Here is a 134,887-nt window from a genome sequence, read left to right as displayed (position 1 = left end):
TATCTAAATCAAACTTCATCTGCCACTCCTCAACCCATTGGCCCACCTGATCAAGATCCCATTATACTCTGAGGTAACCTTCTTCGCTGTCCACTATACCTTCAATTTTGGTTCATCTGCAAACTTATTAACTATACCTCCTGTGTTCACATCCAAATCATTTATATAAATGACGATAACCAGTGGACCCAGTACTGATCCTTGTGGAACACCACTGGTCAGAGGCCTCCAGTCTGAAAAGCATCCCTCAACTACCACCCTCTGTCTTCTACCTTTGAGCCAGTTCTGTATCCAAGTGGCTAGTTCTCCCTGTATTCCATGAGATCTAACCTTGCTAACCAGTCTCCCATGAGGAACCTTGGCGAATGCCTTTCTGAAATCCAGATGGCTTCTTCCTTGCTTTTATTAGACTTCTGAATGGATCTCTCAAATTTCAAATCTAATGTTGATCTTGCTTTTCATGTGTCTTCTTTGCAGGCATAACTTTGGATTCAAAGTTTGTGAGAAGATTTGTAGCTCGGGTGCTCGATGTTGTGGTTCTGTTCGCCGAGCTGGTCTTCCTAGTCCAGGTGTAGCTACACTACCAATATCTTATGTTCTTAAAAGATACCAAACAACAGTTGAATTCACTGTAAATTCATAGCTTGCAGAAAAATTCACACAACCACACAATTATATTCCAAGAAAGCTGTTAAAAATGTGACATGCAATGTAAAAAAATTGGCTTGGTCACTGTACATCATTGCATTATGTGGCAAAATCCCTTCATCATTATGAAATAACATATTATCCATCATGAGTAATACCCCAGGAGCCATACTAATAATGATACATTTAAAAATCAAAGATTACTCGCATCATCAGACACAATATAAACATACAAAACATTTGGGAAAATAATAACAGAAATAAACAGCTGTTCTATCTAGTTTGTTCCATCCCAAAATACCATAAAGCTTATCCACCCTTACCATTCCACCACGCCTCACACCCACAAAGTCTCCTTAGAGGAGGAGAAAACATTTCAGTCAATTAAAAAAAAACACTAATGAATTCTTCTCTAACCGCAAGACAATCAAGAAAGCTCTAAGAGACCGAGGTAAGCCTGTGATCATTAGATCCTGTTAACACCCCTCCATTTACAGGGTTGAGCTATAATATAATTAAGGTGTTTAAATTGACAGAGGAATTCAAGAGGCTAGGTAAAGAGAAACAACGTTGTCTAGTGGGAGAAATCCAGAAAAGGTGATGGCAATCTTAAAGTTGAAACTAGGGTTAAGAACAAAGCAATTTTTCACTCTACTGCAAAATCAAAATGCTGCGGATGCTGCAGATCTGAAATAACAAAAACAATTTGGAAAACCTCAACACATCAAGCGCATCTGTGGAGAGAAAAAGAATTGTGGAGCAGTATCTTGTCCTCCTAATGATGGCAAGTTTGGAGGCAGGAAGGCAACATTTTTAGACAGGGCGGGACCATTAGAACAAAAGATATAGGAGCAGAAATTAGGCCTTCAGCCCATTGAGCCTGCTCCGCCATTCAATTATGTCTGATAAATTTCTCAACCCCATTCTCCCACTTTCTCCCTATATCCCTTGATCTCCTTGACAATCAAGAACCTATCTATCTCCGTCTTAAATATACTCAATGATCAGGCCTGCACAGCCTTCGGTGGCAGTGACTTCCATAGATTCACCACTCTCTGGCTGAAGAAGTTTCTCTTTATCTCCATTATAAAAAGTCTTTCCTTTACTCTAAGACTGTGCCCATGGATCCTAGTCTCTCCTGCCAATGGAAACATCTTCCCAACATCCAGTCTGTTCAGGCCATTCAGTATTCTGTTATGATTCCGGTCACCTCAATTGGAATTAAATTCGAGGAGGGAAGGTCCATGGCAGACGTTCTCCTTTGCCATTAATTGATGCCCTTATGGCTAAGTAAGGATTATAACTCACTGTTGCTGAAATTAAGCCAGCTGCAAATACGCTTGTTGCCATGTAGCATTCTCAACAGGTAAACCTTGCAGACAACTTGTCATCTGGGGCGATGGGGGAAAGTATTCAGTGCTTCATTGACATAGGGCAAGGGGATAACCATTGAGTGCCAGATCACTGCCTTTGCCTGTGCTCTCTGCCCCACAATCCCCAAACCCAGAAACCTACTCCTAACTCCCATCGCCACAAACCACAGCCTACATCTTGATCCACTGCAATACTGGAGTGTCATTCTGGCAGCAGCCACAGCTTCCTCCTCCTCAGTTACCAGCCTCTGATTGGCCAGCACTTGTCACTGGGCGTCATCTGCACCCTCTAGGGTCTTAATTGCAGTGCAATCCTTGCCAATGGCAATAGATTTAGTCAGCATACATTTGTACTCACTCTCCAAACAGCTGCCAAGACCCCCACCGCCCCAACAAGATTCTGCCAAATGTCTCAGGTTTATGGAATCAATCTGAAACATTATTTCTCTCAATATATGACATGGTTCTGGATTAGAGGTGCTGGAAAAGCACAGCAGTTCAGGCAGCATCCAAGGAGCAGTAAAATCGACTTTTCAGGCAAAGCCCTTCATCAGGAATATAGGCAGAGTGCCTGAAGGGTGGAGAGATAAATGAGAGGAGGGTGGGGGTGGGGAGAAATTAGCATTCTCCCCACCCCCACTCTCCTCTCATTTATCTCTCCATCTTCAGGCACTCTGCCTGCATTCCTGATGAAGGGCTTTTGCCCCGAAATGTCGATTTTACTCCTCAGATGCTGCCTGAACTGCTGTGCTTTTCCAGCACCTCTAATCCAGAATCTGGTTTCCAGCATCTGCAGTCATTGTTTTTACCACATACATGACATAGTGCCTGGCCTGCTGAGTTTATTTCTAGATTCCTTGTTCATATTTGCAATTTTCCACTCAATTGACAATCTTGTTCAACCATTACAACAATTTGATGTTAATGGTCATTGGCAATACCATGTGGCTTATGGTCTCGACATATTTTGAGGGAATTTCCTCCATTTAGGATACGATCACACATAGGATGCAAAAGAACCCCCCAACCCACTGTTAAACCACACAAAAAATGACTTACTCTGCATTTGGCTGTGTTAGGTGTGCTCAGTACACTTTAAAATCTTTACATTCAAAGACATGCAGAACCAAAGTATATAAAAAAGGGAAACACAGCCTGAGGTGCAAAATATTTTCATGCCAATTTATGCATAGTCTACCACACACACCATAGAGACTGCAAGAGATATTAGATAATGAAACTAGATTGTTTCTAGAGATGAGGGGTTTGCCTTATGATGAGAGATTCAGCAGTTTCAGCCTATACGCTCTGCAGTTTAGAAGATATAAGTGGAGATCAAATTAAGGTCTAATATGCTAAAGGAGATCATAAAGTAGAACTAGAAAGGATGTTTCCTCATGAAAGGTTTATAGCTTTAGGCTAAGGTGCAGCAGATATTAAACAGAGAAGAACAAAAATTACTTCTCTCAAATGCTCATGAATTTGTGGAATTTACTACAACAGAGTGTAGTGGATGCTAGGATATTGAGTTAACTTGAGGAGGAGATAGACAGATTTTTTAATTAGTAATGGGTTGAAGGCTTATGGAGAGCAAGCAAGAAAGTGGAATGGAGGCTGAGATGAGATCACCTTCAATTGTATTGAATGGCAGAGCATGTTTGAGGGGTTGAATGGCCTATGACTGCTCCTTGTTCTTATGTTCTAACCCATATTTTATAATCAGCTGGAATTGGTATCCTGATATTTTAAAACCTTGCCTATTTTTTAATGAAGATGTCTCATCCTCTGGTCAACCAAAAAAACTGATCAGAAAATCATTCACTCTAAAGAAGCTTTGGTTTGTTGTAAGGTGGTTGAAATTCATCAATTTCAAAAAGAATATCAGTTTTGACAAAAGATTTGTGGTAAGTATTGAGGAGCTGATTCTTACTTTTTTTTGATTAAGTATGACTTGCCTTGAATTTTTTGGAGTGTCTGTGGCTGCAATGCCTAGCGAGTTTTCTCACCATATCTTACCAAACTCTCTTAAATTCCCTAACCTGCCCCATGTCAGCTCTCATGTCTGATTTTTAACTCATCTTACCACGCAACCTTTCCACAACAACTTTTCACTCAGCAGGTATCTGCCTAAATACTGGCATCCCTTGAGCCTGTGTCATCTTTGAGAGGCAACCATGCATCTGGACAAGTGTTAGCAATCAAGTATTGCCCTTCACTGACAACATAATAGCTTACCACAAAGCTACACTGCCCATGGCACACTATTGAAATAGCTCACCCATACAGCCCAATTTTCTCACCCTTGTCTGTTTAACCACCACTCCCAAGCTGTATTCCTTCTAAACACCCTAAGTCGATGCAGCCTTGACCCCATTAACCACACAGTTTCATCTTGTCATTGTCTAGTAGAGTAACACCAAATATAGGCAAGCAATTGGACAGATACAAATACAAACATCAACTTTTATTCATAGAATGCAAAAGGGAACAAAAGCAAAGCCCAAAGAGGCTGACAGTCACTTGTACAAAACCAAACAGATTTATGAATCTGACCAAAATATTAATCAGACTGGGATCATATGCTGCACTCTGCTCTCTTTTATAGGGAGTGGATATCAATGATGTACTGGATTAGTGGTGCTGGAAGAGCACAGCAGTTCAGGCAGCATCTGAGGAGCAGTAAAATCGACGTTTCGGGCAAAAGCCCTTCATCAGGAATAAAGGCAGAGAGCCTGAAGCGTGGAGAAATAAGCTAGAGGAGCGTGGGGGTGGGGAAAAAGTAGCATAGAGTACAATAGGTGAGTGGGGGAGGGGATGAAGGTGATAGGTCGGGGGCGGGGGGAGGATGGAGTGGATAGGTGGAAAAGAAGATAGGCAGGTAGGACAAGTCATTGGGACAGTGCTGAGCTGGAAGTTTGGAACGAGGGTGAGGTGGGGGAAGGGGAAATGAGGAAACTGTTGAAGTCCACATTGATGCCCTGGGGTTGAAGTGTTCCAAGGCGGAAGATGAGGCGTTCTTCCTCCAGGCGTCTGGTGATGAGGGAGCGGCGGTGAAGGAGGCCCAGGACCTCCATGTCCTCGGCAGAGTGGGAGGGGGAGTTGAAATGTTGGGCCACAGGGCGGTGTGTTGATTGGTGCAGGTGTCCCGGAGATGTTCCCTAAAGTGCTCTGCTAGGAGGCATCCAGTCTCCCCAATGTAGAGGAGACCGCATCGGGAGCAACGGATACAATAAATGATATTAGTGGATGTGCAGGTACAACTTTGATGGATGTGGAAGGCTCCTTTAGGGCCTTGGATGGAGGTGAGGGAGGAGGTGTGGGCACAGGTTTTGCAGTTCCTGCGGTGGCAGGGGAAGGTGCCAGGATGGGAGGGTGGGGGGCGTGGACTTGACCAGGTAGTCACGGAGGGAACGGTCTTTGCGGAAGGCGGAAAGGGGTGGGGAGGGAAATATATCCCTGGTGGTGGGGTCCATTTGGAGGTGGCAGAAATGTCGGCGGATGATTTGGTTTATACGAAGGTGAGCATAAGGGGCATTCTGTCCTTGTTACGATTGGAGGTGTGGAGTCTGAGGGCGGAGGTGCGGGATGTGGACGAGATGCATTGGAGGGCATTTTTAACCACGTGGGAAGGGAAATTGTGGTCTCTAAAGAAGGAAGCCATCTGGTGTGTTCTGTGGTCGAACTGGTCCTCCTGGGAGCAGATACGGCGAAGGCGGAGGAATTGGGAATACAGGATGGCATTTTTGCTAGAGGTAGGGTGGGAAGAGGTGTAATTCAGGTAGCTGTGGGAGTTGGTGGGTTTGTAAAAAATGTCAGTGTCAAGTTGGTCGTCATTAATGGAGATGGAGAGGTCCAGGAAGGGGAGGGAGGTGTCAGAGATGGTCCAGGTAAATTTAAGGTCAGGGTGAAATGTGTTGGTGAAGTTGATGAATTGCTCAACCTCCTCACGGGAGCATGAGGTGGCGCCAATGCAGTCATCAATGTAGCGGAGGAAGAGGTGGGGAGTGGTGCCGGTGTAATTACGGAAGATCGACTGTTCTACGTAGCCAACAAAGAGACAGGCATAACTGGGGCCCATACTTGTGCCCATGGCTACCCCTTTGGTCTGGAGGAAGTGGGAGGATTCGAAGGAGAAATTGTTAAGGGTGAGGACCAGTTCGGCCAAACGAATGAGAGTGTCGGTGGAAGGGTACTGTTGGGGACGTCTGGAGAGGAAAAAACGGAAGGCTTGGAGGCCCTGGTCTTGGCGGATCGAGGTGTAGAGGGATTGGATATCTATGGTGAAGATGAGGCATTGGGGGCCAGGGAAACGGAAGTCTTAGAGGAGGTGGAGGGCGTGGGTGGTGTCTCGAACGTATGTGGGGAGTTCCTGGACTAGGGGGGATAGGACAGTGTCGAGGTAGGTAGAGATGAGTTCAGTGGGGCAGAAGCATGCTGAGACAATGGGTCGGCCAGGGTGGTCAGGCTTGTGGATCTTGGGAAGGAGGTAGAACCGGGCAGTGCGGGGTTCCCGGACTATGAGGTTGGAAGCTGTGGGTGGGAGATCTCCTGAGGTGATGAGGCTCTGTATGGTCTGGGAGATGATGGTTTAGTGATGGGAGTGGGGTCATGGTCGAGGGGGTGGTAGGAAGAGGTGTCCTCGAGTTGACGTTTGGTTCAGCGGTGTAGAGGTTAGTGCGTCAGACTGCCACTGCGCCCCCTTTATCTGCTTTCTTGATGGTGAGGTTGGGATTGGAGCAGAGGGATTGGAAGGCTGCGCATTGTGAGGGTGAGAGGTTGGAGTGGGGGAGGGGGGTAGACCGGTTGAGGCGGTTAATGTCCCGGCGGCAGTTGGAAATGAAGAGGTCGAGGGCAGGTAATAGGCCAGCGCAGGATGTCCAGGAGGATGCAGTGTGTTGGAGGTGGGCGAAGGGGTCCTTGGAAGGTGGGCGGGAGTCCTGATTGTGAAAATAAGCTCGGAGGCGGAGGCGGCGGAAGAAGTGTTCGACATCACGGCGTGAATTAAATTAATTGATGTGTGGACGGAGGGGGATGAAGGTGAGTCCTTTGCTGAGGACTGATCGTTCGTCCTCAGTGAGGGGAAGGTCTGGAGGGACGGTGAAAACTCAGCAGGACTGGGAGCTGGGATCTGGTGTGGGTGTGGAGCCAGTAACTGGAGTGGGTGTGATGGTGGGGGGAATGGGGGTGGAGTCATGAGCAAGGGTGGTGTTCCCCTCAGGGTTCTGGGGGCCGGGAATGGTGACAGTGGGATCTGTGGGGGGCATGTCAGCAGAATGCAGGTGAGTGGCATTGGTGGGGGCGGAAGTGGTGGCAGACATGGCAGTAGGGGTGGCGGATCAGCGATGATGTGAGGGGCGGAAGTGATGTCACGTGTGATGCATGAGGAATTGTGAGGGGCGGAAGTGGTTGTGGGAGTGGCCATGATGGAGACGGAAATGACATAATCAATCAGCGTGGGGGCGGCAGCTGCACCAGCCGCATGGCTAATGGTGTCAGAGCAGTTCCAGAGGCCGGGGGAATCTTCTGGAATGTTTGAGGAGCGCTGGTTATGGAGGTGGGTAGATAAAAGTTTGTTGTACTTACAGTTTTTGATGTTTGAGATAGAGTTGAAATACTGTTTGTTGAGAATATGAATTCTCCTAAGGATGTAGTACAGAGTGGGTCCTTTGCAATTCTGAGAGTGTGTGGCCCTCAGCTGAGGCAGGGCTGACTGTAGAGAGGTTAGGTGCCGGCGCATTGCTGCAAGCGTGGAGTGGAGGATCTTGAAGGAGAACTGTTGCTGGTGTTTTTGAATCTGTAGTCTGTACTGTTTATCCTGTTCGGGTCTGAATTCTGCTGGTTTAAAGGTGGTCCAGAGTCCGTATGGGATGAGTTGGTTACGGAGGCAGGCACTGAGGAAGCAAATGTGGCTGTGGTAGCAAGTTTGTTTCAGGACATGGTTGAAGAGCTTCAGGGCAGAGGAAATGACCTGGGAGTTGCAGTGGGAGAGGGACTCCCTGAGATTCTTGTAGAGAGAGGAGGAAAACTTCTTCAAGGCAGGCATCCTTGCAAGAGGATTCGCAGTAGGGTTAAAATCAACTTGGTAAATACAATGACTGCAGATGCTGGAAACCAGATTCTGGATTAGTGGTGCTGGAAGAGCACAGCAGTTCAGGCAGCATCCGAGGAGCAGTAAAATCGACGTTTCGGGCAAAAGCCCTTCATCAGGAATAAAGGCAATGATGTACTGTCTGGCTAGTGGCACATGTTGTAGCTGAGCTCTGTCATGAGTATATCAGCTTCCTCCACTGCAGTATCTTCATACACCAACTCAAAAGACTGCTCCTCTACATCCAGAACATCACATTGTTGCCAGTTCCACTGCACAGAACACAGCAATCCAGGATGGTGAAGCACACTGTCCAGACTATAACTGGAGGCCAACCCCCAACAGCCCGGTCAAGCAGCAGAACTGCCTCTTTAGCAGCCCGAAACTTAGCTCCGCTAAGGTCTTTGTTTTGGGATGGACAGCATTAGATCCGTATACATTATCACCCACAATTTGTGATGAGCCAAGGTTGTAATGGGTCACCCTTGTCCCCAGTAACCAGTTTTTTAAGGCAGCAGGTACATGACACTGCTCCAGAATGTGCAGGTCATGACAGCTGCTAGAGTAGTGCGCAAGCATTGCTTAAAAGTGTTAATGGTAGTAACAGATCATCCATAAATTTATTGAATGGATCCTTATCTTTATGACTGATGAACTCTTCATTGTTAAAATATGGCCTTTTCAGTGCCACATATGTACAGTGAATGGCACCCTGCATCAGGGGGAACCCAGCTATGTCCCTGAATCCTACTGTCCGGGCTGCAGCCGCTGACCTCATTTTTGGGGAATCTGCTTAGTTTAGTTTTGTCACTGTATTCCAGAACGTACAGAGCCTGCATTGGTATTGTGCCTCACTCATGGTGAGGAAACAGAGTCTAGACTGGAGAACTCCAAGCCTCTTGCACACTCCTCTTGTTCTGAGGATACCTGAACTGGTGCTTCTTTTCCTCTAAAGGGAAGGGGGGTTTAGAGGGGGTACCAATCCTCCTGCCACCATATTTGTCTCATTAGGTAGGCAACTACAGTGACCAACATGTTACAAGCATCCACTTGAAGGAAAGGAGCTAATTTGGACACAGAAGGAGTGAAAGACATTTTTAAATGTCAGAACACTCATCGATGCAAACCCCACAGATGAGGGCTCAGGACACTTTACAATACATTGAGAAATGCTGGATATGGATATCAGGGTATGTGTATGCACCCAGCATGTGATGTGTAACTTTCTGAAGGTGCTGCGCTGGCTGTGACCACCCTCCCAACCCGATACTGACATTAACCTCTGAACCTGATACTGCATTCAGCACATACAACCATGACAGTCACACGATAAAGGATGACTTTATCTTGTGTGGCTCACATAGGAAGATGCACAAATATTGGTCAGCTTTTAGCCAGCACTGACCTTTTCTATTGCTTTGCTGATAATTTGAAGATTATTAATATGCCTGGACTCAATTTGCAAGCACCATTGACTAATAACTGACCCCTCAAACTGAATACATTCAAAATGGACCATGCAGTGATTGCAAATTCAATGTAGCTGCCCAGAGTAAACGGTCATTTTCTGGTTGATCACTACAATATTTTAGTGTCTAGCAAACATGGATTCTGCATGTTTCGATCACCAAATTGATAGTTACCCAGTCATTTTCTAGTAGTACTTCATGTCATCTTCAGAGAAGGAAAAGAGATGGCTGGCAATGTTGCATGGGGATCAAGGCTGGAGACTAAATGTCCAAGAATACATATCTTGTTGATTGACGAGGTGGGGTTGTGTTGGTAAGAAATGACATTAAATCAGTAGCAAGAACTGATATTAGGTTGGAAGATGTAGAAACTGTGTGGATAGGATTGAGGAACCACAATGGAAAAAAGATCCTCTTGGGAGTTGTGCACAGGCCTCCCATCAGTAATCAGGATGTAGGGCAGAAAATAAATCAGGAGATATAAAAGACACTATTACAATAATCATGGGGGACTTTAATATGCAGGTTGGGAAAAATCAGGTTAGTAGTTGATCTCAAGGAAACAAATTTGTGGAATGCCTACGAGATTTCTTTTTTGGAGCAGCTTGTGGTAGAGCCTACTAGGTAACAGGCAATTCTAGATTTGTAATAAGGCAGACTTGGTTAAGGAGCTTAAGATGAAGAAACCCCGAGGAGGCAGTGAACATAATGTGATAGAATTCACCCTGCAGTTTGAGAGGGAGAAACTGGAATCAGATGTAACGGTTTTACAACTGAGTAAAGAGAACTGCAAAAACATGAGGAGGAACTGGCCAGAGTTGATTGGAAGAGGAACCTAGCAGGGAAGAGGGTGGAGCAGCATTGGCAGGAGTTTATGACAGTAATTCAAGGGGCAAAGGAAAAATTCATCCCAAGCAAGAAGAAGCATACACAGCAGAGGATGCAGCAGCCATAGTTGACAAAGGACATCAGGGTCAGCATAAAGGCAAAAGTAAAAGTATATAATGTCGTGAAGATTAGTGGGAAACTGGAAGATTGGGAAGCCTTTAAAAACCAGCAGAGAATAACTAAAAAGCAATAAGGAGGGAGAAGATCAAGTATAAAGGTAAGCCAGCGAGGAATATAAAAGAAGATTGCAAGTTTTTTTCAATATCTGAAAGGTAAGAGAGAGGCAAGAGTGGACACTGGACTGTTAGAAAATGGGGCTGGAGAAGTAGTAATGGGGATCAAAGAAATAGTGGATGAACTGAACAGGTACTTTTCAATTTTCTCAGTGGATGACACCAGCAGCATACCAGAACTTCAAGAGAGTCAGGGGGCAGAGGTGAGTGTAGTGACTATCACTAAGGTGAAAGTGCTTGGGAAGCTAAAAGCTCTGAAGTTGGATAAATCACCTGGAACAGATGGAGTACACGCCAGCATTATTAAGGAGATAACTGAAGAGATTGTAAAGGCATCAGTGGTGATCTTTCAGGAATCACTGGAGTCAGAGAGAGTCCTGAAGAGTCACAGAAAAATGGCAAACGTAATATTTTTTAAGAAGGGAGGCAAGAAGCAGGAAATATAGGCCAGTTAGCCTGACCTCAGTCATTGGTAAGATTTTTGAGTCCATTATTAAGGATGAGATTTTGAAGTAATTGGAAGTATGTGGTAAAATAGGGCTAAATCAGCATGGCTTCATCAAGGTGAGAGTATGCCTGACAAATCTGTTAGAATTCTTTGAGGAGATAACAAGCAAGTTTGATAAAGGAGAACCAGAGAAAGTGATCAATTTGGATTTCCAGAAGACCTTTGACAAGGTGACGCACAGGAGCCTGCTGAATAGAATATGGTGTTCGGGGCAACGTACTGGCAAGAATAGAGGATTAGCTGACAAAAAGAAAAAAGTAGGGATAAAGGAGTCTTTTTCAGGAAGGCAGCCAGTGACTAGTGGAGTTACATAGGTCTTCGTTGCTAAGTTTGTAGATGATACAAAGATGTGTGATGGGACAGATAGTGTTGAGTTGGCTGGGAGAACTTGGACAGGATAGGAGAGTGGGGGCAACGACATGACAGATGGAATATGATATGGGCAAGTGTTAAGTTACATATTTTGGTAGGAAGAATAGAGTGTCGGAGAAAGTGAGGACTCAGATGCTGGAGATCAGAGTCAAAAAGCGTGGTGCTGGAAAAGCACAGGCCAGTCAGGCAAGGAGCAGGAGAGTCGACATTTCGAGCATAAGCTCTTCAACAGGAGATGTTGACTATCTAAATGGGGAAAGGCTGAAGCACCCAAAGGGATTTAGGAGTCCTAGTTAAGGATTCTCTTAAGGTTAACATACACGTAGGAAGGCAAATGCAATGTTAGCATTCATTTCAACGGGACTAGAATACAAGAGCAGGGATATACGGCTGAGGCTGTATAAGGCTCTAGTCAGACCACATTTGGAATATTGTGAGCAGTTTTGGGCCCCGTATTTAAGGAAGGGCATGCTGGTGTTGGTGGGGGGGGGAGGGGGGGGGTCCACAGCAGGTTCACAGGAATGATCCTCAGGATGAAGGGTTTGCAAAATGAGGAGTGGTTGAAGACTCTGGATTTGTACTCAGTGAGGTTTAGAAGGATGTGGGTGAAACTTACAGAATACAAAAGGCCTGGATAGAGTGGGCTTGGGGAAGTTTCCACTTGTAGAAGAGACTAGGACCCAAAGGCACAGCATCAGAGTGAAAGGATGACCCATTAGAACAGCGATGAGGAGGATTTCTTCAGCCAAAGGGTAGTTAATCTGTGGAATTCATTGCCACAGAGGGCTATGGAGGCCAAATTATTGATGGAGGTGGTAAGGTTCTTGATTGGTAAGGGAATCAAGGGTCACAGAGACAAGGCAGGATATTGGGGCTGAGAAACATATCAGTCATGATTAAATGGCATAGAATGGCACAGTCAGGCGACTGACTGTGTGGAGTTTGCACGTTCTCCCCGTGTCTGCGTGGGTTTCCTCCGGGTGCTCCGGTTTCCTCCCACAGTCCAAAAGATGTGCAGGTCAGGAGAATTGGCCATGCTAAATTGCCCGTAGTGTTAGGTAAGGGATAAATGTAGGGGTATGGGGGGGTTGCGCTTCGGCGGGTCGGTGTGGACTTGTTGGGCCGAAGGGCCTATTTCCACACTGTAAGTAATCTAATAATAAAAAAAGAAGACTTCATGGGCCAGATGACCTATTTCTCTTCCTGTATCTTATGCTCTTATGGTTTAATGCAGAGCATGCTAGACCCTGTTAGCACTGTGCTCAATTTGGATGCCAGATACCCACTGAACCTCCGTGTCTCCTATTACCTATCACTGCCCAGTCAACCTATTTAAACCATCTCACCAATGTGGATACCCATCACACTGTGTCTATAACTGTCCTTGCTACTGCCTGAACCCCAGTATTACATCTTAACAATGATCCCCCCACCCCCCACCGTTCGTTTACACTCTCTGAGTGACGGCTATGGTGAAGGTCACAGTCAATAACACCCCTCCAGTAGACTACCAATGTTGTTCCGAATTCCCTTCATTCAATTTGAAAATATCCCCACCCCATGTCAAAGAACATATCTCTAGAACTATAAAAGTACCTGCATTTTCCTCCTAGCCTTAACTCTCCCAGTCCTTCTATCGGTGATTCCTCTCAGCTCCAGGACTGTAATCATCCCTAACTTGTTAATGAGTCTGACAATCAGCCAATATGCAGGACTGCCCAGATCCTTGACTGCTGTTTTTGCAACTCCCAGACTAAAGATACGTGACTCCTCTGACTGCTTATTGTGGATCTACAGGACTGACTGCTGAACACTCCCAACAGTACTAGGACAGATCCCTGGACCATAAAGTTCCAAAAGAACAAGTGACTGTGATGGAACCAAAGGGTTTGGTGCTGACTGTGCCAGTAACTAATGGTATCTGAACCCTTGGATAGACAGTGACACCCACTCGACTTAACTGAGGACTAGCTCCCAATAGTTTCTACCATATCTTTTAGGTTGAATGAACTTGAAGTGTGTTTGCCAGACTTTTGGTGTGCTTTTGGTGTTATTATTACCATACTGGCATGCTGGATATAAGGATGGCTGCCCACAAGGCATTTCAATACTGAAAACCTAACTTTCTGTGTGTCTGTGTAAGAAGCCTTTCAGAACAGCTGTGATGATAGCCTTCTGCTCTGGCAAAAGCATCAATGTGCCAACAGGCATGCACAGCAAGGAAAGGTCTGAATGATGTGAGCACTGGTAGGTGCAAAATGAACAAGCACTGAGACAGCAAAGAAGCAGCCCTAAGATGGTCCATTCCATGAGCTGGGTCCCTGTGCATGCTAGGAAAAATTCCCTGATGCAGGGACTTTCTCAATGCTGCACCCTGCTATGCATGTCTATGCCATATGAAAAGACTGGCAATATTAGATTAGATTACTTACAGTGTGGAAACAGGCCCTTCGGCCCAACAAGTCCACACCGACCCGCCGAAGCGCAACCCACCCAGACCCATTCCCCTACATTTACCCCTTCACCTAACACTACAGGCAATTTTAGCACGGCCAATTCACCTAACCTGCACATTTTTGGACTGTGGGAGGAAACTGGAGCACCCGGAGGAAACCCACGCAGACACAGGGAGAATGTGCAAACTCCACACAGACTGATGCCATATGAAAAGCCTGCATTACCAATGCACATGATATATGAATATATCAAGGAGGTGCTATGATGATTGAAATGGGTTGGCAGATGCCAGATTTCACTGCCTGCAAATGACGGGTGACTGAAGCACATGGATTGTGACCTGAGAAGTTGCTGCCCAGTGTCCAAGATAGAGGTCATCTGGAACAAGTGGTGATCTGAATCCACCAGGAGCTCAATCTGGTTTCTTTGTGAGTTTTCCTGACACTGAGCTTGCTTGTCAAGTTTGGTAAGATGAGGAAAGTTCTGGTATTAACGAGGTGCTGATCAATTGTAAACCCCTGTTAATCGACTTCTTGCTGCTGCCTAGTGAAAATCTCACTGTGGTGTTTGTGAAAAGCAATAAAAGGTAGAACAAGATGATCGTGATGTTCAGATGAGTCTCTCCGCACTTGTCACACAATTCTGCTATACATCTCACCACAGTCCACACTCAGACAACTGTAAGATTTCACCCTATAACAAATATATATTCCTTATTGAATACAGACTTGATGAATGACCATCGGTAATGCAGAGCAGGACAAGCTATTGGAGAAGCAACGAAGGTGAGGAGGGAAGGGCTCTCAATTGGCTGCCATATCCACCAGTAACCTGTACTACAGATGAGCAAGGACTTCCATGTCTCCATTACTTGCTGCAATCAGACTATCACAGAACATGGCAAAAATGCCATTTTGTGAAAGTGAGGTACTCATTGTGTGTGATACAAAAAGCACAACACAAAAAATTTCCCTTTTACCACCACTCCCATATTATAACCAAAAAGGCTAATGGAATGCAAATTATATATCTGCAAGACTAGAATACATGGGAGTGGAAAGTCAACCACAGAACTGCAAAGTGCTGGTTAGATCATATCTGGAGTATTGTCTGGGCACAACTCATGAAGGATATATTGGCCTTTGATGGAAAGTGAGGTATAGAATGATCCCTGGACTTGAGTTTAATTATGAGTAGGCATTACACAAACTGTGATTTTACTCCTGGGACTAAATAGGAATATCAATGGTGATTTGTTTGAATTTAAGATATTAAGAAGACAGATATTTCTGGTGATTCAAAGAAAAGCAAAATACTGCAGATGCTGGAGATCTGAAATGAGAAACATTGGACTTGCAACGTAAACTGTTTTCCTCTCCATGAATGCTGCCAGACATGACCAGTTTTTCCAGCACTTTCTGTCTATATTTGTAGTGATCCACTTATGTTTCTTTCAATTCAGTATAAAGCATTTGCTGCATATAATATGGTGCAGAGGCAAAACACAGAGTGTCCATGTTGCAGGCCATCTCGGTTTAGTTTGCAAGCATGACCCCAAGCATCCAATCACCTTTCACACGGATTTCAACAATATCAAAACATAGCCTCTGACACCATTTTGTATTGTGCTTCCTTGATTTTGAGTTTGAATTTGAATTGCAGATATTGATAATGATTCTGCATCATTCACTTACATATCCTCTGTGAAATAACTCCACAGAGGCCAGTATCCCAACACCAAGCTACTCTTTACTTAAACATGGAAAGTCCTTGACACTGATTCACCTCCCTCAAGGCCAGCTCTCCTAGTGTCAGAATAACTGACACTCTTCTTTTTATTTGTCAGCCAGGGCTTCCTGATTGGATCAGATTAACAGCCCCAATCATGAAACTCATATTCTGAGATCCAACTGGCTGACCTCATTACAATAACTATATCCCTCTGCCTCTTAGTGCAAGGACCTAGTCGTTTTTCTTGTCAATCTCCTGGGGCGTTTTAACACTGGGTCAGGTACCTCCAACTCTGCATTGGATATGGGCAGGAGCCCAACACTGAGTGCCTGGGGAGAAATTGACTCTCTTCTTCCAGCAGTAAATGTGTCAAAGGGGCGAGGTCTGTCATGTCCATCACAGAATGAGAGGTCTCTTCAACGTTTGATGAAGAGGGGGAATACATGGGTTCCGACAGCCTTTCCGACTGTTCCAAGGAGCAGGACGTGTTTTGCTCCCACATCGTTTGCAAATTTGTGGCTTTCATATGGTCCACATGCTTGGTCAGGACCATCACTCCACCCCGAACGTTATATGTCACTAGTCCTGATCTTGTGTTGACCAAGCCTCTTATTCATCCAGGGTCATTTCCTACATCAAACCTTGTCCTTATACTGAATTGTGTCTCTCAATTGGTGGAGTTTGGCATCCAGCATCGGTGACTCTGATGCCATTTCACCTTCGCACCCAGGTATGGAAAGATCAGAATTAACCTGGTACAGAGTCATCTCCCTGTTATCAACTCTGTTGGAGCAAAGTTAAGTTCCTAATAACCTAAAAAGCTGTAGGTCCACAAGCTGTCAGGAGAATTACTCATGGCTTTTCATCTGCCCCAATGTTATTTGCCCAGAAAAAAAATACACATTCCTTCCACTTACTGGGACCTGTCTTCATCAGTAGTTTCGAAAAAGTCACATTTCCTAAATAACAGCATGATGCCAGAAATGCTTACCCCAGTTCAAAGACAACTGTTGCCACTCAGTTTCTTCAGGAATGTATCCTATCTCGTCGCCACTGAAATAACTCCACAGAGGCTTGTATTCCATCACCAAGTCACCCTTATTTACATGGGGAAAGTCCTTGACACTGCTCCAGCTTCCTCAGAGCCAGTTCTCGGAGAATGACTTACACTCCTCTTTTTATGTCAGCCAGGGTTCCTTGATTGGACCAGATTAACAGTCCCAATCAGGAAATTCATATTTTATGAGTCCATCTGGTTGATCTCATTACAATCATTACATTCTAGAAACTTTTGTATCATTACTTGTGCCTTTAGTTTCTCCTTTATCTTGCACCGTCAACATCCCCTTTAACTTGCACTGTCAATTCTTTTGCTGACATAAACAAAGAACTGTGGATGCTGGAGATCTGAAACACTCAAAAACAGAAATTGCTGAAGAAACTCAGCAAGTCTGGCAGCTCTCTACAGAGAAAACAGGGTTAACGTTTCAAGTCAATGACCCTTCTTCAGAACCCTTTTGCTCATCTCTCCTGTTTCCTACCCTATCACAGACCTTCATTTTTGATCTATCGTCCTGTTTGTTCTTTTCCCACGTCTACTATTGCTTTAAGCCTATCACATCAGTAAATATCTCCAGTTCTGATGAAATTTCATCATTTGAAAAATTTGATGTTCTTTCTATCCATAAATACTGATAGACCTGCAGCACTTTCTTCTTGTGATTTTATAGGATGTGTCCCTTAAGTCTATTTTGCTAGTTTATGTTTGATCTGTCACATCACTACAGAAGATCAGCATTTCCCTATAATCCTCAAGACATTTGATTAAAATACAATCAATCTCAGAGAACGTAACCATTGATTGTCATTCGCAGAGTTTTTCTTGCAATATTTTCTGTTTTTTATAGCAATAAACTGGCTAGGAATGTAAAAAGCTGAAAATGTGTTGCTGGAAAAGCGCAGCAGCTCAGTCCTGAAGAAGGGCTCATGCCCGAAACATCGATTCTCCTGCTCCTTGGATGCTGCCTGACCTGTGCGCTTTTCCAGCAACACATTTTCAGCTCTGATCTCCAGCATCTGCAGTCCTCACTTTCTCCTGGGAATGTAAAAACACTAAATAAATGCAGTTAATTTCCATCCTTTTCAAGTTACAAACTCACCATAAAAGGCAATAATTCACTATCATTTGCCTGAGTTATCATGTAGCCACAAAATAATGGTATATATTTTAAATCGGGCCATAACTAGAATAGCTTATCATCCAGCTGTAAAAATAAATCAAAAGAAGTTTTATCTATACATGCTAGCCAATGTAATCCAGAACAAGTTGAATGCTTTACACGACTTAAAAAATAAGAGGAATAGAATATTCAAATTCATACTAACATCTGTCTGCAGGACATTATCACCTCACGGTGGCACAGTGGTTAGCACTGCTGCCTCACAGTGCCAGAGACCCGGGTTCAATTCCCGCCTCAGGTGACTCTCTGTGTGGAGTTTGCACATTCTCCCAGTGTCTGCATGGGTTTCCTCCGGGTGCTCCGGTTTCCTCCCACAATCCAAAACAAAATGTGCAGGTTAGGTGAATTGGCCATGCTAAATTATCAGTAGTGTTAGGTGAAGGGGTAAATGTAAGGGAATGGGTCTGGGTGGATTGTGCTTCAGCGGGTCGGTATGGACTTGTTGGGCTGAAGGGCCTGTTTCCACACTGTAAATAATCTAAACTAAGTAATCTAAAATTCATTGAGACTGCAAACTGAATGCACATAAACCAGGTATATCACCTCTAATATGCCAAGAACAATGTGGATTATATGATTTTTGCTTCTAAATTCTTCTTAATCAATATGAAAATGATATTCAGAAATATATCTATTAAATAGGCTTTGGGGGTTGGCTTCTTTGCCCTATTTTTCTGTATTTCAAATACTTTTGTCAAAATACTTGCAGAATCCTACAGAAAAATCTAGCCCCCTGTGCCAGCATTTTATCTCAATCGAGCACAATCGTGTGTGCATTGTGCAACTACTTCCAGCATGGGTTTCAAGACTGCATGCAAGATTAGCAGCGTAGCCCACTATTCTCTCAACCGTACTATGTTGATGTTAAAGTTTAATTAACTTCTGTGTTAACATGTTCTGAAACTCAGACTCCATGGGCTAACTTTTAAAAACTGAACTGGAAATCATAGGATCGTGACCTAGGTTTGAAGGTTAGAAGATATGTGTTCATTATCAATTAACACAAACTGGGGGCCGTGGAGCAAAGATGAAGTCAGGCTTCTCTTTTTCACCCAAAGATGTACAAGTTTGGAACTCCTTTCCACAAATTAAAATTGATGAAAATCAATAATTGCCTTTTCTGAGATTGATAGTTTTTAGTCAAGGTCTTGAGGCTTATGGGGAAAAGCTGGGCTCTGTAGTGATGTATCAGATTAATCATAAACTGATAAAACATGCTTAAGGGATAAAATGGTCTATCAATGAACATATCCTATAAAATCACAAGAAGAATGTTGTTAAAAAGGATAAAGGTTACTGCATGACAACATGTTTTATTTATATATCAAATAGCATACTGAATTTCTAAACACATTGATGTCTTGATCTAAGCTTCAATTGTTTGATATGAATTTGGCAGATTTCCAAAGAGGAACTTTATTTCTTTCTACCACTAGCACTACAACAGGTGGCGTGTAGGGGGACTTATGTGTACTACATGTATTAACGGACTCAGCACCGCCTTCTTAACCTGCAATCTTCTTCCTGACCTCTCCGCCCCCACCCCCTCTCCGGCCTATCACCCTCACCTTAACCTCCTTCCACCTATTGCATTCCCAACGCACCTCCCCCAAGTCCCTCCTCCCTACCTTTTATCTTAGCCTGCTTGGCACACCCTCCTCATTCCTGAAGAAGAGCTTATGCCCGAAACATCGATTCTCCTGCTCCTTGGATGCTGCCTAACCTGCTGCGCTTTTCCAGCAACACATTTTTCAGTACACCGTTTTAACACCCAAGATTATGTTCTTTACAGGCAGGAAGAACATGTGCATATACTTTGGCTGTTTCAGTACAATAAGATAGGTGACAGCCATTCTCTGATTAATTTCTCAGGACAATGCTTTGAGCAAACAGAGTCATCCTGTCTTAGTTAAAATGTAAACAACGTTTATAGTTAACTGTCAGTCACCATTAACTAGTGAATTCTTCATGGCAATACTTCAACCAATCATTTGTCAACAAATCAGTCCTTGCCTCATATAGAATAAATTTATTTACCCCTTACTTTGCTTTTTCCTGCAAACTGTCTAGATGAGAAGCTTTGACAAAATGTGTCCTTCTGTAATACTCAAGTACTATTCCAGCAAATAACTACTTATATAAATATATTTCAATATTCATCAGGTGTTGTGTCACTTTCTTTTATATGAGCATAGCAGAGGCTTGTGAAAGGCAGAAAAACACAAATAGTGACATGAGTGTTGGCAGCACAGAGTCAGCATAAAAAAAGGTAGATTGTGGAATATAGTGATACTTTTGGAGATATAGCGTAGTGGGCAAAGTTGAATATTCTTCTGACTATTCCAATTTAGAAGTACATTTTCCTAGTTTACTTTCACAAATCTACAACTTCTCAAAAACTATAAAGGAGAATTTTTTAACATAACTTCTCAGAAAAGGTTGGGATGTTTGATATCTCCAGAGGGAACTGCTCAATAGTGATCATGTTCACAATATAAATAAGAAACCATCATTCAACTGCATTCCATTCCTCCATCTATTCTCTTTGTGATGTCAACACATACACTTTAATATATACTTTGTTGATTCCAATAAAGGAAAGCAAACAATCAACATTCAGAGAAAAAGCTATTCCATCAATTTATATCCACCTTTATCATGTGTCTTAAACTATCCCAAAATATATCACAGAACGAATAATATATTAAAATCTTATCTCTGCATGTGTTTCCTGTCAAAGGTTTCCATTACAATTTCCTGGGTACACACTTCTAACATAAGCTGTTTACGTAAACATGTCACACTGTAGTCACATTCTCACGCTCCGAATGACACCATTTTATAAGAAACTGGATGATTCCTGCATAAAGTGTGATGGCAGGCATCTTCAGGGCCAATGTACCCCCACCACTGCCCCCACCAGCAAAGAAGCCTGCCAGATCAAGCTCCATTCAGCTGTTTAAGAGCTGCTGGGGGCTTTGCAGCATATCAAGATCCTCAATACTGATGTCTTGACCCACTAGAAGCTTCTGGGACCTGAACATCATCATTGGACATCCCAGCTATGATACCAAGAAAGGGCTGCAAAGTCAAGTGGATGTCAATTTCTTTTAGCATGTTGGAAGGATGATGGAAACAGGGAGAGTGTGGTTAGAGTAAGGATAAGGAGATAGTTTTCAGTGGCCATCCCATGATGGCCATCCCACCATATTGGTGCAAATGGAGGCCACCTGCACCCTCTCCCACTTACTTTCTCCTAATCTGGCAGGTAGTCTTTCCCTATCAGGAAGGCAGCCATTTTTCCTGCCTGTGAGATGACAAGTATTTGGGTTGGTAGCAGGTTTAGACACTATGTAGTCCTTATATGGCCACTTAAAGGCCTTAATTGGAACATGTCAGGAAGATTGCCATTGGCCCTTCCCAAGAAGAACTTAATTGCTGAGATTTCAGGAACAGGCGGTATCCTGTCAATATGAACTCGCCCAGTTATTTGCCCTTTCTGCTACCTGCCTTGCTAGCTCCATGGAGAAGAAAATCCCAACCATTGGATTTGACACAAATATTTGGAAACAAACTGCTTACTGAAAACATCATTCAATAAGGCGTTCGGCAACGTTCCCCATGGGAGACTGGTTAGCAAGGTTAGATCTCATGGAATACAGGGAGAACTCGCCATTTGGAATCAGAACTGGCTCAAAGGTAGAAGACAGAGAGGGTGGTGGTGAAGGGTTGTTTTTCAGACTGGAAGCCTGTGACCAGTGGAGTGCAACAAAGATCAGTGGTTTGGATGTGAGATTTGGATGTTGCCAGGGGTTGGAGGATTTGAGCTAGAGGGAGAGTGCTGGGGCTGTTTTCCCTGAAGCGTCAGAGGCTGAGGGGTGACCTTATAGAGGTTTACAAAATTATGAGGGGCATGGATAAGATAAATAGACAAAGTCTTTTCCCTGGGATGGGGGAGTCCAGAACTAGGGGGCATAGGCTTAGGGTGAGCGGGGAAAGATATAAAAGAGACCTAACAGGCAACTTTCACGCAGAGTGTGATACGTGTATGGAATGAGGTGCCAGAGGAAGTGGTGGAGGCTAGTACAATTACAACATTTAAAAGGCATCGGATGGGTATATGAATAGGAATGGTTTGGAGGGATATGGGTCAGGCGCTGGCAGGTGGGACTAGATTGAGTTGGAATATCTGGTCGGCATGGACGAGTTAGACTGAAGGGTCTGTTTCCGTGCTGCGCATCTCAGTGACCCTATTTGATTGAAAAAAACTATGACTTGCTAAATTGTCTCGATAACATTATCAGAGATGGGAAAAAGCTTTTTTGCACAACAATGTTTATTTCTCCATACCCATTTAGCATATTCAGCTGATTTCTAAACACTTCAAATGAATGATCATTACTTTTAAAATGTATTCAAAGATCAACTGCCCTCTGGTGTCAGACTCAAACACCGCCTAAGTAGAATGAACTTCAACCTCAATTGCCTCTACCAAAACTAAAATGACCACCAACATGTATACATGAGCCACAGTTTGTGGATGCCCATTCTGCATCAGATGTGCAAGTCACTTTCCAAATGAGCTCGCTTCAAAATAAAATCCTGTCCGTACCAACAACAGTCTTGGAATGGCATAAACCAGTTACAGGTCAGCTTCTGCCCCTGAGTGGACAGGAAGTGTCATTGTTGACAGTGGAGGGTTCTGATTGGCTAGCAGCTTTAGTAGGCCCAGAAATACCAACATTCAGTACTGTGCGCTGCCAGGATTGCAAGCATATCCTTGTAGCAAAACACTGGCATCTGGCATAAGCTAAGTCCTGCTGTTTTAAGGCAGGAATGGATGGGGCACTAAAAGGAGCGGAGGGAAGAATCCCATGGGTTTCCAAGCTCAAGTGAAGATGGATTAAAGAAGGGAAGAGTATAATATTTTGAAGGCGGTCTCTTGCCAGGTGTTATCACTCTCTCAAACAATATTATTAAAACCAGATTGACTGCTCGTTGATTTCATTGTTTCTTGTGTCATCTTGCATTGTATGAAAAGGTGGTTATGGATCTTACAGAATGGCAAGAGACCCTTGGGTTCAACTAGCCCACTTGTATTCACCTGCAAATTGACAATGAGAGGATTTCAGACTAATTAATCCAGTGTGATACTTTGGATATGCATGAAAGGAAGAATGCAACATTACATAAATATCGTCATTACTTTTTCCTCACAAAGATTTAGTTGATCAATTTGATGATGTTGGAATTAAATAATGATACAATACTGATGACTTAATAGGTACATAACTAACAGATATTATTCTGGTGTCTCAGGTGCCACAATTGAAATTCAGCTTTGTCCAAAGTCCTCTTGCAACAAAAGAGTTAAAGTGCCCCCAGTCTTGATTGTAAATTGTTGCCTCCAGATTAAACAAAGCAAACATGTACAGGTATATCTTCAACTTTAGATTCAAGTTATGGACCTAACACTTCTGCTTACCTTTCAAACATTACATTCATCTAACTATTCATTTTTCCTTCTTCTTCATTTATAAATAGAAATTGTTGCTGCACACTGTTGTTGCAAAAAGCAAAATAATTCAGTAGTGATGACACAAGCTCCTCTGTACAGTTAATAAATGTTCGTACAAATCTTGTTTCTGTAAAATGATGAGAAGTACTTGAGAATATATCTACGGTTTTAAATACTATTTACATGCCATTGAGTGAAACATTCAAGTCAGCACCACCATATAGATCATGTTATCTTTTGGGTTGAAATGGTCATAGGAATTTAACATTTTATGTTTCAGGGTGTGTTTCCAATAATCTGGGCAGTTGTGTGCTACATAACTGTACATACCACATCGGGAGAGAATTAAAATGTAAACAATAATCCTAAAAACACTCAGCAAATCTGATAGCAAAGCATGTATGAAGAGAGAACAAGAATTAACATTTCAGAGCTGGGAAATGATGCTGGAACTTCAGATATTATGAATTGGAACACAGTTGCAGCATTGTAGGTTGGTCTGGTCACTGCGGAATGCCAATTTTGATCCAAGCCAGTCAGTGAGTTAGATACCAACACACCTTTTTTTTTAAAATAAGGAGAAACTGAGGACTGCAGATGGCTGGAGATGAGAGTCGAGGTACTGGAAAAACACAGCAGGAATGACATGGCCTGATGAAGGGCTTATGACCGAAATGTCGACTCTCCTGCTCTTCAGATGCTGCCTGACCTGCTGTGCTTTTCCAGCACCACACTCGTGACATTTTTGAAGTAAGCCTGTTCAGATGTTAAGACACATGACAGGTGGGACTTGAACCAGACATTCTGGGCCTGGGGGTAGGAACATTAAAACTGTGTCACAACAATCCCCTCAATTATTTTCAATCATCTTGTTCTGACATGTTATGAAACACTTCTGGAATAGGTAGGACTTGAACCTAGACATCTTAGCCCAGAGATTGGTACACTGCCGTTGTTCAACAAGAGCTGCCTGATAGAAGGGTGAATGCAACTTCAATCACACCCTACCAATGGAAATTGGTTAAATAGAAGAGGAAAAGTTTCAAGAGAATGAAGCAAGAGCAGAGAAGTTATTTTCATAAAACATATTTTCATGCACTTACCTTTTACTCCCTCTTCGGGGAATGGAAGATAGATCCCCAAATTGATTATTAGCCCTGGATGTGAGTTTGCTCACTAAGCTGGAAGGTTCGTTTTCAGACGTTTCAGAGGGTGGTAGATGGGGTCCAATTTAATGTGTTTGTTGATTAAATTCCGGTTGGAGTGCCATGCTTCTAGGAATTCTAGTGCATGTCTATGTTTGGCTTGTCCTAGGATAGATGTGTTGTCCCAGTCAAAGTGGTGTTCTTCCTCATCAGTATGTAAGGATACTAGTGAGAGTGGGTCATGTCTTTTTGTGGCTAGTTGATGTTCATGTATCCTGGTGGCTAGCTTTCTGCCCTTTTGTCCAATGTAGTGCTTGTTAGCTTTTGTAAGGTATTTTGTAGATGACATTCACTTTGCTTGTTGTCTATATAGGGTCTTTCAAGTTCATTAGCTGCTATTTTACTGTGTTTGTGGGCTACCGTGATGTCAAGAGGTCTGAGTAGTCTGGCAGTTATTTCCAAGATGTCTTTGATATAGAGGAGAGTGGCTAGGGTTTCTGGGCACATTTTGTCTGATTGTTTGGGTTTGCTGTTGAGAAAGTGGCAGATTGTGTTCATTGGGTACCCATTATTTTTGAATACACTGTATAGGTGGTTTTTTTAAAGATTAGATTCCTTCCAGTGTGGAAACAGGCCCTTTGACCCAACAAGTCCACACTGACACTCCAAAGAGTAACCCACTTCCCTCTAACTAACGCGCCTAACACTATGAGTAATTTAGCATGGCCAATCCACCTGACATGCATATCTTTGGATTGTAGGAGGAAACCGGAGCACCCGGAGGAAACCCACGCAGGTATGGGGAGAATGTGTAAACTATACACAGACAGTCACTCAAGGCTGGAATCGAAACTGGGTCCCTGGCACTGTGAGGCTGCTGTGCAAACCACTGAGCCACCGTGCCGCCCCTGTTATCGTTTTCCTTTGCTCTTTGTAGTTCCTCTGTGCTGCAGTGTGTGGTGGCTCACTGAAATAATGTTCTAATGCGCCTTTGTTTGTGGGTGTTGGGATGATTACTTCTGTAGTTCAGTATTTGGTCCATATGTGTTGTTTTTCTGTAGATGATGGTTTGTAGATCCCCATTGATTGTCCGTTCTACTGTGACCTCTAGGAATGGTTGTTTGTTGTTGTTTTCCTCCTCTTTTAATGCCAGTGAAGATATTGTTGATGGTCTTGAAGGTTTCTTCTATTTGTTTCATTTAGTGATGACAAAGGTGTCATCCACGTAGTGGACCCAAAGTTTGGGTTGGATAGTTGGCAGAGTTGTTTGTTTGCGTCTCTTCCTCTGCCTCTGCTAAGAAGCCTGATATCAGAGATCCCATGGGTGTTCGTTGGTTTGTCTGTAGGTTTTGTTGTTGAAATTGAAGTGGGTGGTAAGGCATAGGTCCCCTAGGATGATAATGTTCTCTTTGTTGATGAAGTTGGTGGTGTATGTGTTTTGGTCAATGTTTCTTTGGCCAGGCTGATGTTGATGAATGTGAACAGGGCTGTTACATCAAGGGAGACCATTATTTCATCCACTTCTATCTTGGTGTCTTTGACGATGTTCAGGAATTCTTGGGTGGAGTCAATGAAGTGGAATGAGTCTTCTACTAAGTGTTTTAGACTTTGGTGTAGTTCCTTGGCTAATCTGTACGTTGGTGTTCCAGATAGCAAGACTATGGGTCTGAGGGGGATTCCTTGTTTGTGAATTTTGGGTAATCCATAGAAGCGTGGTGTGTTGGATCCATCTGGTTTCATTATTAGCCCATTAAACTGCAACAGGAATAAAGGCAAAATACTGTGGATGCTGGAAATCTGAAACAAACACAGAGAATTCTGGAGAAACACAACATCTCTGTTCTGTCTCCAAGAATGATCCTGACCTCCCAGTTGCTCATTATTTCAATAAACAATCTCAATCTCTTGCAACCATTTCTGTCGTGAGCCTGATCCAATGTTCTAATATTCTAATGAGGCACAACCCAAGCTCGAGGAAAAATGCTTCATTTTTTTTCTGCTTAGGTCTCGAGAACAGCAATGGGGATTCCTAGAAGCTCGGCATTCAAACTGGAACTCCATCAATAAACACATTGACTTGGACTCCATTTACCAACCTTTGAGAAAAAGAATCGGAAATGATATCACCCACCATAACAGACCAAGGCACATACAGAGAAACCTCGATTATCCGAATACCAATTACCTGTAAAATCGGATTATCCGAAGGAGATCTCGAGGTCCTGATGGAAACATTACATCAAATACATGTTGCCAATAGTGATCGCGTCTTTTGTTTACAGTGATTAAACAGGCACCGTCTCCAAATGACTGCCCACCCTCGCTCTCTCTCCCCACACTTTGCCTAGAATTCTACACAGGGGTGTACCCTAAACCCGCTTCCCCAATCTTTCCAATAGTGACCTTCCCCAATCTCTCCAATAGTGACCTAGAAAGAGCAAAGGTGGAACCTGTCAAAAAGGTGCAGTAAAATGTTGTGTGTGTGGATGTGGCTGTGTGTGTGTGTGTGTTTGTTCACTATTTGGAGACTTACCCCACAAAGGCAACTGCAGCAGTCTTTTGTTGGTGTCCAGTCCAGCTGCCCCGGGCATGTACGAGGTTGGGGGGAACGGGTGGTGTTGTACGGTGGAGGTGGGGCAGTGTTGGACAGAGTTGGGGGTGGGGGGCGGTGTTGGGTGTAGGGGGCGGTGTTGTAAGGGATTGGGGACAGGGGGCGAGGCATCGCGGGCTGTGTGCTGCTACAGTCTCCTGAATGGGAGCAGACTTTTAAAACTCCGAGCCCCAGAAGAAAGGAATTTAATCGATTAGCCGAATAATCACTTATCCAAACAAAATAGTGCCTGCCCATCACATTCGAATAATCGAGGTTCCCCTGTAAATGGAAAGTGGGACAGAGCACGATTGCATGGTGGTGAAACGACTGAGAACAAACCTACCAGCTCAGCAAGAAAACTTATAACTTGAGCTACAAATCTTCTCAAAAATCGCGATCAGAGGTGTGCTTGCCCATAGGTCTCTTAAGGTATCGGAACAGGTAGATACAAGGGTTAATAAGGTAAATAGGAAAGTTGCCTTTCTTTGCTGAAGCTTAGTCTCTTAGAGCAGGAGTATTATGCTGGAAGTGTGTAAAACATTTGTTACGCCACAGCAATTGTTTCATGTACTGTTCTGGAATCCACATTATAGGTGGGAAGTGATAGCACAAGAGAGGGTGCAGATGAGATTTACCATGTAGCTGCTTGGCTTGGAAAGTTTCAGTTATTAGGAGAGTTTGGACAGACCATGGTTATTTTCCTTAGATCAGAGGAGATTGAAAGGACACATGTGCATGCCGCATATAAAATTATAAGACACATAGATAGGTCAGACAGAAAGAAACCTTTCTCCTTGCTGGAGGGATAAATGGATCAGAGGAGATTGAAAGGACACATGTGCATGCCACATATAAAATTATAAGGAGCATAGATAGGTCTGACAGAAAGAAACTTTCTCCTTGCTGGAGGGATAAATGACTGATGGCATAGATTTAATGTAATTGGCAGAAGGCTTACAATAAGATGTTAGGAAAAAACTTTTTCACTCTGAATCTGGAACTTACTGCATGTCAAGGTGAGAGAGGCAGAAACCCTCTTAGCATTAAGAAAGTATTTGGATGTACACTTGTAATACCAAGGCACACAAGACTAAGGGCAAAGTTCTGGAAAATGTCATTAGAACAGATATGGCGGTTGTTTTTGACCAGTGTGGATGTAAAGACCAAAGGGTCCTTTTCTGTGCTCTAGATCTGTACGACTCCATGGACTTGATTCCTCTTGGAGGATATGGTCTATTCCAATGGATCAGCTCTCTCCCTATGGTCTGCTCTTTCCCAATTGATCTACTCTTTCCCAATGGATCAACTCTCTTCCTATTGATCTAATCCTACAACACTAGAAACATCAACCTCCCACTTCTCTGTTCAAACCCGCCAATCAGAGGCGTCACGAGGAACAGCCAATCAGAAAGAGGCGCTGATCGACCCAATCAAAGCGCCTGGAACGGACCTTCCAGACACGGGGAATCAAACCCAGAAACAAAATCGATGATAGAAAAAATCCAAACTCTGAAACTTCCCTGTTGTTGTGCAGAGCTCCGTTTTAGGATTTTGTATTTTTTTTGGGGGTTGATGGGGCGAATGAAATGTAATTCTAAAGATTGTGTTCCTTTCAGTGCTTACTGTGAAGGTAAAAACAGGCCAGACCTGATGAATGGAGCGTGATCCCGATCCCCCCACCCCCGGCTGGTGAGGGCAGGCCTCGGCCGCACAGCCGCCATAATGCGGGTCAAGGTGAAGCGCTGGAACGCTATCGCTACCTGGTTCTGGGTGGCGAACGACGAGAATTGTGGCATCTGCCGCACGGCGTTTAACGGCTGCTGCCCGGACTGTGAGTACGGGCAACGATAGAGGGAATAGAGGAGAGTATGGAGGAAAGGAGGGGGAAGGCTGAGCCTCCAAAATAGGAGATCCCCCAAATCCCTCCCCAACACCTAAATCCTGGTTACATTTTTCTGTTTAAATGCTGTGCACGTAGTTGAACAGAAGCTAATCCAAGTTCATTTTCAAAATTAAGGTTTTGTCAGACTTAAACAAGATGCGTAATAATCTAAAATTTAATCTCTTATTACATGAAATAGGAACTACACTAAAGGTGTTTTCTGGTCAACAATTTATCCTTTCCACTATTGTAATTATAAATGGGAAAGAACTGTAATCTGGTTTAGCAGTGGCCATTTACAAAATGTAATAGAAGTAAGTTTCATTACACTGACTTTCCCGTTAATTGTTTCTCGTGGTGTATATTGAACTGGTACTGTGCTCCATATTATACTGTTTTCATGGAATGCTGCACCTTATTTATTGCAAACTCCAGCAAGTACGTGGGGATAGCCTTCTCCTGACTTGGGATTGTAATTTTTTTTCACTGTTTGAACACACTCGCTTAAGATATCGAGGTATATTTACATCGCACTAGTTGCAGTTGATACTACTACAACGTGTTTTTATATAGTGCCTTTAATAATAGAATGTTTTGAGGTTCTTCAGAGACTTTGTGACTTAATGTCCCATCTTTTTTCATAAAGAGCTATTAGATCAGATGGCAAAAAACATTGGTCAAAAGATAGATTTCTAAGGAGCATCATAAAGAAAGAGACCGATGTTTCCGGTGGGCATTTCAGATGTCAGGGCCTGGGCAGCTGAAGACATAGGTGGAGTAATTAAAATTGGGGTGCTTGAAGCCATAATTAAAGCAATATTTTGTAGGCCTGCTAGGGTGTAGGTTATGGATTGAGTTGAAAGCAAGGTTGAAAATTTTAAATAAAAACCGAAAGGACATTGGATTCTATAAATTAGAAACAAAAACAAAAGTTCTGGAAAAGTTCAGAGCCCTTCCTGAAAATCTTAGAGTCACTGTTAGACTGAGCACTACTGTAAATCTGAGCACAGATGTGGGAAATGAACTACAGTTAACATGAGCTAGCTCTGATGTTGAGTCATCTAGACTCAACGTTACTTTGCTGTATCTCCATGGATGTTGTCTGACCTGCTGTGATATCTAGCATTTGTTGCATTTACACAGTGACTAATCATTGTGCTCAGTTGTATCATCATTCCTAAAAGTTGCAAGATCATAGTTTGAGCAGTGCTTAATATAAACCTGGGTGGAAAAATTATGACTGCTCTTGTTGGCTGAACTGCAGTAGTTGATAAAATAGAACATACATGGCTGGAATTTCTTTCTGAGCAATGGTAGATATTTAAAATCATGAAAATTAAATTATAACCTCAATAATATGAAAGCTGGTTTCATTTTATTCTGTTCATATTTTCTTACAGTTGAATTTGAACTCTGATATAAACTAAATCGAGTTTAAATTTTAGTTAAAACATTTTTGGGCTGTAGCTGCCAAAACAAAGTTATTGTGCATCTTTTGGTTCAAATGTTGCTTTCGTAATGGGCACAGACATTTTAATTATTCATGAACTAGTAGCATAATGGAAAAGGGCTGGTAAACATTGCATGAACTGATTATCGAAATGTTTGTGTTTCAGGTAAAGTTCCAGGAGATGACTGCCCATTGGTGTGGGGTCAGTGCTCTCATTGTTTCCATATGCACTGTATCCTGAAATGGCTGAACTCCCAGCAGGTGCAGCAGCATTGTCCTATGTGTCGACAAGAATGGAAATTCAAGGAGTGATAAGCAACTGGACAATTTGAGCCTGTGGATTCCGCATTCAATCAGATTTTGTACATTTATGTTGCAACAATAATGCAACAACAAAAAAAGTTAAACAGGCCATTAAAGAAATTCCTGTCAATGGAATATTTTGCTTTTAGTAAGTATGAAAGGAGTTTGATCTACACAAAACAGTTGCACTGTCAAGTGAGCAGACAGATACTATTTAACTTATTGGACTGCTAATAGACTCAAACGTTTCCATAAACATTGCGGTGTATTGCTTATTTCTCAAGTTAAGACTGTGCTCATCAATGGAGATCCATTTTTTGTAATTTTGAAGCTATGTAGTTCTTTTTTGTACCATGCTTTTAAAAACAAGTAAGGAAACTGTTCCAATATGACTTTGGCACTATATTTTATATCAGAGAAATTGTTTATTTTTCTAATTTAAAAATAAATTGATTTGGACTATCTTTATTGGATATGCTAAAACAAAGGACAGATGTATTTAGTTATGAAGTTATTACATTTCTACTGAATTTTGCAGCTGTTCCATCCCTTTTTTTTTGGAGGGGAGACTGCAAGTGCAGTGGCAACATGTCTGTTGTTGACTGGTAATATATTAACCAATTAGTGAGTTACTTATCAGGCATTTATGAGCAGACTATGATCTTGTCAGCATCATGCAGGATCCTGCTATGCCTGGACCCTGGAAGTAGGGGTTGAGCCTTTTGTAACAAGTGATTCAGAGTAAAGTAATAGCGGAAAACCGGAAAACTGATGTCTTATCTCAGCTTTGCTGTTGACTGTGGAATTTGTGGAGATGAATGTTTCTGACTTCCATGATCCTTATGATGTATACACAAGATCCCTGATTGTCGATTGTGGCTGCAGTGCTTTCCTGTCCCCTTTGCACCTTGGGCCTCAGCCACACTCCCACTGGTTACAGAGTTAGGGTTGCTGTGCTCCTTCACACTGAGACATACTTTCAGTCCTTTTTTTTAAATGATGGAGCAAGAACCATTTTAACTTGAGTTGATGACCAGAGCAGTTGAAAACCAAATATAATTTCACAACATGATAATGATCTCTCACTTTTAAGATACAAAATTTGTAACTAGGTTTGACCTCACTTCAGTTTTCAAGTTTTCCCCGCAGGGTATTGATCGTGTCAGGTTTTATCTTTTATTGAACTTCATTACTTAGTTTCTGATTCAAGAGAAAGTAGATTCAAGATAAATAATTTTTCTGGGATTTGCTTTGACCTGGAATTGTTGGTCATGAGCATAGTTTATAGTTTATCAATTGTTTTAGTTCTAACAAATTGTTTGTATCCATCAAATTTCAGACCAAAAGACACGATATCCATATCTATCATTAGGTAAGAATGTTTTTAATTTAGTGACATTCAGTGACCCTTTAGCATTCTCAGTTATTCCATGTACTATGTGAACCCCATTCAGAAATTTCAGTGATGACAGGAACTTTGTATCTGAATTCTAAATTGATTTAGCCCCAACTATTCTCAGCTGCTTCAAAAATGAGCTTCCCTCCATCTTAAAGTCAGAAATGCAGATGTTCAGCCCTATTTGACTCCAAGATACTAAAATAGTGTATGTTCAAATGCAGGTTTGAGTTGACATGGGGCAAGTAACCTTTGTGCATGCAAACGTGACAGGCAGTAAACAGTCTCCAACAAGATTGAAAATTTTGGTTCAAAATTATTTAAATTGGAAAAATTAAATACAATAGAAAAATATTTTGAATTAGCACCTTGTCAAGAACATGGTCTCTTAGGATCAATATAAACCTGAAAAATAGTGTGAAATTAAGTCCCAAAACAATTCATGCTGTACTGAAATACCTTAGTTTTATTTTTCTCACTGGTTTTCATTCCACCTCACTTAAGAGTCATAGAGTCAAAATATAATTTCTTTATTTTAGTGTCTTCATAGTTTTGACGATAACTTTAGACTATAATGCTAATCAGGTTGAGTATTTATATGCAGAATGTAACTCATCCTTTTATTTGAAACATTTGCAGGTATAAATGGTGCTGAGAAAATATGAAACTTTAAATAATAGTTCAGGCAACATGTGGTGCAACAATAAGCTGGCAGTATTTCCTTTTGCTGGGGTACACTTTGGTCAAATGCTTAATCAGGACAACATTTTCTCAATTTGCAATTTTTTTATTTTCAAATCACATTTAACCATCCCATTGGAATAGGAAATCAATATTTTATTCGTGCTGATCTTACCATTAGTACTTGAATGCTTGTGTTCATTCTGCTTAATGTTTAGCCATTTGATTGTTGAGGTATGGCAATACTTCCTCAATTGAATTCTACAGATCAATTAGTGTTTGTGATGTGCAGTTATTAAAATCTTTACTAAAAGAATCATCGGGTTTGTCTGCTGGATCTGCTTAAAAAAACCTGGTTGTCTGCAATATGGTGGAGACCAGAGTTGAAACGTGTGGTGCTGGAAAAGTGCAGCAGGCCAAGCAGCATCTGAGGAGTAGGAGAATCGACGTTTCGGGCATAAGCCCTTCAGGAATGAAGCTGGTGTGCCAAGCGGGCTGAGATAAAAGGTGGTTGGGGGGTGGGGGTGCTGGGAATACGATAGGTGGATAGAGGTGAGGGTGATAGGCCAGACGTGGGGTGGGGGCAGAGAGGTTGGGAAGAAGATTGTAGGTCAAGAGGGTGGTGCTGAATCCGGGGGTTGGGACTGAGATAAGGTGGGGGGAAGGGAAATGAGGAAGCTGGAGAAATCTACATTCATCCCGTGTGGTTGGAAGGTTCCTAGGCGGAAGATGCGGCGCTCTTCCTCCAGGCGTCGTGTAGCCAGGGTCTGGCGATGGAGGAGGCCAAGGACCTGCATGTCCTTGGCAGAGTGGGAGGGGGAGTTAGTGTTCAGCCACAGGGCGGTTGGGTTGGTTGGTGCGGGTGTCCCAGAGATGTTCCCTGAAACGTTCCGCAAGTAGGCGGCCTGTCTCCCCAGTGTAGAGGAGATCACATCGGATGCAGCAGATATTTTAGGGATCTCCTATTACGCCATCCCATATTCCCAAATCCTTCGCCTCTGCCGCATCTGCTCCCAGGAGGACCAATTCCAATACCGAACAGCCCAAATGGCCACCTCCTTCAAAGAACACAATTTCCCCTCTGACGTGGTTGACGATGCTCTCCACTGCATCTCCTCCACTTCCCGCACCTCTGCCCTTGAACCCCGCCCCTCCAATCGCCACCAGGACAGAACCCCACTGGTCCTCACCTTCCACCCCACCAACCTCACGATACATCGTATCATCCTCTGTAATTTCCGCCACCTCCAAACAGACCGCACCACCAGGGATCTATTTCCCTCTCCACCCCTATCAGCGTTCCGGAGAGACCACTCCCTCCGCGACTCCCTCGTCAGGTCCACACCCCCCCACCAACCCAACCTCCATTCCCAGCACCTTCCCCTGCAACCGCAAGAAGTGCAAAACTTGCACCCACACCTCCCCCCTCACCTCCCTCCAAGGCCCCAATGGATCCTTCCATATCTGCCACAAATTCACCTGCACCTCCACACACATCGTTTACTGTATCCGAGTGGAGTCGCCCATAGGATAGTGAAGAAGGTGTTTGGTATGCATTCTTTTATTGGTCAGAGTATTGAGTACAAGAGTTGGGAGGTCTTGTAACATCTGTATAGGACATTGGTTCGGCCACTTTTGGAATACTGCACGCGTTTCTGGTCTCCATCCTGTCAGAAAGATGTCGTGAAACTTGAGAGAGTTCAGAAAAGATTTACAAGGATGTTGCCTGGGTTGGAGAATTTGAGCAATAGGGAGAGGTTGAATAGGCTGGGGCTGTTTCCCTTGGAGCGTCGGAAACTGAGGTGACCTTATAGAAGTTTATAAAATCATGAGGGGGATGGATAGGATAAATAGATAAAGTCTTTTCCCTGAGGTGGGGGAGTCCAGAACTAGAGGGCATAGGTTTAGGGTGAGAGGGGAAAGATATGAGACCTAAGTGGCAACTTTTTCATGCAGAGGGTAGTGCGTGTATGGCATGAGCTGCCAGAGGAAGTGGTGGAGACTAGTACAACATTTAAAAGGCATCTAGATGGGTATATGAATAGGAAGGGTTTGGAGGGATATGGTCTGGGTGCTGGCAGGTGGGACTAGATTGGGTTGGGATATCTGGTCGGCATGGACAGGTAGGACTGAAGGGTCTGTTTCCGTGCTGTACATTTCTGACTCTGACTTGAATTTTCTTAGAACCCCATCTAGCTTTCCTGATAATTATTTCATGTTCTGAAAAAAATTTACATGAGTTGTACTTCCTGGTTTAGCCACTGTGTTCATGAAGATTCTGAAGTCTGATTATGTGCAGCACTTTACCTGTTTATTGCCATCTTGTCAGATATCTGTAAAGTGATCAGGTGTTCAATGAGAACATATCTTCACGCAGAAGTCAGAAACAAATTTTGTCAGTAAAATGAACAATCAGCATTATTCCTTTACTGTTACCAACAAAGTCTGGGCCATTTTTTATCATTTTATGTGGGGGTGCATGCAATGGTTTTCATAGAAGTTCTGAGAATTTTGTACGTTGCTGTGCCCAAAATAGTAGAACCCTATACTACAACAGCAAGACCAACTACATTCTTCCAATGCAGACACACAGGGGTGGAAAGGGGAGAAAATTCCAGGGTTTTTTTTTTGTTCTGGCATAATTGAATTAGCATAATATACGTCTACAGCACCGAAAAAAGGCCCTTTGGTCCATCGGGTCTGCAATGATCAAAAACAACCACCTAACTATTTTAATCCCATTTTCCAGCATTTAACCCATAACCTTGTAAGTTTTAGAATAGCAAGTGTACACATAAACACTGGTTAAATGTTCTCTGGGTTTCTGCCCCCAGTACCCTTAAAGGCAGTTCCAGATTCCCACCAACCGCTCGGTCGAAAGATTTTTCTTCACATCCCTCTAAATGTCCTTCATTCCTGCTGACTGGACATTGATTCACAAGAAGAGTTTTTTTTTTAGAATCAACACTGTGGTTTGTGCCACACGGCTGTTAAAGACTCATGAGTGAGTCATGTTGAAGGGACCTAACACCTATTTTTGACATCATACCAGCTGAATATCATTGGAAAGGCAATCAAAGGGCCTGCAAATCAACAAAACTGAAAAATTCTCATCAGCTGTGGCCCAGAAAAATAATGTTTCTCAGAAGTGAAATTTAAGCAGTTGGAAGCACAGGAAAAAATTACAAATCAGATCTGAAATCAATACAAAAATACTGGCTCCACAGTGCACGTTAGAAAAAAAAACATGCCAACACAAATACCCCAGTGACACCAATATATGCTTGTGTCCAAATGTTTACCTGATTATCCCTTCTTGCATTCAGTGCTAGATAAATTCACTAACACCAGTAGTCCCACATTGGAACAAATTGACAGATACAGCTAAGGCCCAAACAGTGTATAGTTAATATGGCTGAAGAGTACCCAAATACTGAATGTAAGTCTACTTAAAAAGATCCCATAGTGTTGATAGAGGATTGGCGAATGAATAGATTACAGAAAGTTTGGGTAAGGAGGACATTTTCAGAATGGCTATGTGTAAATCGTGGAACGCCCACAGAATTCAGTGCTGGGATTACAATTTACAAATATATATGAAAGACTTAAATAAGGAAAACTGCACTTACTATCACCAAATTTGCATAGATACTTATTGAAAATCTAATGGGAGACAAAGACAGAAATTCAAGAAAGAAAAATCTAGAGTTGGAATGCCATAAAAGGGAGCTGGAAATTGGAAGCAATGTAGTATATAATAATAAAAGTGAAAGGAGGAGGAAGCACCAAAATAGTCATTTTTATAGAAGAGGAGGATGGCAGAGAGAAGCAAAATTCAGACTGTGTTCGACGTACTAGTTGAAAAGTCAGGCAGAGCTAGTTCTATATAGGCTCACGTTTTGCCTAGAGAAACTCAGTGGAATTAAAGAGATTTCTGAAATTGGAAAGAAACACAGGTGGAGGTGAGTGGACATTTGTTGGTCTGGGTACAGGTCAAAGGAAAAGGTGAGAATCTAGAAAACCTACATGTGACAAATAGAAGTAGAAATGGTTGATTTTTAATCCAGTTTATCTTGTAATTGTAGTAAGTTTTTACCTGCTCCTTTGACCAGGTTGTTTATTTAATAATTTACAAATTGGACTCCAATGATACAGCGATAGCCTCTTATTTTACTAAGATGTCCCGATCAGGAAAGCCCTGTATCCCTATTGCTAAAAGTAATTAGAATAAGAGGAATCCTGAAAGGATCAGTCTTTTTCAATTTTTATCAACCCGGGATAGGAAATGCTACTCGTGCCTCACAAGGACGGTTTTAGATACCCTGGGTCTTGTGTACCAGCTCTACGTTTACAGCTACTTGCCAACACTTTCCATCTGCTTGCAATTTTTAATACATATTTCCAAGCCCAGTCTTTATGTACAATTTTTCATGTACATATTTCAATATAATGAAAGATAAATAGAAACAGAGTTAACTATGAACAGGGATGACTATTTGGTTTTTGAAATATGGCCTAACAACAATATTTTTTGTATGTAAAGGAGACAAGTTAGTTTACTTAAATTATTTAACTGACAGAAATTGGATAATGCATCTATGAGATACAAAAATATTTATCACTGTTATTAGGGATGTCCATTATTCAATTTATATATTTAAACAATTTCAAGATGTTAAATATTTGATCTTTTGGAAACAATTGGATGATGATTTATAATGATACATCTTAGATAACAGTTCATTCAGTTCTCACCTTCAAATATTTACAGTATTGTTCACAATATCACAGTGGGTCAAGCAAATCTAACGCGTCACTTGAAACATCTCGAGTATTTAAATAATATAATGACTGTTTCATACAAAAGAAAATGGACTCCTGCAGAGTTTTTAGTGCATGCAAGCATGCAGCTGTCTAAAAAGCAAACATTTTAAATAGATATTGTACATATAAATAAATACACAACGTTCCAATTAATAGTGAAACAACAGATGGCAGCATAAGTATTTGGCAATAAGTAATATTATTAAGACAAATACTAAAGTGGCTCGCACTTGTGATGCACAAAGCTAATTCATATAACCAAATTGCTACTGCATGCATTCACAGGTGTCAAATTGTTTTATCATTGCAACTGTATCCCATTGACAACTTTTGTTTCTATAAATCTTCCTTAAACATGGAAAACAAATCTTAAGACTTCACAACATATGGAAAAAAGGAATGATGTTTCAGTTTTTTTTAAATTACTATTTTTTGAGATGTGGGTGCCACTGATCAGGGCAATATTTGTGGTAATTGTAGTAAGTTTTAACCTGCTCCTTTGACCAGGTTGTTTATTTAATAACTTACAAATTGGAGTCCAATGATACAGCGATAGCCTCTTATTTTACTAAGATGTCCCGATAGGAAAGCCCTGTATCCCTATTGCTAAAAGTAATTAGAATAAGAGGAATCCTGAAAGGATCAGTCTTTTTCAATTTTTATCAACCCTGGATAGGAAATGCTACTCTTGCCTCACAAGGACGGTTTTAGATATCCTGGGCCTTGTGCACCAGCACTAAGCTTATAGCTACTTGCCAACACTTTCCATCTGCTTGCAATTTTTAATGCATATTACCAAGCTCCTTCATTTCCCTTTAGAAAATGATTGTGAGCTGCCTTCTTGCAGCCCGTTTGCTAAGTGCAATAAAATATCCTATGTAATAGTTTTACAAAAATATCTTTCTATAACTTTAATCATTATTGTAGAAATTAATTGGAAATATTCCCACCACCACAACTGCTTGTTTCTATATAAATATTCAAACATTTTGAGTAGACTGCTTTTATTCAAATAAATTGTTTCTTAGTCAGCACTCACAGAATAACTGTACCCCACAAATGAAGTAAGTGCTTTTATTTTTGTTCGATACCCAATAAGAGTGTTCCTCTTTTTTTTCTCTCAAAGCTACTATGATTCCCAACCAGTCGGAGAGAGGGAATGGCAGGAGCTGCACAAAGAAAGCACACTCAAAAATATGCAAATAGATTATTGATTTTTATATTTAATAGAAACATGTGTTTCCAGTGGTATGCATGAAAATTTAACAAAATCCTTTTCTGAAAGCATACCAAAGATAATTTATTTCTATACCCATGTATAGAAGGGATAGTTCACTCGCTACTTAATAACCCTTCAGCATGCTTGCGCCCAATCCTTGGACAAACACATTAGAGTGGGTCTTCAATCCAGACAATTTTCTTTTGTTCATCCTTTACTGCAGCTTTGACTAAGTTGACAAGTGAATCAAGATCACTCCAGCCATCGGCAATGCTGTTGTACAGGCATGGCAATGTGTCTAAGCAAGACTCTTCCCTTCGAGAACACTGCAATAGCAAATCCTCTGTCACTCCATATTTCTGCAAGATCTTCCTAAACAAATCAAGAATACATCAATGTATCTTTTGTCACAACAGAACTGAATCCTGAAAGATGAAGAAACTGCATAAAAACCTCAAATCTCAGTCACAAAGGATGTAATGACATAAGTCAAAGTGGTTGCCCTGGACAGTATCAAATAAATAGTACTGTTATGAATTGGGAGTCTGGTTTGGAGTACAATCATATTAATTCAATGTTTTAAATATGAAAACAATTCCAAGACATTTCATTATGGAAATTGATGTGGGGCAAATGTTAAACCATAGATGAGGGATTAGGATTAGTGTTGAGTATATTTATAATAGTGGAGAGAGATGTAGATTAGAAAGATGAACGTTCTAGATGAATGGGATTTAGTACAGGACAGAAAATGAGCAACTGGAATTTATGGAGGGGACAAACCTACTCAACCACTTGCTCGTGCTCCTCCATTGCAGATGTCAGTGCCACGCAGGGTCAGTTCACTTAATGTGATATCAAAATGTGGCTCAGTGTGCAGACCCTGTGAACAGTACAGCCTGTCGCAACATCTTGGCACACCAAGAGCCAGCTATATACCTAACCAACATGTTTCCATGTAATTGTAAAACTTGCCATCTACCTGAAAATGTAATATTACTGAAGAATATTTCTTGTTCAATAGTGTTGATGGGCTGCATGGTTTCCACATATTTGTGTGCAACCAGCTTGAGGTGCTGAATGAGTTCCTCTTTAACTGTGGAAATGTGCATTGCCTGGCAGTGCTTTTACATGGATGACCAGTTTGTAAAGCACAGTGATGCCAACAGTGAGAGTTCAATTCCCATATTCGTTGAGGTTACAATGAAGGACTTTCCTTGTAAACCTCTCCCCGGAAGCATGGTGAGTCTTAAGTTAAACCACCAACAGTCATCTCTCTCTATTGAGAGAGAAGCCTATGGTGACTTTACCTATACTGAAGTCTGTTCTACGCACAAGACTCCTGTAAAAAAAAATCTAGTCTGATTAATTATCACCCATTCATCAGCAAATTTGTGTAAGTAGTTGTAAACTGTATCCCTTATCGTTCTTTATTCTGGCGAAAAAAAAGGACAAGAGAGGATTTCTAGTATACCGAAGCATAAGCAATGATTCCTGATGAAGGGCTTAGGCCCGAAATGTCGACTCTTCTGCACCTCGGATGCTGCCTGACCTGCATTGCTTTTCCAGTGCCATACTTTTCTCCTCTGACTCTACAGATCTTTAGTCCTCACTTTCTCCCATATGTGATCATTGTCACGCTTTGAAGCAGTAACAAGATTGTAATGATTTCATACAAGCAAGGATGTAGATTGGCACCAGGGATTATATCATTAGATTAGATTCCCTCCAGTGTGGAAACAGGCCCTTCGGCCTAACCAGTACACACCGACTCTCCGAAGAGTAACCTACCCAGACCCATTTCCCTCTGACTAATGCACCTAACCCATGGCAATTTACCATGGCTTATCACCTGACCTGCACCTCTTTGGACAGTGGGAGGAAACTGGAGTAAACCAACACAGACACTGGGAGAATGTGCAAACTCCACAAAGACAGTCGCCTGAGGTTGGAATTGAGCCTGGGAGCCTAGTGCTGTGAGGCAGCAGTGCTAATCACTGAGCCACCATGCTGTAATGCCCTAGAATTTTAAATCTTTCCCAGAACTATCTTTTTGACCAGAATTTCAGATACTTCTTGAAACCCTTCCACCATCATCAATTACCTTGGTCAACTAACAGTGTAATTAGTCTTTAATAAGTTACAGAGTAAATTAATTAAATATCAAACATTTAATGAACGTCTTAACTTACAATGCTATTGGAACATTCCAGCAGGTGCCTTCTCATCAACTAGAGGTTATTCTGGGCTGCAAAACTTTGCATGCCCAAAAGATTTTTCATTCAATATAAATTTACTAAAATCAAAAGACTTGTACACAAATTGCATGTATGTAAATAAACTTGCCTGTACAAATGTGGCTCCTTTATTTGCAATTTCCCTGTCAAAAGATTTAAAGCAGCTGATGAATAGGGAACTTTAGAGATCTGGCTATTGGCAAACAAGAGGAAAGGTTGCAACTAATCAAGAAGAAACCATAATAAAAGATCATATCTGTTCCTTCCTTACATCTGCACTCGGTGTCATTTGAAAAACAAAAAAATGGGTGTGCACAAAGTTGCAGTGTATTTGATGTGCATACAGACTCAGGAAATGACATTTGCTCACACATGGTAACTTTTTGTAACTTTTTGGTTGTGAAGCCACAGTTGAGAATTGTTAAAGGAAGTAATCATGCTGTATGCAGTTGTCAGCAATATTTAATGTTAGTGCACTCTGGTTGGCACAATTTGCATCAGGACAATGACTTCTGACAATCTTACAGAAAGTTAAAGTCCAACTCAGTTCCAAGGAAAAGTCATATGGGACTCCAGATATCTTGACTTTGTTTAGGTCTCGAGAGACCGTCATGACTAAGTTCATTCAAGGATGCTCTAATGCACCTGTCGAATGATTGGCTTCCTAACAGGAACAAAAGTATTCACATAGTTCAAGTGTTCTCAAAATTTCTACATCCCTTTTGAAATATGTTTCCTGGTTATTGCATTAGCATGATAGCATATAAAAAAAATGAGTTTGTCCTGACCATTTTTAATTGATTCATAAATTATTGTTTTTCTTAAAGGATAAGTATTTTTCTTAAAGGTGTAAAATTTGATACATTACTGATGAATGAGATGTTAAAGGACATATTTAATTATTTGTGAAAATGTTTAGTGGGTATGAATATAAGAATTTTTAAGTAGAATACTTGCCCATTTCATATGGTAGGAAAGCAATTTTCTCCCAGTTATACTGATGAAACGGATTTTCATGAATTGGTTACAATAAAGGAACGAGAGTCAGCAGTTCAGTGATAGGGAGCCTCTGTAGTGATGTATCTGTCCTGTTATCTGAATTAACCAGGCGCTAATAAGAAAGTGCCTTCTCTACAGCTTCCACATCTGCATGTTACATTCAAATGCCCTAATTTGCATTGAGTCAAATGTAAATGAATGGATTATTTTGAAAACTTTCCTACAATATAAATTTACATATATCTGTGTTACATACAGTGTCGTTGCCCATAACTGGAACCTCTCATGCTGTATGTATGTTAAAAAACTGCTTACTGAAGCAGGTGTTGTTGTACAAATCATTCCTTTAAAATATGGGGCAGTCCCTCAATCAGATGCCCTTTCTTCTAACAGCATATGAGAAAAAACTTGTGTGCATTGCTATAAAGTCAGAGACTGACTGCTCAAGCCTTTCCAGGTAGACTTGATTATTTCTGATGAAGGACTTTTGCCCGAAACGTTGATTTTTCTGCTCCTTGGATGCTGCCTGACCTGCTGTGCTTTTCCAGCACCACTCTAATTCAGACTTGATTATTTGTCAGAGAAAAGCTACTTTGCATTTCTGAGTAGAGGTTGAAATCATTTGTTCTACTAATGATACCTGTCCCCAGAAGTGCAATGACCAATTTTTGAAAACAAAAATTGCTGGAGATCACTAGAGGATCAGGCAGCATCTATGGAGAGAAAGCAAGCTAATGTTTCAAGTCAACATGTCTCTTTATCAGAACTGAATTGGAGTGCTGTGGTAGAAAGAGTGTTGATAATTCAGATTAAGTGATTGGAATGTGAGAATGATGGTACAATGATGTGTCTAACTGCCAGACTGGAAAGAGCAGACAGTCCCACTGGAGTGGGGAGAGGGGAGAGAGGACACAATCACAGAGAATGTAACAGGCAAAGCTAAAAGAAAGGAAAGGAATGGGTTCACAATATTGTTGAACTCAATATTGAGCCCAGAACATTGTAAAGCACCTAGTTTGAAGATGAGATGTTGCTCCTCCAGTTTCCTCTGTAATTTGTTGGAGCATTGCAGCATGCTAAGGCCAGACGTGAGCATGCAAGCAGGACGCTGTCTTAAAATGACCGGCTACAGAAAGGTCAGGGTCATGCTTGCGCATGGACCAGAGGTGTTCTGCAAAGTGGTCACTCAGTCTGCATTTGATTTCTCCAGTACAGACTAGGCCACATTGGATGCAGTGAACACAATACACAATACAGGTGAAATGCTGCTTCACCTGGAAAGGCCCCTGGAATGTGAACAGGGAGGAGGTGAAGGGGCAGCTGTTGCACCTTCTGCAGGTATATGGGAAGATGCTGTGGGAAGGTAGGGTGATGGTGGTCAAGGAATGGACTAGAGTGTCCCAAAGGGAATGATCCCTGTGAAGTGCAGATGGGGGAGTGAAGGGAAGATGTGTTTGGTGGTGGCATTTTGCTGCAGTTGTCTGAAATGGTGGAGAATGATCCTTTGAATGTGGAGACTAGTGGGATGAAAAGTGAGAACTATGGAAATCTGATCACACAGTTGTGAGTGATGGGAAGGAGCAAGAGCAGAAACACAGGTGATAGGTCAAATGCATTTGAGGACCCTGTCAACCACAGTTAAGGAAGAAGGAACCCATGACAGCAGCACTGTTTTGGAAGGTGGCATCATCCGATCAGATACAACAGTTTGACTTACTTAATTTTCTTGATGTTTTTCTCATAGAGATGGATGACGATGACAATGGGGTAGATTTCCACCTTATGTAATCGCTTCACACAATCCAGCCCAAGTTCCAATATGCAATGGGCATTCTGTAATTAAACATTACAAAAGCCAAAATATTCTTTTGAATTTTATTTTCAATCAATTAATTTTTACAGAAATAGAAAAGTAGCTATGGAATTATGTAGAATATGCTTTATATGAAAATTATTATTTCAGATTTAAAACTGATTGATTAATTCAAATCACAATTAGCTCAGCAACAAATGTGATTAGACCTTAGGAGTGCATACCCAATAACTCAGCTAGTAAAACAGCAAGTAGCAAAGCTTAACTGACTCAGAAGATCCCAGGTAAAACCTCTGGTCCAAGCTGAATTAAGTGATTTTACTGGAAGCAATGGTAGGCACTTCACAATTCACCTAATTCCCCTGCTTTGTGGTAATAAACCTGGTCGCTGTTTCCATTCCTGAACATAATCCAATAACCTCGGAAGGAAATATAGATTTGTTGTTGTCAATTTAAAATGGAAATAAGCTTGGTCACTCTCCAAGGTCACTGCCAATGTTTCTTAATGAGAAACATCTATTTTGTTGAGGCACTGGATAGGTGGGTGCGGAGAGGGTTGGATGGGTTGTTCGATATATCTATTAAACTCTATTCTTGAATGAAGAGAAACTTCTTTTTTGAGTGGAAGCCAAGTGACATGGAAAAAGATGATAAATATCACAAATGAAAGAGAACAAATATATAAACAAAAATGAAATTAGAAATGCAATACAAAACCTTCCACGTTAATTCAATGGTAAGAACACTGTCTACAGGTGAACTGAGCCATATGAATAGAGAAAGTCTCCTTTTTATCTTTGATTATTTGAGAGTTGTAACCTTTATTTGCTACCAGTATCATGAGATTGGGAAGAGAAACATACATTTTCCACTTTTAGTCATCCAATAATATTTCCTTAGCTTTTCACCTTCTTCGATGTTGGTTTGAAGTTAAATAAAATTTAAGTAGGTGTGTTTTTCTTCCTTGCAAGATTAAATATGTGTGGTGGAGTTCATGCCAGTTGGAGAGTGTGTTATTTATTGATGTTTGATGGCTTGATGTGATAAATGTGTGTTGCTTATCCTATTGTTTCGTTTGTTCTTAAAAAAGGAATAGATAAAACGTGTAAGTATACAATTATCAAGTCGATTCATATAATTAAACAAATCTGGTGTTATTTGTGGTAGAAAATCGTAAATTCAGTCTCATTTTGTGACACTTATATTTGTCTTCCAAAATTCAGTAAAGTTTGTTAATTTGTTTACTAATTCACTCGACTGAAAGCACAAAAGCAATGGAAAACATGAGAATAGGAAAATGAAATAAAGAATAAAAATAGGGAAGTCTTGCTGAAACTATACCAGGCACAATACATAGAATACTGTGAACAGTTTTGACCTAAAGAAAGATATACTGGAATTGGACGCAGTCCAGAGAAGGTTCACTAGGTTGATCCCAAGGATGGAAGGTTTCTCTTAAGAGGAGAGTTTGAATAATTTGAGCCCGTACACAATGGAATTTATAAGTGTGAGAGGAGACCTTAATGAAACATATAAGATTCTTAGGGGCTTGATAGGGTAGATACGAACAGTTGTTTTCTCTTGTGGAAGAGTCTAAGTCTAGAGGGCATAATCACAGAGTAAGGGATCACCAAGTTAGGATAGAGAGGAGGAGGAATTTCTTCTCTCAGAGAATAACGTATCTGTGGAATTCTTTACCACTGAGGGTTGTAGAGGTTGGCTTGGTAGGTATACTCATTGCTTAGATAGACAGATTTGATGTATCAGTAAGATAATCAAGGGCTATGGGGAAAAGGCAGGAAAGGGGAGTTGAGGATTATCAGATCAGCCATGATCTCATTGAATGGCAAAGCAAACTTGGGCCAAATGACCTACTTTTATTCCTATGCCTAGTGGTCATTCTTTCCCATCTATTGATATTAAAAGTGGATAAAGATGAACTATGGATAAAAGTGGCTATAAAGGGCAAGGACTACAATGGGAGAGCAAGAAGTGTACACAAATATCCAAAACCCAAATCAGTCATAAGAGAAAGCACCAATATTACCTTAGCAACTACAGCCTCTACAGCTGTCCGTGTGTAACAGGAGCGAAGTAGATTCTGTACTTCAGTCACACCCAAAATATCTCCTTTTCTGTCTTTTGCAGCATACTCTGTACTATTCAAGCACTCTAAAACAAATTACAAGTCTAATTCAGTGTATTTGAAATATTATGAACAATACATGCAACTTACAAATTAAAGAAGTCTCTACTATGTATATTTTTATAAACAAGTATTAACATGTTTTGTCGTGTGCTCTGCAGACATGATACAGTTAATTCTGGATTAACATGATAGTTCCCCATTAAGTAAAACTGCGTAATTCAAAACATATATTCCTTTGGACGCCTATGTGATTCAGGTTACATTCTCAGAACATTAACCAAATACAGAATACAAGCACAAAGTTAATATAAAATGCCAAAATAAACATGAAAATATTTAAAAAGAATATCTTTTAATGATTCTTGCCAAATAGACAAGTTTGCTTATCTGGAAGTGGAAGGCATGTCAGTTGAGACCCAATGCTCTTTGGCTATCCAAGTTTCACTCACCACGCTCAAATCTAGGCAGCACATCTAACTTAACACTTGCTGGGATTGATTTCCTACTGTTCTTAGCTACAGCTTCTTTGCTTTCATGGCTACAGCACATAGGAGCCAGCATACATGAGAGATACCAGTCAGTGACCAAAATGAGTGGAATGCTGACATTTGGCTTACATTTATTCCTTCATGCTGCTGAATGTTGGGTAAGGGCCACATTTTCATGAATCAGACACACGTTATTGCAATGATGAATAGAAAATGACAGGGAAAGGGCATGAAAGTGGACAAAAGGAATGTCAGATCAGCCATGATGGCATTGAATGGCAGAGCAGGTTCAAGGGGCCAAACTCCTGTCCCTTATGGCCTTAAAGTTAAAAAAAAACCCGTGTTGTGGTGAAGCCACATTAATCAAGGACTACCTGCATGCCGTTTCCTTCAGATTGGGTACAGTACTCTATAAATAAATACTTGGGTTTACAACTAAATGATTTTCCTATCAAAATCTAGAGTATCAGTTAAACAAAACACTTCTACAAACCGCTGTTCAACCCAAGTACACTCAGAGTAATATAGTCCAAATCAGGTCTAAAGTTTCTTCCATTAATTTCCAACAATGATGGAAATTAAAACAGAGGCTAAAAGTGAATGCCTCTGATTCAAAGATGCCTTCACTGAAATTTGTAATTAATTATTGATTCTGTTCCTTTGCTTCATCAAAATGTGGTATATTTATGGCTCAGAAGACCCTTACCAGTTTTACATTTCTCATACTCAACTAGGTCTTTCAGCTTCTCAAGCACAATTTTTCCAATGCGAGTGGGTGCTATTATCACTGGTCGCAGAGATGGTGGGTGGCATGGCCTGACCAATGAGTAGGGTATTAATGTAAAGCAATTGCCAGGAGACTTGTCATCTAAAATAAATTAAATTAAAATGTTAGAAATAAAACAATAACTGGACCTTTCAGATTCAAATACAAAAGCGAAGTAAAGCTAGTGATGCTGTATGCAAAATCTGGGGCCCAGCCAGCATGAATGATTTGAGGCAACATCAAATAATATTTGATGAATCCAAACTGTCATCTCAATTGGATGTCACCTTCTTTACAGAATAAATTGAGGGAAAAGGTCCAATTTATATTTATTTAGACTATTGCAAAAGGTTAAGGATTTTACATTGAAATAATAATCTTAAATTTCGCCTTTGCTTTTCTTATATTAGAGGTCTTCTACTATAAGGTCAGATCACCATTTGAATTTTGGTGATAATAAAGATCATAATAAATTAAATGTTGACGTAGAAGAACACTTTAGTCTTTGGCACACAATTCTTACCTTGTTCTTTGTTGGGATTGATGGTACCATTGTCAAATGATAACCAGTGTGGATTTCTCTGACCTATCTCAGTGCTGACTATTCTCATAAATTTATTTTGGTTTGAAGATGTTTTCCGATCTTGCTAGAAAATACAAGCACAGCACAGATTATTAGGAAACAATTGGCATGATGTCTGACCTGAAAACAGCGTGTAATTTATTTCCTGATGAAGGGCTTATGCCTAAAACATTGATTCTCCTATTCCTTGGATGCTGTGTGACCTGCTTTTCCAGCACCACACTCCCGACTCTGATCTCCAGCATCTGCAGTCCTCACTTTCTCCTAGCATGTGACTTATGTCCACTTTCAATGTGTTAAATGCCTCGTGATGAATTAATGGATACTTTAAATGGGTGAAATTACTTAAAGTAAATAGTTAAGCCAATACGGTTTATGCTAAGAAACATTTGCCTTACTAACACTGCAGTATTACATGCATATACAGTACATATATATTGAACACGTATGCCACCAAGAGACATGAGACAAACACCACTTCCTGGTTATCAACACAGTTCCTCTCAGCATCAGCTTCTGGTTTGCAGCTCCAGAGTGCAACACAATTTTCCTAATTCATAAAACTGTATGAGAGGCTTGTCATTGCAAGCATTTGGAGGTTGGATGAAATATGATGTAACCTGCAATTTGTTTAAGATATGCCTTTCTCAGGAGCAAATTCATTCAATCACATGTATTCCGCATCGTATCTCTTAAATGCATCTGCTTTGCCCACTATATATGAAAGCCCACAAAATATTATTAGAAAACACATGCATTGTGTGCATTAGGACTTTGAAGTACAGCCTTTGAGTGCCTTACTGAGACAGCACCATACAACTCATTCAATGAACACATGTAACTGAGCTTGCCTCAACTTAAAGAACATAACATACATTCAAACACAAAAAAGGTCAGGAGCTATTTCTTTTTCTTCTGATTACTGGGTTTCCAATCCACCTTGGCCTCTTTGCTGATAAAATCTCACCTGTGCAATGACTGAAGCTGTTTTAAAATATGTTTGATTAAAATTACTCTCACCTTTTTATTTGGTGGAGTCTGTTGCATCATTTTCCGAATCATTCCAATCATCAACTGCTGAGCCCTAAATAGACACAAGACCACTCACACTTAGTCTTTATTTGACCAAATACTAATAGAACATAGAACAGTATAGCACAACACAGCCCCTTCGGTCCATGAAGTTGTGCCAACCTTTTTTCCTACTTGAATAAACAATGGTATACAGAATTAGGTATCCGGATAGGATTTTCTCCTTAACTGAGACTAAAGGCAGTATTCCTTAGCAGGGGCAGCATGGTGGCTCAGTGGTTAGCACTGTTGCCTCACAGATGCCCTGTGTTTGATTCTAGCCTCTGTGTGGAGTTTGCACATTCTCCCCATTTCTGTATGGGTTTGCTCTAGTTTCCTCCCACAGTCCAAAGATGTGCAGGTCAGGTGAATTGGCTATGCTAAATTGCCCATTGTGTTAGGTGCATCATTCAAAGGAAAATGGGTCTGGGTGAGTTACTCTTTGGAGGGTTGGTGTGGACTTGTTGGGCTGTTTCCATACTGTAGGTAATCTAATCATACAGATTGGGACTTAAATCTGAAAAATTTCTGGAATATAAAAGCAAGATACTGTAGAAGCTGGAATTCAGAATTTTTAAAAAAATCAGTAAGTTCTGGAGAAACTCAGCAGGTCTGGCAGCAGCTGTGGAGAGAGAAATAAAGTTATGATTTTGGAACTGTTCCAAACAGAAGTTAACTTTTCTCTCTCCACAGATGTTTCCAGACCTGCTGCATTTTCCAGCACTTTTTTTTATTTCTGAAGAAATCAGTCTGTATGGTTCTGAACAGGACTGACAATGATGTTTTTAATATGGAATTCTATCTTTTAAACATATGTAGGCCAATTAAAGTCATTCTTCTTTCGCACAATGTATTGACTTAAGATAAATTAATTAAACCCCAAGATTACTGAAGCTGAGTCTAATGGCATAAGTGTCACCTGGAAGAAAGTGTTTTGACTCAGTACAAACTATGATGTGGAGGTGCCAATGTTGGACTGGGTTGAACAAAGTCAAAAATTTCACAACACCAGGTTATAGTCCAATGGGTTTATTTGAAACACTGGCCTTCGGAGTGCTGCTCCTTTATCAAGTGTTAGTGAGAGACCTTAGACACCGAATTTATGAGGAAAATATCAAACAGTCATACAACTCATGTGAACAAATTGGACGCACATAACATGGCTCTTTAATCTTTAATCAGTTGAAATGGAGGTGCAGGTTTTTTTAGATTAGATTAGATTAGATTAGATTACTTACAGTGTGGAAACAGGCCCTTCGGCCCAACAAGTCCACACCGCCCCGCCGAAGCGTAACCCACCCATACCCCTACATCTACATTTACCCCTTACCTAACACTATGGGCAATTTAGCATGGCCAATTCACCTGACCTGCACATCTTTGGACTGTGGGAGGAAACCGGAGCACCCGGAGGAAACCCACGCAGACACGGGGAGAATGTGCAAACTCCACACAGTCAGTCGCCTGAGGCGGGAATTGAACCCGGGTCTCAGGCGCTGTGAGGCAGCAGAGCTAACCACTGTGCCACCGTGCCGCCCACGGTGATTGATTGATTAATATGCAAATCCCAGCATTTCTTTCTAAGACAACTTAAGGTGTTATCAATATAAAGGAGGAGTGTTTTCAAATAAACCCATTGGACTATAACCTGATATTGTGTGGTTTTTGACCCAGCACAGACTAGTCATTAGACCTGCAACCTGCTAATCTGTATGGTTGGCTTACATCATGTTGGAAAACATTCATCAGCCTCTATTTAATTTATAGTTTTATAGGCTAGATCAAGTTTATGCTTGGAATGTTTCCTGACCAAGTATAATATGTGACATAATCACATCAGTCAGTTCAGAATCTGTTGGTCAAGACTTAAAACACTACTCCAGAATAATGAGACCCATATTCACAACATTACTCCTCACAGACTAAGTTCGTAATCCTGACAAGAGCATAGGAAAAATTTGAGCATTTTAGTCAACCTAAGCAGTTCAGCATCTAGCAGCCCATCACAAAATTACCATAACTGTTCACTTATAGGATATTCTTACATAGAACAAAAGGAATATAATTACTAGGTTAAAAAAAAATTAAATTTAACAAGCAGTAATGTTCTGCTTTGACTGTCCCTGTGTGGAAATGTACCAACCAGAAATACAAAACAGAGATGTTCAAAAGGAAAAAAGCAATTTTCTTCCACAGCAAAACACGTTAAATTATCCAAGTAAAAACCAAGAACTGTAGATATTGGAAATCTGAAATTCCTGTTTTTGTTTTGTCATCCAAGGGGCAGACAATACTTCAATTTTTCGTGCGCAGTGTCACAGACTGCAGAAGAGCAAGCTTGACTTTCCTATGTCATAATCCTGTCAAAGTTCATTTGTTTGTGCAGTATTAAGGAGGCAGCATGAAATGGCTGACCTTGGCTTAACAACTCTCCAGAAGAGGATGCAAAAAGCAGGTGGCTAATCATCACAGGCCATAGTTCCAGAGCTTGCAGGAACCAGCTTGTAAGACAACAAAGTGTACATACATTATGTATACTAGAAATTACCATCAACATTCATTCTTTTTGAAAAAAAAATGCTGCAGTGCTCTAAATTAAACACATTTATTATAGTTCAGTTGGGTCTGCAAAGTTGAAATCTTCATCAACAAGACATGCTTACCGATAGTAATTTGGAATAGTTCCTCCTTCCATGTCTGCCATTGTGTTAGGATTCACTCTGAATGCTTTCCACTCATTATTGCCTTTGTGAATGGTGTTAGTGATGTGCAGGATTTCATTGCATTGGACAGTAAATCCTCCAATAGCCCCACTTTCCTTATCAAATGGAACATTGATGCGGATGTAGAATGAATCACCAGAGGTAGCAATCTTCTTCTCAATATTTTCCACCAATGTTTGATAAGCTAATTAAACAAAACACATGACGTATGCTCTCTGTTGTATTTTATTACATCACAGCTTAACGCCAACATAGACATTAAACTGAAGATATAAAATTACAAGAGGTTTTAAATTATTGCCTAAGTTCAAATGTAACAGATTGAGCAGGTAGTATTATATGAAAAAAAATTCATATCAAATAAGGTATGAAAATTAAGCAACACAGTTTTCAATTTGTACCAGGGCAGGCAGAGCTTTTTTTAGTATGTTCCCAATTCACTGTAATTCTTATTTTCTCTATTTGAGGAGAAAAATACACAATTAGAACAAATAATGTGGTGTGGCATAAGATCCATGAGTTACCATACCTGCCACATATAATGTGACTTGCTGGAAATTTGCTTAAATGCTTGTGACAGCCATGAAAATTATGGTTCATGAGTGGAAATATTCACACCCTGAAGATTAACTTATAGTTAAAACATCCATCCATCTACATTTTAATTCCCCAAAGTCTGTAAATTCATAGAGCAAGATTGAGGTTGATGTACCTGGTGTTGGAAGGCACAGTTCTATGACTGGGGTGAAAAGAAAACTTTGAAATTGATTTAGGGAGATTGTGGTAGTTTTGAAATGCATAGGACTATGACACAATATCAAGCAAATCATTAAACAAGTATTCTTTTTTCCTACCTAACAATGTATCTAATAATGTGGATGAGTAAAGTCTACTTAAAATAGACACAAACACTGCTATTTATCCAATATTGGGTAATTGAGTATATTTTCCTCAACCACATGGTCTCTTTTGGCTGGCAAAATACTCCAAGATCAGTCAGAAGGCATTCCAAATTGAAAAAAAAAATTATTATTGCTGTGGCTCCATTCTACAAATCATATAACACTTTCACATCCCATTAAAAGGAATATCAAATTAAGCATGTGAAAAACTTAGTTTAAAAATTTATCCTGTCATAATTCCACAACACTGCAATGTGATGATTAACTGGAGGCGAATAAGCATCTGTAATTCATATTTTTAATTAGCCTTATGAATTGGATTCTCTAATTGTTGAATTATAATTAATCCAAACATTCTTTTGTTTCATTCTAACAATTTTGTGAATGTTATCATCTAACCAGCAGATGGTAATTTGGAAAGGTTGGTGAGCCAATGTGGATTAACTGATAAGAATTGCACCACGTCCCATTCACCGAGCATTCTGTGCTCAGTGATTTTATACAGCTTCTCATCTTTGTTCGTAGGGGCCCTGAGTTCTGAATTTTCCTTCCTACACTTATGTGCTCTACATCTTGCTTTGTTCCTCCTGGACATTTCTTAAAATCTAGCATTTATTAATCATCCTAATAAATGCAAATTGAAACAACAAATTCATAACAGCACAAAGTCTACTTAAAATAGACACAAACACTGCTATTTATCCAATATTGGGTAATTGAGTATATTTTCCTCAACCACATGGTCTCTTTTGGCTGGCAAAATACTCCAAGATCAGTCAGAAGGCATTCCAAATTGAAAAAAAAAAATTATTGCTGTGGCAATTAATTGATGTTTACAAAGGGTCAAATCTCTCATAGTTTTCTTATTAAAATTTCAAAAGTTTGATCTTTTCTGAAATAATTGACAGTACGCTCGATTATATTGGCAGTACATGTGGCATTATTGGTTTAATATACCTTAGATCAAGGACAAAGCATTTTTTCAATTTGTTGTAGAACTCACCTTCAGCCTTATGCCTTATGACTAAACAGCACATCCCTTTAATTTGCTTCAATGTCCAAACAGCCTCCTCCAAACTGGCATCCTCTAGTACGGTCTTCTTTGGATCTCTGCCATTATTTTCCACCTGCAAATTAATCAAATCAGTCTTCCAGAAAAGCGTCAGTCCTATACAGCCAAACAATTCCATTTTCAACATAATTGGCACATTTATGCAACTGCTTTTGTACATTGAAATTTGTATGGAAACCAAGGAATAGATTTGAAAATATTATAAGTAGATATTGACAGTATATTAGAGTCCAACTATAATATGGTGTTTCGAAAATGAGAAATACTTTATCATCAAGTTTGGATTTTGGAACACAACCAGCACCTGTGGGATATATTCTCATGAAAGTAAAATTTTGCATTTTGTTATAAAAGTGACTGAAGAAATGAAATATGTGAAATAATCTGAAAAGGAAACATGGTGCTACAAATGTGAGAAAAATTAGAAAGGTGTGTACAACCTCCCTGTAACATGATAATTTTCTTATTGACTTATCGTCATAAATTAATTGCAACATCCAGGCATTGTCAGTCACAATACTACAAGAACAAGTGAGAATTTAGATGAGTGTTCAGCAATATGTTAAAGTTGGGAAAGGAAATTAATTACTACGTGAACTGAGAGGTGAAAATAGCAACACTTCTTTTTTACCCACCTCTAGTCTTGATGTCATACAATGTCTATGAGCAATGGTTGCACTTTGATACCTTACCCTTATTATGTGTATGCCCTTTTAAACAATGTGTGTTGGCAGATTATCTTACTCAGCCTCTCCTCATCCACTGTCCATTCATACATGTATTCGATTGCATGTATAGCATGGAACTGGACTTCTGAGTTTTTTGCCCTGCTTTACTTCTAGAGCCATAAAGTTTACCCTTTATGATGCTACTAAAAAATCAGTTAAAGCAGCACAACTTGAAGGTTGAACCCAGGAGCTCCCATATCTCCATGAACCAGAAATTGAGTACAGCTTAGTTAAGTCTTGGACAACTCTCAGGATATTATATGTTTCTATCATGTTGTCTCTTACTCTTCTAAACTACAATAGGAACGTATCTACCCAGTCCAATCTTCCCTCATAAGACAGCTCATCCATTCCAGGTATCACTAATTGCTCCTCTAATTTGCATGTCATGTAGCCACTGGGTAGCTGTGTGCGCATTGAATGACAGATCAATGCATGGCTTCTGCTTCTGAACGCCCTGCTGCTGTCACACATCAGACCTCAGAAGTCCAAGAAAAATTATGAGGAACATTGAGTGTCAGTCTAGGAAACTTTCTTTGAACTGCTTCCGCTGCCCTTGTATACTTTTCTAAATATGAAGATCAATGTTGTACACAGTACTCCAGATGTGGTTTCACCAGTGCTCTGTATGAATGAAACATAACCTCCCATTTTGGTATTCAATTCTCCAAAGAATAAGCAACGTTCTTCTACCAGTTTTCCTATTTACTTGTATCCGCGCAATATATTATTGCGAATCATGCACCCAGCTTTCTCTGCACCTAAGCTCAGCAATCTTTCAACATTTACAGAATGTGTTTCTTCTCCATTCTTCCTGCCAATATAGACAATTGTTACATTTTCCCACATTATTCTCCATTTGCCACTTCATTTCCCTTTCACTTGACTTGTCTATATCTCTACCTCATGTCAGCATCACAAGTTACCTTCCTACCTATCCAAGTATCACCAGCAAATTGAGTCACATTATCTTTGACACCTTTATTCAAGCCATTGATATCGATTGTAATAAGTTGAGATCTCAACATTGACTCTTGTGGCATACCACTGTGGCATCCCCTGCAATTCTAACAACTTGCTTCATACCACTTCCCTGTGAATTCCTGATTTAGAGTTATTTCTGGGTGCTTACTTCTATCTTGCATCACACTGAGCAGAAAACTACTCATTTATGCCTGCTCTCTCTTGTTAGCTAGCCAATATTTTATCAATATCATATGCTACTTGGAACACCATGAGCTTTTACTTTTCGTAATGGCCTTTGATGTGGCACCTTGCCAAATGCCTTTTAGAAATATAAGTCAAAGAGTGTGGTGCTGGAAAAGCACAGCCAGTCACGCAGCATCTGAGGGGCAGGAGAATCGACATTTTGAGCATAAGCCCTTCATCAAGAATGAGGCTTGTGACCCAAGGGCGCTGAGAGATAAATGGGAGGGTGGGGGGGTGGGGAATGTAGCTGGAAATGCAATAGGTAGATGAAGATTGGAGTGAAGGTGATAGGCCGGAGAGGAGGGTGGACTGGATAGGTGGGAAGGAAGATGGACAGGTAGGACAGGTCAAGAGGGTGGTGCTGAGTTGGCAGGTTGGATCTGGGATAAGGTGGAGGGAGGGGAAAAGAGGAAACTGATGAAATCCACATTGATCCCTTGTGGTTGGAGGGTCCCAAGGTGGAAGATGAGGCATTCTTCCTCCAGGCATCGGGCGGTTAGGTTTTGGTGGTGGAGGAGGCCCAGAACTTGCATGTCATTGGCAGAGTGGCAGGAGGAGTTAAAGTGTTCGGCCACAGGGAAGTGGGTTGCTTGCTGCGTGTGTCCCAGCAATTTTCTCTGAAACGCTCCGCAAGTTGGTTTCCTGCCTCCCCAATGTAGAGGAGACCACATCGGGAGCAGCGGACATAGTAGATGATGTGTGTGGAAGTACAGGTAAACCTCTGTTGGATGCGGAAGGATCCTTTGGCGTCTTGCATGGAGGTAAAGGGGAGGTGCAGGTTTTGCACTTCTTGCAGTGGCAGGGGAAGGTGCCGGGAATGGAGGATGGGGTGTGGGGGGGGGAGTGGTGTGGACCTAACAAGGGAGTTGTGGAGGGAATGATCTCACCGGAACGCAGATAGGGGTGGGGAGGGAAATATGTCCCTGTGGTGGAGTCTGTTTGTAGACGGCAGAAATGGCGGAGGATGATGTGATGTACCTGGAGGTTGGTAGGCTGGAAGGTGAGGACTGTGGGGTTCTGTCCTTGTTGCAATAGGAGGGGTGAGGTTCAACGGCGGAGGTGCAGTAAGTGGAGGATCCTCGATTCTCCTGCTCCTCAGATGCTCCCTGACCGGCTGTGCTTTTCCAGTACCACACTCTTCGACTCTGATCTCCAGCAACTGCAGTCCTCACTTTCCCATATTTTGGAGGACTGGTGCAGAGACGATGGGCCAAATGGGCCCTTACAGTACAGTAGGGCTTTTTTATTATATTATTAGCTCGCTTACTCTCGTATTTCATCTTCTTTGCCCCTTATTGCTTTTTCATTATCCTCTTCTTTTTAAAGGCTTCCTTCAACTTCAACGCCAGAAAATCTGGAATACGGTAGATCTTGCAGCATGGATAGGTATCTGGGACTTCGATATTGTGCCCATTTCGGAGATATGGATAGAGCAGGGTCAGGAATGGATGTTGCAGGTTCCAGGGTTTAGACCTTTCATTAAGATCAGGGAAGGCAGTAAAAGAGGGGGGTTGTTTGTCATGGACAGTTAAACAGTAGATGAAAGAACTTTTGATGAGGACTTGTCTACTGGGGCTGAGGTTAGAAACAGGAAAGAAGAGGTCACATACTGGGAGTTTTTATAGGCATCTGCAAAGCTCCAGGGATGTGGAGGTGAGGATTGGCAAAACGATTCCAGGCAGGAGTGCAAGAAACAGGGTGGTCATTATGGGGTACTTTAACTTCCCCAACATTGACTGGAAATGCAATAACTCTATATGTCGGATGGATCAGTTTTTGTCCAATGTGTGCAAAAGGCTTTCCTGACACAGTATGTTGCAGGGCTGACGAGAGGTCAGGCCACATTGGATCTGGTACTTGGTAATGAAACAGGCTAGGTGTTTGATTTAGTGGTAGGTGAGCACTTTGGAGAGAGTGACCATAATTCAATTACATTTAGTTTAGCAATGGAAAGGGATAGGTACATGCCACAGGGCAAGAGTTAGATATGGGGGAAGGGTAATTATAATGCAATTAGTCAAGACTTAGGAGGAATAGAATGGGGTAGCAAAACACAGGGGATAGGAACAATCGAAACATGGAACTAGTTTAGGAACAGATATTGCGTGTCCATGATAGGTATGACCCTGTTAGGCAGGGAGGAAATGATAAGGTAAGGGAACTGTGGTTTACTAAAGAAATTGTACCTGTTATTAAGCGGAAGAGGGAGGCTTATGTGACGTTGAGACAGATGGTTCAGATGAGGCGATGGAGAGTTACAGATTAACTAGGAAGGATTTAAAGAGAAAGTTAAGAAGAGCAAGGTGGGGACATGAGCAGTATTTAGCAGCTAGAATAAAGGATAACTAAAGCTTTCTCTGGGTATGTGATGAATAAGAGAATGACAAGGGTAGGAATAGGGCCAGGCAAAGACAGAAGAGGGAAGTTGTGTGTGGTCCCTGTGAAGATCGGAGAGGTGCTAAATGAATATTTCTGATCTGTTTTCACACAGGAAAAGGACAATATTGTAGAGGAGAAGACTGCGATACGGGCTATTAGGCTTAAAAGGATTGAGGTTAGTAAGGAGGAGGTGTTATCAATTCTAGAATGTGTGAAAGTAGATAAGTCCCCTGTGCTGGATGGGAGTTATCCAAGGATTCTTTGGGAAGCTAGGGAGGAGATGGTGGAGCCTTTCGCTTTGATCTTTGAGTCATCATTGTCTACAGGTTTAGTACCAGAGGACTGGAGGATTGCAAATGTTGTGCCCTTGTTCAAGAAGGGCAGTAGAGATGACCCAGGTACTTATAGACCAGTGAGCCTTTCGTCTGTTGTAGGAAAAGTTTTGGAAAGGATTATCAAAGGTAGGATTTATAATCATCTAACAAGCAACAATTTGATTAGAGATAGTCAATATGGTTTCATCAAGGACAGGCCGTGTCTCACAAACCTCATTGAGCTTTTTGAGAAGGTGACCAAGCATGTGGATGAGGGTAGGGCAGTTGACATGGTGTACATGGACTTCAGTAAAGCCTTTGAAAAGGTCCCACATGGTAGGCTATTGGAGAAAATGCGGAGGCATGGGATTAAGGGGATATAGCAGTTTGGATTAGAAATTGGCTTTCTGTAAGAAGGCAGCAAGTGGTGGTTGATGGAAAATATTCAGCCTGGAGTCTGGTTACTAGTGGTGTGCCACAAGGATCTGTTTTGGGACCACTGCTGTTTGTCATTTTTACAAATGACTTGGATGCAGGCATAGGTGGATGGGTTAGTAAGTTTGCAGATGACACTAAAGTTGGTGTAGTGGTGCACAGTGTGGAAGAATGTTGCCGATTGCAGGGGGACTTGGATAAACTGCAGAATTGGGCTGAGAGGTGACAAATGGAGTTCATTTGCAAATAAATGTGAAGTGATTCACTTTAGGAAGAATAACAGGAAAGCAGAATACTGGGTCAATTGAAAGATTCTTGTTAGTGTGGATGTGCAGAGGGATCCTGGTGTCCATGTACATAGATCCCTGAAAGTTGCCACCCTGGTTGATAGTGCTGTTAAGAAGGCATACAGTGTGTTAGTTCTTATTGGTAGAGAGATTGAGTTCCAGAGCCGTGATGTCATGCTGCAACTATACAAAACGCTAGTGCAGCCTCACTTGGAATATTGTGTACAGCTCTGGTCACCCCATTACAGGAAGGATGTGGAAATATTGGAAAAGGTGCAGAGGGGATTTACCAGGATGTTGCCTGGTCTGGAGCAAAGGTCTTATGAGGAAAGGCTGAGGTACTTGGGTCTGTTCTCACTGGAGAGATGAAGGCTAAGAGGGGATTTAATAGAGACATACAAGATGATCAGAGGATTAGATAGGGTGGACAGTGAGAGTCTTTTTCCTCGAATGATGATGTCGGTTTCTATGAGCAGGCATAGCTGCAAATTGAGGGGTGATAGATTTAAGACAGATGTCAGAGGCAGATTCTTTACTCAGAGCGTGGTAAGTGCATACCCTGCCTGCCAAGGTAGTTAACTCAGCCATATTAGGGAGATTTAAACAGTCATAAGCATACGGATGATGATGGAATGGGCTTAGATTAGTTAACAGGTTTGTGCAGCATCGAGGGCTGAAAGGTCTGTTCTGTGCTATATTGTTCTATAGTCAATGTTCCCAATTCTCTGGTTTCCCACCAATCATCACCACACTGTATGCTTTTTTTTTGCTTTCATGCTGTCCATGAATTCCCTTGTCAGTCATGGTTGCCTCATCCTCCCCTTAATATGTTTCTTCTTCCTTGACATGAATATCTGCTGTACCTCCTGAATTAATCCCAGAAACTTCTGTCATTGTTGCTCCACCATCTTTCCTGCTAGCCTTCTCTACCAGTCGACTCTGCCAAGCTCCTCCCTTATGTCTTGTACAGGGTAGTTATCTTTATTCAATTGTAATACTGTTTCATCTGATTCCAGCTTCTCCCTCTCAAACTCCAGGGTGAATTCTATCATATTATGGTCACTGCCTCCCTGGGGATTCCTTCACCTTAAGTTTCCTAATTAAGTCTGTCTCATTACACATCACACATCCAGAATTCCTGTTCCTCATGGGCTGCACCATAAGCTACACCAAAAAAAACGATCTCATAGACATTCCACAAGTTCCTTTCCTTGAGATCAACTACCAAACTGATTTTCACAGTCTACCATGATTATTTTAATAGTGTCTTTCATACGTACCTTTTTTATAACCTGATTTGTTTTCTTCCACACATCCTGATTAATGCTAGGAAGGCTGTACACAACTCCCACCAGGGTCTTTTTCTCTTAGCTTTTCCTCAACTCTACCTACACAGTTTCTTCTATCTCTATATAATTTCTTGCTATTGATTTAGTTTCATATTTTACAAACAAAGCCGTCCACACCCCCAGCCTCTATGCTTGTCCTTTACAATAGAGCATGTATCCTTGGTTATTTAGTTCCCAGTTTGATCCCTTTGCAGCCACATAACTGGTACCTACAACATCTTACCTGCCAATTTCAATCTGCGCTACAAACTCATTTACCTTTTTTCATACACTGTCTACATTTAAGTACAATGCCCTTAAGTCCTGTCTTGACTGCCTTCCCCTTGTCTGCTGTGCCTGAAGTTAGTTTCCATACTCCGTCCTATTACTTGTTTTGGAAAGTTCAATAATCTCTGCTGAGCCCATCTCCTTTTAGTTTTTTCCCTAATTATCCATGCAACTGAACACACCCCGGTCCCACTGTTCAAATCATCTACCATCTCATTATTTTCCACTATTAATTTCCCAGACTCATTTGCAATAGGACCAATACTTAATTCATTCACTTTTTTTGAAAGAGTAACTCTGCCTATCTATATTTGTATTTCTAGCTAGCCCTTTGATGTAGTATAAGTTTTTTCTCCTTACTGATCTATTGACTATTCTTTGCTGTATTCAATATTGTATCCAATCTATCCAAGCTTGCCATCCATCTTTGTGTTTTTCTTTTAATTTGATACTATCTCAAACTTCTTTAGTTAACCACAGATGGTAAGTCCTCCCCTTGGAATTTTTGTTTCTCATTGGAACTACTCTGTATTTTAAAGCATCCTCATAAATATTTGCCACGGCATCTCTGTTTACCAGTCCCGTAACCAAATTTGACAGTTCACTTTAGCTAGTTCTGCTCATGCTGTCATAATTGTCCTTATTTTAATTTAAAATATTAATCTTGCACCTCTTTCTCTCTCTCTCTCTCTCAAACTGTATGGAAATTTAACCCTTTTGTGATCACTGCTACCTAAATGCACCTTCACTATAAGGTAATTAATTAATCCCTATCTCATTGCACAACAGCAGATCTAGTGTAGCCTGCCATCTGGTTGTTTCCTGAAAGTGTTGTTCTAACAAACTATCCTGAAAACATTCTATAAGCTCCTCACCTGGGCTTTTCATCCATCTGATTTTTCAATTAAAATCCTCCATGACTTCCATCATGCCTTTCTAACAAGCTCCCTTTATTTCTTTCTTTATACTCTAACTGTCGGGGGCCTGTTCATCACTACCACAAGTGACTTCATTAGAATTGAAATAGTAAAGTTCAATAAATGTTATATGTGAAATATAGATAAAATTAGATTCTTAGAAAGTGAGAAGAATTGCTCTTACTTACCAAATTCCCTGTACCCCATTAAAAATCACACTCAACAGAAAGCAGTAAGCATGAAAGCAAACATTTTAAAGTATTGAATAAAGTCATGTTTTGATATAGATACTTGTCTAATTTCCACGTATCTCCCAGGCATAGCATAGAGCACTTGACATACAATAGTTCCAACGAGAAACAAAAATTCCAAGGGGAGGACTTACCATCTGTGGTTAAATAAAGAAGTTTGAGATAGTATCAAATTTAAAAAAAACACAAAGATGGATGGCAGGCTTGGATAGATTGGATAAAATATTGAATATAGCAAAGAATAGTCAAAAGATCAGTAAGGAGAAAAAATTCTACTACATCAAAGGGCTAGCTAGAAATACAAAAATAGATAGGCAGAGTTACTCTTTCAAAAAGTGAATGAATTAAGTATTGGTCCTATTGAAAGTGAGTTTTATTTTAGTTTCAGTGACAAGTGTGCCTGTAATGTTACCATCATGATCTGAAATCCTGGCTCAAGGCCACAGGCATATGCTGGAGATCCAGGTTTGATTTTGTGAATGAATATTCCAGTTGAATTCCCACCAATTATTTCAATTTGATCCAGAATTCCATCTCCAATGAATTTATATGAAGATATTTTGCTCATTAATTTCATATGAGGGGGTCCTCGTAGAAATGGCCTACAGCAAAAAAACAGAATTTGGGAATTAGAATTCACTCTATTGAGAAATTATTTTCATTTTCATTTTACTTCACATATTGGAAGATCAAATAAAACACAAAGTATCAGGAGCATACAAACAGTACTGTTGCCAGACATTTTCACTTTCTCACATGAAGGTAAGGCCTCTTTTAAGGAAACTAGTATCACTTCCAGAAATGTGAGGCTTTTATGAAATTAGATAGGGTCAACAATGGAACACTTGGATTATTTCTGTCAAAATTGATTAATATGCTTGATCCAGGTATTCTTTGTAGATGTTTTGTTGACAGCCTTTCCCTTTGATTGTATATATCCTCCAACTAATTAGCAGCAATGCTCTTAAATAGAGCTTTGTTTTGGAGGAGCCAAATGTAATAGTGAAAATATCATCTATAAAGAATGGTATAATTTGCAAAGTCAACTTGTGTAAATGAACAAAACTTAAAAAATATAGCAAATCTGGAGACTGTGTTACCTGTTATCCTCCATGTTGAAGGCGAAATTGTGTGGTCACATCCTTAAGGATAAGAATGCTACTAATTCAACCAAACTGTCAGTAATCTGATCTCACCGTTATATGGCATTATAAGAGAACATTTATTGCTATGAAGTTACCATAGATTCAACATATATGCCCTATACCTAGAGGATGAAAAGATGGATCATACTAGAACCCTGGGCCTACTCAGAGGATTATATGATTACAGTCTTTTGACAAGTCCATTATGCAAAAATATATGGTCCATCTTAACACATTGGTTAAAAAGCTGAGATTAAGTGTTAACATATTTTATGCAAAGAATGAAAGGGGGAATGTAGTGATGATGCAGCCTAGACTTAATTGTTTACTGCTATTACTCTGTTTAAAGCAAAATCGTTCTTTTGTTTCTCCTCAGCAATATGGAAGAAAACATTTGAAAAACTACTACTTTGATTTTACTTAAATAAAATAAAGTGTATTGTTTACCAGTCTTGTTCAGGTGGTGCGGTGGCTCCAGTCATAGACAATAAGCTTTCAGGTGATGGTTCAGATTTTTTGAATGGTACTGAAATGAATTTGACACAATTTAGATTTGATTTGTGCTGATAATTAAATGCTCCATTGCACTTACATTCTTAGTCCACTTTCACTGACCAAATAAGTCAAATGCAAACTTAAAAGAAATACATTCCTTTACCAATTTAAATGTGATACCTTTATTTGTAAGTTGAATTGTAGCAAAGTATGTACACCCACAATATGGTGCAAGCTTTCTTTGCAACTTTCAGCAAATAACTGGCTCATAGGATTGATTTTGAAGGTAAATTTCTGCACTGATATCATCAATATTAGCTGTTATTCATTTGAATTATCAGCTCAAGTGTTGCAAAACATGGCCAGACAATCTCTCTGAAACTTAAGTGTCATTGCATTCCTACCTATTACACACATTATCTGAAAATGTTATATCTGTACCAAGTAGTGATGTAATAGGTGATAGTGCAGAGATGCAGTGCAACGTGAAAGGATGTGGGTTTGTGCTCATCGTTTCTCACATGATCTTTATAAGTTTCCACTCAAAAAGCTGATGCATAGCTTAAGTCAGTAGTTATCCACAGCAAAATGCATTAGAAGCTGACTGATTAGGAACATAACAGATTTTTAAGATGTACTGTTATTTAAAGTAATTCAGGAATAAATTAGAATTTGGTAAAATTCATAGATAATCAAAAGAAAGGAATAGTTTGTTCTGATGCAGTCACCAGATTTGAAATGTTAACTCTGTTTTCTTTCCACAGATGTTGCCAGACCTGTTGAGTTTTGCCAGCAAATACATGTTTTTTTTCCAGATCTCCAGCATCTACAGTTCTTTGTTTTATATTAAGAAATACTTTATTTATTTAATGCTTTATTTTTTTCATAACTCTCAAACATGCCTATGTATTTTATATTATAATGAATCAACTTGAGGAGCAGTCTAACTTGTTATGTGGTAGCAGGAAGGGTGGAGGCGACAGTTGTGCTTGTTGAGGGATTCAAGGGACTACAAATGTTTCAGGAGAAAATTGAGAGATAGAATAATGACAGATTAAATTCGGTGATGAAGAATGTACAACCTATTTAATAGTCATTGCTGAACTAGCTGAAAGAGACTTGGAAGGAATGGTAGACTCAGAAATGAGCATGGCCAAATATTATGTGCAGCAATGAATACAGATAACAGGAAAGTGCTGCACCAGATAAGACCTTTTAAGGAAAAGTAGATGATTTACTAACAAAAAATGCTAAGCTAAATTTGGAACGTTATTTTTGAAGTTAAATCCTGACTACAAAATTAAGGAATGCAGATCAGGATTAATAGCAGGAGGCACCATTAAATCACAGTACAGAAATATAGCTAATATAGGAAGTAAGTATCCTGAAATCATTCGAGACAAGTGCCTGAAAATTCGGTCGCGCTCTAAAACAATCATTGAGGTAGGATGGGTAGGGATGGTTTGCTGGTGGGACAGAGTGTGGTACATGCAGCTGGTCCTTTCATTCCAGTGGGAAGAGATTGCAGATGACCTTAATGACAAGAGCTTAGCTATCTTAATTCTCATCTGCATACTGTTTGCCCGTATCCACCACATTCAGCCTCAGTACTCACAAGGTGTACCACTCCCTGTTAACCTTCACTCTCTCAAAATCATTACATGACATTTCAATCCATCTCTTTCTCCTCCGACTCACTCATTCTGCATTTCTTACTTACATCGTGAATGCAACCCAAACTTTCTCTTATGGACAACATGCAAACTATTTGATCACGACACACACAAGAATGTCATGATAGGGCAATCCTGTTTTTCTTGTAGAAGAAAATCTTGAATGACATGTAATAGGAGGCTGAGGCTGCAGGTCAATTTCCTGTGGAATGAAACATATAGACCATCTCAGGGAGGGGCAGAATCACGGCTAAAACAAGTGGCAGTGTTGAAGAAGATGTGTAACGTTACTTTTACCCTTCTTGCTCCTATCTCATGCTGCACAATCCTCAGCAAACTATTTCTGCTTCATCATCCATTCATTGATGGCTGCTTTCTGTTCACAGTAAAACTTAAGTTTCATTTCTCCCTTTCATTTGAGGCACAATTTTTTTGAGGACAGAGCAACCCAAATGATTGGTACGCAACAATTTGCTTCACCACCGATGCAAAAAATAGCTGTTTAAACCACTTAGAGAAAGCATTATGGCAAATCACTGAGGCTTCTTAGCCAGCACCTTACAAAGCTGCAATCTCTACTACCAACAAGGACAAGATCAGCAGCTGCTGTTTCCTCACCAAGACACAAACCATCCTGACTTGGAAATATCACTGTCACGGAGTCAAAACATCCTTCCTAACAACATTCTGGGTCTACGTACACCAAATGGACAGCAGCAGTTCAAGAAAACAGTTCACCCCCAACTCCTCAAGGGCAATTGGGAGTTGGCAACTCCTAACATGGGCAGTAATGCTCACACCTTATGAATGGGAAATAAACAAGATATGTTGGCTTCCCTGTCACACTGAAGGAACAGAAACCAGCTTTCTTGAATGTGCAGAGTCATTTCAGCTGATTTAACAAGAACCACTTCAGAGACTGACACCAGAGAAGCTAAATCTTCATTATTTGAATTTTTTTATCATAAGTTTTGCAGATGAAAGGAAGGAAAATCAGACAGCACAATGCCACTGTAGAAAATAGATATAGAATTGAATGAGCCAAGCTCTGAAGAAGGCAAACTGGCATACATTAAAAGTGCTAGATGCACTAAGTAGCCTGCAAGTAATAATTTTATAAGGAAAGTTTGGCTTCATGGTTTCGTGCAAAGCTTGAAGAACATTCTGTCCAACATAGAGTAAGTGATCAGCTTCATAAACACAACAATGGATCCTCTGCTGATGGGTTTCATGGCAGTGTACTTAAGGATCAGAGAGCCGTCACCTAGGTCTCCAAGCCAATATTGACAATGAGTTCTAAACTATCACATCACATCACGACAACTATTCTCCCACAGAGCCACAGAGTACTGATGACATGACTGAGAAAGGTGTCCAAGAGGCAGGCACCTGCAACAACAGGTTTGATCTTTTGCCACTCATCCTCAGCACCCATGTTGGTGCCCCACAGCGATCTGAGGCAGATTGTCCCAAACCACAATGAGATGCTGTAGTCAGAAGATAACACCCCCCTCCCTCCCACCACAGCCATCTGAAGTGCTCACAGATGTTTCCCACCTTTAAAGTTATATACACTAGGGAGTTCCTCCAATAAACCACTACATAAATAAATGAACACAGAGTAAAAGCACTAAAAGATTGCACATGCATATTTTAAAAAATAATTTCTGTTCCGTATTAAATACGGATGACATTGGGCTGTTGGACTTTATTTTGTTCTGACTTTGATGTTGCTAACCATGATGTGGCGGTGCCGGTGTTGGACTAGAGTAGACAAAGTTAAAAATTACACAACACCAAGTTATAGTCCAACAGGTTTATTTGGAAGTACTAACTTTCAGATACTGCTCCTTCGTCAGGTCCTGTTAGGGACAAAATCCACTAGGTTGGAATAAAGGAAAACAATTCAATGATGATAGTTCTTTTTATGTTGATGAAGATCTTAGAACTGCCTCTATATTACGTATGGGAGTAATCTCTGATGAGAGTAAAGACAGGACCTCATGATAACAACCACAAATTTGGCCAATTGTAATGGCTATCCTGCAAATATCTCCTTAGTGGTCCAAATAGTGGGCTTGCTCAGCAGCATTTCTGATTGGCAAGCACTTTAGATATGCTTGGTTCCTGATAAGAACATGAACTACAACTGAAGAGATATCCCTTGCCAATATGTAGTCAGCTTTTGACCTGACAATTTGTTTGAAATAAAACATCACAGAAAACCGATACAGGCTGAATGAATCATGATTGCTACCAGAAAGCCAGGCACTGACCTACATGGCCTGTGGTCACAAAGAAGCTATTCAGAAAAATGTCAGATTGGTGAAGGTATATAGGCAAGACAATGTGGCTGCTAGTTTTGAGACTTTAGATTACAGAATGTAAAGCTCCCGGGTACAAATTCAAAATGGTGGCGGAGTAGCAGGACTGAGCCCAGGGCTCATCCACTCCCAATTGCTTTCTTTTTTTAAATTTTCTTTTCTTCTTTTAACTTTTGCTCTTGTCCTTTTTTTTCTTTTTCCTTTCATTTCTTTTCTTTAATGCCTTTTTCAGCAATTTGACAACATCAGTGAGAGTGGATTATGCATGGAATGGCAACAGCCACTGGACCGTCAGAGGTGGTGATGGGATCAGAGGCAGCAGCCTCTAAGGCTCTTTTAGGAGATCAGAGGAGGCAGTGGGAGCAAGCCTTTCATGTAACGGTAGCAGCCCCCTGGCCATCCTGGCAATTGGATGGAGCAGCAACAATAAGACGGCTCCTCCCAGCATTTGGAGGCAGTGGTGGCAAAGGTCTGCTGATGATGGGAGGTGCGGTGACATCGTCAGCAGTAACAAGAATGTGGCTCCTATCGGCAGTCAATGCAAGACCTAGACTGCAGGGTGTGGATGGGCCCAGGTGCCTGCATTGGTTGCTAAACTTTCTAAGCACCTTTATGGAGAGAAGACTTTAAACTTTAAGATCTGAACATTTTCTTACCTTCAGTTGGTTTTTTAAAATTCTGGTTTTGTAACTAAGATGGTGCCAGAGAATGGTGATTTTGTATTGTACACTTTTCACTGGACTCATGTACACCTTTACTTGAGTACACATGACAATAAAATCTAATTCCAATTCTATCCATTGAGAAAGTAATATAGCTGTTCCTCCAAGACTGGAGAGTTATGATGAACTCCCTGACAGAACAGGGAAAAGCAAACTGGTAGCTATTACTCATAGCTACCGTTCATACAGGAAGCTCAGCAGGGTGGAATGTAATCTTACCTGTAGCACAATAATTGCAGAACAAAGAAAGGAAAAAATGATTAAGGAACAATTGAAAAGAAGTAAGACTGTCTCATAAACATACTTTATTTTCTGGTCTCACCCACTAAGCATAAACTGTCAACAGTTTAGGAAAATGTAGGAAACATTTAATGTTTAAATATTAAGTGTTATTTAACTAGATCATATGTTTGGATCTCTTGAAAACATCAGTCAAGGAAAGGTAGATTGGGTGACTGCTTCGCAGAACAGCTATGTTCTATTCGCAAAAAAAGAGCCTGAGCTTCCAGTTGCCTGCCATTTCAGGCCACTACCTTGGTCCCTGGCCAACACCTCTGTCTCAAGCTTGCTGAAGTGCTATAGCAAAGCTCAGTGTAAGCTGGAAGAACAGCATCTCATTTTGCACTTGGGAATTCTACAGCTTTCTGGACTCAATGATGAGTTCAACAACTTTATGGCTTGAGCTCCCCCATTTCCTTACTTCAGATCTGACACACCAGGCCCTTTTATCACATAGCTATGACACACAACCCATTGTTAGTCACTAATAGTCCCCATTATAGCTATTTATTCTTCTAGGCTGATTGTTATCCACTTCTTTGTCTGTTCAACTGTTCATCTTTCTCTTTGGGCTCTATATTCATCTATCGTTTACTCCTGAACTTCTCCCCCCACCTCCCTTGTCTTCTGTATAAAAACCAACCTTTTCCTAGCTACCACCAGTTCTGAAGAAGGGTCATTGGACCCAAAATGTTAACTCTTGATTTCTCTTCATTGATGTTGAGATTTTCCAGCAGTTTTGGTTTTTGTATCTGATTTCCAGCATCCGCAGTTCTTTTGGTATTAAAAGATTCCTTACTACCAGGCTGGTGAGATTTCCATCATATTTTGTGATATACCCAGATCATGAATGAGAAAATGAAAACTCACCGACATCAGGAATATTTTCATCAGAACTGCCTGTATCAGTGCAATCGTCTACTGATGTGAAAACATCATCATCAATAGAATGTCTGTTGCTGTGAAAACACAAATAAAAGATTAAAGTTATCCAACTGCAGAAGTCTTCTCCTCCCAGAGTTTTGTCTTTTCTCTGCATTGATTCTTTTCTATGATTAATGTTCCATGGTGATTCCTGTTACCCAAATGGTCACATTCTTCATATTTGAACGTCAGTACTGAGCGCTGGTAAACTATTGGCTAATCCTGATAGCTCTCCTGGATAGGATTGAGATATTAAAAACCATGGCTGGCTATATCCTTTGCTGATGGAGGGAGACTGTGGTTTAAGATGGTACCCTCAATTCAATCCTCTCTAGTAAGAACCATACAGTTGTGGGATTGACATAAAAATTCAACAGGTCCACTAATGTCCATCAGTAATGTCCTTTAGGGAATGAAACTTCCATTTTTACCCCGTTTAGTGCCTTGCTGAGTCTAGCTAACTCTTAGACGAACAGGAGGTTGGAAGAACACAGCATTCGGAAGTAGCAAAGTCAATGTTTCGAGTATTAACCCTTATTCAGTACTGGATGTGGGGATGGGGGAGTTACAGATAAAGAGAGGGGAGGGGGAGGTGGGGGGCGGAGCAGGGAGGAGTGGTGAGGTAGTGATAAGTGGACACAATTGTGGGTATGACCTACTTTGTCAATGGGAGAGATGAATCCAGTTGGTAGCTGGAAGAAATGATAGCTAGGTGGAATAGAAGGGAGGAGGCAGGGCTGGAAAGGGTGCAAAGGTTATTTGAAATTGGAGAACTCAATGTTAAGTCCTCTGGGCTGTGGGGCTGCCCAGGCAGAAGATAAGGTGTGGTTCCTCCAATTGCATCTCAGGAAGAAAGCCCAACACCACCTTCTCAGAGTAGTCAGTTGGGCAATATATTCCAACCTGACAAGTAAGGCCCATATGCTTAGAACAAATAAATACATATCACCTGCTAGTCCTCTTGCCTTAGTGGTGAGTCTAGACTCAGAGAAAGAAAGTTTCTTAAAGTATAATGGTAATGATGTTTTATGCAAGTTGCTATCATCAAAAAAGTATGTATGCTATTTCCCTCACCTGAATGATTCTTCTCCAGTATTTTCAGTTTGGCGTCTGTAAAGAGATTCCTTGCTGGGTGGCTCAGCAAAGGAAGAATTCAGTCTGCTCATTGATTCACAGCTTTTGGCTTTCTTTAGATGCATAGGAAGCTGTAAATGAAATAATATGGTGTTTCAGAAATGTAATGAAAAACAATTATGTAAAAGACTCATGATAAAATATTGGGAATCTAGAGTGAACAGACAAAATCTTAAAATTAGTGAAGAAATTTCACTGTGTAATCTGGGGCCACTTATGCCACATCAAAAATGCTGTTGTAGAAATCTAGAAATCTTTCTTAAAAAAAAATGTTGAATCATTTGAAACTTTCAAGACTAAATTCAATGGATCTTTGACTGGTATGGTTATTATTTGGAGGTACTATGGTGCTGTGGTAGTGTCCCTGAGCTAGAAGCTCTGAGTTTAAGTCCCCATTGGAATGTCATGGCCAAGAATGATATATTCATTCTGTAGCCAGTCAGGTTGGTAATCAACCTGAAAACCTTCCGATATACTTATGACAGATAATAAGAGTTGGAGAGTCTCCAGTCAGCCAGAGTCAAGCATTGACAAACCACTGCAGTAATTTTTCAAGTAATACCATGGGGTAACACATAGAGATCCATGGTCAGTAATATACTCTTAGAACATGGTATCTAAAGAGACAGAGAAAGAGAGAGAAAGAGTTATTAAGGGATATAGATCAAAGCTCAGAAAATTAGGTTGAGATACAATGGTACAGGACTGAATGACCTATTCCTATGAGCCATGGCAGTTTCACATAACTTCCAAGTAGCACTCTCCCTCACAGACTCTAACAGTACTTCAAACAAAGATTTTGATTTTAAATTGTGCAAAAGAAAATAAACTAGGAACAAGTCACAAGCTTCACTCTGCATCAGGTTGGAAATTATTAAAAAGATTTGGAAGAAATGAAGATAAATATTTGAAGAACAGAAAATGACCAGCTGTTCCATTTTGTCTGTTCTATTCTGTAGTGGTAAAAACATCCGTACACTATGTCAGTATCTGATGCTCACAGATCCACACTTTCTCATAGCAAGACATCTGATGGAAAACAAGAGCAGCAACCCAACCTGATTTTTCATCTTCCTAACTCAAGGACATTAGAGTCAGTTGCAAATCTCCAGAACTTGTCTGGGTTGAGTTCAACTAACTCATCAAGGGATAAGAGTTGAATCTTAACCCTTCAATATCTATGTGACTCAGTGACATGTCACAAGATGCATCTATGTATTTATATATATGTTCACATATTTGTGAGCATATCTCCCTGTATGACTACTTATAATTATATCTGAATTAAAATTTACACTAGAACCAAATGTAAAACTACTGTTCATCTGCAAGCAACAATATTTTAAGAAGCTTCATGAAGGCATTAACATTTTGTGATAGATGACTCACCAAACAAAGCAATTTTAGAAATACGACAATTTCTATAATGTTCATTACGGGGAAAGGTCTGGGCACCAGAAGATTACTTGATGGAGAAAGAAATAGAAGGGTGTATTTTGAGGGGTGGGGGAAGGATGTTCTTATGATGCATAAACACAGGTATAGGCTAGTTAGGCTGATTGACCTGTTACTGTGCAATGCATTATAGATATTATTCCATTATTATGTTAAATGGAAGTTTAAATCCAAATCCTTTTTAAATTTTAACGTCAGTCTAACTTACTTTAATTGCAAATGTCAATAATTTCCAGGATAGACCACAGAACTTCAGCAGCACAATGCTCTCTCTCTCTCTTTGAACAGTTATTCTAAGTGTATTAAAAGTTTGCTTAGACATACGTCACATTGACTGCTACAACTGCTGTCATCACTGTCATAGCTGATGGTCCTGAGATTCACTGCTTGAAGACGCTTCAGTTTGGGTTTTTCACGTGGTGGAGTTTTTTTATTTATTGCTTTCTGTCAAGGATTAAAGGAAGAAGAAACAAAAGTGAATTTTATCTTGTGTTCTTCATATTATTTGGATTTTTCAAGTGAATAGTAAATAGTAACCATCACTAAAACCACAAGTTTCATCAAAATGCCATTGATTAATATGAAGTTTATTCATCCATCATAGTGATAACTGAGCCTTTCATTGGTATATTAAAGATTATGCTTTAGGAGCCTGGTGACACCCAGCAATATTTTCATAGAAAGTCACCCAGCATGGAAAGGCTCTTTGGCCAATTGAGTCTGCATTGCTCTAGCTACATTACTCACACTTTCCAACATTTGGCCCATAGCCTTGAATGTTATGACATTTCAAGTGCACGTTCATATACTTCTTCAAAGTTGGGAGGTTGCCTGCTTCAATCATCCTCTCAGACAGTGCATTCCAGATTCCCCAACATTCTGAGTGAAAAACGTCTTCCGCAAGTCCCCTCTAAACCTCCTGCCTTCACTTTAGGTTTTTGCCCTATTTTTATAAAGGCAAACAACTGCTTTATATTCACCCTATCCATGCTCTTCATAATCTTATGCACCTCAATCAGATCCCTCACTGAGCCTCCTCTGCTCGGAAGAAAGCAACCTGAGCTTATCCAGCCTCTCTTCATAGATAAAAATTAGATTAGATTTTTTTTAGATTAGATTAGATTACTTACAGTGTGGAAACAGGCCCTTCGGCCCAACAAGTCCACACCGCCCCGCCGAAGCGTAACCCACCCATACCCCTACATCTACATCTACCCCTTACCTAACACTACGGGCAATTTAGCATGGCCAATTCACCTGACCTGCACATCTTTGGAGTGTGGGAGGAAACCGGAGCACCCGGAGGAAACCCACGCAGACACGGGGAGAACGTGCAAACTCCACACAGTCAGTCGCCTGAGGCGGGAATTGAACCCGGGTCTCTGGCGCTGTGAGACAGCAGTGCTAACCACTGTGCCACCGTGCCACCCACATGTTCCAATGGGCCGCCCACATGTTCCAATGAAAATGTTCCAAACCATGCAACATCCTGTTGAATCTCCTCTGTACCTCCTCTAGTGCAATCCTTCTCAGTGTCCAGTTTTATTCATTCACAGGATTGTAGGGATAGCCAGGCCAGCATTAAATGTCCACCCCTCATTGTTCAAGGGGCAGCAACAATACTGAGGGTCTGGACTTCACATATAGGCCAGACCACTAAGGATGGTAGTTTCCTTTACTAAAGATCATACATGAATCAGATGGGCTTTTGCCAACAATTGACAATAGTTCCACAGTCACCATTAGACCATTAATTCCAGATTTTTATTGGATTTAAATCCTACCATGGCAGGATTTGAACTATGGTCCCTAGAACATTACCTGTGGTGCTGGATTAACAAGGAGAAACTGAGGACTGCACATGCTGAAGACATAATGCCACTAGGCTATCACCTGCTAATTGTTGCTCATTGCTAGCTACACAACTCTGAATGAGTGATTTCATTTTCACAGCCTCTGAGAAGAGGAAGGTCTAAATTGTAAACAAAGCTCAGCAGCATAAAGTTAAATTGGAATTAACATGTTGTGAGATATTTGTAGATGGTCATATAAGAGATGTTTTGGCTCAGTGGTAGCACTCTAAATTGTGTCAGCAGGTTATGTGTTCAAACCATTCTCCAGAAAAGATTAATGTGGTGCCAGGGGAGTACTGCTGAAGGTGTCATCACTTGGATGAGATTTTAAACTGAAAACCTCATCTGCTCACTTGTGTGGAGGTAAACTATCCCAACAACACTATTCTAAGAACAAGCGGGTTCTTTCAGTGTCATAATTAATTCCTCAAACAACACCAAGACACAACTGTTCCAAAAATTTACTTCATGGCTTTAGTTGTGCAGATCGGTTGCCATTTTTCCTATATCACAATAGTTAGTACACTTTAAAATTATTGTTAACTATACTACACTTTGGGACATATTGTGGATTTTGCTATATAAACTCAAACTTATCTTTTTTTTCATCTTTGAGTACAGGAGTTAGGAAGTCATGTTGAGGTTGTACAGGACATTAGTGAGGCCTCTTCTGGAATACTGTGTCCGGTTCTAGTCACCCAGTTATAAAAAGGATATTATCTAACTGGAGAGGGTTCAGAATGTTGCCAGGTATGGAAGATTAAGTTATAAAGGAAGGCTGGATAGGGCGAGACTTCATTGGAGCATAGGAGGTTGAGAGGCAATTTGATAGACGTTTATAAAATAATGAGATGTACAGACAGAGTTAATGGTATTTGTCTTTTCCCGAGGATGGGGGATTTCAAGACTAGGGGGCACATTTTTAAGGTGAGAGGAGAGAGATTTAGAAAAGACATGAGATTCAATTTTTTTACACAGAGGGTGGTTTGTGTGTGGAATGAACTTCCTGAGGAAGTGGTGGATTTGGGTCCAAGTACAATGTTTAAATATTTGGATAGATTCATGAATAGGAAAGATTTGGAGGTACATAGGCCAAGAGGAAGCAGGTGGTCTAGTTTAGTTTGGGATTATGTTTGGCATGGACTGATTGGACCAAAGGGTCTTCTTCCATGCAGTATGACTACATGACTATTAGAGGGCAGAAACTAATACTCGTGGAGAATAAATAGCATCACACAAACTGGTTCAATCAAATAGTCTGTTTCTGTCCTGTAACTTCTATGTAGTTCTAAGTAATATCTGGCTTCTCCACTGGCTCTCCACTCCATGCCCTTCCCCCTTCTCTATAAATATGAAATCATCTGTAACTCTTTCTCTATTTGCAACAAATCACATTGTTCCCTGTAATATCACATGGTGAAAGTAAAATGCTGAGTAAATTCAGTAAGTTTTTCTGAAGCAATAGGGACACAGACATGCTAATGTTTCATGGGTGGAGGTGCCATTGATGTAGTGTTAACAAAGAGACCATACTTGAAACTTTAGATGGCTTATTCCTTCCACAGAAATTGACTGAACTGTTGAATGTTTATGCAGCATTTTCTTTGTTTATGGTTCATGAAGATTTGATTCCCAGAGTCTTCAGCCACATAGCTGAAGCTCTGGCAAGCATTATCTTCTGTTTAATATACCTCCAGCTGTTAGGAGTAAGTAAGCATAAGCAGGCCCTTAAGGCTACTGATCAACATCAATCTTGAAAAGCAAAGGAAGTACTAGCCTGGTATAGTGTCACTAGAGTGTCTATGGATAAGGACTCAAGCATAGGCCACAACACCATTATGTTGAAATGGCAAATCAGAAAATGCAACACAAACTGTCACTACTTAAATGGCTCCACCTACTGCAACTCCAGGTCAGGCTCTGTACCCTCTTGAATTCCTGGGATTCCCTGGGCAAAATGAAAGGGAATGTTCCCTGGGTCTCTAACCCTTTTTTCCAACCCTAAGCACCTAAGAAATTTTACATCACTAGGGAACACAAGTCAGAAAAATTAGACTATATTTTTGGAAAATCATCTTTGGAGATCAGATTTGGTCTCTGTCGACCTAAAAGTCTCAGCCTATGTTTTTAGTAGCAACTGAAAGAAAGGTCCTACCTCCTGTTTGTTCTTGTTTGACCTTAACTGCAGCAATTCCTTATTCAACTCACGATACGTGTCCTGTAGTTCAATAACTTGGCGACGACATAGATCTTTGTCCATGATCATTTTGCTGATTTGCAATTGCGCTTCATCCCTGGCTGAATATGCCTGTGCAAAATTAAGAAAAGGTCTTTACTGCACGTTGCCCTCATGATTAGCCTCAAGAGTTGTTTGTGGCTGCTTCAAAACTTATGCAGGTCAAGGTGCTGTATAGTTACAAAAGTATTTACACTAAACTGATTACTATAGAACAAAGAACATAGAATATAGAATAGAACAGCACAGTACAGGCCTATCAGTCCTCGATTTTGTGCCAACCTTTTATCCTACTCCAAGGTCAAACTAACTGACATACCTTTGTACTATCTTCCATGTGCCGATCCAGTTGCTTAAATGTCCCAAATGGAATTGACTGTACTACCAGTGCTGGTAGTGCATTCCACACACCCATCACTCTCTGGGTAAAGAACCTACCTCTGACATCTCAGCTAAAACTTCCGCCAATCACCTTAAAATGATGCCTCCTTGTGATAGCTATTACTGTCCTGGGAAGAAATTTCTGGCTGTCCACTCGACCTATGCCTTTTATCATCTTGTGCACCTCTATCAATTCACCTCTCATCCTTCTTCATCCCAAGGAGAAAAGTCCTAGCTTCCTCAACCTTACTTCATAAGACATTCCCTCCAGTCCAGCCAGCATCCTGGTAAATCTCCTCTGCACCCTCTCTAAAGCTTCCATTTCTTTCCTATAATGAGGTGATCAGAACTGAACACAATATTCCATGTGTGGTCTAACCAGGGCTGTACAGAGCTTCAACATAACTTTGTGGCTCTTAAACTCAATCCCCCTACTGATGAAAGCCAACACACTGTACTCTTTCTCAACAACTCTATTAACTTGGATGGCAACTTTGAAGGATCTATGGACATAGACCCCAACATCCCTCTGTTCCTCCACACTGCCAAGAATCCTGGCTTTAACACTAAATTCTGCATTCAAATTTGACCTTCCAAAATAAATGACCTCACACTTTTCCAAGTTGAACTCAATCTGCCATATTTCAGCCCAGCTCTGCATCCTGTCAATGCCTCAGTACAACCTACTACAGCCCTCTACACTATCCACCACTCCACCAAACCTCGTGTCATTGGCAAACTTACTAACCCACCATTCCATTTCCTTATCCAAGTTATTTCTAAAAATCACAAAGAGCAGAGGTCCCAGAACACCATCATCACCAGTCTTCAGGCTGAATACTTACCATCCACTACCACCCTCTGTCTTCTATGGGCCTGTCAATTCTGTAACCAGATAGCCAGATTTCCTATTTCCCATGCCTCCTTACTTTCTGAATGAGCCTACCGTGGGGAGCCTTATCAAATGCCTTGCTAAAATCTCATCCACGGCTCTACTTGCATCAAAGTGTTTCCTCACATCCTTAAACAAGGCAACAAGGTTTGTGAAGCATGTGCTGCCCCTCACAAAGCCATGCTGACTATTTTTAATCAAGCTATGGTGTTCCAAGTAATCATAAATTCTGTCTCCCAAATTCCTCTCCAATAATTGAGCATTAAGATAATACTCATATGTGCACTGTCTGGCTCTAATAACAAACCTTTTTGATGTCCATGGGCCTGAGATTTCATAACTAAAATGCCAAATTATGCTTCTGGCTATCAGGCATACAAATAATAGTAAGGACATTATTTCATATTCATAATCTAACTTGAAACAGTGGTTAGCACTGCTGCCTCACAGCGCCAGAGACCCGGGTTCGATTCCCGCCTCAGGCAACCGACTGTGTGGAGTTTGCACGTTCTCCCCGTGTCTGTGGGGGTTCCCTCCGGGTGCTCCGGTTTCCTCCCACAGTCCAAAAATGTGCAGGTTAGGTGAATTGGCCATGCTAAATTGCCCGTAGTGTTAGGTGAAGGGGTAAATGTAGGGGAATGGGTCTGAATGAGTTGCGCTTCGGTGGGTCAGTGTGGACTTGTTGGGCCGAAGGGCCTGTTTCCACACTGTAAATAATCTAATAAAAAAAAATGAAAAGATATCCTCAAAAATTATGTAATTTCATTTCTGCAAAGGAAAAGAAGGTATCTGGATATTGGAACTGGTTCAGTAAGTGCGATTGGACTATGTGTTAGGATGCAGAAGTCAAATGTTTCAGTCTTACATTGTAACCTCTATGCACTTCTACTTTTAATAATATGCCCACATTTAAAAAGCTTTAGTTAGCATTGCACCAACATTATAACAATAATATCAACAGGATATTATTTCCATACAAGAAACAGATTATTTTATGTTTATGCAAGCAAGCCCAATCTAGGGGAATAGAAATAAATTATTTTGAAGGGCTTTCAATTGGAAATGTTTGATCAATCTTGGTTTCCAGTTTCTGGATTCTTCTCAAGTGGAGCGCTGAGATTCTTCTGGCAAAATTGACTGTATAAATGATACCTGTTTCACACACCAGCTCAAGCAGTACCATTGTAATAATAACAACATTAGTAATGTTTTAAAGATGTTAATTCCTAAATATATAGAGTTGTAACATTATTTATGTCAGTCCTTTGTGTTACCTACTCCAACAATTTCTATCAATATGTATGTTAATCGTATGTACCACATTTGCTAATGTTGCATATTCAAACACTTGAATTGAAACACCATTCATACCATCATCATCTTTCCAACTTGTTCCAGTTATGAATATCTAAATATATAAGTGTCATTAATCTAATTAGTTAAACAGGTCCTTCTTTAAACAAATAGAATTCTATTTCATATGGCAATAATATGTACTCAATGCGCTTGAAACATATGAAAACATCATTACTATAAGATACTACAGTGATCAGTGCCCTTAAATAGATGGATAGCTGCCCTTAAAAGGTTACTAATTAATTTAATTAAGTGAATAATTTGCTGATACATCCTTTGCTGAGCTTTGACTATTTGGCTGAGACATTGAAAAGATGTTAACGTCAGTACTCCTGCAAAAATTACCACCTTCAGTGAGGAGGAGAGTTATAATTTATTTACCTCATCACGTTCTTTTTGTAGCTCTAAAACTTGTGTCTGGAGTGAAGTAATTTTATCTTTGTACATATTGCAGTCAATCTTCAGAGTAGCACATTCCATCAGCATATTTTCCTTTTCATCCAGGTACTTGCAGTATAGAAGAAAGTAGAACAGTTTGAAATGTTTTTAACTCATGGGAACCTCAGTCCAAAATGAAGAGAAAGACAAAGGTTCATCTAAAAGAATCACAATCTAATGAAATTTAGATATCAGATTGCTAAAATTTAGATGGATTAGTTTTATATTAAGCTCAATAGAAGACAGCAATTAAGTATGCACAGTGAAAGCTTACAGAACTGTGAAGCAGCTTGGGACATTGATTCATTGTCAATGGCATCATATACATGCAATCTGTTGTGGCAAATTTACTATTGACATGGACTGACCAGTTCCCAAAATGCATTTTGATTTTTTGCCATGGATCAATATCTTTGCTTCTGAACTGAAATGGGATTTCTAATCATTTAATAATCCTGTTGCCATTTGCTGATGTCAGAGTTGGCAGATGAGTGTGGAAATTGGGTTGGAAATCTGAGGACATCAGTGGATTGGGCCTTGAGAGAAAGTGAGGAATGAGCAAGGGCTTTGACAGCCAAAGTTTGCTGGAGGTCAAAAAGTGAGGTGCTGGAAAAGCACAGCTGGTCAGACAGCATCTGAGGAGCAGGAGAGGCGACTCTCCTCCTTGGATGCTGCCTGACCGGCTTTGCTTAATCAGCACCACATTTTTTGACCCTGATCTCCAACATCTGCAATTCTCACTGTCTCAAAGTTTGCAGAAACAAGAATAGGCAAGGTCTGGACAGGGAAGCCTATGAGAAGTGCTGCTATTCCTTCTGACCACATAGGTTGTATAGAAAATTATTTTTTTATAATCAAACTTACCGTGGACTCCTCTGACCAATTGGCCCCAATACCATAGTATAATAGGAGGGATGATTTCCATTAGGTTCCCATTATCCAGATGATAAAATTATGTTGCAGCTCAGATAGTTTGGTCAGGCCATGTCCTTGAAGTTTAATGGGGAGTCTAAAATCGGAAACTTGGGCAACTTCACAGACAGTGAATGTGTGGTGTCACTGGGCTTAACTAACTATGCCACATGCTAGGAACTGGACTAAGTCTGATCTTAATATCTTCCACGGTAATGCTTACAGGGAGAGGGTGGGTTAAAATTAAAATCTATGGCTTTTGTTTCTGATTTCAAGATATAAATTTCTATCATTTGAAGCCAATAAGGGTCAGACTATGTGAGTGGTGGAAAACCCATCCTTGAAAACCTCTGAATTGTCTACCTACATTCTCATACAGGGAGGTGATCAATCAGAGAAAGGTCGCTCCTGTAAATAGGGTGGAAGGAAATGGTGAGGAACCATCCCTCCATTCACAGGCTGCATCATGTAATTAATGTATCAGTGAGAATGAGAGATGAGCCCCTGAGAAACAAAAGAAAATTAGCCTTCAAGAAATCTGGCAGACTCCTCAGAAAATATTGTGTCCAAATATCCAATAGGCAAATACTAATGATTAAATGTTAGAAGTGCCTGTTTCTCCCTATGGTTTCTAGTTTTGCAATGTCTCTTTCATAACTTTAGACAGGCTGAAACTTTAGGTTGCTCTCACTTCATTCCTCAAATGTTCAGCCTGATCGAGCTCCAATCGCAGTGAATTCATCTCTTTCATCAGATCCTGCTTGTCTTCTTGAGCTTCTACACGTTCTTGCTCCAACATGTCCATTGTCACCTGTTTAAAAAATAATTATTTAACATCTTCATAACTTTTAAATAAAAAGTCAGAAAGTTCTCATTGAAAGCTTTTTCCTGACAAACATTTCTTACGTTGCATTATTCCTTCTAAGCTTCTTGAATAACATCAACTAAATGGACTTTGCAACAATAAACACTGCATTACAACAGTAACTACACCTCAAAAGTACTTTAATGACTGGGTTGTGCATTGGAATATTCTGAGATCATTTGTAAAGATTAATTGTTCTTTTTTCTTTCATAATCGTTTTTGGGTCCCTTGTGTATTATAATTACCAATTACCTGAGCTCTTGATTATCAAAAATCAAAGTTTTATATTCTGAATGGCAGAAAAATAAAAAATTAACAGTACTGTGCAAAAGGTGATGGCAACAGTGAGGTAATCTGAAAGTTAGCAAAGTTTAAATTGAGAAGGATAGCTTGAGGGAAAGATCATGATAATTACATATACACACTACTCTATACTCACTGGGTTCACTTGCAACTCTTGAATTCTTAACCTCAATTTATCAATTTCTCCTTTTAAGTTTAAAAGTTCATCATCTTTCGGCTTGAATGCTTCACGCAGCTTGGAGGACATTCTTCGCTCAACGTCAAATTCTAGTTTTAGTTTTTTATTCTCCATCCTAAGATCATCCACCTTTAAATAAAGTCATAAAGGATCACCATGAAATTGTTTTTGAGATATGATATGAACATTTGAAGAGATTATCTATTCAGTAACACTTTTTATGTTTGACAATATCGTTCAAACACACTGATTTAGCAATGAGAATATAGCAATATAGTACATGACTTGGACAAGAAATTTAATGGAGATTATTTCAACAGAGAACAAAAGAGAACAAAGAGTTTTGTTAGGACAGTCTGATTTACCAAATACTTCTGTATATCTGAAACAGAATATAGGTAATTTTCATAATTATCTTTGAATTGTAAGAAATTTTACCATGAATTTTAAGGAACAATTTTTTTAAAGTATGAGAAAGAAGTGATAAATCAACAATTTCTAAAATATCTAGCTCCCATCTAGCTTTTACTGTTAACAGATGAAGTTCGGGTTCTTAAATCCTGAAGGTGAAACAGTGCTGAACAGTTCATTTAACTGTAGCTTATTGTTTTCTATTTTAAAATTAACCATTACTTAATGATTAGTAGAGATTCATTCAGTTTGCATTTAGATTTTGTTCATTGATGGCCCAGTTTGGGGTCCAGTAATTCAATAAGTCAGTGGGTAGAGATGCAGTCAACATAGCTTTGACAATGTAAGTTTATTACAACATTTTAAGTAGGTTGTAGAAATAAGAATCAACTTTGACTGTTAAAATTCAATTTTAACGTATCTCAATTGAACATTACAACATAAGAGCAATGACGAACTACAAGGACAAATCATTGAACCATTTGCATTGACAGAATTACTACTAGTTTCAAAGTCACATTTAGCAAAGTATCAATATTCCAAATGAGCAAGAATTCCACAAAATGCAACATCTGTCCTTACTGCTGTGTTAAGAAATATGCAAGCAGAAATGAAGGAGTTTTTACTACGTATTTGTCTGCAATTGCAATATTTCACCTTATTTGTATCAATTGATTTTAGTGCCATTGACGAATCATATGACAACAGAAATGTGACATTGAGGGATGAGGCTAATTCATGACCTACAACCTTTTATTTTATTAATGTTTATTACATCTTGGGGGAGGGAAGATCATCATGTCCATACAGTTCTTTTGCTGCACACCTCCTTGTTTGTATCTAATTATTTACACCATTACACAATAGCCTTTCAACATTTTACACATGATCTGGATAGATAACAGTGTTATATAATTTAATAACAGCTATATAATATTTCAAGTCAAATGAAATTTCTCCAAAAATCTCTTCAATTGTTCTAACAACACCTTATAATGATATATTTCACCAAGAGATTAGAGAGAAGAATTACTTTTCTTTAAAGTTTAACATGGGTTTAAGCCTCTATGCTTTTGTCTTTGAAAGACTCCGAGAATTCATTTTAAATGATAAAGAATATAATAGTCATTTATTTCTGACATAAATTATGAATAAACTAAACAATTCTTTTTACATGTCTTTATGGAGCATTGAACCAAGTTTCTACTGAATGTTACTCCAGTGCTGTGTCTGCCAGAATTGTTTGCAGTGAATTCTAAATATTGTGATTGGTTGTGCGTTAGCAAAATAATTTCAACATTATTGAGTCTTCCTTTGTATAATGTCATGACAGGTAGAGCACTTATCTTTCATTTCAGAAAATGCTGTCACAATATTTGCAAAATCTCCAAAATGCAAGTTGGAGGGGGCAAGGTGGTGGGGAGGGGGGAGGTGGCATTAATTTCTCTCATAGCCAATACTGCCATCTTGAACATATGGAATACCAATAAATTGCAACTCTTCTTCCATTCGTAATATTATTTCTCTTGCCTTAATTCTCTGTCTCTCTCTTCTTACATTCTTTCTATATTCACATGCTGACTTGCAATTATTCATGAACCAATCTCACTAACATAGAATTTTCTGTATACTAGGAAGCAGCACCCGAAACTATCTGCCTGAAGCTGGTAATAAGGCTTATTAATGAAGCAAAGCAGGCCAAATTAGTGCTTCAGAATGTCTGGCAGACTAGGTTTGGTACCTGGCTTCCTACATTATGCATGACTCGCCTACAGTGTCAAGAAAACAAATTGACAGCTTCCCCAGCCCTGCCATCCCAGATCACCATCACAGGTCAAATGTCTAGGATCATATCTGAACATTATCTGATTTGGATATGAAGGTAGAAATTTATGATTGAACAATAAAGCAATACCTGTTGATATAACTCTCTGCTTCGTGTCACAGACATTTCTTTCTCCTGCAGCGTATTTGTATACCGCATTAATATCTGATAATTGTCCTCTTTCAGCCGAATCATTTCATCATGGTGATGAGTCCAGTCCATCTTAATTCTTCTCAGGTTAGCCTCAGCTGCCTTCAAACCCTTGAGCTCAGTTTTCAATTGCTGGTTTTGGTCTTCTAAGCCTCGAACTTTCTCATGCAACCGATGTCTGTGGCATTTCTCTTCTCCTAGCCATTTCTGAGCCTTCATCACTTCATTCATTAGAAACTGAATTAAATCCAAATTTCCTTTCTCAACTGCAACAAAAGAACATAAGTGAGTCATTTTGATTGTACTTTCTTGAATGCTTACAGTCAGTATCCTCTGCATGAGAGCACGGGATACATTCTACTTTTGTCATTAACTGCAAAATATTGACAGATTAATGACCAGAATATCAATAGGGTGAATTGAAGAAACTGGCTCTCAAGTAAAACTGAGAGCAAAGGAATAAAATATTTGCAGAGCTGGAATAATTTGCTGATAATATTTTTAGGTTTCTGAATTGCAGTTTGAAATGTGGTTGATGATCATCTAAGAATCATGTTTTGCTGAATTGGCTTACATTTTATCATTACCATTTGAGATGGTGTCTACAAAATGCTATGGGAACTGTAAAATTGCATCACTTTGTGTTGCTTAAACACTTTTTAATATAGTTCTTACAAATATAGAGACATGATGGCTAAGGAAAGCTAATTTGTACCATCTACATGACTCATTTAATGGCCATCCTATATATAGCCTTAGGAAAGCAGTTATATTGATAAATGAATAGATTATTACCATCACTATTGTACAGTGAATTTACATAATAAAATGTTACTAGATAAATTTTTCCATCCCATTCTTTGAGGTCAATACAAGTGGCCAGATCCCTTATTATTTGCTCTGGTATACGCAAACGTAACTACATCACTTTCCAATATAATAATAAGATAACGCCCCTTCTCTTTTGCCCATCCAGAGCCATAAACACTTCTTCCAGGCGAAACTTGTGCTTCTTGCAATGTTGTATATTGTATTTGCTACTTATGATGCAGTCTCTTCTGCACTGCAGTTTGGGTCTCTGTTTTGCAGCACACCGCCATTCAGTTTTGCAAGTGGGTTGCCTATACTTACATTTCCCTGCTTCATTCCTGCTCAGAAACTCTGTTCTCAGTTTTTGACATTGACTCGAGAAAGCTTAATGCAAGGTCAAGGAATAACATCTCTTTTTTTAAGGTATTTTGTCGCCTTCTGAACAGAACACTGAGTTTGACAATTTCAAACAATAATCTCTGCCCTCACTTTTTCAGGCAGCGGCTGTTGGCTGCCATTTACCTCCTTTAGAACTATCTTTTGTTTCTTTACTTGTACCATCATTGTCATCTGTTTTGCCATTTAATTTTGTCTGCATTCTACTCCATTACAGGCTTTCCATCCTTTACCTTTCCCTGTCTCTGCATTTGCTTAGAACCGGCTACCTCTCTTCCTCCACCCTCCTATCTGACCCATCACCTCCATCCCCACCCCTATTCACCTATGTACTCTTTGCTACTTTCTCCCTAGCTGCACCAACCCCCCCCACCCTTATTTATCTCTCCACCCTGGAGACTCCCTGCCTCTATTCCTGATGAAGGACTTTTGCCCGAAACATCAATTTTCCTGCTCCTCAAATGCTGCCTGACCTGCTGTGCTTTTCCAGCAAAACTCTGATCTAAACTCTGGTTTCAAACATCTGCAGTCCTCACTTTTGCCTACCTCTCTTACCAGTTTGGATGAAAGGATATTGACCTGAAATGTTACCTCTGTTTGTCTCTCCATCACAGATGCCTGATCTGCTTTGTATTTTTACTAACTTTAATCTTCACTTTAATGTAATTTTAATATTGCCTGTAGATGCCTACAGTTAATTCAATGAAACGTTATAAATATGTCAAAATGAGATATAAATATAAGCACACATTTGAAAAGGTGATTGTAAATGTGCTTTTGTGACAGAATAATTAATTAGAAGGAACCACAGAGTAAATTGGAGTATATTTATGTGCAGTGAAGAAAATAAGGGAAAACATACCTTTTAGTCTTGCAAATCCAAACTAATAGGATTTTCCAGTCAAAATTCGAGCTAACATTATGAAAATATAGTCTTTTTAGTAGCTGTTTAAAGATTTTATGTGCATCAAAATTAAGATGACTTATCCTCCTGTTTCTTGTCAACTTACTGCTTCCCTGAGCAATTATGATTAGAACTCTGGTATTACCTTTCCCCCAAAGTCTACACATGATTCCTAGTTTGCTGAGTTGTTGAGTTTAGCCAGGTGGCATTAAACATTATAATTGGTCTCATCGGAAGGAAAATCTGAATGGTGTTCCAACTCTGATTGCTATTCAGTGGCTTCTGTTAAAAGAAAATGTCGATGTATTGTGGTTTAGCGTACAATTTGGCTCATTAATAAATGCCCAATACAGTCAAATTGTTTGGCAGCTCTCAGTCTAAGCTGACTAGTGAAGAACTGCTGCTTAGAACCTTACCTCAGAAGAGCAGGAAGAAAGGGAAGTCGATAAATATCCCAAGCTAAGTCTTTTTTTAAGTTGGGACAATTATTATAAGAAGTACAGAGAAATTGTTGCTGCAGTTTTATAAGTAACATGCCAAGCTGACCAATAACAGTGCACCCAGATATTCAGACTGCAAGATTAGCAGTTAGGGAAGACATTTGTAAATGATGCATTATCTGTGAAAAGAGATTTGAATTTTATGAAAAACATCCATGTATAGACATGTTTTCTAAAATGTCGAAGTAATACAAGGCACCTGCAGATGGCAGTAAGAGCTTGTGTAAGGTACCCTGTCAGTCATATCAGAGCAGACACTGTAATGGGATAACCCACAAAACACTGAGAGCATAACCAATTGCCTATTAGTCAGCAAGAGGAGATCAGCCTAATCACGGGAAAGTAAAGCTTGATAATGATCATCCTCTACCTGCAAAATTTCTCAGGTGAACCATGGTTTGAATTTTTCATTGGAGATGGATCATTGAATTTTAGACTCTTCACCTCCCCCCTCCAAATCATTTTCTTACTTTATCTGCACATGACAACAAGAAATGATATTCAGCTAGATCTATATCCATATTGCTATTAGAGGATTTGTAAATTTTCACATTATCTAATCATGCGATTGTGTTTTCTGAGTAAAGCATATAATTATGTTTGTAGATAGCGAGTTTTGAGAAGATTTGTAGCTCAGGTTGATGTAGGTTTGCTTACTGAGTTGGAAGGGTCATTTTCAGACGTTTTGTCACCATACTAGGTAAAACCATCAGTGAGCCCCCGGATGAAGCACTGGTAGTATGGCCCGCTTTGTATTTATGTGTTTAGGTTTCCTTGAATCAGTGATGTAATTTCCTGTTCTTTTTCTCAGGGGGTGGTAAATGGGATACAAGTCAGTGTGTTTGTGATAGAGTTCCAGTTAGAATGCCATGCTTCTAGGAATTCTCGTGCATGTCTCTGTTTGGCTTGCCCTAGGATGGAGGTGTTGTCCCAGTCGAAGTGATGTCCTTCCTCATCTCTATCATGAAGAAGGACACTACTTTGACGGGGACAACACCCCTATCCTAGGGCAAGCACGAGAATTCCTAGAAGCATGGCATTCCAACCGGATCTCTATCAACAAACACATTGACTTGTATCCCATTTACCACCCCCTGAGAAAAAGGACATAAATTACATCACCAACCCAAGGAAACCTAAACACATAAATACAAAGTGGGGCATACCACCAGTGCTTCATCTGGAGGCTCACTGAAGATTTTACCTAGTATGGTGACAAAACGTCTGAAAACAAACCTTCCAGCTCAGCGAGTAAACCTTCATCCATGTTTTTAGATATAAAACTAACAATAACTTAGGAAAAAACTTTCCTGAGGGCAGAGCCTTGCAGCACCAGATCATTGGCACTCGGATTCACATAGAGTCAGTCAATTTGCAAAATGCAGGCAAGAAGTGAATGGAACAACTGTACAAAGGTCTTTCCACATTAAAGAAAGATTGCCATTTAGATTGTGAAAAGCATTATCACTAGATGTCTCAAAATCTCTACAGCCAAATTCAGTTACCATTGTAATTTAGGAGGATTTTAGCCAATCTGTGCAAAACAAACTCCCACAAGTTGCAATATGAAATTGACTAGATCATTGAAAGACAAACATTGGACATGACACTGGGGATAACTCCCTTGCTTTTCCTCAAAATAGTGCCATGTGATTGTTTGACAGCTACTCAAGTAGGCAGATGTTTAATATCTCATGCAGAAATTGGCACTTTCAGCAGTGCAGTGCTTTCTCTGCTCTATACTGAACGGTCAGCTTTGAATTTTGTGTTCAAAGCCTAAATGGGACTTGAACCAAGAACTTTGTTACTCAGAGGCAGGATGCTATCTGGCTGATATCAATAGTCTGATCAGAGAGAGAGGCATGAAAGCAGAGTGATTCTTATGTTCCACATAAAATTGGGTCGCAAAAATGTCATTGGCTACTTAAGAGAAGATCATTACACTCTCTCACAGTTAGTGCATGGCCTGAATGTAAGGGTGGCCATGGGATTAATTAACACGAAAATGAGGAGTTTGTTCAAAAAAGATTAACCTTACCAAGTATGCTGCTGCAATCTTTGGTGGGTTCCTTCCCAGTTATTAATGTATAAATTTCAGGATTATAGAATCCTAAAGACTCCAGAAAGGCAAGACCCCCTTTCTTTCCCCGAGTTCTTAAAAGATCAAGCATGTGCCCTGGAGATTAAAAATAGAACATTAATAATCTTGACTGTCTGTGCTAAGTAATTAATTTTCTAACTAGTGACTGGTTTAAGGATCAATATTTAATCATAAATAATCCTAATTACCATAAAAATCAAAATGATTGTACAATATAATTTCAAATTATTTGACTGCACCCATGTATGTCAATGACTTTTATCCTATTAATGAGCTGTGTTTGTTGATTTCAGACAGGCCTATGCCACAGGCACAATAATTGATTTCAATGCTTTTGGTTTAGGAAGAGAAAATCAGTGTACCATTTCTGACTGGTTTCCAGGGAAACCTAATTGAACGTTCTCTAAATTTAGAACATGAAACCTAGAATGAGAAAAGGTCATTCAGTCTTCCTATCATACATTCTGTTACGTTTTGGGACTGACAACCAAACTTCTGTGGAATGTGCAATAAAGCCACTGGATAACATGTCTCTAATTTCTAATCAGGACCAGAATGCACTCATGGAATAGGAGGATATTACAATTTGGACTTCGTCTACAACCATACAACAGGAGATCAGATCGGGGCATCGATAGGATCAATAGACAAGGTCTTTTCCCTGCATTGTTAGAGTCCAGAACTGGAGGGCATAGGTTTAGGGTGAGAGGGGAAAGATATAAAAGGGACCTAAGGGGCAACTTTTTCACACAGAGGTTGGTACATGTATGGAATGAGCTGCCTGAGGAAGTGGTGGAGGCTGGTATAATCTTGGGCGGCACGGTGGCACAGTGGTTAGCACTGCTGCCTCACAGCGCCAGAGACCCGGGTTCAATTCCCGCCTCAGGCGACTCTTTGTGTGGAGTTTGCACATTCTCCCCGTGTCCGCGTGGGTTTCCTCCGGGTGCTCCGGTTTCCTCCCACACTCCAAAGATGTGCAGGTCAGGTGAATTGGCCATGCTAAATTGCCCGTAGTTAGGTAGGGGATGGATGTGGGGGTGTGGGTGGGTTGCGCTTCGGCGGGGCGGTGTGGACTTGTTGGGCCGAAGGGCCTGTTTCCACACTGTAAGTAATCTAATCTAATCTAATCATTCAAAAGGCATCTGGATGGGTATATGATTAGGAAGGTTTAGAGAGAGATATAGGCCAAGTGCGGGCAAATAGGATTAGATTAGGTTAGGATATCTGGTTAGGTTGGATGAGTTGGACTGAAGGGTCTGTTTCTGTGCTGTATGTCTCTGTGGCTCTATGACTCTTTGACCACTGGGTTGACACCAGTCTTTCACATCCATGGCCTATGTTTACATCCAGCTCAGACTCGGTATGAGCTGCAAGATTCCTTTGTGGAAGGAGATTTTGGCAGTCTTGACAGAACAGATGATCGTATGTAATATGGCAATGAATTGTCAGTTTCACTCAGAGAAACTGGAGGATGGCTGATGGAAGGGTACGTGATGATACCAAATCTAACTTAAAACTGTGTAACAAAATGGGAAGCATTCTGCTTCCTAAAAGTAACTCCACAGAGCCGGTCACCAAGTCACCCTTTACTTACATGTGGAAAGTCCTTAACACTGTTCCGGCTTCCTCAGAGCCATTGTCAGAGTTAACACTCTTGTTTAATTTTTTTTACTCCTGTTCATTTAAAAAAAAAATTTAACCCCCACACTACCGCCTAACTGCGGTAGTGCTTATTTTTTCCCCAGCACCCATGGTGTGTGTGTGTGTGTGTGTGTGTGTGTGTGTGTGCAAGTGTGAGACACAGTGAAAGACACAAAGTGCACGAATCTTTATTCAATTTCCACCGCCAGGAAGATAGGAAAAACACCCGAGTGGCCAGTGACAATCACTGCCCTTCACATCAAAGGGCAACGCTGTGTGAAGGGGAGGGTAGGGACTAAATCAAAATAGAGTTGGAGGGGGAAATAATGCACTCCACTCCCTGCGGCGCCCACCTCTCCCTGAACAGCTCCAGGGTGTTGGTGGACACCGCATGCTCCTTCTCCAAGGACACCCGGGCTCTAACGTAACCCCGGAAGAGGGGTAGGCAGTCGGCCCTAACGACCCCCTCCACGGCCCGCTGCCTGGACCTGTTGATGGCCAGTTTGGCCAGGCCCAGGAGCAGACCCACGAGGAGGTCTTCAGACCTGCCCTCCCTCCTCCGTACCGGGTGCCCGAAAATCAGGAGCGTGGGACTGAAGTGCAACCAAAAGCAGAGGAAGTGGTTTTTAAGAAAATCAAAAAGGGAGTGCAAACGCCCACCCCCAATATACACGTGGTCCACGGACTCCACAGCGCCACAGAACAAGCAGTTGGGCTGGGAGTCCGTGAACCACCACAAGGGGACTTTTGCGTGCAGCACCCTCCACCCCAGATCCCCAAGAGAAAGGGGGAGGACTCCTGCGTAGAGAGCCCTCCACTGGGGATCCCCACCGCCCGGTGGCAAATGGGCACGCCAAGGCGTGTCTGGACGGTGGATGAGGGAGAAGAGGTGGATGGTGTGCAGCAGCAGTCTATACAGGGCCCGCCTTTTTACCCCCTGGAAGGGAACTAAATTAAAATTCCGGAGGCAGCTCAGGTTGTGGGGCACAGGCTCCCGTGGGAAGTACGGGACCTTGGGGCCAATGTGAAATTCCGTCCGGGCTGGGGTAACACTCTTGTTTAAATCCGTCAGGCAGGGTTCCCTGATTGGAAAAGACTAACAGCCCTAGTTAGAGAACTCGTACATTCTATGAGGTCCAACCAGTTGATCTCTTTACAATCTCTACACATCCAAGTAAACATAGCTAACTTATTTTATAAAACTACACAGCAGTATTATGTTCAGAAATACACACCAGTTCTCATATAGCGGTGGTTAAGGTGAGGAGCAAAAAGAATTTCTTCCTCATCCGTCTCCCCAATTACACGGCACTGGCGTAAGAAGGGTGTGATGTGACAGGGACGGACCTTGCTCGTGATTATGTGACGCTGGCTTTCAATCAGGTCCCATATTGATTCTTCATCTAGATCCTTTATTTCCTTGTCATCTGAGACAGCTATATCCATGATGAATCAAGGCTCGAAAAGGAACAGCTGGAGATTGTAAAAACACATGCACAATCATTCCATATTACATCTGACATATGAAGCATAGGTTTCACTAAAAACTCATTACAATAAGGTAATGCTATGATAGCTACTTTCAATATTGGAAGTATCACACTATCTGACACACAATAGCTGCTATTTTACAGTGGTTAGCATTGCTACCTCATAGTGCAAGGGATCCAGGTTCAATTCCAGCGTTGGGTGACTGCGTGGAGTTTGCACATTCTCCCCATGATTGTATGGGTTTCCTCTGGGTGCTTCAGTTTCCTCCCACAGTCCAAAGGTATGCAGGCTAGGTGGATTAGCCATGCTATATTGCCCGTGGTGTCCATGGAAGTGCAGGCTAGGAGGATTAGCCAGAGGAAATGTGGGGTTATGGGGATGGGGTGGGTCTTAGTTTGATGCTGTTGGGAGAGTCAGTGCAGACTTGGGCTGAATCGCCGCTATCTGGAATATATGATTTTATTTTATTCTATTAAATTTCTGAAAATGCTTTGTGAATATGATTCAGCTGTAATTTTTTTCCCTCAGTAACTGGAATTTCTAATATCCAAAATAACGATGTAAATGAAACAAACTTTTGCAATGTTATCTATTTTATAATAATAGATCATTGTCTTCTAATATCTTTGTTAAAGTTTTTTATTTGAAACATTTATCCTTATCCAAAAGATTTACCCTAAAAATAGGGGTGAACCAATCATTGTGTTTCCTGATCAACTCATGCACATGAATGTTGAATTGAAAAGTGTTGAACTGGAAAAGCACAGCAGGAGAGGCAGCATCTGAGGAGCACGGCAGTCGATGTTTCGGGCATAAGGAATGAGACCTATGCACAAAACGTCAACTCTCCTGTTTCTTGGATGCTGCCTGACCCGCTGCGCTTTCCCAGCCCCACACTTTTTGACTCTGACTCTCCAGCATCTGCAGTCCTAATTTTCTCCATGAATGTTGAAGCCTGATTTTAGGCTTTGGGCCTCATTTCCAACAGGTAGAGAGCGATGGATATCAATAGGTGCTTGTGAGGCAGAATTAAGAACTGGGACATGTTGCCAGAGCACACAGGTAGTTGGAAGACTGGAGTCAACTGGGAAAGGGCTCATCGGGTAGGAAAGTAGCAGACGACAGTGGAGTTGCGCTGTGATGATGCTGTGTCTGGTGGTGACTGGTGCATCCCAGAGAATGCAATCTTTGAATGTGGGATAATGAAGCAGACTTGTTTCAGGTAAATATACTTTAAGCAATTCAGGTCTTTAAGGATTGGGTTTTTTTTACATCAGTTGAGTTAATGAACTGGATGCATCACTTCCTCAGAGACTGTAAACATTAGGTCTCAATAAATGTGAGTTTATCTTGTACACAGGAATCCTTAAGGAATCATGCTAGTCCCATTTCCCCACTCACCTTCCATATCTGCCTGCAAAGAAGCAGTTATCAGATAATCATTGCCTGCAAGGAGATTAGGAAAGGGAATAGCGTCTCTTCTGGCAATAGTAAGTATTCTATATATTATTTTTCATAGACCCACTTCACCTTCACGCTTTCAACACAATATGTTGACCCACTCAAAATTTCAAAAGCACTAAATCAAAGTTGAAGTAGCAGGAATCATATGGGACAGAAACAGGGAAAGCATCCAAAAATCTGCTGATGATAAATGACTAAAACACGATGAGAGCAACTGATATTCACTCCTGTCTTGGTAATTCCAGATTCTAGGATTTGCATTATATATTCCATGAAGTACAACCCCTTCAAAATATTGAAATCCCTATGTGTGTATTTCCTGATCCCAGGCTGTTTTTCAGCACTGCTCAATGTTAAAACTATGTCTCCACTGCTGATAAATCAGTTTCTCAGTAAATTTGATTTAACATGACAACTCATTATTAATGTGCTAATTCATCGTGACAATTCTATCTGACATTGACTAATTATACGTATATACGCATGATAATATGAAAAGCTGTCAGCATGTTTGAATAACAAAAAATATTTCCGTGTAGGAGTTTCTGACTAATTCTGTACATACTCTGCTCATTACTTTGCTGTGATTTCTTATTAGTCACCAGTCGGATAAGCACCAGGACACTTACTTTACATCATGAGCTGGGTGGGTACATGAGTCGAAGACAATGGGAGAATGTAGTTCACTTGACAATCCATTAACTGCACAATGGATTCACTATAGAACCGTTTAAATACTTACCTAGATGATTAACTGTCTGATTGGAAAAAAATGTACAATCTTGGCTTAGTCTACAAATATGTGAGGCATGTTGAAATATGTTGAAATTTGTAATTTTGTCGATGTGACTAGTTATTTCATGAGGACCAACTTCCTTGGCTTTTCTCTCTACACCTCTTTACTTCACAACAAGTATCGATTCCCAACATCTCTTCAATGATGTTCCCTCTTGAAGAGCAATGTGAGATTGTATGTAAGTGTGCATGACTATTGGGATGTGGCTACATTGGGACCTAAGGTAGACAAGCAGGAGGCTGGAGGAACACAGCAAGCCAGGCAGCATCAGGAGATGAAGAAGTCAATATTTAGGTCCTGAAGAAGAGTGACACCTGAAACATTGACTTCTCCACCTCCTGATGCTGGCTGGCTTGCTGTGTTCTTCCAGCCTCCTGCTTGTCTACCTTGGATTCCAGCACGTGCAGTATTTTTGTCTCTACATTTGGGACCCATGCAACATAACTTCAGGCAGAGGCTGCTGCCTTAGGTTCCACAGGATGTATTAGGAGATTACAGGATTGTAGTATAGAGAGTAGTAAGGGCATGGGATGCCCTATCTGCAATAGTAGTGGACTTGCCAACATTAAGAGTATTTAAATGGTCCTTGGATTAACATACGGATGATAATAGAATAGTGTAGGTCAGATGGGGTTTAGATTGGTCTCACAGGTGGACGCATCATCGAGGGCTGAAGAGCCTGTACTGCGCTGTAATGTTCTATGTTCTTTGTTCTATGTTGTACTGACATAGTGTTGCAGCAATATGTAGAGTATGTGCTTTCCAGGAAATCACAGATGTCAAAATAGTGATTTTGCATTATTATGCATGGAAAATCACAGACTGGACACCAGGAATTCCAGCAATATGTTCACCATAACAACTGCTGTCTAAATGGGTGTGTCATGCATATGAGGTATTACCTCAATAACAAGGACATTGATTGAAATAATGTTGCTTAGACACAGTGTATTGTAATTCCAATGAGGTGTAACACAGAGTGATAACATGTGTTAATTACAGTAAAAGAAAGCCTGTCGTGACCATGTAGTCCAATGAGCAGACAGGGTATGAGCTAAGATAAAACAAGCACCGTTTTCGATTAGTTTCGATAGCAGGCATTGAAATAATTGAGTTTAGAGGCAACCAAAGCACATATATGGTTTTAATAGCTGAGCAGTATACCGATATGGTGAGGTGATGGAGGTGAGGATAAATATTTCAATGATTGAGAGGTTATGGGGTCAGGAATCCTATCCAGTATGACAAACGGATTGTGAACTAGGGTAAGGAAATATAATTTGTGGTAGAGCCAAAGACCTTCAGTCTTTTAAACTGACTAAAGTACAGTGTATCTCATCAGGACTGGGTATTAGGTAAGCAGCCTGACAACACAAAGGCAATGGAGGGGGCCTGAGGGAAGTAGTGGTAAAACTGAGCACTGTCATTGCATATATGGACCAAAATATCATGTCTTTGGATAATGTCAATGAGAAATACGAGGGAGCCAAGGATAGATCCTTGAGATCTTCAGAGGTAATACAGTATTGTGGAAAATGGAAAGAAGCTATTACTTGAGATTTTCTAGCTATGCTGTACAGATAGGAATAAAACAGATCAAGGAGAGACTCAGTAAGCTGGACAATGGAGGAAAATTGCTGGAGAAGGATGGTGTGACTAACTGTGTCATATACTGGAAAGAAGTAGAGAAAATTGATTAGTGAACAAGCAGTACTATCAAAGTCACAACAGATGTAAATATGACTTTGTAAAGGATAGGTTCAGTGTTGAGGCAGTGTTGGATACCTGATTGAAGAGATTGCAGCATAGAATCATAAAATCCCTACAGTGTGGAAGCACGCCATTCAGCTCATTGAGTCTATGCTGACCCTCAGAAGAGCATCCCATCCAGACACAACCCCCTACTCTATCCCTGTAACCATGCATTTCCAATGGCTAATCCATGTAGTCTGCACATCCCTGGACACTATGGGCAATTTAGCATGATCAATCCACTTAATCTGCACATCCTTGGACTGTGGGAGGAAACCAGAGCACCTGGAGAAAACCCAGGCAGACAAAGGGAGAATGTTCAAATTCCATACAGACAGTCGCCTGAGAGTGAAAACGAACCCGGGTCCCTGGTGCTGTGAGGCAGCAGTGCTAACTACTGAGTCACATGTGGCAAAGACAGGCACTGACTTGGGTGATGATGACATGCGCAAAGATTTTGAAAAGGAAAGAAAATTTGGAGGTGAAATGTTGATGCCAAAAACAGAAAAATTAATGCCATTTTTTTTGAAAAGGTACTTGTGATGGTCGAGGAAGAAAGACAAGATCTGAGGGGAAGGGGAATCTTTAGAATATCAGCTGATACAGGGACCAGGAAAGGAAATAGGGTTCTTAGCTGCTCAGTACAAATAGGTCATGAAAGCACGGCATGGACATATGACTAGGATAAGTTTGGAAAGGACACAAGCATTGTAAAGAGGCAAACTGAAGAGCTAGTCCAAGAGTTATTGTGGTAGGGGCTGCTCAGTCTCAATCTCAATTTACACTAATCCCATGAACTCTTGACATTGCTTTTTTGTGGAAATAGTTTCAAGGAGATATTTGGTCAGAGAAAGAAAAGTTAGGCTAGTTTCACACTTCAGAACAATCTATTGCACAGTCTTGGCAGAGGGGAGTAGTTTTGGAGTGAGATAATAAGGAAAGACAGAAACCTATGGACTCAGGGGATGGGGCAAAATATGTTATGATGATGGTGAAAATCTTCAAGAATGAGAAGGTGCTAGGTATAACAATTAAACAAGTAAGGGAATGCTGATCTCACAATGAGAAACTCACAGTGGGTACTTGGGTGATCAGGAGAAAATGAGTAACTTCAAGGAGATGTGAGAGGAATGAAATGTGAGGGAAGTGCTCAAAGGCAAAGAAGTAACTAGAATAGTAAAGGGAAAAGGAAAGTAAAAGACAAAATGCCGGTGTAATAGGCTCTCAGGTTTGGAGTGCAAGAGCTACCTCTGAAAGTAGGAATCATTTCAGGAGGTAGATCACAGAGAAACCTCAATCAAAATCACAACTGGTAAATTTAAATAGCTGCCATGCTAATTGTCTTTTCATTTCTGTCTTTATCTGAATCTTATCTGATATCCATGAATACATTTGGTATGTTCTGTATTGGTTAGTCATTAAGATGTGAATACTTGCTAAAAATGCCTTTGAGCTTCTGATTGGCTGCTTAGTCTACTTGATGACATCATGTTGCTGAATACTTGGAGATCCCCTTGAATATGGCACCAGATTCAAAGGGACGTCAGGAAAGGGGAAATCCATAGCTCATCCAGTTGTGAGCAATTACTTCATCACTGACAGGAAGTCCAGATAACTGTATCAGGAACATGGTAGAGATGTTCACTTTACTTAGACATCATAGACATCATAGAATAGTGATTATTGAAAAGTCAACTTTGTCAGTATAACAGAACATTAGAAAGAATCAGCTCAGGCTACAGAAGCTATTCCTGATAACTTAAATGATAATGAAACATTAACTCTGCCACTGTCTCCACAGTTTCTGTCAGGATTGCTGAAATTTCAAACATTTTCAGTTCTTAATCCAGATTTCCCAAATTAATAGAATTTTTGCTTGCGTAATTACAAATTGCTTCATTCAAATTACCTGTTAAGTCAATTTTGGCACTCACCAAGTTCCCATTTTGCATGTTAATTACATCGCTTACTTTAAATGATTAGATAATCCATTTTTTTTCTCAACAAGAATTGACTAATTTGAAGAACTGAACCATTGAAGATTATTGGGTTGGGGGGGTGGGGGAGGGGGGGGGGGGAGGTGGGGGCTTGACATTGTAGCTGTAAAGAGGTTGTTTCTCCTTGTGGGAGAATCTAGGACCATAGATTCATAAAGTAGAAATGGACAGCATGGAAACAGACCCTTTGGTCTAACTCAACCACGCCGACCAGATACCCTAGATAAATCTAGTCCCATTTGCAAGCACGTGGCCCATATCCCTGTAAAATCTTCCTATTCACATCCCTATCCATATGCCTTTTAAATGTCGTAATTGTACCAGCCTCCACCAACTCCTCTGGCAGCTCATTCCATTCATGCTCCACCTTCTGGGTGAAAATGTTGCCCCTTTTAAATCTTTTTGCTCTCACCTTAAACCTATGCCCTCTAGTTTTGAACACCCCAACGCTGGGGAAAAGATCTTGGCTATTCACCCTATCTATGCCCCAGAGGACATAATCTCAGAATAAGGGTGCATATTTAAGATAGACATGAGGAAGACTTTCTTCTCTCAAGGCAATAATTTTTTGGAATTCTTTACTGCAAAAGACTGCTGAGACTGATTGATATTTATAATCAAGGCTGGGATAGATAGATGTTTAATCAGTGAGCGAATTTATGGCTATAGAGAGAAGATAGGAAGGTGGAGTTGAGGATAATCAGATTAGCCATAATGTTATTGAATGGTGGAGCAGACTTGGTTGGCAGAATGGCCTACATTCAAATTACCTGTTAAGTCAATTTTGGCACTCACCAAGTTCCCATTTTGCATGTAGGCCATTCTGCCAACCAAGTCTGCTCCACCATTCAATAACATTATGGCTAATCTGATTATCCTCAACTCCACCTTCCTATCTTCTCTCTATAGCCATAAATTCGCTCACTGATTAAACATCTATCTATCCCAGCCTTGATTATAAATATCAATCAGTCTCAGCAGTCTTTTGCAGTAAAGAATTCCAAAAAATTATTGCCTTGAGAGAAGAAAGTCTTCCTCATGTCTATCTTAAATATGCACCCTTATTCTGAGATTATGTCCTCTGGGGCATAGATAGGGTGAATAGCCAAGATCTTTTCCCCAGCGTTGGGGTGTTCAAAACTAGAGGGCATAGGTTTAAGGTGAGAGCAAAAAGATTTAAAAGGGGCAACATTTTCACCCAGAAGGTGGAGCATGAATGGAATGAGCTGCCAGAGGAGTTGGTGGAGGCTGGTACAATTACGACATTTAAAAGGCATATGGATAGGGATGTGAATAGGAAGATTTTACAGGGATATGGGCCACGTGCTTGCAAATGGGACTAGATTTATCTAGGGTATCTGGTCGGCGTGGTTGAGTTAGACCAAAGGGTCTGTTTCCATGCTGTCCATTTCTACTTTATGAATCTATGGTCCTAGATTCTCCCACAAGGAGAAACAACCTCTTTACAGCTACAATGTCAAGCCCCCACCTCCCCCCCCCCCCTCCCCCACCCCCCCAACCCAATAATCTTCAATGGTTCAGTTCTTCAAATTAGTCAATTCTTGTTGAGAAAAAAAATGGATTATCTAATCATTTAAAGTAAGCGATGTAATTAACATGCAAAATGGGAACTTGGTGAGTGCCAAAATTGACTTAACAGGTAATTTGAATGAAGCAATTTGTAATTACGCAAGCAAAAATTCTATTAATTTGGGAAATCTGGATTAAGAACTGAAAATGTTTGAAATTTCAGCAATCCTGACAGAAACTGTGGAGACAGTGGCAGAGTTAATGTTTCATTATCATTTTGATAACCTTTAGAATTTCTGATTAAATATCTATGTCCTGAAGCATCAACTGTTTGTCTCTCTACATATGCTCTCACAATTTATAAGAACCCCAATATTTTCTGTTTTAGTTCTAACAGGTGATTGTTAATACTTCTACAATTAAATTGGAACCTTGGGTAGAATAACATCTAAAACAATACCTGTTCTCTTTGTGCTGTTGTAATGTTACAAATGCAATGTTCTTTCCATAGCTACAAATCAATGCTTGACAGATGACATTTTTTTCATGGGGAGTAGAGGTAAGTCTGCTCTCACAAAAGTATTGAAAGGTGCTTTTATAATAATTTCTCAACAACATTTTGTTTTGCTAACATGACTCTTTGGCTTAACTAATCAATAGGTAATAAATATAGCATATCCAATACTTTGTTATCTGTATAAATTATTACATAATTTTTCCTGTAGTGGAAGTGATCATTCTAATGAAAGCTTGCCAAAAAAATCTGATTATTGCAATGATGTTGGACCTTCAGAAGTCATGTTGTTCAAGTTGTTTCAGTTCAAATAAAGGAAGGACAAGTAAGTGTTGGAGACTTGCTCAGGCTATAAGCGATTTATCTGAAGGCAGTGGACACAGTAGGAAAGCAATGCAATCAGACTGTTAATTTAAACTGATTAAATTAAGTATTTCTAAAGTTCTTATACATAAATTTACTTCTTTCTTCTTATATTTTCAAAACTTAAACTTTGGGATTTCTAATGGAATTTAACTTGACTCATTCGTTGTCTCCTGCAAGGGTAAGGGGGCAGCAACAGACTGATCAATTGCATCGACTTAGTCCAGTAGCCAAGTTATAAATTATTTCACATAAATTATTTATTTTTATTTTGTTGCTTTTCACTTCAACACTAAGACAATTAGTCACCATTCGTTAGTGGCACTGCACACATTTCTACTTGTGACTTTATTAAATATGATCATTGTTTCAGCTGCCAGAGGAGTTGGTGGAGGCTGGTACAATTACGACATTTAAAAGGCATATAGATAGAGATGTGAATAGGAAGATTTTACAGGGATATGGGCTACGTGCTTGCAAATGGGACTAGATTTATCTAGGGTATCTGATCGGCGTGGATGAGTTAGACCAAAGGGTCTAAATATAGTGTGTGTTACCATAAACTAAGGCAATGTAGTCTCATGATCTTGCTGCAAGAGGCTGCAAGTTTACAGAATATGATAAATATAAACCACAAACTAGCAGCTGAATAGTACAATTTCTTTGTGGGGAATATCGTGTCTGGTTTGCCTTGTCTCAGCCCCAGAAATAGTTTATTTTCACTTGACATCAACATGTTATTCTGAGTAGTAATGGGAGTATGTCATAAAGTGCAATTTATTGTTTAATAAATTCAAACAAACCTCAGTGTATGACATCTGATATATATTATGTAGATACTTATGTGAAATTTATGCAATATTAGCGCTTTGAATTTGTTATCAGTGCTTTTACCACAAACACGTGTTAATGCTGAACTAACTTTCCAATTTATTCGACTGCATCCACCACGAACAACTGACAACTCTAATAATGTTGTCTATATTTCATCTGATTGACACATACAGACCTGCACTCTGAACTTTATACATATAACATTCTAAACTAGTTTTTAGGCATTTCATAGTATCACCTACATTCCTCAGTTGGGAGTGTAAGTGAACATCTCCTTGATGTTCTGTCAATGCACCTGCAGAACTGGAAGCAGACAACAGGGATCAACTTGGATAAGGAATATTCCTTTTGGTTTTCCTTCAAAGAGTGGCAAACTTCCACTCCACACCAAACCATGGTGACTCAGTTGAGGTTAGGAAATCATTTTCACACAAACCATAGGTATAAATCCAAATCTGCCACTTACAGCACAGCACTAATACTATGGTCTATTAATATCACTTACCATTGAAGTTACTATTTTAATCCTCAAATAATTCAACAAAGTAACGCATTTGCTTACCTAATTTTTTTAACAGGAGCAGCAGTTGATTTCAAACATAGATAGGTAATGGTAAGTAAATGAGTGTCAATTACAGTGTTTAAGTGTCAGGCAGGCAAAGAATAGCAGAGCCTGCTTTATAAACCTCAATTTCTAGCTCCCTTCAATTCCAAAAAAGTCATGTTCGACTTGAACTCTATCCAAAATACTGCCAGACCTGCCAAATCATTCTAACTCTTTCCACCTTTATGTTAAATTTCCAGCATCCACAGTATTTTGCTTTTATTATAAATCTTCAGAATCACTGCTTACTGAGTAAACTGGTAACATCAAACATCGCACAAAGCAATCCACTTACAGCAAAAGGGCATCACACGCAGTATCTGAAAATATCTGGCAAGCTGCTCTCCTACAGAATGAACAATTCTTCCTACTTCGCTAAGAGAAAAAGTGCAATCACAGGACAGAGCAATAGAGCTGGAGAGAGAGAGAGAGAGAGAGAGAAGGAAACAAGGAAGTAAATGTCTTCAGGAAATGCATGAAAATAAGTGATCTACTTTAGATTAACTCTTCAAGAATCTGCATTATAAAAAGACTTAGTAAATACCTTTTCCATTTTGCTTTTCAAAGCTGGTATTAGATTCTACTGAGTGTTGTGGAAAAATACAGGTCGTTAACTCAATTCGCTGTAACAATTGACGGATTCGAGACGCTGTTCCTACTGCGCGAAGATTTAAAACAAGTGTTGGCTGTAACGCGATGACATCACCAACACTTTCAGCAATGTTGCTAAAGTGTGATTTTTCTCTAACTTGGGATTGCACAGGAACGCAACTATCGTGTTATAGAAGGACTGACTGTACTCTGTATTTCTGTGATGTGAACGAAGTATGAATTATTAAGATCGAGAAATAGTGCATTATGAATGGTACAATTTTAGTGTGGCCAAAATCATGCGTTATTTTCCTTTGGCGTTTCCATAGATTGTTAAGCAGATGGTCAGGATGAAATAGAGGATTGGTCTGTTCTGAAGAAGGATCACCGGACCAGAAACATTAACTCTGATTTCTCTGCACAGACGCTGCCAGACCTGCTGAACCTTTCTAGCAATTCCTGTTTTTGTTGTGTGAGGATGAAATCGAAATTTTGTAGGTCAACTCATAACTCCTAATTTTAACTTGAAATAAGTGACAAATGTGGGAATGTCAGCCTCACCTCAATTTGCTATCATGAACTGCAGGTAAATTTAACTTCTGGGAATTGTTTAAATATGCTGAGTCTTATTCCAACCTGATATTAATAACATGGCCAACAATCAAACACCATCAAAGTTAATCTCATAAAACAGGGTCAAAAAGAGAATTCTAAAACAAGGCAATGGATATGAGTTAGTACCACAAAGACTCTGCATTTCACAGCTCCTAATAGAACAAATTGAACATGGCAGGATTTTGCAGCTAAGACTCACACAAATGTATCAGAGTGGTGAGAGGGGATGGAAATTGTGGGGAGAATGAGGTAGGAAAGATTTGGGCAACCCAGGCGTAAGTGGCCCACAATTTCCTTCAAGGGCTAGACAACCACGTTTCTCACAGACCCGAAAAATAACATAAACAAATATAACCTCATTTTTTCAACTATCTCCTGTTTATTGGTATTGGCTCTCCCTGGCAAAGCCAGCACAAGGCACGAACCACATTGAAAACTAATGTAAATGACATTATCAGATCTCAATTTCTGAAGCTTAATGAAGTCTGGCATGAAATGTTGACAGCAGCCAGTTAAAATTCAGGGGCTACGCATAATGTAGTGAGGATAAGAGTTGTGCTGCCATTAGTGGAATCCTTTTCCAGGTACAGACAGTTCAAATCGTAAGATTTTACTAAATCAGGAGGAGGTCATTTGACATTTCATGTTTGTTTAAGAAAGCTTCTGGCAGGCATATTTGCCAGACCTTGCTTACATCCTTTAAAGTTTTCATTTTGAATTATTTATTCACTCCCTCTTTAAAAATGAACACAGATTACTCCCACCACTGTCTCGAGTAAGGCACTGCAAATCTTAACACTTGTCTGCTTTCTAAAAATCCCCATTTCTCTCCCTTCGTCTTTGTCTTGATGGTAACATTTATACCTGCCTTAGTTCCTGTTGACTGGCTGTGAGAATGGAATCCATAATCTGCTCCCAACAATGCAGTTTTTGTTGATTTCTTCATGGCTTTTAGCCATGGTAGAAGTAAAAATGTTGCACAAGTAGAATAATACATTCAATTCTGAAAACCTCCCGCACACTCTCATATCTACCTCACAGTCAAGAACATTCCTTCAGTAAAATAACTCAATCATTTATGCAAATGATATCCATCAATACATTTCACATTGCATTGCCACTACAATTTGAAATAAGATTAAACTCGTACATATGTATTATAGATGCTCACATACAATTTTCTCTTGGGTCACACACCCATAAGGGCATACACGCATTGACTGTACCACATGCAGGTACACATATGAGACTTATCACATACAAAGAGGCATGTTTTAACAAGTTTTAAAACATTGTACTGCAACAAAACAAAATCAGACATATTTAGAAATACAAAAACCCAAAGCCTTGTTAAATCCACCGACAGAGTCAGCACAACATTTTCATCTGTAAGAAGCAAAGAAGGAAAAAGACTCTGCAGACAAAACAATGGATTCCACTTTTAAAACCTTTTTCAAAACACAAATATTTTCATAAATGAATTAATTCAAAGCATTTTTAAAAATCACACATGCATAGACATACACCATGCTTTTTACCTTTTAAATAATGATCCTTTTTAGCAAACTCAATCATGCAGAATAATGCCAGAATTCAAAGCCTCTTGTAAACACTGCTGAGAATCTGAAGCACCCACACAGTGCTGTTAGCCTATCTGTTGCATTTCAGTCAGGTTTTTGTAATTATATTATGCATTGAACCATGCTTGAGGTTGCTTACAAAGCAGTTGCTGAGCTTTTATTTATGTCTTAATCTAGAGCTAAGAGGTAAATAGAAATAATGATTTTTTTAGACCAAAAGAAACTCAGAACAATTTGTCTTGTTCTGTTTAAAATATGTACATTTATAAAATGATTTTATTATGCCATGAAATGTAAACTAATCCATTCATATCCAAATTTCAGTATAGTCAAGCATTCTCATTTTTAATTTGAGTGGATCGTTTCCTTCAGTTTACCTGAGGGTGAAATTTCTTTGGAGGTTCTCCTGCTCTTCTGCTAAAATGTTTCCAAAGGACTGAGGTAACCTTAAAGAAATGGGACTATGGGATATTCCTTAAAGGTGATGCCAGAACTTCTGCCCAAGTTAAAATAGAACATGAGGAGAACTCCCAAGGAACATCTTTCCTCCAGATTTAAAACATTATTCCCGATCAGTTTGCACTGATTTTCAAGATTTTGTATCTCAAAAGAATTTCTGGAAATTTAGCAACCTTTGGGAGGCATGAAATTTAATTCCTTACAAATCTACTATTTCTGCTTCCTAATCTTGAAATTTATAGTAGGGGATGAATGTGACAAATTTTTCATGAAGCAGATATATTTTGATCTCGAAATAAGAATATCTATATTTATGAAGCACCATTAAAACAGAAAAATATTCCAAAGCACTTCACGGGGTGAAATCTCACAGAAATCGAAAAGACAAAGAATGATATATTAAGGGAGATAACCAAAAACCAGTTAAGCAAATCTAATGGATGGTCTTCAATGAGAAGAAAATGGTACAAATGTTTACTATGGAAAATGTGGCGCTTGGATCCCAGACATAATGTCAACAGTGAGATGTGGGATACACAACAGGGCCATAAGATGTAGGAGTAGACATAGGCCATTCAGCCCATTGAAACTGCCAATGACATCATGACTAATTTGATAATCCTCAATTCCACTTTCCTGCCTTATCCCTATAGCCATGGGACCAATGTCAGTGGAATGGAAAACTGTTTTAAGTGAAGTCTTTTAGTTGAATTGTGCCAACTTTGGATCTCCTTTACCTTCATGGGAAGTCATGAATGTCACAACCTCTTTGGTGAACTGTAAACTAATACCACGCCAAAATAATGACGCCATGCTGGAAGCAATGGGAAAACAATTTAATAATTAAAGCAACAGTCAAAAGATATTTTTCATTATTGTTTGTAGATGTTGAAGGTTTGCAATTAAATGGAACTGTCGGTAATGTTAAGATGCATCTGATTTGTTGTCCAGAACAACAGCTCAGTTTTATTTGGCAACAATTTCAAGTCTGTCAAATAGAATTTGATCTTGTTCCATGACAGCACAGATTCTCAAATTGAGATTCTATGAGCACCAGAGGCTTGCAAACAAGTCTACAAGGCTATCCGTTTACTTTGGCTATGCCTTCTGTTTACTTACTGGCATTGACTACTGTTACTAAAATCTCTTTGCAATGACTGTTTGAACGAAAGGATACAAATAAGAATGATAACATTTGTTTTCCTTAGAGTAGTTGGCAGGATTGTTAGCACATTGGGTTTCCCAATTGTGCCAATATTTAGACGAAGTTCCCAAACTGAGAAGACATCATTCTGTTATCAAAACAGAAGTAAATTACTGAGGAACAAAATATTTAAATAGCGATAATAATCACCTCTTGAAGAACTGTGAATTCTATTTTCCATATTCCTCAGTTATATTTAAGTTATCTCTGAACCCAATTTTATGCACAAACAAACTCCCGGTTGCCTGTTTTTGCCTGGCAAAATGCAGTAACCATTAGACATTATGACATTATTTTAACATAAGAAGAGAGAGAAGAGCATGAGTAAGCCATACAAGCCCCTCAAAACTGTTCTACCATCATGACTGATCTTGTAGCTCAGTTCCAACTTCCTGCACTGTCTCTGTGTCTCTTAATTCTTCTTTCTGTATTTAAAAAAATTGATCTCTGCTTTGAACATTACCAATGTCTGAGTGTCACCAGCTCCCATGCATAGAGCATTCCAGAGTTTCACCAAGTGAAATCAAGTTCTCTTCATCTCAGCTTCAAGTGACCAATTCCAATTCTGAGACTCTTGCATCCTTAATTTTAGACCCCACCACCCCAGCCACTGCACCATCTCAACAACATCCCCTCACAACATCTACACCATCAAACCCATTAAGAATTTTATATGTCCCAATGAGATTATGTCTAATTCTTCTAAATACTTGTGAAGATAGGCCTGGTCTAATCAATATATCCTTAGAGGTCAGTTCATCCCAGGAACCAGTTCTACGTGCACATCCTGTAAACAAAGCACATTCTGAATTAGGAGGCCATAATGCTTGATGTGTGGATTTCACGAAGTGTACTTACAGCTCTCTTTGCATTGTAGGCTGACATACATTTGATTTCCCAATTGTTTACTGTTCCTGTATGCCAAACCTCTGTGATGCAAGACTGTGCAAACATTTATCTAGAAAAGATTCTGTTTTTGACTGTCTGATCAAAGTTGATTACTTCACAATTCTTCACATTCCATCTGGCTCATTCTTGTCTACTTACTTCATGCATATAAATATTTTTGCATCTTCATTGCGTCTTCCTAATTGCGTACTTTCAGGGGTAACTTTATGTTGTTCGCAAGATCAGACATTTTGTACTCAATTACCTCATCTAATTCATTGTTACGTATTATCAATAGCTGAGGCAGAAACCCAATCCTTTTCAAACCCTACTTTATTCCTTGAGAGATGGCGGCAAAGAGTATATAAATTCTAGTGAAGTTACATTGTGATGGATACATCTAATGAACCCAGTGGATGCATGTTAGTGAAGAAGGCAAATAGTATGTTAGCCTTCAAAGCAAGAAGATATAAGTACAGAAGCTTGCTGCAATTCTATAGGCCTTGGAGTATTGTGTGCAGTTTTGGTTTCCTTATCTGAGGAAGGACATTTTGGCTATGAAAGGAGTGCAATGAAGGCTGACAGACTGATTGCTGAGATGCCAGGACTGATGTATAAAGAGAAAATGAATCAGTTAGGCTTATATTTATTGGTGTTTAAATGTATTGTTGAGGGGTGGGGTGGAGTTGGTGTTTGGGTTGGGGGGTGCTTGTGGATCTCGTAGAAACCTGGAAAATTTAGATAGCTGGGTCTCTGGAATAACAGTCCAGCAATAATTCCAATAGGCTGTCACCTCCCCATGTGCTATAGGAGGATCTGAGGAAGGAATTATCTTTGAATTTTCTTTAGGTTACAATGAATAGAATTCGTACTTTCTCATATTAAAGTTTCCAAATTGGCCCAATGGAGATTGAACAAACAAATTGATATTTTGAAGATTACTGCACTTAAGGCTTTTTTCACTCTCAAATTTGCTTAACAAAGGTATTTTTTGCAAAAATGAGTACTAGCACTGGGAGGAAAACTCTTAATGATTTTTCTGTTGTCTGGAACAATGCAGCTATTTGCAGACATACTCATTCCCTTTAAAGTATGAAATTTGATAATTCTACAAAGAGTAATATTATCTCCAAGACTCTTGTGGGCTCCAGTATATTCATTAGATGCTAGACAAAAGGATCTTTAATTCTGTGTGAAGTTTCCAGACTGGAGCCATTCAGCTCCCTCATCAGATTAAGCAAAAATTGTTAAGAAATCAAAGTGTACATTATTTATGTGAATTACTGTGATTTATGTTCCTTAACGGTGCATTAGAGTTTCTTGACTGAAGTGTTCTCAATGGCACGACAAATATTGGTGAACAGGTAGAATTCAGCTGAATAGATGGGAATTTAAATGGCATTCAGCACATACTTTTCATTAGATGGATTGAAATTCTACATTGAGAATGCCATTGTATTGAGGAATGCAATACAAATAAGCTATCATTTTCTACTTGGAGTAACTAACTTCTAAAATTAAAAAAAAGTTGCTACTCTGAGTTTTACAAGTTAAGGATCTGTGTAATGTAGTACTGAACTGTACAGTCAGGGGTAGCACAGGGTAGGAGCATTAGCAAAGGCATCAACTAGTCAGGCTTATGTAAATGTCTCAAGCTGAGTAGTTTTTACTTATTACCGGAAGTATTATTCTAATCTAAGCATAGAATCCCTACTGCAAATAGAGGCCATTCGGCCCATTGAATCTGTTCTGACCTTGTAATCCCATGCTTATTATAGTTAACACACCCACAGGGTAGTTTTGTATGACCAATTCACCTAACCTGCATATCTTTGGGCTGTAGGAGGAAACCACATCACCCAGAGGAAACCCACACAGGCACAGAGAGACAGTTGGCCAAAGCTGGAATTGAACCCAGGTCCCTGGCACAGTGAGGCAGCAGTGCTGACCACTGTATTGTCTCATCCCACCATCACTTGTCTGATTGGCTGTCAGCTACAAGAATGAAGGTGCTGAGAATACCCATCTTAAAGACCAAATCAGAAAAGGGCATGTGCAGACCAAAATGGTAGATCAACTATTGGGCCAGCTCTGGTTGTTACTTGACTCCACATTCCTCCCATTCTAGATGCTGCTAGTGTACACCGCCTGTTTCTATCGGTCATGGTGTGTTGTGCAGGCTGCACTGGGAATGGCTGGCAGTATTCCTGCCAACCTGAAGTCTTTAGCACAGAATTATTATAATGTGGAATAAGATGCCATTTGTTCTGGGTCCTCTACTTTTTGTCAGTTACATAAATGATTTGGATGCGAATATAAGACGTACAGTTAGTAAGTTTGCAGATGACACCAAAATTGGAGGTGTAGTGGACAGCGAAGAGGGTTACCTCAGATTACAACAGGATCTGGACCAGATGGGCCAATGGTCTGAGAAGTGACAGATGGAGTTTAATTCAGATAAATGCGAGATGCTGCATTTTGGGAAAGCAAATCTTAGCAGGACTTATGCACTTAATGGTATGGTCCTAGGGATGTTGCTGAACAAAGAGACCTTGGAGTGCAGGTTCATAGCTCCTTGAAAGTGGAGATAGGATAGTGAAGAAGGCGTTTGGTATGCTTTCCTTTATTGGTCAGAGTATTGAGTACAGGAGTTAGGAGGTCATGTTGCAGCTGTACAGGACATTGGTTAGGCCACTGTTGGAATATTGCGTGCAATTCTGGTCTCCTTCCTATTGGAAAGATGTTGTGAAACTTGAAAGGGTTCAGAAAAGATCTACAAGGATGTTGCCAGGGTTAGAGGATTTGAGCTATAGGGAGAGGCTGAACAGGCTGGGGCTGTTTTCCCTGGAGCGTCGGAGGCTGAGGGGTGACCTTATAGAGGTTTACAAAATAATGAGGGGCATGGATAGGATAAATAGGCAAAGTCTTTTCCCTGGGGTCAGGGAGTCCAGAACTAGAGGGCATAGGTTTAGGGTGAGAAGAGGAAGATATAAAAGAGAACTAAGGGGCAACTTTTTCACGCAGAGGATAGTACGTGTATGAAATGAGCTGCCAGAGGATGTGGTGGAGACTGGTACAATTACAACATTTAAGAGGCATTTGGATGGTTATATGAATAGGAAGGGTTTGGAGAGATATGGACCAGGTGCTGGCAGGTGGGACTAGATTGGATTGGGATATCTAGTCAGCTTGGACAGGTTGGACCAAAGGGTTTGTATCCATGCTGTACATTTCTATGATTCTATGACTCTATGACTGATTGTATCTGCATCAAATTCTGAACATGTTAACTTAGTCCTAATCATCTGTCTTTTCCCCATAATCCTCCATATTATTTCAATGTAAATAAACATCCAATGTTAAATCCCTTATTTGTGCCTTCCTCTGTCACACTTCATGACAGTGTATTCCAGACACTAACTACTCATTCGGTGATAAAAGACTTTCTTCACCTGGCATTTGCTTCTTTTGTAAAACACTTTAAAACTGTGCTCTTTGGATCTTGACCCATTTATGCATGGGAACAGTTTCCCCCTAACTACTCGACCCAGACCCATCATATTTTTGAAAACTTCCCTCAAAAGTCTATTTAGCCTTTTCCTCTTTAAGGAAAATAGTTCCAGCTTCTCAAATAAAGATTTAAAATAAAGAAGGGTTTGGACAGTATACACTTAAGATACTAATTCCAAATGGATAGGTTAGGGAGCATTAGGAATTTACAGATTATAAAAGGGCAGAATTAGCACGATTGCTAATCTGTTCAATATTTTCCACAGAATAATGGATCAGTGCAAAACGTTGCTGGCTTGAGCACTGATTGCTGGTTTGCTTCGTTTGTTGCATTTCTTCCAAAGCTGAAGATTTATCACACAGGAACAGTCAATTTTAGTTTAACTGTTCTATTCTGGTATGAGTATTCCACACAGACCTCCTGGCATTCTCCTTCCTATACCCTCATCAACGTAACCTAATCCTTTCACCATCATGAGAATTGAATTGAATTAGATTTGTTGTCACATGTACTCACATCAGTACAGTGAAAAGTTTACACATTCCCATCTCAGGTGCAGAATATTAGGTACAATGATAACAAAACACAACCAATACAATTTCCTAAAAAAAAACTACAGGCACTACAATCCTGGGTAAAGGGGAAATGTCAGTCAACTTTGCAAACACCATCAACCAAACCAAAGTAATGTCGGAGAAATTCTTCCCGCGTTCTCAACAGATGGGGTGCCTCATGATGGGATCACAAACTACACAGACACACAAAAAAAGCCCCCAAAATGAGGTGATACAACAATTAGAAAAATGTTGTATAAAAAGTCATTTCTTTCTTCCTAATTTTTTTTGCAACAAAATAAGCTTTCTTGGACTTGGACTTGATGCTTGTTTTGCCTTTCTTGCTCTTGCTCCTGTCTTTGCTGGAGGAACCCAGGCAACTATTCCTGCTACCTGATTTCTTGCTGGAAGCACCTTTCTTGTGAGATTTCTTCACTGCGCTGCTGCTGCTGGCTAAGGCTAAGGCCGAAGATTTCTTCTTCTTGGTCACTCGCCCAGCTTCACCTTTCTTGGTGATCTTGAAGGAGCCGTTCACCCCTTTGCCCTTCACTTGCTTGAGGGTGCCACTGAGGACATTGTGCAACCTGGCCTTCAGGTTGGCAGGAATACTGCCAGCCATTCCCAGTGCAGCCTACACAGCACACCATGAGGAGCAGGCGGTGTAACAATCAGAGCTGGCCCAGTACTTGATCTACCATTTTGGTCTGCACATGCCCTTTTCTGGTTTGGTCTTAAAGGACATTGTGCAGTTAAGTGCGACCTGGCGCTTGTTGAAGCGGGGCACTGTCTTGGCTTCCTTATAAATGGTGGCCAGTGAGAAGCCATTGTGGGCACCCACCCTAGAATTGATTAATTTGATTTATTGTCACATGTACTGAGGGACAGTGAAAATCTTTGTTTGCATGTAGTACAGGCAGATCATAGTAAGTAAGGACATACGGATCATAAGTTGAAAAAAATTTAACAGAGTGAGGCATGCAGGTTACAGTGCGCAGGATGTGTGTGAGATAAAATTAATATTAACAAGATCAACATTGGTTGATGTTAGAGAATCCATTCATCGGTCTAACAATGGCAGGGAAGAAGGTGTTCTTGAACCTGATGGTGGATATGTTCAAGCTTCTGTACCTTCTGCCTGTTCAAAGAGATTATACGACACCATTACTGGGGTGGGCTAGGTCTTTGATGATGTTGACAGTATTTCTGTGGCAACGAGGTGTGTAAATGGAGTCCATTGATATGAGATTCGCTTCTGTGATGGTTTGGGTTGTGCACACAACCTTCTGTTGTTTCTTATGGGCTTAGGCAGAGCATTTGCTGTACCAACCTGTTATGCATTCGGCCAGTACGCATCTGTAAAAGTTGGTGTGGATCCTTATGGACATGCCAATTTACTGAGCAGCGTGAGGAAGAAGAGGCATTGTTGTGCCTTGACCATTGCATTTACATGGGAAGTCCAGGACCAGTTGGCAGTTATTGTCACTCCTAGGAATTTGATGCTCTCAACTCTCTCAACCGCCATACCATTGATGGAGATGGGTGGCGTTTTCTTCACTGTTTGTCCAGCTTCCTCTTAAATACATCTGTGCTAGTCTCCTCAACTACTCTTTATGGTAGAGTGTTTCTAACTACAGTGCTTTCGACGTACACATTTTTCCTACGTTCTCTATTAAATTTATTAGGACTTTTATATTTATAGCCCCTTGTCTGATGCCCCCTCATGTAGAAATGTCTTCTCTGCATCTCCCCAGCCAGTCCCCCATTAACAAAATACAGGCTTAATGTGAACTCTTGGACTGGTTTCAATTACCTGAAAGAGTCAGAGATGAATTTTACAGATTCTTTTATTTTCTCAAATTGGCCTGGGCATTTAAACTATTTTCTCACTAATCCCAGGATACTCTAATTGCACAGGGCATATCCATATCCTGTGGCATGGGGCATCACAACTCCGCAAGACAGGCTAGAGAGAGCAGTCATTGTCTGTCATTTACATATGCTTGAAAAATCAAATTATTCAAACATATTGATATCATGAGCAGGAGGAATAGTGATAGTGTTGATTTAAACTAAATTCATTAATGCCAGAAACCACCATAATCCACATGAAAAACATAGAAACAGAGAAAATAGATGCAGGAGTCGGCCATTCAGCCCTATTACCTTGTACCACTGTTCAATATGATCATGGCTGACTCTGCAATTTCAGTATCCCATTCCCATTTTCTCTCCATACCCCCTTGATCCCTTTAGTTACAAGGGCCATGTCCAGCTCCTTTGAATATATCTAATGAACTGGCCCCAACAGCTTTCTGTGGTAGATAATTCCACAAGTTCACAACTCTCTCTGTGAAGAAATTCTTCCTCATCTCAGTCCTCAGATCGCAACTTATCACACATGCAACTCAGATTAGCAAGGAAACAGAAGTACAAGTGCGTGCCAAGCCTCATCTTTAGAATGGCTTTGAGCTGCAGATGCTACTTGGACAACTTGGTGTAGAATGTAAATATGGGTCCCCTGGATTTTGCCCGGCTCAAATGTCTACTATGGCACACAGCTGAGATGGAGAGAGGAAGGTCATGGGGGTGGGGGGGGGGGAGGGTGTGGGGGTGGGGGTGGGGGTGGTGGGGGGAAGTGGAGACAGCAGTGGTTGAGGTATTATTGTAGAAGAAGGAACAGCATTCCCACAGGCTTGATATTAAAGCAAATTAAAAATAAATCAACAACAGTTTTTTCCAAAGTCTTGTTTGATGATAGCTGGCTAGGCTGTGGTCAAGCCATGTGAACTCTGAACTTCTTTATTTTAGTTAGTTTTGGGAGTGGGACCAGGAAATGTACACCAGAGCCTTTTTTTCAGTGGCCCAGGTCTAATTCCCTTCATTAAACATTACAAGAAACCATTTTACACTCATAAAATGCATGCAACAATATCCTTTTATCTTTACAGATGGTATCTCATTGTGACAATAAGTCGAGTCTCTTCCTCCACATGTTAAGGGGTACATCGAGTGCATTGATTGTCTTTAAACAAAAGAAGCAAAATGTGACCAAAAATTAATCCACGGGTGAGTCATTCTGAAAATAGCTGAGCAACTGTATTTTCTGCAGTCATTAAAGCTGTCCAGAAATACAAAAATTCCAATGCTTCAGAATTGAACCAACCTTCAGATCATTTCCCTTGACAAGATAATATGACATTTCAATCGAGTTGGTTCCTTCGTGAAGGAATTTTATAATTAACTTACAATTATTATTCATGCAAAACATCACTTACCTAAAGCCAAACTCACAAATTTTAAACCTTGTTCAAGGCTGTGGAACAGTATCTCAAAATTATGAGAGCATGAAAGCCTTTGAGATGTGGAACATTCGAACAGCTAAATTGATTTTTTGAAATGTTTGGTGTTATCCCTTTTGTAATTTCTCATTTCTTAATTTGAAAGAACACAAGCTATTGGTCCATATTTTATGCCAGTAATAGCAGTGAAATGATCAGTGTTTGCTGTCATCATTCTTCTGAAGGGCACAGCAACTTCAGGAGTTCTGACATGCACAGGATAATGTGCTGCCCTGGAAACTGCTGTCAGTGAACCTTTGGAGTGCTTCTCCAAAGGTCCCGCAGTCTGAAATCAATTAGACATCTTTAAACGGTTGAGAATTTCCACTCTTCCACTTATACAATGGAATTTTTTACCACCCTCTTGACTGGTTTAGAGCTGTGGGCATTTAATCAGATTGGGGGGGGTGGGGGGGTACAATATGTGGGTGGACATGGATGTTGCCCAATTCAGTCTGTGGGACAAGGCTCATGGACAGTCTGGGCTTATGCCGAAAATGTTGATTCACCTGCTCCTCAGATGCTGCCTGACCTGCTGTGCTTTTCCAACGCCACACTCTCAACAGTCTTCCCATCCAAATGCTAATTAAGATTCTTAAGTGTGTAACTAATTCCAACTTAAGGACCTGATCCTGCTGATGTTGGCATTTAGTATGTGTCCCTCTGCACAAGACTTGCTCAAAGACACTCAAGGGACCCTGCATCAGAAAAGCTATTTAGAATAGAATCGTTACAGTGTGGAAACAGGCCTTTTGGCCCTACAAGTCCACATCGACCCTCTGAAGGGCAACCCACCAGCCCATTCCCCCTACCCTATATTTACCCCTGACTAATGCATCTAACCTACACATGCCTGAACACTATAGGCAATTTAGCATGGCCAATTCACCTACCCTGCACATCTTTGCATTGTGGAAGGAAACTGAAGCACCCAGAGGGAACCCATGCAGACACAGGGAGAATGTGCAAACTCCACCCAGACAGTCGCTAAAGGCTGGAATTGAACCTGGGTCCATGGTGCTGTGAGGCAGCAGTGCTAACCACTGAGCCACCATGCCACCCCCACTTCTCTGTCACTTGTTTTGAATCTTCTTGACTCCCACTGCACCATGCCCCTCCTCCCCCACCCCAATCTGCAAACCCCATCTCACCCTCACACACCTGTGGCCTGGGTCTCTGGTTGATCCTTGGCCAGAAGGGCATGTATTACAGGAAAAAGCTACTGCTGCCAGAGGCCCTAATGGGCAATGAGAGCTGGCAGCTTCTGATTGACTGGCAGCAGAGTGGCGGGAATTCAGACCCAGGGTTCTAAATCTTGGAAAGGACCAAAATTGACCAGTTAAACATGCCTGATGACACTATCCTGGAATGGCTTGCTGAACAGAGGCTCTCCCACCTATCATTCTCCAGCTGGTAGCAACACAATCATTACCAACATTAAACTTTGCCTGTGTCCTTTCTTTTATTTATTCAAGGAATGTGGGAGTCACGGGCTGTACCAACATTTGTTGCACACATAGTGGCCCTTAAGAAGATGGTGATGAACCTCTGCAATCCATTTTCTCTAGGTCAACCCACAAGGCCACCAGAGGAAGAGTTTTAGGATTTTGACCCAACGACAGTGAAGGAATGGTGATATATATATTTCCAACTCAGAATGGTGAGTGGCTGGAGGGAAATTTGCAGGTGGTGGTATTCCCATGTATCTGCTGTCCTTGTCCTTCTAGATGGAAGAAGTCATGGATTTGGAAGGTGCTTTCAAGGAAATTTGTTGAACTCCTGTATTGCGTTTTGTAGATACTAGGATTAATTCTTCCTGTTGGAAAGTGGCGAGCTTGTGGAATTCCCTGCTAGGCCAAAACTTTGAATGTTTTCAAGAAGGTGTTAGATATACTTTAAAGCTAAACAAATTAATATGTATAGGGAGAAAGTGGCAATAGGGTACTGAGTGGAATGATCAGTTATGATCATATTGAATGGAGCAGCAGGCATAAAGGGCTGAATGGCTGACATTTTGCTTCTATTTTCTATGTTGCTGTACAAACTGTTCCTATTGAGCATCATAGGTGGAGGAACAGAATGTTTGTGCTAGTGGTGACAATTAAGTGGGCTTTGTTTTTGTCCTGGATGGTTTTGAGTGTTGTTGGAGCTTCACTCATTCAGGCAAATGAGTAGTATTCCATTAGTCACTTGACATCTGCCTTGTAGTTGGTGGATGGGCTTTGGGAAATAAGGAAAGTTACAGACTACACGTTTCGTCGCCTTGGTACTTATATGATTAGCCCAGTTCGGTACCTAATCAATGGTAACCCCCAGGATATTGATGGTGGAGGATACCATTGAATGGTGATGTCATTGATTGTCAAAGAACAATTGTTATTTGGCTTTAAGAGGTGTATTTCTTTCCTTTTTTCTTATGAAGACAGATTGAGTCAGAGGTGTGAAGCGGTCTACTTCAAGCCAATAAAGTAACCAGCTTGTGAGGTCTTGGGTTTTTTATGTTGGAACAATATAAGCAGCCTGAATGGGTGAGATCAAGCTCCCATAGAACCAAGATTTTAGTTTTAGCTTTCAGTAACTGTAGAGTTGGAAGCTACAATACATCTCTCCCTGTTCAACAAAACACTTGAGGTCTCTCTGTCTTTCTCAGAGTTTTTTTCTCGTGCACAAGAGATTTGCATGTAAGATAATCTATTTTACTGAATTTGCCTTTGCCAATGTGTTTATGAGCTGTTATTATGTTGGAACATAATAACGTAGTTAGACAATCTATCATTCTGTTAAGTTTTCCAATAGAGTTAAGTTATTACAATCCTTCTTTCTTTTGTTTATATTTTAACCTGAGTGTACGAATAAAGTATGTTTTGCTTCAAGCCTGGTAGTTTGTCTAATCAAATTGCATCCGCAAGATAATGCTTAGCAATCGCCTTTAAAATAAGAACAAGTTAGGGTCTAGACTATCTCATTGTCATGTTTTGAAGTAATATGGTTTGGTCCATAACAAACTGGGGTTCTAGTTGGAATATAAATCTCTAATTCCAAGTTGGGTTTAAAATGAGTGGAATCAAAGGAGTTGTGGGTGTTGGTGTTAAATTTGGTTAATTTAAACAGGATGTGCCTTGTGTAATGATGGCACATTTAGTCACTAAGAGTTTCCTGGAGGTGGGTATTTTAAAGAAAGTCAGCAGGTAAAACTTCCAGAATTGGCAAACAAGTTGAAGTTGGAATTGACTGCATCTGTTAGGAAAGGGTAAATAATTATAGCAACAGCATAACATTTACAACTGCCAGGATTGCAATCAGAATCATTGGAAAAGTTAAATTTCAATTACAAGTGAAGCAGCATAAATTAGAGGCAATGACAAGAGAAAAGGGAATGAAACAGTTTGAATTAAGTTATAAAAAAAGAGGAAAAACAAAAGGAAAGAATCGCCCTGGCAGAACAAAAAAAGGATGGCCCTAGTAGAAGAAAGGGATAAAGTGAAAGTCCATTACACAATAGTTAGATTCTTCTTTGTTGGAGATGGTTATTATCCAACACTTGTGGGGGAAAATGTTACTTGCCACTTAGCAACCCAAATTTATTCCAAGTCTTGCTGCACTTAGACATGGACTGCTTAAGTTTTGAAAGAGTTGCAACTGATACTGAACATTGTGCAGCCAAAAGCACACATTCTCACTTCTGACCTTATGATAGAGGGGTCGTTATTGATAAAGTATCTGAAGATGTCATAAGACAGTTAAAAAGCCATACCTATTCATTGTGAGAGAACTGAGATTTTATCCAAGTTCAGAATTGCTATTAAGTAGCCTTATTGGCACTGGTAGAATATTTTTATATCTGTCGAACATAGTATTTCTCCATTAGATAACAAATGTCTTTATTTATTTATGTCATATTATGTTATGACTATTGGGGTAAAGAAATCAACCCCACAATTCCTGGAGTTGTCACAAATGTGAAAGTTTCATCTGTCAAATTCAGGTTAACATAATGTGGAACCAGTTTTTTTTCTCTCAAATTAAAGACAAAACAAACTATTTAACGTAATCAAACTGTTTTTAACCAATGGCAGAATGGAGACATATGAATTGCTAATCTATAACTCTAAAACTTAAACTCTACCCCTTTCGAAAAGTTCCCACACAAAAAATAAGATACACAAAGAGAAAAGACAAGACACAAATATTATGGGAGGGGAAGGTTTAAAACTCAGAGAGGCACACTTCTGGTGCCAATCCAGAGCACAAATTCAATGAATTGTTTTCTTTTGAGTTCTTTTGATTCTGGGCTCTTTGCTGATGAGACAAGGTTCTGGGTATATAGTTTCTCAGTCTTCATTCACTAGTTGAGGATTTGCTCTTTGTCTCTGGAGGTGTTCTTTCCACTTTTCCTTTCAACAGGGAATTTGCAGAGAAATCAGCTTACAGAGAAATATGACAGAAAGCAATTAGATACAAAGGATTTTATTTTTCTTCCCCACAAGGGAGGGAAATATTTGATACTTTCTCTCTTCAAGTTAAATGTATTTGCTGCTTTGGCCATGAACCAATCAATTGGTTGTTACTATGCTCAGCTATCCTGAACCCACAATGTGTATCAATTGAAAAGCCAATCAAGAGACTGTCTCAAAACAAAACTGCCCTGAACACACACATGTAGTACAATTTTGCCTGGAATTCTCCCTCTCCCTTGTCCAACAAGGCAACATTGTACAGACAACTCACAGTGTTGTCCAGTACAGACACTTTCTTATACCACTTCGCTGATTTAAAGTAGTATCTTTTTCCATTTTTAGTCCACAGTCTAAAAAAAAGGCCCTTACATTTATTTAATATAAACAGATTGTTAGGATCATCCCATCGTTGAGGAATATAACAAGAGAATGAAAGATTAATAGAAAAATCTCTGTTGTAACTGAACAATTATGGATTTGAGTGTTGCTGAAAATATATGTCAAATGCTGTTGAAGATTTTCATCACACACTCTCCAGAGCAGATGCAAAGATGTGAAATTTAAAATGTTTTAAAAATTTGGATTACAGGAGAAAAGGTGCTGATTGGTTGACAATGTCAACTCTGACTGGTTGACACATTACCATGAAAAATACACCAGGAAATAATTGTCTTGCACGTCTTTAGATTTGTCTGTAAATGGCCAGAAGATCAGTACTCTTAACTTTAATCATTTAAACCATTCTAAATTTGGTGTAAGGGCATACTAGCACATTTTTCATTACTGAATAATCACATTAACCTAGAACACAATACAGCCTGATAGTTAAACCTTTGCCTTAAGATGGAGCAGATGAGCTCAGAGCAACACCTAAGCAAACAGGTAAAGGGAAGAATAAAAGTAGCATAACTGCATTTAATTCCTCTAAAGACAAAATAGGACATTCCATCAAGGACGTGACCTTAACAGTCAGTAATTGGTTACATATGCGTATTTTTTGTTAAATATTCTCTTCCTCTGCTGAAGGAGAAATATCTGATCATTAATTTAACTCGTGTACCATAACATTGGAAGCAACAGAGGAAGGTGGCAACATGAAAATTACAGAAGGTGAAGGAAAAGCTGCTCTGACCACCCAAGAGCAGGGCGGAGAGAATATTTAAACTATGAGAATTCAAGGAATGTAAAGTTCATTCTGTTGCACTCCAGTGAACCTATCACACGTGGTTTATACAAACACATTGCATACTGGAATTATTCATAGTAGACATCAATGAATAGATGAGACTGATTCTGATTTTCTATTGTAATTTTAATTACCGTTAATACTAATTCTGGTGCTAGGAGTGGTCTAATGCTATGGTGCAAAAAGTATTTTCACAATCAAAAGCACCACTAATAACAAAGGTGAACTGTAATTGGCAAGCACTCTCAGCAATGTAATGTAAGGTTACTATTAGAATAAAACCTTTTTCTTGCCTGCAGCATGAAGGAGGGAAGACTGTAAATTATTGCCAGGAATCTGAGAGCCAAACCCGATCCCCTCGGATCACGTTATGAGTCATAAGTTGTTTTATTACACAGGTTTCGGGACTTTTATCCACTTGGGAACAGAAATCTGTTCCACTCTAATTACTGTGTATTTCTACATAATTACAGAAAATATTTGGATGCATTATTTCGAGTACCTACCACTGACATATGGAGTGCCAGAAAGAAATAGAATCCGGCTGTTGGTATTTAAAGTGTTTCACAAGATAAATGTTGGTGTGTTTATGTTTCCCAAGTGCCTGGGCATTTGAATCTGGTGGCAATTTTGACATGGCAATTAGATTTCTTGTGTTGAACATTGTGGCTACCATCGCAAAAAAGATAGAACTCAGATCATTATTTAATGCAAAATCTTGAATACATTATTAGCAATTATTTCATGAATAGCTTTTGTTAATGAAGCAATTAACTATTCATTTATTGCTTTTATTTCTAAATTGCCCTTCATATTCGTTTTAGTGAAACAATTTAACATGAGTTGCAATAAAATATCTCACCCAAAATACTAACATGTCTTTCACTCTCTTAGATGCTCTCCTCTGTGATGCATTCCCATTGTCACACTTCGTAATAATTGATTTTTTTTTGTTTCCTTCTCAAGTTACAGATAAAGTAATTATTATTATTAAAAGGCTACTCTGTGGTTCTGTGTCAAAATACACATAGAGATCAGAAAAGAAACAAAGGTATCACTTTAAGTTCAAAAGTCAAGTAAGCAATCTCCACGAGACTATGGAACATGGATTTCAAATCACCGCTGTCTCTTTTTGCTTTGCTTTGGAAACTCCAGATATTGTATCTAACTGGAGAAATCTGACATTGCACAAAAAGAATGTTAACACAGCCTGAGCAATTATTCACCTGCAATTCTGAACTTAACATACTATCAAAACCCAATCATATCTCATTCAATACAAAATGGAAACCTTCCAAGAGACTTTACAGTTAGACTAACAGAAGACAAATGAAGGCTCATAAATTCATACGATTTCAAAAGATTTCCATCTGCAGGGACATCAACAGTACACAGTGTGAAGGAGCAGGGTTAGAATTACACGTACAGTATGTTGGATTTCTGCTTTTCATTGCACATGCACAGACAGCAGATTAAGTTACTGCCAATTTCACAGTTGTAATGATGGTGAGTGCTGTCAATTTGACTATCATTATGACTGCAAAACCCAGACAAACATAAAAGCTGCTAATATTCTTTAAAAAAGATTTAAATTAAATTTAGATTTTGCAATATTTGTATTTAGAAAACACCACAATGTGTTAGAATAATACTTCAATACAATTCAATATGCAACTATCTTATTGAAAGTCAGTCGTTCAACTCATTAAAGTGGGAACAGGGTACTGACTTGGATGATCAACCATGATCATACTGAATGGTGGAGTTGACTTGAAGGGCCAAATGGCTTATTCCTACTCCTTTATGTTCTACATTTCTCAACATAGCAGTTATATTTCGCCAGCATAATCTTAAAACCAGGCATGGGATAATCTGTTTTCTGATTATGGATCTTGATGAGGAGACCAAGAAAACTTCCTTGTCTTCAGTTATACCATTCTTACTATTCATCAAAGCAGCCAAATGGTGCCTGTTTTAATTCCACATTGTGAGAACAATAGATCCAATAGTGCAACACTCCTCAGTATTGTACTTCTTATTTGTGCTCCTATCTTACTGTATGGCCCCAAAACCTTGGTGCGGAGAAGTGAGAAGGCTACCAATTCGACAGAGACATTGGAATAAAGGTCTCTTTGAACAGTATTGTAACAAGTTATTTATTTATCATAAATTAAGGGGAGACATAAGGAAATAAAATGCATTAATCATTGGTCAATGTTTATGTATAATCCTATTTTTTGCAGTATCTAATGCCCTTTGCACTGTTTTTGATAACAGCTAAACTTATCAAACAAAAACTTTATTTGTTACCTACATTGATTTTGAATGTTCTGTTAATTGTTAATATATCTTTATTTGAACTTAGCAACTGCAAGTCAACCTCGAGCTGTATTCTGAGGAGGATAACTTTATTACCTTGGTTCATTGACTGTGACATATCTGAAAACATACAACCTAATTACAATTGTTATGTTTTCTAATATAAGAAACTCCTTTAATAAGATTAAGGAACTCCTGAATTAATAACACAAACCAATTGACAGCAATCTGCACACTTGTGTCAAATTAAACTTTTGGATTCGAACACTTCTATGATGAACAATGAATAAAATGGCTCATCTATTCATGCTTAACACATCTGCTGCGACACTTCCATGATCTGCTAGCTCATTCATCTATACTCACCTGTTTATAGTGATGTACCAATAGAATCTGTTGTGCAATGACAAGAGGGCAGCAGTAGAAAGATCCTAAATTGATCTTTTTAAAAAGGTATTTTGTCTTGACTAACTTTTGTCTATGAATACTTCTCTGGACTGACAATAGGGCTACCCCAGACTGCGTAATGCCTGTTGACTACAATTTCTGTTAGGTTCTGATTAGCAGTAACCAGGGGACAAAGGTTTACATCCTCGACATGGAATAACACACTTCTTGCATTGTATAGACATTCCAGTGAAGATAACACAAAGCAACCTCAGACAAGATGTCTGTGTCTGGAGATTGAAACACATTATGACAGAGATAGCAGTAATAGCCACCAGAGTTAGCTGCTACAAAACAAAATGGATTTTGATGAAGACTTTCAAACTCACCTCATTAACTAAAGCAACTCAACCTGAAACCCCAGTCATGTGACTGAAACTGTTGGGCTTTGATCAGCTTTCATTATACAGTTTTGACTCCTTTAGTCAGTCTGCTTGTAACACCAGATGACAGTAGCTCCAGCCTTAGCAAATGGAAATTTCCATTTCTGGGAATAATCCTTGCTTTTTGCCTGAAAATGAACCAATTCCCTATTTACAATTGCTATGCCTTCAACTTTTTAAAGAAAAAAAATCATTCACAGAATGTGGATATCACTAGCATTTATTATTCATCCCAACTGCATTTTGATTGCATCTGAACTGCAAAACAGACCTCTGTGTATAGCCAACTGAATGAATCTCCAGTACACACTAAGTTATTGGACTCCCTTAATTCATATGAGCAAATGGCAATACATTTGCTTTTAAGTCATTTGTAATTTGTAACTATTCTCCTTTCTATTCTCTTTCTTCCTTGGATAGCTATGCATTTCCCTGGGATTTGGCTGTTAATAAACATTACATTGCCTGTCATGAAGTTGTCATGAGTTTTTTTTACCAAAATGGACTTCACAAAAAGGATTTTGAGAAACACACCACCACCCATTATAGAAGCTATAAACCACTTCTCTTATGTACAGAAGAGGGGAACCATAAAAATAATTCTGTTCATCTCTGCTTCTTGTCTGTGGACAATAGAAATAATAGACTGGATTTTAGCAAAATTTGGCACAGTGCAAATATCAGGGAGTTCCACGGATGTTTTCTCTCTGTGAGCTCTAGTGAGTTCTCGTCTATTTCTCTGCTGCTGACCTCATTATATATGTACCATAACCCTGTGGCATTGTTCTTGTGATTTCATTTGTTCACCAGTGGTGAAGGTATGTGACCTTCTTGGATTTGCACTACCAGTGCCATTTCTAAGGCACAGGCCAAACACTGTCAACCAGAAATAACCCTTCATTGTAGTTTAGTGGGAATGGAGCAAAAAAGCAAAGCTTCTGAGAACACTTTGTTGACACAGGTAATACTTCATTGCAAACAGAACCTCACATTCATAAACATATTGCTTCTTTCCATCATCAGCTGTATGATTGACTGTCATAGTAACAGCAGCTACAAAAATGAAGCTATAGAGACTACCTATCCTTAGCAACATGCCAGGTTAGAAGACTATCTAAGGGAGGGCTACTATTGCCCTGAGATCCTGCGCAGCATGACATTTCTGCTCAATGTGGGAGCAACACATGCTGGCAAGCCTTCAAACAGCTGATAATATTACTTCAATTGAACAATAGGAAAAGCAAAGATAAACAAATAGAAAAGCTACATTTATTTCTGGGAATAAATAGAGGCTGCTTGCCTTTCAAAGAACAACAAATTTACGGTCAACGAAATATAACTTCTACCTGTTCGTATCTATTGGCAGCAGACATCAATTAAGTCCTGGCTGAGCCCAATGTTGTCGAGCCCAATGTTGCAATGCTCTGTCATGCAGAAGGTGATGCTCCCCCTGCTCAATGTCCTCCTGTTCCTCTTTGGAAAATGACTGCCACTCTCCCAGCTTTGCAGCGTCCATCATAACCTCTCTTTGCTTGCTTCAACTGTGTGGGGAGCAACATGCTAGGATTATGTGGAACAGAGTTGACTGTAAGGACAACCCATCCTGATTGATGCATCACCCCCTCATCTTTGGCAGGTCTATTATCTGCTCCACTGTAGACTTGATGGAGAAATAGACTGCATTGTATCTACACTGGGCATCAGGGTTATGTAATTAAGTCATTAGTCATGATTGCAGAAAAAAAGCCCTTATTTCCCAGTAATCATTCCTATAAGGTGTCCAGCCCTTGAAATGAAGCAGGAACATGAGAGTTATCAAGGAGATAGGCATCATGGTACCCCCCAGGGTATTTAGCACAGACCTTGAAACTGTCATACAGATGAGGACATTTTGGCAAAGCCTATTGCCCAGGCTGTAGCAGTGATCTCATTTTGGGAAAATGCACTGCAGCCATGAGAACACGGCCAGGATTACAGAAACCTTACCTCAACACCACCTCACCTCCCCCACAGCACTCAAGAGAGGCAATCATGTATAGAAGGGCACATTGTCAAGTGCATTTAGTTCAAGATGAGAGGAAATCAGTTCCATACTATCGTATAGCCCCTGAGACTTTGGATTGTCTTTGATTAGATTAGATTACTTACAGTGTGGAAACAGGCCCTTCGGCCCAACAATCCACACCGCCCCGCCGAAGCACAACCCACCCATACCCCTACATTTACCCCTTACCTAACACTACGGGCAATTTAGCATGGCCAATTCACCTGACCTGCACATCGTTGGACTGTGGGAGGAAACCGGAGCACCCGGAGGAAACCCACGCAGACATGGGGAGAATGTGCAAACTTCACGGGAATTGAACCCGGGTCTCTGGCGCTGTGAGGCAGCAGTGCTAACCACTGTGCCACCGTGTAGCCCACAGGTGACATTTCAAAGATTGGCTGCAATTATTTCTGCTTCATCAAAATGACTATTATCAATTTGTAAGCACTAATAATATGAAGATTGCTTGTTTTTGCCATAGTTGGTCACTAATCTGAAGGACTGTATGATTACAGATACCTTCAACCTGTATTATATAAATGCTGATGAATGCAATGTCCCTTGAAAAGCTTCAAGTCACTCACAAGAAAAGCTGACACCCTCAGGCAGAAAAAGAATGTACTCCACCAACACTGGGTGTGGTGGCAGCCATTTTTTATTTTCATTGCACATTTGCAAGTCAGATGAGCCTGAAAGGCAGTGCAGGTCTCGCTTCTCAGACTGAATCACTCAGCTCATTACTCTAGGTGTCTCCCCAAATCTTTGTGTTCCTTTCTTTCTTGCTGATCCATCAGTCCCAGACACTCCCAAATATGGGAGTGGATATGGGTCAAAGACAGGTATATGGATTAGGCCACAGATCAAATGATCTCATTATATGGTGGAACTGCCTCAGAAGGCCACTCCTGTTTCTATCTCCCAACCTTACACCCTGAGTCCAGGCCCATAGCCTAGTCACGCCAAGCACTGTCAGCCCATTGAAGCCAATGTAGTGTTGGCCATTATTTACATCATCTCTCACAAGAACCCTGCCCTCCAATGCTCTACTGTTTGCAATTTTTAAAGACTGTGTTCCTCCATGTTTTAATTAATATTGCCTCTAAGTTCCAACATGCTGCTTCCATTCCCCATAACTGACTTCCCCAAATTGCCAATCACAAAGCAGCCCTCAACGGCCACTATTCTTTGGTGAGCAGACTCCCAGTATTGTGACACACCCCTCTGACTGACTTAAAAGGGCAGTTTGGACTGATAGGTGACCAAAATTCTAACTGAACCAAGTGATCTACCATCTGATCCCCAACTGATCTACCATCAATCCTGAGCTGGTCAAACTGGACCTCAGGACTGATTTGGCTAATTCCCCAGACAGTAATGTTATGGAATCCCTGTCCCTCACTGACAATTGTGTGCAAGTACTGGGCTGAGATCGGACCTACACAGACTGTGGTGGAACCCACTGACCTACAGCCGTATCCCTTGACTTGGCTGAGGATTGCTCCTCTTAGACGTTGACATATGGCTATTTCACTAAAACATGTTCGATGTGTTTGCCTCATAAGCTAGTGACCCAGTAATTAAGTGTGCTATTGATGGAAGATTGCAACTATTCATATCAAACAGACTTTTTGAATAATGTGATTTTCTTTTGATTACACACCTATGAAGTGCTTCAAGATCAATTTCCACATTGAAGCACAGCATAAATTAAGTTGTTGATCATTACATTATATCACAAGCCTATGAAACATGTCGCTTCTAACCTTCTAACTGCTTCAAGATAAAATCAAACTGCACTGTGAATCCATCCACTATTTTCCTAATGCAACAAGAATTTCCATTTAACCTAACAATTTATACTGGCTTGAAACAGAAAAGATAATTCCATTTGTGACATGCCTTTCAAAGTATTAATAAGAAAACATACAATCAGATTATTTTATTCAATAGCTGAAAATGGGAGACAATATCTCTGCAGAATTTTGTATTGACCACCTCTCACTTTATGAAGTAGGGGCTTTCATTATGAAAGAACTTATCCAGACAGATGGCTGAAAATAAACTTGAGAAACTGCATCAAACCAAGCTGTTTTTGATATTTTCATGGCACAAAAGCTACAAAGGCTGATCCAAATCACAAATGGTATCCATTATCAGTGATAAATTAAAATTCTCAGCGTGGAATGAAAGACAGTGCAAATAATATGCTTAAGGAAATTATGCCGCCTTTATCTGTTTTGATATGAAGCCTTTACAGTCTGTGCTTTCTTGATGTGCATATTCAATATATGAAATCATTGCCAAAAACTATTCTTCTTCAATAATGCTCTCTTTCTCCCCATTTTTAATTGAAAGATTACAATAATAATTTTGCCTGGATTTTGTAACCAGTAGTGAAGATATGGTATTAATCATTAGCCCCAAAACAAAGTTTCCTGCAAACATCTAGCTATCTTGCAGCAAGAATTTCCTCTTCTGAGGCCAGGTCAAATTTAGTTCCACGTCGGGGGACTGCCAAGTATGCACTGACAGTGATGTCAGTAAGTAAGGCAAACAGCCAATATACAGTAATGACGTACTCTGACAGGTAGCAAACCAAGAAGTTAAAGTCCCTAAAATCTTTTAATATTCATGTCAAATTTCAGATATTAAAATGAATGATTATGATTGGATTGAGCTGGAAGCGAAAAATAAAGAAGACCTCAATAGCGCATCCTTGTGGAAAAGCAAAGACTCTCTGACAGCATTTTCTGATTTCTGCATTACTATACATGTGTGCATTCCTGAATAACTATTCAATGGTATAACTATTCTGACAGATTTTCAAACATTGTGATTGCAAAATCCAGGCCAATTATCTTTTATCTCTATATTTGGTAACTTGATGTCAGAATGGAGTTTTCTTGAAAGAAACATGTTTAAGTGTTTTTGAATCAAATTAATTCAATTACATTTCTTGAACTATTAATAAGTTTAATATAGTCCAATAACTCACGTATAAAACCTTTTTAATATAAAAAAATCCAAAGACGTTTCACAGGAATCATCCAATAAGAGATGCCCAACCAAGAACAAAGAGAACTTAAGATTCAGAAGATCATCATGTTACTACTAATCTCAAAATGTTGGTTCTTATTATTGTTTATAATTTCCTTTCTCTTAAGGAAAGACTTTGGAGGCAGTCCAGAGAAAGTTCAATAGCCAGATCTCAGGTACGGAGGGATTGGCTTATGAGGAGGAGTTGAGTAGATTGGGCCTGTACTCGCTGTAATATAGAAACATCAGGTGACCTTATTGAAACATACAAGATTCTTCATAGACTTGACATGGTAGATACTGAGAGATTGTCCCATAAGGGGAAACAGTCTAGGGCCAGAGGGCATGATCTCAGAATAAGAGGATCACACAATTAAGACAGAGACAATGAGGAATTTCTTCTCTCAGAGGGTTATGAATTTGTGGGATTCCTTACTGCAGAAGGCTGGCAAGGCTGTGCCATTAAATATATTCAAGGTTGAGATAGACAGATTTTTTACCAGTAAGGGAATCGGAGGTTACGGTGAAAGTAGAGTTGAGGATTATCAGATGATCAGATTGGGGCAGCACGGTGGGGGGGGGCAGTGCGGCATGGTGACACAGCGGTTAGCATGGTTGCCTCACAGCACCAGGGACCCATGTTCAAGTCCAGCCTCGGATGACTGTCTGTATGGAGTTTACACATTCTCTCCACGTCTGCGTGGGTTTTCTGGGTGCTCCGGTTTCCTCCTACAATCCAAAAGATGTGCAGGTCAGGTGAATTTGCCATGCTAAATTGCCCATAGTGTCAGGTGCCTTGGTCAGAGATAAATATAGGGTAGGGGAATGGGTCTGGGTGGGTTCCTCTTCAGAGGGTCGTGTGGACTTGTTGGGCCGAAGGGCCTGTTTCCATACTGTAGGGAATCAAATCTAATCTAATCTAATTAGTCATGATCTCAATGAATGGCAAAGCAGATTGAATGGACTGAATGACCTACTTCTGCTCCTATGTCTTATCATCTAAAGATTTATTTTCCTTCATCTGTTACTGAAGGCAATGATTCAACACTTCTTGGAGGAGCTGGCAACCCTTTTGCACCTATGCCAAAATGCTCATAGAAGCAGTAATGGTGGTGAAGGGGCCAACATAATCAAGCCCATTTTGAAGATGCACACCCTTTGACAAGAGTAACTGTGTACTGTTCAGGTCATAAGGCCCAAGTTCAATTTCTCTTGTCTGACCTGATAACTCAGATCCCAAATATATTGTCAATGCAATCAAGATTAGCTTATTCAATGCACACCATGATATGATGAATATGAAATTTCAGTCACATTTCTAATAAATAGTTTTCACATTTTTCATATCAATTACAGGAGATTAGCATGTATTTTAATTTTTAATAGTTGACATGCCAGGATTTTCAGAATAGATAAGCCACTTCTGACAAGATTCTAATATTAATTCGAATGGATCAAACATTCTTTCCATGCAAATAAACCTATCAAGACAATCTATCAGATCCTAGCCTTCCTTTCTGGTCTGATCTGAAGAATTTTGTTCAAATTCATTTTGAACTGGCAATTATTGCAATCCCTTCATTAGCAAGCAGTTATTTACTACTCCCTTTGATTTGTGCAAAGCCAGTCACATTTCTAGCTTTTTCCATTAGTGATGAAAGCTCACTGGTCTGAAATGTCTTTCTTTTCTGTTGTTTTTTCTCCACAGATGTAATTAGACCTGCTGAGTTTTTCCAGGCAGAATGTTTCCATTTTCCGTTAAACCGTTCTGCTAAGTCGGATGGATGATGCACCCTCTGTCCTAGCTCACAGCAACCTTTCTCACACAATATTCTGTTCTTCATTTAATTAATTATACAACTGGTCTCTTCAGTGCCCTTCTCATAGAGTCATAGAGTTATACAGCATGAAAACACTCTCTTTGGTCAAACTCATCCATCTTGAATAGATATCCTAAATTAATCTAGTCCCATTTGCCAGCAATTGGCCCATATCTCTCTAAACTCCTCCTATTTGTGTACCCACCAGAAGCCTTTAAATACTGCCTCCACCACATCCTCTGGCAGCTTGTTCCATATCCTCTGCATGAAAAAGTTATCACTCAGGTCACTTTTAAGTCTTTCCCATCTTAACTTAAACCTATGCCCTCTAGTCTTGGACACCCATACCCCGGGGAAAAGATTTTGGCTATTCACCCTATCGATGCCCCTTACGATTTTATAAGCCTCTATGAGGTCACCCCTCAGGCTCTGACGTTCCAGGGAAAATGGCCCCAGCCTATTCAGTCTTTCCCTGTTGTTCAAACCCTTAAATTCTGGCAACATCCTTGTAAATCATTTCTGAACCCTTTCAAGTTTAACAAAATCTTTTCTGTAGAACGGAGACCAGAATTGAATGCAGTATTCTAAAAATGACCGAATCAATGTCCTGTATATCCATCCTATCTACTTGGGACTCCACTTTCAAGGAACTATATACCTCATGGAATTCTCGTGGAATTGCATGGCAGGAGAGGTTGAGGCTTTTACCACTTCCGTGACCTCTCAGCATTCCTGGACTGACTGTTCTGGACAGCCCTGACTGAGCACAGCCTAAACTGACCTAATGTTTCCACAGTACACCAACTGACCCAACTGTAATCTTCTGACTGGCCCAGGGATAGAACGATAGGGATCCCCACACTTTGATAGGACCAAAAGCTTGCCTGACTGACTGTGGTCAATCCCTGGACTGGAATTGGATGGATCCCTTGACTGACTTCAACACACAGACTGATTGCAGACCCCCTTCACCTCAGGAAGGACTGCATCTCTTTGCCTTTCCAACATGGCCATTTGCTTGAAGTACAGGCAGTGAGTTTGCCACATAAGTTGCTGGTACATTCGGCACATGTGATGTTGAAGTAGCTAACAGCCATACAACAACACGTGCAGCTACTTGACTGTTCAGTACTCCCTTCTGCAACAAGTTTCCTCTTCCTCTGTGTTAAAATGTAATGCAAGTCAGAGAGCTGGCAGTTGTTACTGAGTGCTGATGAAACTGTGCAGTAAAAATAATGTGAAAGATACTGAAGCTGGCACCTCTTAGTAAGCGCAAAGTGAGTGAGTACTTAGAAAGCAAACTACAAGGCTTAAGAATTTGTCCTGTGTATATGACTGAGGTATGTATGTGCCCCTGCACCCAAAGTGATCTGACAGATACATGCAAGTTATAGGCATTCTTGAGCTCCAAAGCAAAGTGTTGAAAGGCTAAAGTGATGTGAGAGTTTGAGCAAGAGCAGACATAACAATGTGATGAGACTGGTTATTTGCTGATGCCAACTTGCGTGGATGAAGGGTCAAGGAGGATAATGGAGCATACAGTTGGGTGATGGCTAGGACAAGTAAACAGCAAGCTGTGGTCACCAGGTATCTACTCTGAATTAGAATTAGAATTAGAATCAGAATGAGGTTTTACTCTGATCTGCAGTATAAGCAATTACTGCATGTCTAGATTCTCAGAAAAGCACAGCATTAAAAGTGACATATAACTGAGATGAGCTGAGCTAGGAATAAGATTCAAATGCATGGAAAGAAGGTAGACACCATTTAATCGCAAAATTTTAAAGTTGCTATTTACAGCCAAAATAAAGAAAAGGAAGATTTTCTGATTATTTTCACACTTGCTGTATTTTCAAAATTTTCTTGCCCTTGTCTCAGGGAAGAGAAAATTCTGCCAAGGTCTCAGATTTCCATCAATCACAGCATTTTGGGTTTGTGTCCGATAAAGCCTTCCGAAGGAGTGGTGCTCAGAGTTGCTCACAGTACTGATCACTAACTATTGTCATTAATATGAAATTTGAGGGGAAGAGTAGGGGGTAAAGGTATGGTTAGTTGGAATTATGGATACAATTATTTATGAAGAAACTGAATTACATTTTTAGTAGTATCCTCAGCAGTGATTGAACTACATGGAACATGAATTTCAAAGTGTAAATCAATAAAGCACTTATGTTGTTCAAGTTACAAAACCAATTCATAATCTTGAAAGGAACACAACAGGCAATCATAGAATGTGAGTTAGCAATTCAATTAAAGAAGAATGGTTGTGGATTTGCAGTCACTTCTGAAGAGACTTACTGATAATAGATTGGTATGAATGATGAATTACAAGTATGCTGAAGTAAATGAATAGATTAAGTTGCTCCTGGCAACAAAACTCTTTACAATGATCAAAAAGGAAATGTCCATAATCAGCTTGTTTTAAACATTATCTAAAGTTATTATTTAAATTTACAACATTTTATGTTTAATGAAAAGTGCATTTTACTAACCTGTACACAGAGTATCTTGGCGCTGGCTACCTTTTACTGAACAGGTGAAAACATTTCCTTTCTAAGTGAAGAACTAAGTCAGCAGTGACAAGTAGATAAACTAGTTTGTCAAGAACACTTGATCAGGAAAGGGAAAAAGCACCCAGACAATTTGTGAAATAAGTACAACAATGAATGATATGTTGTACAGTACTGTCTAGATTTTTTAAAAGAAATGAAGCACTAATACATGTGCTGGTACTAAACAAAAAAAATTCTGAAGAAGGGTCACTGGACCTGAAATATTAACTCTGCTTTCTCTCCACAGATGCTGCCAGACCTGTTGAGTTTTTCCAGTTATTTCTGATTTTATTGATATTTTGGTACTACCTGTTGTTTCTTTAAGACGTTTAATGCACTAATTAGTAGCAACTGAAGAATTTTGATGCCGAAGATACCCTGAGGGGTTTTGGTGTGTTGTATTTTGATACATAATCAAACAAGATCTTTGACGTATTAGCAGTTTCTCACCGTGGAAAGCACGCGATATTTGCATAATGGTACAGAGCGACATTCTCTTAAATCTCAGCATTGCTTAGTCAGTAGCACTTCTCTCTAACAGAGTCACGTCCCAGTCGACAGATTTCAGCACATAATCTAGGCTAGCACCTCAGTGCAGCATTCAGGCATTTTCTTTCAGATGAAAGATTAAATAAAGGACCCATTTGCTCTCTCAGGTAGGTATTAAAAATCCCAAAGCAATATTTAAAAGCAGTGGAATCCTCTCTGGTGTTCTAGCCAATACCTGTCCTTCAACAAAGATCTAATACTGATAAAACCAATAAAATCAATACTACAGTTACTGGAAACTTGAAAACAGAAAATGCTGGAAACACACTGCAAGTCAGGCAGCATCCGGCTCCAAACCAGATTTTAAATTCCAAGTTAATGTCTTCTTATGAAAATTGGTACAAAGGATCAGCCCATTACTGAATTACTGTTTGTGGGACTTTGCTATCTGTAAACATTTCCTATTTTACAATACTTCTTACATTTCAAACAATAAACTTAATTAGCACTGAAGTGATTTTAATGTCCTGAGGTGATCGGAGGTGCTACATGGATTGCTTACTTTCCATTTTAAATGCTTAAGCATAGTAATCAATTTGAGTTGTCCCAAGACACACCTGATATTTGCTATCAGGCCTAATTTATATGTGACTGCTGAGTTGCATGACTAACGGCATTCTTGAGTCAATCCAGACAGAGGATGATAAACAATTAGGAGACAGATGAATATCAATGAGGATAGATAGTCATAATGAGGAAATGACTGGGAAGAGCGAAGCAGAGATATGTGACACTGCAGTGAATTAGAAAGAATGCTACTGAATCTCCAGCTTCCACAGCCAACTTATTCATTGGTGTCATCATCTTCTCAAAAGTGTTGACTGCCATTATCTCCATCATCCATTTTCCCCTCTGCTTCCTTTTTCTATTTTTCTGTCTATCTTTTCTTCCAATAAACTTCCTTGCTGACCGCCTGCTCTCACAATGTGATCAAATTATACCACAAAGGGCTGGTATGCTCAGTTTAGCTGGCTTACAATGCAGAGTAACATGAACAGTGTGGGTTCAGTTCCTGCACTGGCTGAAATTACAATGGAGATCTCTTCTCAACCTCTCCACTCACCTGAGGTGTAGTGATCATCAAGTGAAACCATCACCAGTCACCTCTCTCTCTAATAAAAGTACACCCTATGGTCTGGTAAGACTGTGGCAAATTTACCTTTTTGATGTGGTGCACTAATTCGTTTTTACAGCTACCTCCAAATTCAACCAAGTATGTTTTGAACAAATGTGCCTTAGATACTTTTAATCAATCAATCTGTTCAGACAGGTTACAACACACTTCTGGAGTAGGTGACACTTGAAACCTGGCCCTCTGGCTTAGAGATAGGGATATTACCATGCACCACAAGAACCATAAACTTGCCTTGATGAATTCCACCTGTCCCTTAATTAGATTGAGATTTCCAAAACATAGCTGGTTCTTATTGTTATATTCAAAGCAGCCCAAATTTGCAAAAGGATTTCCAAGTAAGCTAAGGTCTCATAACTGCATATTCATAGATATAAGATACATAATGCCTCTTTTTCTGCCTTTATTAACATGGTGGGTGATGCACTTTCACTTAATAATCTTTGTGTGTCCTTTCTGCCACATTGGATCCTTAGATCACAGTTTTAAACTAACCAAATAGCCACTGAATATCCAGGCCATTGCTTTGATGATTCTTGTTCACATCCTTTGGAATATGAGCACTTCTCTATTGTTAACTTTCTGCAGCTAGTGAAATCTGAGTAAACTGGAAA

General features: G+C 40.1%; 2 protein-coding genes across 6 annotated transcripts; one reads left to right on the top strand and one right to left on the bottom strand.

The window, feature by feature from the left end:
• The first annotated feature begins 28,746 nt into the window (after positions 1-28,746).
• anapc11 (APC11 anaphase promoting complex subunit 11 homolog (yeast)) lies at positions 28,747-31,046 on the top strand. Its single transcript, XM_072558624.1, has 2 exons — positions 28,747-29,094; positions 30,762-31,046. The coding sequence occupies exons 1-2, from the start codon at positions 28,986-28,988 to the stop codon at positions 30,905-30,907; spliced, it is 255 nt and encodes an 84-aa protein (XP_072414725.1). The 5' UTR covers positions 28,747-28,985; the 3' UTR covers positions 30,908-31,046.
• Positions 31,047-37,673: 6,627 nt separating this feature from the next.
• Positions 37,674-132,610, bottom strand: card14 (caspase recruitment domain family, member 14). 5 transcript variants are annotated; one of them, XM_072558617.1, is made up of 21 exons: positions 132,533-132,610; positions 91,496-91,733; positions 88,557-88,694; positions 83,849-84,174; positions 81,481-81,651; positions 80,868-80,987; positions 79,208-79,333; positions 76,117-76,269; positions 72,433-72,552; positions 70,594-70,724; positions 69,466-69,554; positions 63,550-63,628; positions 62,370-62,559; positions 53,753-53,876; positions 51,788-52,031; positions 49,074-49,137; positions 47,994-48,117; positions 47,411-47,572; positions 46,115-46,239; positions 43,972-44,087; positions 37,674-39,390 (listed from the first exon to the last, which is right to left on the bottom strand). In XM_072558617.1, exons 2-21 carry the CDS (start codon positions 91,704-91,706, stop codon positions 39,189-39,191), a joined length of 3,015 nt encoding a protein of 1,004 aa, XP_072414718.1. In that variant the 5' UTR covers positions 91,707-91,733; positions 132,533-132,610; the 3' UTR covers positions 37,674-39,188. The 5 variants fall into 5 exon arrangements, with proteins under 5 accessions (XP_072414718.1, XP_072414719.1, XP_072414716.1 ...); XM_072558618.1 differs by lacking the exon at positions 132,533-132,610 and adding an exon at positions 104,350-104,412; XM_072558615.1 differs by lacking the exon at positions 132,533-132,610 and adding an exon at positions 102,150-102,253.
• Positions 132,611-134,887: the final 2,277 nt, after the last annotated feature.

The sequence above is a fragment of the Chiloscyllium punctatum genome, chromosome 39 (assembly GCF_047496795.1).
Source record: "Chiloscyllium punctatum isolate Juve2018m chromosome 39, sChiPun1.3, whole genome shotgun sequence".
Classification (NCBI taxonomy): domain Eukaryota; kingdom Metazoa; phylum Chordata; class Chondrichthyes; order Orectolobiformes; family Hemiscylliidae; genus Chiloscyllium; species Chiloscyllium punctatum.
This window is presented reverse-complemented; position numbering and strand designations above follow the sequence as displayed.

What these genes read in the sequence shown, in the direction of transcription:
- card14 (XM_072558617.1), bottom strand. Translation starts at nt 91,706, where the DNA reads ATGGATATAGCTGTCTCAGATGACAAGGAAATAAAGGATCTAGATGAA. An exon ending in ACTATTCCAAATTACTATCG is followed by an intron (nt 49,138 to 51,787) that starts GTAAGCATGTCT and finishes GTGTCTATTTAG; the next exon opens with GGCTCAGCAGTTGATGATTG. An exon ending in TAGAGGCTGTAGTTGCTAAG is followed by an intron (nt 44,088 to 46,114) that starts GTAATATTGGTG and finishes GTTTAATTACAG; the next exon opens with AATGCCCATTGCATATTGGA.
- anapc11 (XM_072558624.1), top strand. Translation starts at nt 28,986, where the DNA reads ATGCGGGTCAAGGTGAAGCGCTGGAACGCTATCGCTACCTGGTTCTGG. An exon ending in TAACGGCTGCTGCCCGGACT is followed by an intron (nt 29,095 to 30,761) that starts GTGAGTACGGGC and finishes TTTGTGTTTCAG; the next exon opens with GTAAAGTTCCAGGAGATGAC.